The sequence below is a fragment of the Lagopus muta genome, chromosome 4 (assembly GCF_023343835.1).
Source record: "Lagopus muta isolate bLagMut1 chromosome 4, bLagMut1 primary, whole genome shotgun sequence".
Taxonomy (NCBI): Eukaryota; Metazoa; Chordata; class Aves; order Galliformes; family Phasianidae; genus Lagopus; species Lagopus muta.
In genome coordinates, this window is record NC_064436.1 from 47467423 (window position 1) to 47611601 (window position 144179).

General features: G+C 36.3%; 1 protein-coding gene across 3 annotated transcripts; it reads left to right on the top strand.

The window, feature by feature from the left end:
* Positions 1-21510: 21510 nt before the first annotated feature.
* GABRG1 (gamma-aminobutyric acid type A receptor subunit gamma1) lies at positions 21511-76784 on the top strand. 3 transcript variants are annotated; one of them, XM_048942590.1, is made up of 9 exons: positions 21511-21677; positions 38433-38581; positions 45344-45411; positions 58444-58664; positions 60803-60885; positions 62097-62234; positions 62331-62483; positions 64596-64807; positions 67248-76784. In XM_048942590.1, exons 1-9 carry the CDS (start codon positions 21586-21588, stop codon positions 67524-67526), a joined length of 1395 nt encoding a protein of 464 aa, XP_048798547.1. In that variant the 5' UTR covers positions 21511-21585; the 3' UTR covers positions 67527-76784. The 3 variants fall into 3 exon arrangements, with proteins under 3 accessions (XP_048798547.1, XP_048798549.1, XP_048798550.1); XM_048942592.1 differs by lacking the exon at positions 67248-76784 and having other exon boundaries at positions 62368-62483; positions 64596-64736; XM_048942593.1 differs by lacking the exon at positions 67248-76784 and having other exon boundaries at positions 62371-62483; positions 64596-64736.
* The last annotated feature ends 67395 nt before the right edge of the window (positions 76785-144179 follow it).

A 144179-nucleotide genomic window follows, 5' to 3' on the forward strand; every position in this document is an offset into this window, starting at 1 on the left:
GGCATGACTGTGAGCAGCCTGTGCTGGCTGTGCCTGTACGGAGAAGGAGAGTTGAAACAGGTCTATTTCAGAAGTTCCGTTCACCTTCAGTCTGTGCAAAAACTGTCAAAGATAATGCTAGAAAGAAAGCTGAATTTGTAAGCTTTAATTATCTTTTGAAAGAGCCAACCAAATCACTTTGTCTCTTGTGGCACAAAATTAAACAAGCTCTAGGTTCAGTCTTATTTCCTCTTCTCAGTGCATTTTTGACTTTCCCAGCTTTCTGCCTTGGAATTTGCCAACTGCAAATTCTATGTTAAATTTGAGCTATACAAGTCCACAAAATGAGTGATTTCCAGCACTGCAGATCTTTTCTCCTGGCCAGAGGAAATAACTTCAGCCTCGCAGATCATGCATCTCCACTGAAGGCTGTTTTCTGCGGTGAATATTGGGACCAACAATGGTATTCCTCATAACACATGGCTGCAAATGTATATGTTCTTCCCTTCTTCACTTTCAAAATCTGTAGGAATTGCAAGCAGGTTTTCTTCAGATCCCACTACAAACACAGTTATATAATGAAAGAGTGAATAAGCTGGAAGTCACAGTGATAACTCAGGAAGTAGATTGACTTGAATATAATCTATTGCAAAAAGAAAGGAATACCTGCCTTTTTAAAAGCCACACTGAGAGCTTAATTCACTATATTCCTGAGGACATATCGAGCCTTACAACTAAGTCTGAGGCAGCATATGACTCGTCTTGCTTTCTGTCACCCTCTGTGTGACCTAGCCAATCTGAAACAATCAGGATTTTCTTGTTGGAAATTTTATCATAATAAATAAATGAATAAATATATTTATATATTGACACATATAAATGGTAAGCTAAAAATAGCATTGATTAAAATAAACAAAGCAAATGAGCAAACTAAATTAAAACTAAATTTAGAAAATAAAAAGCACCACACAGTTAAAAGTAGGAAGGTGTATTGACTATATACAAATGCATAAATTCCCATCTTTGAATTCTAAAGCACTGAATAACATTGCTGTACACATCAGAGGAAATATATTCGTGTAAGGGAATAAACATAGATTGTTACACTCCAGAGAGTGATTTACTTTCTCCTTTAGGACGTGAGGAACCTGACATGAAGGGAGTGCTGACTGTGAATGAAGGGAAAGGATTCAGCACAGCTTGAGCTAACATGCACCTTTCCATTTTGCTAAACCTGATCAAATTACAAGTCTTTCACATCTCTTTGGTTAGTGCCTGCTTTCAGATCACACATCCCATTGAAAGCAAACGTATATAATGTCAACTGGCAGAAAACCAAGAATTTAATATACTTTGCCACACTGTAATTCAGTATTGATCCATGTGTGTTTTATCAAAGCAATACTCATATTTTATAAATATGATGCAGCTTAAATTTTGTTACTCAAGTTTACACTTTTATGCACGTCATGAGTACAATGTCATGGCAAAATGAATTGCAACAACCAAAAACCTGGTGCACCCCAAAAATGTATAAGTTATACTTGATTTTAATGCACCATGCATTATTAGAGAAATTCTCTGCTTAAGAAACAGGCCAAAGACGTTGCTTAATGTAAAGTATATTTGTATTATAACTTGTGAATGTCTAAAACTGTTGCTTGGATCACATTTACGAAAATCTAGAGTAGAACAACTAATGCTGATTGAACCAAATAATTATATCAGTAAGGAAGTTTCCTAATCTGGCTTGATATAATATTACATAATGTTAAAATATTAGTACAATTACAAATCTAGGCTGACATGTATCCCTCTCAGGCTGTGCTTTCATGTTATATACAAGATGATACCAAACCAAGAGAACGGCAGAAACTTTGCCTTTGCCTCACCTCACTTACAAGCTATGCATTATAATGCCTGGTGATAAAATGGTGGTGAGTTGGGAAGTGATCTGGCCTAAAATCAATTTGTGAAAATAAATGCTGATTTTATTTATTTATACATTTATTTAGGCTGGATTAACTCTTTGATTTGGCCAGTTGAACTACAATAGAGGGCAAGCGTTGGCCAAAATGAAGCAAGGGAAATGAGCAACCAAAGTGGAGGTAAGGGCTTAGTACCCATATCTTCCAGCTTTCCTAGCTCTATTGCAGTTGGAATTCTTGAATCAAATCCTTGCTTGATTCCTATATGTTGTGAAGTTCCCTTTGTCTCCAGCAGTTGACCCCCACCACATTACTAGCGAATTCTTTTGTCTGTAGTTTAGCTTTTTGACAAGTATTTTAAACGCATACAATAGTTTTCACAGGAGGCACCTCTTCTGTCTGTCAGCAGTTTCTTTATTGACCCAAGTTTTCCTCATATTCACCAGTACGCTTCTAGAGTCTGTCAGTAGGTAGCCAGAAAAGCAGTCTGCTCTCTATTACCATAACCCATACAGAGATGAGGAAATTCTCTCTCCCAGATTTGCCCAGATCCTAGGACAGTGTGGGTGGGACGTTACTCATTCAAGAGCTGCATCAAGGACTGCAACTTTTCCAGCATTAGGGGCATGCAGCAGAACAATATCACTGGGGTGGCTAGGATTTTTTTTTTTACTAATTCTGTAGAAAATTTCTCCTCCATTAAAGGAATTTAGGAAATATTATCTGGATGTCTTGCCTTCACATGACAGTCAACGCAGTAGGTGACCCTGTTTCTCATTTTTTCTTACCTAATGTGCTGATGTTCAAATTTTCCTTAGAACAGTAGTTGGAATTCCTAATAGTTCTAAAGAAAATCTCTGAGCTGTAAGTAGAGCTTGAAAGTGACAGCAGCCATTGTATCTGCAGACAGTCTGACTCAATGGATCACTTGTGAGAAGTATCGTTTTAGTGTGCTGTGGACTAATCAGTTAATCATTTAATTGGTGCTCCAATTAGGATAATTTAAGTAATTTGGGTAAGGAAGAATTTTGTTTCCTCTGCTAGGCTATAAATTCATGCTTTTCACTCTCTATGGTGCTTAGGAGATGAGAAGGAGGAAATTATAAAAGAAGAAGAAAAAAAAAGAAATTATGCATTGTAACAATATAATGAACCAAACAACTAAAAAGTGCAGATTGTAAGATAAAGGAAGAACTTATTTAAAAGTTGCTACAAAAGCAATAGATCTTACCAATAATACAAACACTTTAATAAGGACCATTCCCCATGGTGGGACACTGACTAAAACTGCGTCTGCACTGTGCTTTTGTGGTGATATAGAGCATTCTTTTGTCCAATGCAGAAAAGTCAGTGTGTGAGGAAGCTTTTCATGACATGCTTTAGGTTGTCAGCAGTTTCGTTTTCATTATGTGTCTAGGTCTCTTACTCCACTTGTAACTTGGAATAGATCTTTTATATTACAGACTCCATGTCATGATCTTGTTCTCCAAATTCATGATTGTTATTCGTTCTCCAAATTCACAATGAATGTTTGTAAATTATTTTTTGTGTGTTGCAGAGCATTAATGATCAGATCAGATTATTTCCATTTATTGTGATCTCTTCACAATGTCATAAATGTCTACTTGACATGATTCCCTTTCTCAATGCTCACACATTTCAGTGGTTGCTATGGCCTAAGTATTTATGCCTAAAAAGTTGTTGCTTTGTTGCCAAGTTATACCAATGATAACATGTCAACCTTCAAGTCCGGTGAGTATTATGTACATATCATTATTATTTTAATTATTGAAGTACTGTTGAGATGGTAATCATCATTGCTAGATAAAAAATCATAACCTAATGAAAATAAGCTGTAATATTTGTTAATTTCAGCAATATGTTTAGGTTGTGACAGAAAGTTTCAAAACCATTGATTTCACCTGACTCCTGCTGAATACCCTGATCTTTCTGTTGTTCAGAGTTGTCACCTGTTTTTATTAACTGGAGGTTTTTTGTTGGGTTTTTTTTTTTTTTTTTTGAAGATGTGTAAACTTATTCCCTTTCCACATATGAGAATTGTTTCTGACATTTATTTTTTATGGATGTTGGCATTTGAATTCTCATGGTAGTAATTATACTTGAATCCCTTACACCTGCTCAAGTACAAATTGCATATTATTACCTTCCATTCAATTACACTTTCCAGTAACAATAATTTTTTTTCACATCCTATGGTATGTGTTGCAATATAACAATGAATACTGCTGTTCAGAATATTCATAAGCCTCCTGCATCAGAATTAATTTTTGTCAGTGTTGAATAACTAAAAAGGGACCCAAAGATGGACAAGAAGCAACTGGAGCATCTCTCCTGTGAGGAGAGACTGAGAGCTGCACCTGCTAATCCTGGAGGAGGCTCAGAAGAATCTCTTCACTGTGTAAAAATACTTGAAGAGAGGGTGCAAAGAGGATAGAGCCGGACTCTTTGCAGTGGTGCCCAAGGACAGGAAAAAGAGGCAACAGACCCAAACCGGAAGATATCTAAACATTAAGAATCACTTCACTGTGCAGATGATATGCAGCGAGTTTGAAGCCACTCTCCTCCCTCTGCAGTGGTCCATAGTGCAGTTTTGTTGCAGGAAAGACAGTGAATTTTTTCATAAGAATTTTACCAAGATTTATGCTCTATCTACCTAATCAAGGAACGATGCTAACAGTGGAACTTGAAAGCCTTATCTAGTCTTCAGGAGCCATTATTGTTCATATTTAGTAATTTTACATAAAAGGTTTTAAAATAAAATGTAGTGTTGAAGGTAAAAAATAATATTGAATCCCATTTGGTATTTCAGTTAAGTGCCTACAAAGAAAAAAAAAGGTGAAACAGGAAAACTCTGAAATTTGCATTTATTGTACTGTACAGTACTGTAGGGAATTAAAAGGAAAAACATGCAGAGAAGCTAAGAAAATAATTACTTCTATAGGGAAATATATTGAGAAGGAGAATTATCCAAGAAGAATACTTCAGAATATGACTCACACTACTTTCACAGCAAGTTACAAATTGCTTAGAAATGCAATATGTTATTTGGATGTTTATTTAGACTGGATTTTAAACTAAAATTTCTAGAAGATCTTATTTCTCACCCTGTCTCCCAGACTGATGTATCTTCAAATAACTCAGTCTTTTTATGTTCTTTTGCACTTCACAAAATCTGAGTAGGTGAAGTAACGTGATATATTGATACAGTGGTTTTCACAAGAAGGTCAGTAAAAAGCACAACAGATATTTTCTTCCTAAGCCAGAAATATGACTATTTCAGTACATCGCTAAATTAGGGTTAAAAATTGGCTTTTCACAAATCACATCTGATCTGTAAGCATGAAAATAATGTTTGTCATTTGTGGGATGCATCTATAACAAAAGTGAGAAAAGTCTGCTGTAGCAGAGATCACTGATGCTTTAAGGATTATTTCAAAAGTGATAATTGCTGGTATTTACAAAAATAAGAGACTGTAACTTTTGCATCCTCCCAGCACATGCAATTGTATAAAACTCTTTAAAGCATAAAAGTATTTAGCAGGCTCCTGAATTTCAGTAAATTTAATGTGGGATGAAAATTGTTTTTTTCATTTCATGGTATATTTCCCTCATTCTGAATCATAGACACATTCTAGGCAGTTGTCATTAGTTTGATAATTAGGAGTTTCTCATAGACATCTCACACCCAGTGCAGCAGAATATGGATGTCAGTATCTACATCATTTTTTAATAATTTAAAATAGGTATCCAAGTGTTTGGAAAATTGCTGTGATGGACTTGTGTCCTGTTAAAACCTCTGAGTCATTGGATCTTTGATTTCTTCTCTCCCCCAGGAGAGTAATGGTGCTCACTTTCAGTAAAGGGACAGCTGGAGGCTGGGCCTATGTACTACCCTGAACTGATCTACTTTTCCTGCTATCTAGAAGTGCATGGCCTAGACCTTAAGATGCCATGGAGGAAAGGATCAGATTGTGTTCCAAGTGAAGCTTCTAACTTTCCTTACCTTCTCTTATGGCAGCTGACAAAGCATATAGCTTGTGGTGCTTACAATAGGTTCTATAGGTGCTTTGTTAGAGATGGGAGAACAGTGACAGCTGGGATAGAGGCAGCTGATAAGAATGATTAACCTCTTAAAACACACCTCAGCCAAGTCTTGCTCTGGCAAATTTCCTAGCAATACAGGCACATGAGAGAAAGGAGAAATACTCTTTTCTAATTTTTATTTTTTAATTCACACAATAATGAAAAAATTTTCTGATTTTGTGAAATGTTCTTTCTTCTCCTATATATTTTTCTTCCAAAAAAGGTTAGTACTCAGGTGTGTCGTTAATTTGGAAGGCATGACATAGATGTTTCAGAGGAAGGGGCTGGACTGAATGGGACATTGTACTTAACAGAGAGCTCAAATTTCACTCAGCTTCTAATGAACCTTCCTCTGCACAGAGTGCCTTCCTTTTTGCTCTTACAGCCTTCTATCAGGTTATAAGAGGCTATATAACAAAGGGAGGTTATGTAATATTGTACTGCTTCAAGTAAAATGTATTTCATATTCATTCTTCAGTACTATATCTCCCTTTCATACTTATATTTGATAGTCACTATAAATAAATTCAGGGTTAGACCGCACCTCTCAAGGTGACCTGTGCAGGATAAAGGCAGTTGTTATTGTGGTTCAGCTCTTTGTAATATATGTAGAAGGCAAGGAGGGTTTTATCAAGAGAAAAAAAATATTTCTGTTTCCTGCTTCTCTTCCCTTCCCTTCTCTTCTTTCAGCAGAAGATCAGAAAAAAGAATACTATTGAACTTAGACTTTCTTGAAGAAAACTTCTAGAGCAATTGAAGGGGAATAGTTTTCTCCAAAATTTGTTTGTTTAAATTCCATTTGCATGAGGGATGTTTTTTCTATTCTTAGTCTATTTCATCCTTATGTTATTTTCCCTTAGCTTTGTGAAAAAAAATCTTCCTTATCATCAGTCTTTTCCAGAGCTTTTCCAATCTTTTCCAACTTCAAGCTTTTCCAAAATTAACTTGCTTAAATTTTGTTTGTTTGGGGATTCATTTTAGTTTGGATTTTGATTGTTTTCCCAACATATTGCATTCTGGTGAATTCTTTATTAGCTGTTGTGATAGGATTTTTTTCCTTAGAGTCAGTACTTAACATCACATTTCCTTTTCTAAAAGGGCGGGATCTTACAAGGCCATTTCTGAGATTCCTGTTTCACCTAAAACCCAGGGGAAATCAAATGCTATGCACCTCTTCTCAGGCACAGAATTCTAAGGAAGAAATAGTTTATTTTCAGAAATTTCTGCATGCATGGCTGAGAAGTCAATATCAGGCAAACCTCAGCTGCATAACATCCTCTGTAGTTAGTCTGAAAATATGAGGATGCAAAGGATTTTAGTGCATGGAAAGCCTTTCCCAAGTCACCCGAGAAATTCTCCCTGTTGCCCTGCAGTGGAGTGGAGATGAGACAGAGCTAGAGCTGCAGACAGGTGCACAAAACAGGGTGATTCCCAGTTCCTGTATGGCACCCGGGGCAGGGAGTGACTGCTTCTGTATGGTGCCTGATGGTAGTGGCAGGCAGCTCCCAACAGCCATGTAAGCCAAAAAAGGGAGAATATGGATGAAGCAGTCCCAAGCAAATGGGTAACATTTTTTCTCCGTTCCTTGGGGTCTGTGAGTAGTCGAGCTTTTTCCTGTATCCTCTTTCTTCTTTACCCATATAAACTAGCAAACTGAGATCAGGCCATGCAAGATGGGATGCCCATGAGTGTGTCCCATCCTTCTGCAAAAGAAGAAAAATGAGGATCCTGGAGAGCATGGGTTAACCTACCAAGATGGTAAAAAGAATGTACACTTAGGAAACTAGAGGATTCAGATCATTCAGAATCTGTTTTTCTATAGAAGTGAAGTTTGCCCAGAAGGAAAAAATTGTGCCTAGAAATGATTCAAGACAATACTAATTCCCAGCAAGTCCCATGCTAGTTCTCTACAACTAATTGAGAACATTTGTTCTGGTAGCAAGATACTAGGTGTCCCAGAAGTGCTTTTGAGAATAAAATTCCCTCTACTGTGTATCAGATCTTAAAAATCTTTTTACTTGATGTATTTTGGCAAACCAGCTTGGTTTGTGGCTTTTTTTTTTTTTTTTTTTTTCTTTTATGAATAATGGAGATGGTTTAAGTGTTGGGATAATGTGGGAGACAATTAGCAATTGTAACAAGTATTAAACAGCCCTAAAGGAGTTTCTTGGCTCATAAAACACAATATTCTGACAAGGGATATTTAACTTAAGTTTACTTAAGGTATTTTCTATCTCTTCCAACTTGCCTGGTGCCTCAAATTATTTCTGAAAGGGTTGAGTATATTAATTCTTGCATTTGAATGCTTTGGACCAATCTCAAGAGAATTCTCTTAAAGCAGATCACATTGTAGCTTTTGATAAAATGCAGCTTGTGCTTTTACAGTTTCCTTTCCTTCAGCTTTTCCATTCCCAGTTGAGTTAGGCTAAGTTACGTGAAAAATAGTTATATTTTATTCTCCTGTAAGTTACTTCACAAAAATTCTACTCCCTCACTTTGCATGCACAGGACACCCAACTGTACTTTCCTTTTGCTTGGCTAGAAGGAGTGAAATGATCCTGTCATTTTCTTCTCTAGAATTTATGATTCTGGTTCCTGCAACAAATACAGGTATATCAAGATATTAGAGATGCTACATGATATCCAGGTACCATGGTGTCTTCAGGATGCTATATTTAAAGCTCATATTGTGAATTTGCAGTGAATTCTAAGTGGGATTTGTTTGTTTTCCAGTAGCACAGCTCCTATATAGCAACAGGGACAGTGGAGAGATTATAATGCAATAGCCATATTCAACTCTGTCATGTAAATGATGAGAGAGCACACACAGCCTTCTCTTATCCCAAGCACTTCCATTCAGAGTGTATGAAAAATGATGTGAGACATATATTAATATCTGGATAGCTACTGTGCTCTGCAAGAGTTGCCTTTTAGTTGCCTGTTTGTCTACTATTGTATCCAACAGTTTTACTTTTGTTTGTTTGTTTGTTTGTTTGTTTTTCCCCTAAAATGTTTCCACATTTAGGTGTCATTTTAGTCTTGAAGACCTGCTACTTTAGTCTGCTGAATGTTGGATGGCCCCTAAGGGATTTTAGGACGCTGCTTAAAGTCAGCTATTATAGCTCTTTTATGCTTTATGGCTAACAGTTATTTTAAAGGGGAAAGAATACCATAAAGGACAAATATATATATATAAATATACATATTTATATTTAGGTGATTTGTAATAGGAAGAGGAACAAGGAAACACATTAATAATTTGTTGTATTTAATCACAAGCTACAGTGTTACTCGCTTAGAGGGAGATTTCCTGAGGATATCCTACTCAAAAATTATTGAATTATGTTAGGATGAGAGATTATTTAAGAAATTATGTGAACTGAGAGAATCAGACACATCAGGGAGGTAAAAAGACATTGATTGCCTAGAAAGGACATTTGGGGATTTATGTATTTATGGGGCTGAAAGATTTCAGGACACGTTACAAAAATGTGCTGTGGCATACCGAGAAATACTCTTTATTAATTTCATGTGATTTTTATCATGGACTCCAGTTAATCTCATAAGTATTTACCACTATTTTATAAACATTTTTTTCCCCAGATTGCCTCTACTAGTGAAAAACCATCAGAGGTTTTTCTGATGGAACTGTCTCTCTGATTTTCTCACTTAGGTCTCAGAAACTACGTAATGTTAGACAGAAGGATTCTTTGGCTGAATGGAAATAGGGCTTTCTGTGTAAGGGGAAGTTATACCTACACAAGTGCTCTTTGGGACCATCAGGAGAGGAACTGTGTCTGGACAAAGCTTATGCAAACAAGTCTTCCAGCAAGTCTGTATTGGGATGGGACTATGTGGCCATCAGCAACTGTAGCAGTGAGAATATGAAGACAGTTCAGAGGTGAACAGGAGTTCAAATGGTGTCTGTATGGATGAACTGAGGGCACCATTAATTTAGGTGTGTGCAACATAACTCCTAATTTGGGAAATTCAAGAACCACTGCTCAGTAACTGCATTCAGCTGGTGCTGTGAAGGTTTGTGTTTTAAAGTAGGATTCCTTCCTCTTCATTTCTAATTTTGTTTGCAATTATTTTTATATGTTTAGTAGTGAACTTGTGTGATTCTTTTTGCAGTGGTTTACAAATTCAGCATTACCATTGGGTTTTAGTATACACGCCACGTTTTTCATGTGTATGGGAACAGTTGAGTCACGGCCTGAAACACTGATTGATCACTCAGGAAAGGATCGGGTCAGCCCCGGGAGCACAGATAAATTCACCTGTGTGATTGGAAGGGATGGAGCCTGGCTCCACTTCTCTAAGACCCCATTTAAGGGTTGACTGCACTAGACAAGGATCCCTTTCTGAAGATCCCTCTCTGGGGAGTTTTTCTCTGCGAACTTGGAATCTTCTGATACAGGTAAGAAATCTTTTTCCCTTCCCTTATAGCACCTTTCTATTGTGCTGATCTTCCCATCATTATTGTCTGCCCAATTGCTATACCATGTATTAAATATTTTGTTGTCTTTGTTATCCCTTAGTGCAGTTCTATCATAGTCTCAAGATTTCATTTCTTTAGTAACCAGTAGCTGGCTATGAGTTAAGCCCTGTTGTTTCTGATGTCATCGTACACTGATACTTCTAAGGCATGTGCTATTGAAATTCTGTGATAAGCTGTATTTTCTTCAAAAGCCTTGAAAGTATTAATTCCTGATGAAGCACAACCTTGGCAAACATACAGGCTTATTTGAAACTTATTAAAGAGTTCACTCCACAGGAAGTATGCTCCACAGATACATCTATTTCTATATAGATATGCTCTGGTGACTAATTGAAAATAATATATATTAGTTATGGTAATATCACTATAATTAAAATTCCTTTAAGTACAAGGCATAGCAGTCACTAAAACTTTAGTAGCTATTTTTGAAAGCTTATAGCATGTTAGTTTTGGTCACCACCTTAATATATGTATATAACTTGATGCAGTGTTTTGGCATGAGGAACTAGGAGAAGATCTGTGGAACTGAACTCAATTCATTGGTGAACATCATGTATTATTGTAAACTGTGTAAGAATAACACCGAAATAATTCTGTATGAATGCAATGAATATGTAAAATTTGTTGGTAGGTAGCACTGAGATGCAATTCCTAAATCACTGATTCTGACTCATTGTTATTACCAGCCTGAATTAATTCTCCTTGCAAACATAACAGCTGTGCTTAAAATCCATTTATGCTTCCCACAAATAATGATATCACCTTTAGCAGGCAGGCTAAAATGCCTTCTAGCAAGACTTCTCCCATTAAAGAACCAATATTTTAATGATTACATATTCCAAATATGATTTGGAATCCTTTATTGAAAACAGTGGACTTACTTTCTTATGACAAATGGCAGGACTAGAAAATAAAACATCCTAGTTACTAGGAAAAGTTCTGGGCAGAAATATGTTTTGTTGCAGGTAGGAGATCAAGGAATCAAACTCATAGTGACTGAATTAGTGGGAGTTCTTCAAGGAAAAGAAGTTCCAACTGATTTATGAAAAGAATATTTGAGTAATTTCTGCAAGTTGAGAGAAATTTACTGAAGAACTTAAAAACATAAGGAGGCACTAAAATTTCTGACATCTATTTGAAAAATAGTGCCTGAAGACAGCAGAATATACCTCTAGCGTTTATACCTCTCTTAGCAGGTGCTAAGTGCTTTTTGCTTTCAACTTTTTTGTTTGACAGATAAAACTATGTTATACTGAAAGTAACTGTATCTAAACTCTATTTTGCTTGGAAACTTTCACAATTTTTTTTTTTCAGGTTTGGTAAAGATCTTGTGTATGTGAAAGTTTGTCTCCTTTCTCCAGCTATTTCAGCTAAGATATTATCTTACCTTTTGTTTCCCTAAGAAAGACTAACATTATTACAACAGATTTGATTCTTGTATCCTGGGTGGTAGAGCGATACGACCATAAAGACCCCATTATGCTCAGTGGGCCGGTGCAGAATTGAAAGTCAGAGATCTTGATATACTTATATTACACCAAGATTTCTAAGAACAACCACCTATTTAGTTTTCACCAGAGTAAGAGCAAGAATTCATTCCTGCTGTTGTGAAATGTCAGTTCTTCAGTATGAAAAATGACTCTCCAAGTTTATGTATTGTTCAAATTCAGAGAGAGCATAAATTTCTAGGCCAAAGGAACAAGCTACGCTTTCACTCTTACATCCCACAGAGAGGAAGACATTGCGCAGTAAGATTATATGTATTATATCTATTTTGCATGTAAACAGGGGAATTAAATCCAGAAGATTTTCATGTGAGGTGCTATGGTGTCCAAACCAGAACCAAAAATGTTGAAACTGTGTCTACAGCAGCAAACTAATTGCTTCTTGTCTTTTCCTTCCTTAAAACCTCTACTAAAGGTAAACAAAGAAGTAACTACATCAACTGGTTAATCTTCATAAAATATCAGAAAGATTGGCAACCTGATTTATCTCGTACCATGAGAAGAAAATTACGAATAACAGCGGCCACTGAAATTTAAAATACGGGAGTGGTTCTCATCAGCAGAAGAGTTTCTTTGCCCTTTCTGACCTGTTCATCCCAGAGTTATTAAAGCGATACAGTCATCCTGCCGTACTTACGGTTGAGAGGACAGAACCACCGCAGTAGAATACTCCTGAAATATATGTGCTAATAAAATATTGTATTTTAAATAATTTAAGCCAACAAATCAGTTTAGTTTTATCTTAGCACTTTGCTACTGACATATTTTTCCTTACTGTCAGCATCTTTCTACTTGTAGACCCTGATATTAACGAGATTATGTTGTGTCTTTAAGACAAGAATAGCAAAATACAGAGATGACTTTTAAAAGTCTTTTTTCTCTTTTCCTATGGATAGATGAAACAAAAAACACTATTTCAGCACGGTGAAAACTTTTACCTAAATTACTCTTTTGAGAAAATTTGACAGTATTTCAAGGAGTGTGCTTGCAGAATAAAATAATATCCTGCTGTCTTGAAATGCCTCTAAATAAGAAAAAAAAATGCAATCCCGTCTACATACATTATGTAAGATTACATTAGGTTCATCTAGTAAGATGTCCCACCATTTTATGCTATCAAAAAACTCTATATTGCAATTTAGTCTATAGATTTATTTTCAGCACGTTATCAATCATCAGGAACTTGAATAGCATTAATGAAGTCATCTGTCCTCAACAGAAGGAGTGTGTTGGGTCATCTGTTTGTCACAAATCATTATAGATGCTATGCCTGTGGAAAAAGCATCTTAGTCTGAGCTTGAACAAGAAATATGTGCTTCTGGCTAGGACATTCACATAAGGTTCCAGCAGGAATACTTGCTGCAAGTGAGAATCTCCATCATCTCAAGAAGGCAAGTGGCTTTACTTTTTAAAGACAGTTTTTACTGTTTAGTCATCAGGAGAAAAATGTTCTGTGATATCTATTTGGCAGGGGACTACACCACTGCTATTCAAGAGTATTTTGCAATTTCAATTTTTTCCTCCAGTCCCTGGTATTTGTGCAGCTCTGACTCACCTTATCTGGGGCTTATGCAGGGAATAGGAACAGCTGGGCATAATGTGTCAGTGAATCACAGACAAGATAGCATGAAAGTGTGCTTTTCAATTGTGATACATTTTTTTCAAGGGGCAGATTTCATTCTGCCATGGACACAGTCTGCAAAGCTACAGCAAAGTCTTCACTGAAAGTGAAGTCTCTCATTCTTGCCTCAATTCAACAAGAGAGGGTAGATGGACTTCAGGTCCAGCTGACAACCCAGATTGTACATGTCAAAACCTGGAGGCAGGACTTTATCAGAAGATCATAATATTTTATAGTAACAAATCTGTAGAATTAGAAAGACAAGCTGTGTTCATGATGGACAGAAGGCTCTGCAAAAAGACAAGGGCGGTTGAGTCAGTGGCATGGGCTGCCCAGAGAAGCTGTTGATTCCCTATCCTGTAGGCTTTCAAGGTCAGATTGGATGGGGCCCTGGGCAGCCTGATCTGGTGGGTGGCAGCCCTGTCCATGGCAGGGGACTGAAATGAGGTGGACTTTAAGGTCCCTTCCAACCCAAACCATTCTATGATAAGACTGAAGAGTGACTGTCTTTTTATCTTTCTGTCTTCTATCTTTCCAGAAGTATTTTATGCTCAAGGCATATGCTTTCAATTAACTGGAGTGCTGAAAAAGATTATACAAAACCACTGATATTGTGGTAGGTAATTTGAAGAAATTATGTGGAGAGAAAGACAAGTTTGAAAAATGGAAGTGGGACATAGCCCCACTACGAAATAGTAGTTTAGAAATAGTGTTACCCAGGAGGAGTGTCATACTACTTGTAAGTGGACATCTGAGTCCTAGTATTGATCTGGAGGGAAGTGAGGATTATGATAAAGAGCTGTATAGAGTGTGTGATGGATATTCCTCAGCTGTGGCATACGCTGTCAAATTTTGCATGAATGCCAGCTTTTACTCAACAGCTATTGGTAGACCTATGATCTGCAGCTAATAACAGATTGTGGTATTTGCAACACTTCCTAAGGAAAAGGGCTAGCCTTTGGGTGGATGGATAATATCTTGCCAGGAGCTAATGAGTACTTAATGGTGAAAAAGGATTAGCAGTTTAGAGGAAATATTTTAAAGCAAAGAAATGAAACAAAATTAATTAGAAAATCAATTTTAAATTGTATTTTATTTTATGAAATCAGATTAAGTTGAACTTATATTTTTTTCATACTAATAACAAAACTCTTTTACATGGCTAATACAGTTTGGTAATCTCAAAACATGCAATGCTCTTAACTGCTATCAGAGAAATCAAAGCCTATAACATCAAGAGTACCAGCCGAAGCACAAGATAATTTGAATATCACTAGTCTTATCAGTAGAATCATTTCAGGAGAATGGTTGAATTACCCTGGGGAAAGATCCTGCTCGAGAATAATAGAGTCATCAATGATACAAACTGAAACATCTGTTCCCTCACTCTCAAATCAAAAGAATGAACTGGTATTGATAATCACAGCTGATAATGACCTTCCTGAGAGCACATGATAAACTGTAAGATAATTATTTCACATTTTAAAATAGTTGATTTCTACGTCATTCATTAGAACTATCTTGGCACAATAGTATCTTTTTGTCATGCTAAAATGTTGAATTTTCATCTCATGCAGATACTTGAATATGTAAGTCAGTGTAAAGGATGACTTACAACCAAGAGGAACAAAAATCCTGAAATTAAGGGTAGTCTAATTCTACCCCTCCAGTATACTTTGAAAGAGAAAAATACTCTTTGGGACATGTTAAGAAATAAAATCAAAGCACTTTTGCATTGATTACCTAATTAAGTAGTTTTGAAAAGATATCATGAAATATATTTCTTAAAACACAGGCAAATTTGATACAATGGAATGTATGTTATCATATTCTTTACACTTTAAGTGTTACTTTGACTCAACACTGTTTATGCTGGCTTGTTTGATACCATCAGCAAATTGTTATTGGTAATTAATAGTATTATCCCTATACAATCCTGTCATGATTTGCCATCACACACTACTTTGGAACACTATTTTTACTGATTTGGTTTCAGTAATTAAGCTTGGAATCACAGCTGGTTTTACATTATGTATTTTGACTTATTCTCAGCAAAGAAAATACATTTATTTATCTGACAGTTAAGTTTACAGCAAGCTACATTGTGGGACATTTCTGTTTGGCGATGTAGTGAATACTCAATAAGAAAATAATTTAAAGCTCAGACAGAGCTCTCCTTATTACCTTAGAAAATGTGGGAGTACTGATCATTGTGATAGATTCAAAATGGGAATTGAACATTTTCTGATGTTTCTTACCATAACTCCCAATGGGAAGATGGAAACAAAAACAAAAACCTAAGAAGAAAATGGAGATGCAAGAGAAAAAAAGGAAAAATTAGTGCACCCTCAAAGAATGTATGCCCTTAGCACTGTGCAGGGAAATGCAACCTAATACACCAAAATGCAATCTCCTAAATATGTTGGGCTTTTGTTACAATTGAAAGGTCCAGGGTTCAATTAATAACAGTTATAGAAGTTCAGCAAATAACATAACATATTGCAGAGAGAGGGAGCTAATGTTCTGGAGAGCAATTATATTACCCCTCATTTAGATTTACTATGGAATTCTGTTACTGAGATTTTAAATAGGCATTCTGGAGAGAGTTTTTCAATTAAGTGACAGACCAGACTTATGAATTGGATTCACCTTTTTATGTCTTATGCTTTGCTGATTAAAAAAAACTTCTCATACTCTAAGGTGAATTAGTCAGGATAGAGTATACTGAAAAGCCACTTTTAACTTTCAGCAGAGGCTGAACCAAGTATCAAGCAGATCTTTGTGAAACTGGGGAAAGTGCAGACCACAGTCTTTTGCCTGCCCCATTATTTTTCATTTTCACGTGTCTTTGTCCTCCTGATCTGGCTGGAACAGCAAGTGCTCACAGTAGTCAGATAGGACAGCTGCCCTGTCAGCCTTTAACAAAATAAAACCAGACAGATAATCAAATGTTAGTCTCCTGAGAGCATCCTGTAAGCCATGAAAAAAATTCTTGTTCTTATCATTCTCAAAGAATTTCCATCCTGCCTGGAGAAAAAGGGAAATGGCAAAAAGTGCTCTTTGCTGTATGATTTGAAAACATGGGAGCACCTACACTAGCAGGCTGATTTGCCATGATTTATACCAGGGTTCTTGTCTTCTAATCGTGAAATATGACTTTGGCTACATTGGCAAATACAATGGTGTTACAGAAGAAAGTCTTCTGAGATAATATGTGAGTGCTGAGGATCAAACACCAATTTTGAATGTTTTTATGTTAGAGTAATGCTAATCCTGTCCCCCAGGCTGAAGACCCATTAGCATCAGAGCAGAGGAGGTTCTAGCACTCCTGCAATTCACTTTCTTTTAGCTCCCCCTTAAAGATGCTGCAAATATCTCATATGTTCCGAGGCCTCTCTGTCTCACACACTCACAACTATGCAGTCCTCTTCCTGTTGGTCACCATATTCCATAACAAAGCCCACTGCTTGAAAGATGGGAAATCCACAGTCCTGAGAAATGAAGGCTGTGGCCTTCATTTTCTGTGATATTTCCTGAAAGGTGGAGGGGAGGATGAGAAAAAAATTGTACTTTCAAACAGCAGAAGAGGTAGAGAGGTTGATTTATAACCTGAGAAAGAGAACGGGGCAAGGAAGTATTTACCTTCTGTTTTCTGACTCTCATTGAAAAGCTTCAAGGTCTCTTGAAATGTACTAGGAAGGCCAAGGAAATTTATGAAATTTGAAGCGATCTTTCTGCATCTAAGCACTTCAGCCTTGCTACTCTGTATCTGCCCACACTTCAACATGTTTCATTTCACGGTGGCATAAAAGGAGAAGGGAAACAAATGCTAATTGTAAATGATGTAGTTTTATATGATCCAACCTTCCTGCTCTCCCACTTTTTCCTCAGTTTTCTCCCCACATTTGTAGTTTTCTACTTGAGATTTTGAGATCCCATTTGATTTTTAAGTGCTGCTAAAGTCATACTGTTAGTAATCATCTTAATGAATAACATCAGTGAGTGAGCAGTTAAATCAATGTATCAAAGATGAAATTTTAATTAAAATGGTATTTAGCTATGAGAAGTGAGAGTTTTATAATTTATTTTCTATTAAGATGTTGACCGTTTCACTGAATGCAATTATTGTGTGTTTTTAATCATGATATGAAACCTACGCTGAAGTGATGTTTCTATGTCTTTCTGTTCTTCTTGCTTGGAAATTTACTACATTTATCTTTAAAGGTACATTTTAAAAGGTCAATGCTAAAATGTTTGTATTCATTTTCTTTGTTCTTGAGATGCTTTTTATAGCAGATGCAACAGCAGGCTACTGTGCTATTTGTCATACCATTCTTGAGTTTTATTACGAAGTAAACATTCAGGTAGGATTAAATGTGAAAGTTTATTGCATATTTAAAGCCACTTTTTCTGATTTGTCCTATGAAAACATATAACTCTTTTCACTTATGCTGTTGTTTCAAAAGACAGTGCATCTGGTTGCACTTGCATTTGTGAATGCTCATCTACATGCACATAAATTACAGGGGCAAGGTAGCATCCACAGTTAGTGTCTGCATTTGTAACTTCACCAAAAATGTACCAAATAATTCTGCTTTCTTGACGAATGGCTGCAATGGTTCTTCAGCTCTTGCTATTGTATGAACTTTTATTTCTATGGAGGACAGAATGATGTAATCATTTCCTCTTTCCTCTTCATGCATGGGATGTCTTTGTTTTCAGCAGGAAGTTTCTTACATAAGGACAAGAGTCCTTATGGACAAGGCCACCAACTTTCCCTAAGCACAGTGAATGTGGATGGGCCACCCATTAGTGCCAGATTTTCAAAGCTCTCTATTCACTCAAAGTGGTATGCAAGCTCCCAGACCTGCCAAGTTTCATGTATTCTGTCAGGAAAGTGGTTATGTCCCAGAGAAATACAGTAAAAGTGTAATATAGTTATGAGCTATTACATATGAGAGCTTTCAGTTTCCTCAGTGTTTTCGAAACTCTGAGGACTCGAAATGCTTCAGTAGACTTACAAAAGTTTTGAAAGCTCCTGTTCTCCTTTTCAGGGCTCATTAAATATGACTGGAGAAATTAGGGAGACACTATTTTTCCCTTGCAGAAGCCATTCTGGTTTGTTCCTCTTTAATAACAACAGTGATCTGAATCCTACAATTTTGCTTGAATGTTAGCATTGTTCATTTTCTGAAGTGCTCCCTAATAGATCTGAAATTGCATTGGTGACTTCTCTGTTGGTGTGTAGGTTGTTTTTTAATTCTTTTATTGGGTGGCTTGAATACTGCCCTACCATTCTCAACTGGAGAATATGATTGCAAATAAGAATTTATACACCATAGTTAGGTAGCTGCTCCAGAATCAAGTGGGTGATGAGTATCAGCAGGTGTGGATAATTAATTGTCCTTTAGTTTATTATCCTGTATCAGTGTCTACTTCTGACATTCATTGGTGTGACGTTTGTTTTGTTGTTGTTGTTCTACAGAAAATGGAGAATATCTAAGATTTTTTTCATCCTCATGTTTTCTGCTCAAAGTTTAAGATTAATTTTATTACCATCATTATTTAGTTCTTAACCTTCCAAGTGCTTGAATCCATTTTTTCAGCCAGTATTTTATTGATGGAAAATTTTCTTTTAATTTCAGATAGGCTTCTATTGTTTATACTAAAGTAACATGAAAATTCAGATTTGGGACTATCCAAAACCAGCATGTTCTATGTCATGTCTACATCATTGTTTTTCCATCATTTGAGAAACCTCATTGGTGCTGATTTTATTTCAAACTATTTTCTATTCCCGTTAGCATTCTAATCCTGGAGATCTAATGATTTTTTTTCTTCTTTTGCACTATCAAGCTACATGCCATTTTAGTTCTAATCCTCCTATCTATTCCTTTGGTGCAAGGAGGCTACTGGACCTGTGCAGGAGGGAAATGGAATATCTTTAAATCTTTGTTCCAAACCACTCATGTAGAAAGAAGTTGTTTGTTTGTTTGTTTTCTTCCAGACTACTAGCAGTATAAGTAGTAACTTTCATGTCTAACTTTCCAAGTAGTCACATTAATTATACAACATCTTAATGATGAGATTAAATTTTAGAGAGTGGTAAGAGTTGAAATGGCTCCATAAACTTTGGAATTGAAAGCAGAGGTGTTAGTTCAGTGGTTGTTTTGTGAAGCATAGCTGATTTGAAGGATCAATCCACAACAAACCTAAAGACCATAGCTTTGTACAGGGTGGAAGGACTTCACAGGAAGAGGAAGACCAGGACAGGGGCTGAGATTCCCCCAGCAATGAGTACAAAGCAGAGCCGCTACCACCAGCTGCAGCAGGGCTGCTTCTGTGCTCGCTGCAACAAATGCTCCTCTGAGCTCATGCCTCTGCTATCATGCCAGGATGCTGTGTTAATTCACCAATAAAGAGACCTCGGGTCATGCAGAAATGTGCGCTTTTACCTTCTACCAGCACCCCCAGGACTGACTATTAATTTTCAAGTCGTTGAATTTTCACTTAATGTATTGCAGCTCTCTGAAGTGTGGTTAATTTCATTAACCATTAGAGCAGCTGTAAACTGTATGCCTAAAACAGTAAAGGGATGATGGTGCATCGAGGAGAAGAATCCAACTCAAAACACTACCCTCCATCAGAATAATCACTGAATGGGGGATTATTTAGGATGTGATACAGCTGCGTTTTTGACTTGAAAGATGACCATGACAATAAAACAGGTGTTCTGCCCACAGAGCTAATTGCTCCCGGAGTGCCCCATTGAGAGCTGAATGCTGGGACTCCTCTGGGTACAGGGAAGTTTGGGGAGGAGTCGCAGGGGCCGCTCCCCCCCCCCAAAAAAAAGCCATGCAAAGAAATACGCGTTATCTATGCCCTGGTCCCGCCGAGATGTAACCACCCGTTCTTCACCGCTGGAGGCTTCTGCGGGTGAGGAACAGCCGCAGAGTTTCTGCTACTGCACCATCGTGCGGATTTGCAAGGTTCAGAATTATTATTCGACTACTTTTCCCCTCAGGTCTCCCAAAAGAGGGAGGAGAAGGAAGACATAAGGAGAGGGAGAAAAACAAGAAAAGAGAAATAAAAGAAGGGGAAAATAGGGGAAAAAAAAAAATAAAATAAAAGAGGAGGGAAAAAAAGGGGGCGTTTTGTGTTTTCCGCGCATCCTCCGCTTCCCCCCCGGGGGCCGCGCAGAGCTACCAGCAGCCTCCGAGCTTGCGCAGCTCTCCTTCCCCGGCTGCGCGCAGATTCCGCACTCACCCTTACGCGCCGAGCGAGTGGCCAGCATCCAGCGGGGCGGCAGGGGAAGCGGAGGGGAGGGCCCCTGGGGACGAGCTGGGAGTAGGGGCTCCTCCATCCCCGAAATTGCTGCCGCCCTGCCCCCAAATCTGCTGCGCCGCGCAGTTCCCGCTGGGCTCTGAGCACGTCGCCCCCCCGGGGTTCTCTTCCCTGCGGCGAGGCCGAGGGTGCCTCTCGCAATGCTCCCGTCCTCTGAATACGGAAGAAAAAGGCTAAATATATGCATGTGGCTTTAAATGCACATTTAATATTTTATATATTCCGCATTTATATATACTAAAGATCTGTTTTATTTCCCTCTTTGGAGAAAATAGCAAATCAATGCCACCCTTTCCCCCCAAGCGTGTTTCCCTTCTAGTAAAGCAGGCTCCACCTCTACTAGGGATTGATTCGCCCGGCAGTTTTTAGGATAATTTATGGAGCAACCTGATGAGCCTATTGGGCGAGTTGGTCCGTCCTTGTAGAGTGGGTTCCTACCTGTTTGGGTGTTTTATTTATTTATTTATTCCCCTCCCCCTCCTCCCTTTCCCCACTGTGTGCCGCTCGGGGAGGGAGGGGGGGGGGGGGGGTTGGGATCGGCAGGGTCGCTGTTCCCCAGCCTCTCCGGAACAAAGTCGGGGACGGGAGAGCGCCCGCACGCCCATGGACGCTTGGGGGGTGCCCGCATCCCGTTGGAGTCGCTGCCGCGGGGCTCGGCTACTGCTGTTGCTGCTCACCGTGCGCCTGGGGAGCGGGTGAGTGAGGGGTGCCGGGTGTGGGGTGCCTTGAGGGAGGAGGAGAGGGTGTGCTGCGAAAGTGAAAAACGAAGCCAAATAATGGAAAGAATAATAATTAAAAAGGTCCTCCGATAGGCTGCGGGAGATGAGGGAGCCGCCGAAGTAAAACTTCTGCCGCATCCCACTTGTTCGCGGGGAGAGTTTCGCACCGTTCTCCCCGTGCAACAAGCTGCCCCCGCCGCCGTGCCCCCGCGTTTCCCCGGAGGTTCTTGCTCGGCGCTGCGGGGCTGCGAGCGGCAGCTGCGGGCGAGAGAGTGGGCAGCGCGTGGTCGGGGGCTGCCAGCCCCGGTCATGCACGGCCCCAGCAGAAGGATCGGGCCCATTCGTGCCCGGCTCCGTGGAGTTGGCGTCGATCTCTTGGGGCGGGGGGGGGGGGGGGGGAGAAGTTGCTAAATTGAAGTGCTGAAGGCACAACAGTTGGGTGCTGTTGTGTAAATGTGTTATTAGTATCCACGAGAGAGATCTGATTTTTCAACTTCAGTAATAATTCAGTGATAATGTGCATCATTCCACAGGTTATAACAATCACGCGGCAGTGTTGCCACGGCTGTCGCTCAGTCTTTTTGAAGGAAGATCAAATCATCATTCCAGGAGGCTAAAGCAGATGTGGCAAAAAATAAATTATAAACAATTTTATTTTATTTTTTCCCTACAAGCCTACTAGAATGTAAATCCCTTTCTCAAACTGACTGATCTTGTATCAATATCTGTGAAGTATGTTGATCTCAGAGCACCTTTAGAAGGCTGCTGTGTTATCCCAGTTATTATACTTTTCTTATTCTGTCTTTTAAAACCTTGTCATATTATGGAAATATTTTTCAAAAGCATTGATGGAAATTATACCAGTGCAGCTGTGCATTTCAGAATGCTTCTTAATGAACATATTGTACCTCAGGTATGAAATAATTACCAAGCGGTTTGAAAGAAAAGAATCTGCATGCTAATTGATCAGTTCAAAGTCTTGGCTACAGGGAGGAGGGCTAGTTGAAAAAAAAGTTACTTGTTCTTTTGTCAAGGTAGTTGTGATTACAGGACTAAGTGTAGATTGTTATGTATGCATCTCATTAATAGTAGCAGTTATGAAGAAATTGATGAGAAGTTGTCAGTGAGAAATAGAGGTGACTTGTACACATTATTTTATTCTGTGCTTCAAACATCTCAAATAAAATGTAACCTTTAGTATAAATATGCATGCATCTGAATGAACACTTTTCAGCCTTGCCTGTCTTTCAGAGGCTACACAGGAAAATGGTGACTATTGAGAGATTTCTGTTGTTATTATTTTAAGTGGCTGCAAATGGACATGCTTTTCAGATCCTGGTTCTCTGATGTGTGCTGCATTACAACTCTGGGCATTTGCAGAGAGCTCAGGTGCTTCTATGCCCTTTAGCAGCCTGCACAAAGTAGGATGGAAACACCATTCTGCTTTGGATTCCTTTCTGTAGTTTCAGCTAGAGCTTTTACTTCAAGTTCAAGCAAACACATATAGAAGCAACTCTCTCAAGAATAGGCTGGGCTGTGCCAATTCTAGTTGGTTTTCCAAAAACCATCCTGAGGGAGCTAGCTCATCTTTCAAGGTATACTTTTAAAAAGTTGCAAATTGTGGAAGTTTTCCTGTGCATTTCACAGAATCATAGAATGGTTTGGGTTGGAAGGGACCTTAAAGGCCACCTGATTCCAAAACTCCACTGATATACCAAATATTTTGTGATGAGGCTGGGTAGAAATTAGTTATAACATGTGAAGCTAAAGCCTTAGTGAAAAAATCAGAAGTTGACATCAACCAAGAGTTTATCCCTTTTAGTGTATTGCTCCCCAAAACATAGTGTGTCATTAGATCAAACTTCCTTCGCTGAAGGAATTTGCAGCAGTTGAACTCTGTTCCATAAAGCAGTTGTTTTCCCATGGTTCTGTACACATGGTACAAACAGATCAGGACTTAAGAGCCAGTACATTGTAGAGGGATGTTTTCAATAGCTACACCTCGTTTGTAGGATAATTAGGGCTGTGAGCTTTTCCAGTGGATACACTTTAGAAATGAGTATTTCCCCTTCCACTGCAGTCTTACACATTCAGCACACCCATTATTCTTACTGAACTCAAATAAATGGATAATTCATAGGGAGACCATGAGGGCTGACAATATAATTAATATTGCTTAGGTCTTAGTATACAGGTACAGATGCACTGCAATATTTCTTTTAATTTTTACAGAATAGAATGGAATAGCTTAGTTGGAAGGGACTTTTAAATATCAAATCCAGCTGCCTGGCCACTTCAGGGCTAACTGAAAGTTAGAGCATATTAGTGAGAGTATCCTCCAAATGCCTTTACTGTTCAAATAATATGTGTTGGTCAGCTTTTGTAAGAGTGTATTTTCAGATTTACTTCATTTTCCCACATCTTCTAAATCTAAAGAGAACTTTAGATTTTTTTACCTGGATGTTCTAAAAAACAGTTATAAACGCTCCATCACTATCTGACTGGCAGTAGGAGCAAATGCCAACTAACATTTTCTTTTCCACTTCCTGGTATCTGTTAGGAAAATACTTACGTGAGAGTTGCTCTGAAACTAATGACTCTTATTTTATTATGCTGGCCCAAGATGCCAGAGGCAAATGTTGGTGTTACAGTGGTTAGAGGTTGAACCTTCCTGCCAATTTCCATTGCATTTTGTTACTGTGCAACAATGACAGCAGAGGGGCAGTCTGACAAAATGGCATCTCACTTGGAAAAGCATATGAAGCAAAACTGTGTCACTGAATTCTTCTATGCAGAGAAAACGAAACACACTGACATTCAACAACACTTGCTGAACACATATGGAAACCAAACGGTGAGCACAGCGAGGTGGTGAGTGGTTGCATTTCAGCAGTGGTAACAGTGATGTGGAAGACAAGCCACGTTCTGGATGTCTATGCAGATATTTACAAGTGTGGCATATAGGCTCTTGTTCCTTGCTGGTGAAAATGTATAGGTAATGGTGGTGACTGTTAAAAAGTTTGCTATAACAAACAGTGTTATTTTACTCTTTGAATCTGTGCTAGTTTCAATGGAAATAAATAGGAGGCATTACTTTCAGAGTGACTTATGCATAATACAGCTTATGTTTTCTTCTTGGATAAATTTCTGGATCAAAGTAAAACCTACCATAACAACATTGGTTTCTTAATGCTTGATAATAGCAATGTAGTATTTCATTTGAACATGTGATATTTATTCGTTACTCTTCATTCATGAAGAAATTGTTACTTAGAACAGTCAGTTGTTTAAAATACAATTTATTAACAGTTTATTCATTTCCAAAGTAGAAATAATTAAATATCAAGAATTACTAATTTTGTGCATAGTTCTCTTTTCTTGTAATGGATTTAAAGAAAATCTTTGAGCCATGGCAATTAGAAAAAAAGTTCTCAAATTAAAAAATATTTTGAATTGGTTTTATTGTCCTGTTTGTTAAACATTGTGTTTTTTAAATAAGAACATCCTTGCTTATAAGGTAAGCCTTACTAAGTTGGGTAGAAAATATTATAGGTGGGCATACATTGACTTTGGTCAGCTTTTTCACAAATACATGAGTCTGATCACAAGAGGTAGAAGGATCTGTGTTTTTTCTTTGAAGTTGTAGAGGAACTGTAATGGTCTCGGTTGAAATTCAGCATCTAGATTGTATGGCCAGTATGCAGGACTACTTAAATGGAGATAACTGAGTTTCTTTGCATATACCCTGTTATGAAATGAGTTGCTCTGGTATGTGCTGTCTTATATACTGAAGAGGTTGTGTATTTTGAAAATATGGGGAAAAAAAGGTGAACATCTCCCAAAATAAGAAAAGAACCATTTTTTATAGTAATATTTATGAGAGAATTTTGCCTTGTTTTTTTTTTAATTACCTGCATAGTCCTGTCTTGCACAGCATACTAAATTGAGCAAGCACTTGGATAAAATAATAATATCATAACACATTTAGTAAAAAATGATGGAGATAAATTATAGTTATACATGGCAGCACACTGACAGGAGCATTTCAAACGGTGGTGGATGACAGTGACACTGTTTTATTTCTTAACAACTTAACAGTAATAATTTGTAAGGAGGAGTAACTCGGATGCAATTGAATTAAGCTGAAGGTGACATGGAAGTCCTGATTTTTTCAATTTTTACTTGTGTGAAGGCTTTCTTTAAGAAGGCTGGAAATAATGTGATGTGTTCAGTGGCTTACTGGCCTATGTAAAAGCCCAGTTCTGCATATTTAAACTTAAAATGTTAAATCATGCAGTGACACTGGAGATGTTGTAATAGAGCTGACTGTAGACTAGAACAGTCATCAAGAATTGGTCAGAAAGGAATTTACTTTGAAGAAGAGGGGAATCTCAGTGATATGGCAAAGATGAAAAGATATACTTTCTTGAAATAATACGCTTTCACTAATGGATGTTTATACCTGCAGGATCTGCTGTGATAATCTGGTCCAACATCAGAATAAACTAAGCTGCAAATCTTCATCTGACTTCTGCATCAACTTTGTTGCTTCAGTATAATCGTTCTATGTCCCTGCATATGGATTTGATGAGAAGCCTAAAATATTTTACAGCATTTCTAATCTGATATTTTTCTAGTCTTTTTTTACCCTGTGCCATGTGCTACAATTGGCCCAACCACTGGATGCCATGTGTTTTGGTCCATTTCTAATGAATTCTATGACCCTGTTCATACCTCTGGTTCTGTATGGCAAAATATTAGTGCAGATCTATGGCTGCAGTTGCTATTTAAGAATGGGGGAGTGGTCTGCACAAGCTGCTTTTCACTAGAAAAAAGCAGTTATAAAACCTCATTCTTGACCAATGTGCCTTGGTCAAATTTTGCCTTGAAGGGATCCATCAGAGAACCTCTAATTCATCCTGAAAATTCTAAGGCAATCTCTTTTTGGGTTAGAAAATATTCCATGTTCTGTTTTCAGCATGGTTTTTCATGGCATCTTGCAGGTTACTTCCCTGTTTGGAGAAATTTCCTCACCTCCCAGGTGAGAAACTTCTGTGTAGTTACATGCCTTGCAGTTCTTGTGGAATAAATGATCTAGTCCAAAACAAAAGTTTTATATAAATATGTTGCAGTCAGGGATATTCAGAGCAGAGTAAAATTTTCCGTTGAATTGGATTTACCCAAGCTACAGTCTCCTGTTGGAAGTATTTCCTTGGCATATATAGTTTAAGAGGCAACTTGACAGCAGCTTACATTTTTCTCTCAGGTAAGTAAACTGAGCTACTTAAAATTCTGCAGCAAATATTGAATTATTAGTTTAGCCATTTTATAAACCCTTTGCAATTTTTCTTTGAAGAGCAGACCTCAAAAATGAGCAGATTATACAAATATTAGCCTCACTGATGGTATATACACGCAGAATATTACTTCCCTACTCCTTAATATTCCTGAGATAATATATGGGATTAGCTCCAGTACTGCCCTGGTGTACCTTGTGTTCCTTTTACTTTCTGCCTTGATCCTCAAATCCTTTTCCTCATTCATGGTAGGGTGTGAATGTCTTTCTGGGTTCCCAAATTACATGTACTCATTTTTCTTGTTTTCAAGAAGATAGACAGAAATTGCAGATAGAAAGGATCTGAGGTAACATGAGATACATTCCCTCTGGATTAAATTATTCAAGGTTTTATAGAGTTGCTGATGGTTAATCCATTTAATATGGTTTTCTTCCTATTTAAGGCAGTGTACCACGAGGCATTAAGTCTTATTATTAATAATTTAATATTATAGTCTAATTTGTCTTTCAGAACAAAGTTCAGTTAGATGAAATTTATATTACGAAAAGTTGTATATTAAGTATTAATTTACGTTGCTAACTCTGTCACTAATAATTTTTTATCATCATTGTGCAATGTCACATTTACATGCCAGAATAAATTATGTAGATGTTTTTAAGAATAAACTAGCCTCAAAGTTTTCCTTGAGGGAGAAAGGTATTTGACCTCACTAGCTCACAGCCTTTTGATATGTACAGATTTTGTCATGTCTGCTACAGGTGAGCTGTGGAGGTAGATCCTAGCATTTTGCTTTTTCAGTGAAGACCATAAATCCAATGGCCTGCAGATGGATCCTGTAGAGAACTACTCCAACAACCATACATTTCATTTACCATCTGACGAGAAGTGGGACTCTGTTCTTGTAAAATATATACACGTTATAGTACAATGGAGAAAATTTTGCTTGCAGAGTGGCAGCAAGCTTTTTATTGCATAGTTTAGGAACTTGCATTAGCCCTTACTGAGTATATTTACATGTTTTTGTTATTATTCATTAATTCCACTGATGTTCACACTGGTCCACAATTGCCTAACAGCAATTACACTAAAATGTTAGTAGACCCTATTAACTGTATTTCTCTTAGAGATACGTTGTAATTGTCTGGTTATTATACTTGTCTGGTTTTTCTATATTAAGTCAGTTTCATCTATATATTGCAATTATGGTATGCTGTTCAATGCATGACTCTATTACTACTTCAGTCTATATATATTTCTTAGTCTGGTATCTGCTCAGGTGTGTGCCAGAACTTGGAAGCATTCTGAATAAGCTTGTTTCATTTGTGTTTTGATATTTCTGTAGTAGATTCCCAGTTACCTGAAGATTTTTCGGGAAATATGCAGTGAATTCTGTTATAAAAAATGTTCACATGAGTATGTAGAAATACCAGCAGTTAAAATAATTGAAAATACCCAAAAGAGCTTATTTTATCCATTTCATGTGAAATAGGTGAAATTTTAAAGTTAAAAATCTAACAAAGTAGACTCTGAGATTTGAAGAATTCTGTAGTGCCATAGGATGTAATTTTTCTTTTTTCTTTTTTTTTTTTTTTTGAGGTTCTATTTCTCAGTGTTCATTTATATTAGTTTTGGTTTAGGCTAGGTCTATTCCTGAAAATGTTTCTTGAATCAAAACACTTAACCTGCCAACAATACATCAGTTCATTTTGAGCTTGATGATGATTAAACTTTTGTCAGTCAGCTGCAGATAAAAATCTGCCATCTCTTGAACTGAGTTGTGATATGCAGCACATGGATTTACACGTGTTAATGTGATTATCCTAGTCTGACACTCCTAGGAGATCTGTTACTGCTGTGCTTAGTAATTTTTTCATTTATTCAGAGGCATGCCTATTCAACATCATGTCCTTCCTTAGTAGTTTGGGCATGTTTTGTACTTTATTTAGTAATTGAATACCATTTTTCTCTATTCATTTATATGTACTTAAGCTTTATAATTTGCTATGGTTGTCCTTTTTTCTTTTGTTCTCTGAATCTAAACTTCTTCCCCAATATTTGATCTGACTGAGCAGTGGAATATGGCTGCTTACACTGTTTACATTTTAAGTACTTGTTTGTATGGTCTGGCTAAAACTCACAAAGAAGATAAGACCAATTGAGAAGGTATGACTTACCTTCTCATAAAGTCTACATTGTGAGGTTTCATTGAGATCCATCTGAAAAGAATCTCCCAAAGACTTTCAGTTCATTTACTCTTCAGTTTCAGCCAAGAATATACAGATTTTCTTAAGACCTACTTTATCTTCCTGGTATATTTTATTTTCTGCTATATACTGTGGTGGGAAAGCTCTCTTTAGAAGAACATCTTGTAGAGGAAGATTAATCTATATTTATTCGTATAAAAATTTTAAAAATTTTAAAAATTTTAAAAGGCAAAATATCTTGATCACTAAGATTAAAGTAGAGATAGCATAAAGGTTCTGCTAACTTTTCAGCTAGAATTAGAAATATTTGTACTAAAAAAGTACCAACTTACAGAAGATAATGGCCACTTTCAAGTACTTCTTTAGAAACAGAACAGCCTTAGGATATTGTAGTAATGATTTTCTGAGAATAGAAGGAGTACTTTCACTGTGATTGTGGGTGTTACAATCAATAAGTTACTAAGCTTTGTTAGCCAAAACAAAACACATTCTGCAAGTTTGTAATCAGAGCATTGAGTAATTGGTGTGAAGAAAAAGGACAAGTGAGAAGCGTGTTCTTTTTTCCTCACTTAGCTAGGGCAGAAAAAGGACTGCTCTGGAGTAATACTGTTAGCATAGTTTTTACTGAAGATAATTTATAATGTTTAACCTATTGAGAGACTGCGTATACCAAGTTCATATATCTGATGCTGGGGCTGCCATTCAGAGAGACCTGGAGAGGCTGTGAGGAACATTATGAATTTCATAAAGTCTGAATGTAAAGTTGTGCAGGTAGACTCCTCGCAGCTGGAAGGGATGGGGTGATGCCCTGTCAGATAGAGGCTGTGTTGGGCAGCAGGATGCTTTGCCACCAGATCAGGGCTTTGTGAACAAGTACACACTCAGGAGGCTGAGGATAGTGATTGGTCCCCTCTGCTCAGCTCCTGTTAAACCATGTTTAGATACTGCACTCAGTTTTGAGTCTTAATTGGAGGATTTAGCAGAAGGCCACCAAGATCAGGCCCTTGACTTTTGAGGAGGAGCTATGAGACTGGACCTTGTTCAGTCTGGAGACAGCCTTGAGGGGACCCAACTGCAGCCCCAGTACTTACTGAGAGGGAACTGAGAAAACATAATCTTTTCACAGTGCTGCGTGGCAAGAGAATGACGAGCAGTGATGATGAATTGCAATAGGGGAAGTCCCAGTAAGGTATAAAGGAAAAAATAATCACTGTGAGGATAGCTAAGCAGTGGTTCAAGTTGTCCAGTGAGGCTGTGGGATTTCTGTTGCTCTAATTTTCAAAGACCCAACTGGACTATGCTCTGCAGATAGGCAGATGTAAAGAAAATTTTTAGTTAGTTCTTGGACTGTGACCTGATAGGAATAGTTGTGCCAGTTATACCAGGTTGAGCACATCAATATTCGCATGAATTTTCAAGTGAAAATTAACTCAGTATTGTATGAGAGGACTGGTGGATAAAGAATCACTGTGATGCTTTAATTCCAGATGATAATTTCTGGGAGATTTTTGAGGCTATTTGAACTAATAAGAACAAATTTGACAAGTGTCGTTTCAAGTATTACAGAGCATTTAATGGAAGTTGACATTTAATGGAAGGAGGACAGAAATTTGTGTTGGTCTTGAAAAAAAGGTTTTCTGTAAAGTATCTTTCATAATACTTGTTGTTATGAATGTCAAAAATTCACATTTCTGTAAACATTATTTGTGGTCAGATTGTGCCTTTATTAAGTGGTCATAATTACGTCTGGTTGAATTGTTCTTGTTTTTTTTTGCATTAATATCACAGAAGATCATATAACCTGAAGTTCATTTTATAAGAAATCTGATAATGCTTTTAAATTATGATCTTGCTACGACTAAAATTAATTGCACTAAACTTATTGAGTGTGGGAGAAAAGTTTCATGTCTTTCAGAGATGTAATTCAAAGCTGTAATGACTTGGAAGAGCTCGATCACCCGATACTTATGATATTCATTAAGATGCACAAGTCTGATAGTATTCATGTTCAGATTTGGGGAGTCACATTTCTCCTTACAGGGGATGAATGGATGAGATACCATCTTTTATTATGTTAGGACTGTGATTTTAATTTTTTTTTTTTAACAACACTTTACCTATTTGATATTATCTATCCTAAAAATGGTTTGTTTCTTTCTCTATGCTGGGAATCCTATAATTTTTTTTTAAGTTTTTTTTTTTTTTTAATATTTTATTTTATTTTATTTTGCTGTCATAAGGTCCAGATTCAGGACAGGAAACAGGACAGAAAATGGTGAGTAGTCTGAGAAGTATGCGATTAGGGAAGGAAAAGAGCATAAGAGAGTTGGTGTATATAGAAGAAGAATCAACCCAATAGTATGTGGTAGATACGCTGGAAAAAAATATATATATATATGTAGGGAATAAATACTACGGTTACTTCAGGGGGATAAAGAAAGTTATTTTTATACACAAAAAAAAAGACACCAGACTCTGGCAAAGCAAAGCAAAAAGGGTGAGAGGAGACAATAAATTAACAAAGGCACCTGAGATGAAATCGATGGGGAGAAAAGAGAGATTTTCATCAGTGTCAAACCAGTTTAGGAAGAATAAAGAAGCAATATGTCAACTCTATCCCATAACACTGGAAAAATCTAGTAATACTCTGGAAACATGTTTTAAATAGCTGCATCTCTTTGTTTGCAGCTATCGTATTTTTCTGGAATTTTCAGTGATGAATAAAGCATACCAGTAAAGAAGATGAAGAAATAATAGAGTTTATTTCCACTGAAAATTCCAAAAACAGATAAGTGTGAAGTTGGTCATCGAGTTTTGAAAATAAATCTTGAGAGTTCCCATGTCTTGTTTCAGATCTTTTTCATGTGTGGGAGTTGGCTGGGTCCTCTGATTCCGAGTTCTCATTGGTGGTACAGTGAAACACACATCCTCAGTGCAGCCTTATCATGCTTGGTGTCACGGAGCAAGATTATGTCTAGTTAGATGTCTGACCTGCTGAAAGCCTTCCCTGCAAAATTTATCAGTCTGGACTGACATTATAAAATATTATATGGTTAAATGCTGTATTTTGACCAACTTCTGATGGTGTTTTTAGTAACAATATATTTTCCCATTTTTGCAGTTTGAGGATATTACTAGCCAAGAAATGTTGGAATTGAATAAAAGATTTTAAATGAATACTCAAAAAGCAAAAATTAAACTGTGAAGTTGTGATGGTTGCAAAACTAATAACTAAACTAACTTGTGGGAAGCTCAAGTGAATAACACTGTTTTTAGCATGATTTATGATTAACCTGTTGATTCTTGTATGTAACATGACAAAAGCATATGGACTGCTAGGATCTTAGCTATAGAAAGAAGCAGAGCATATTGATTGTGGAGTGTCTTTATTTTTTTTAAAACTTTCTCTTGTGGATTTTATTCTTGTGAATGTGGCCAAGATGTGATCTTCCCATTTCTGCTGTGCTCTGTCATTATACAAGCGTTTAAATGCTGGGTAGGAGGCACGTGCTAGGAGCAGACCTATCTGTGGTGCTTTCTCTCTGAAGTCCTACTCAGTATATTTAGTGAGAGCCTTTTGTTACTTGACTGTGGCAAGTGAAGTGCAGATTCCCTTCTCTTAGCCTTTCCTTTCCTTTGTAAATGCTCTACTTGCGTCTTTAGCTGCTGAACCAGTTCACTCATTGGGCAGAAGAGCAGAACTGAGATGGTCTTCTAGAAATTCAAATATTCCAACATCTAGTCACTAAAAAGATCTTTCACTTTTGTCTCCTGTTTTGATATCTGTTCTTTTAGCCTATCTTGAGAGGTCAGATGTGTGAGATGCCCTATGCAAGGCAGTGGGTTTCTTAACTTCCTCAGTTCCTCAGCAAAATGGGCTAACACAAATATTCTTGTGGGTTTCATTGATGTGTGTAAGGCACAATGAAAAATGACATTGTTCCTTTCAGCTCTTTCAGTATAGAATTTATCTGAAACACTGTGTATGCGCATATATATATGAAATAAAGTATGCACTTATATTTAAGTGCTCAAACGGAGAGAATATTCTATGTAAAAAAGGAACACTTTATCTCCAAACAGACAATGCTACTGTGCATTACTGTTTAAACTCCTAAAAGCCTCGGAGAGCTTGATATTGCTTGTGAAAAAGCATGAAAAGTCAATGAAGATAACTAAAGTTTTCTGGCCAGTCTCTAGTGCTTCTCCTGAAGCCCATGGATTCCACATATATAACTCTGCCAGGAGAACTGGGGACCCCTGTGTATGTTGTATGGGAACAGGAGCCTAGGAAAAGAAAACAAAATTGAATACACCATTTCTGCTGTATTACCATGTGTAATGCTTTGTTAGGCATGATGCAAATGCCAGTAGCAGTACTAACTATATCCACATGTTTTTCTTTTCTTTTTTTTTTTTCAGTTCATTACATAACCTGACAGATATTAATCTCAACTTAAAGCTCATGTGATTGGTTTTTCTCATATTTAAAATAGAACAAAGACCTATGATATTAATGTCTGAAGATCACGCTGTCTGATGTTGAAAAGGCTTATTCAGTCATTAGTTGCTTGTACAGAGGGATTTATTAGTCATGGTAATTCTCCAATTAGTTGAAGGACAGAGAGCATAATTAGGGCACTTTGTGCCTAATTACTGTTCACTGTATACTTGTAGTTTAGTTACTCCTGAGTTTGTGAGGCTAGCTGAAGTGTTAACAACAAGCATGTTAGAAACAAAGTCTTTCATACTTATAGAATTATTAAAATTAGGATTAACATGGTTAGTAACAGCTGTAAAATATCACTGTGCCATGAAAAAGAAGTGTTTCATTGTACTGATGTCATATTTTTGCCCTGACTTTTCCTTCTTGCAAAAGACCTACTGAGTGAACTCTGTTGAAAAAAGTTGCAGTTTACAGTGAATAGGGAGAGAATCAAATGTGAAAGTCTGTGTATAGTGAAACAAACTTTAAAGAGGTTGGAAAGGAAAAGAATTCCTCTTTAATTAAGTTTGTCTTTCCTATCAGAGTTCTGAGAGAGTGGAAGGTGTTACTCTTAAGTTTAGGATGGAGTTGATCAGCATTAATCTTATTTCAACTTATTTCAACTACAAAGGAATAAAAAGATGCCAGAGTTCACTGTTGCTGCTAAATGTAACATTTTGTTTTCCAGTTCAGACTGAATTTTTTTTTTTTTATTTTCTATCTTTTATCCCATTCTCCCATTACCCCAAACTCTGGGGAAGAAAGCTGGACTTTGAAAAGTGGATTGAGAAGTACAGAGAATTAGTTGAAAGGTAAACAGTTTTGGACCAACTCGCTCTCTAAAGTGAATACTTATTTAAAGAATATGGTCTAGCAACCTCAGTTTGATTCTGGTAACAGCATCTCAGCAAATCCTGATGGCTTCTTATTCTGAAGGATTTTCTACTTTTGAAATGCATTGGTCAGTGAATGTAGCATGACAAAAGTAATTCTGATTCCAAGTAATGAATGTGTACCCGCTGTCTGGCATATTGCATTCATCTTTCTGTGTGCTTTGTTTGGGAGCTAGCTGTTTTATACAACTTCGCCAAAAAACTCTGAATGGAGAACTCAGGTTGACAGGTGGTGTATGCTCTGGTGTATACAGAAGACATCCTATATATTCTGGTCACTTCCTTTTCTCAGCCAGACTCATTTCTGTCTTATCTCTGTTATGTGACTGCACATCAGCGGCTATAGCTTTTGAATCAGAAGTGCAGAGCTGGCTGCCAGCAGCATTACAAATGCCTTTATTACTTGGTTGATTTTGGTCACATTTTAAAGTAGAGTTCAAGAAAAAAAGATGGTATTCTGGTAGCAAGGTATCAGTGTCATCTCTGAAAACGCCAGTACGATAGGAGTCGAGCAAGTGAGACTAGCTTATTTATTGTGTGAGCCTATTTCCCTTATATTTGATTATATAATATATATATATTTAATATTTATATATTTATATATATTATATATATGTTTCAGATTTACAATATTTTCTTTACTGGTTTAGCTAATGGATTAGTGCTTTGCAAAGTAGCGTACTGGTATGGAATTGGGATGGAATTCTTCCCTCCACCCCTGATGTTGCATTATTAATAGTTTTTAGTAAGCTATTAGTGTTCTCATCTATATACCAATTTTTAGTTCAGAGTTTTAAAATTGGAGGATCAGAGGTTTCTCATTAGATAAAATAGAAAGTGAAAACTTGAAATGTACTTATATTTTTATTTTTTCTTAATTGGAATCATAGAACATCCTGAATTGGAAGGGACATATAAGAATCATAAAGTCCATCTCCTGACCACCCAAAAGTCAAGCCTTATGTCTGAGACCAGTGTCCAAACACCCTTGAACTCCAGAACCTCAGTGCTTTGGTCACTGCCCTGGGGAGCCTGTTCCATCCCCATCACCCTCTAATGAAGAACCCTTCCTTAACACCCAGCCTGATTCTCCCATGACACAGCCCTGTGCTGTTCCCTTGGACCCTGTTGCTGATACAGGGAGCAGAGCTCAGTGCTGCCCCTCCACTTTCTGTGAGGAGCTGTAGACTGCCATGGGGCCTCCCCTCAGCTCCTCTGCTCCAGGCTGAGCAAACCCAAGGACCTCAGCCACTCCTCATGCATCTTGCCCTCTAGACTGGTAGTTTTTATTGCCTTCCATTGGATGTTCTCTAATAACTTAAAGTCCTGCTTATATTCTAGTGCCCAAAACCGCACACAGTTCTCCAAATGAGGTCATGCAGAGCAGGACAATCTGATCCCTCCCCTGGCTGGCAGTGCTGGGTCTGAGGCACCTCAGGGTACAGTTAGCCCCTCCGGCTGCCAGAGAACACTGCTGATCAGATACAACTTTCCATCAGCCAGAACACCCAGATTCTATTATGCGAGGCCACTCTCCAATGGTGAGCATGGGCCTTTGGAAGTCTTGTATATTTCATTTGGACTGAATCTAGGCTGTTATCAATAATGATGCAAAAGGAAGACAAAAGAGGGACAAATGTGTGCTTGCCATTCTGCATCACTTTGTACAGATCTCTCAGATCTTAGGTTGTTTCTCTGTACTTTCTGCTGTTTAAAGGCATAGGAACAAAAAGAGTGAGGGGAAAAAAATCAGTTTTGTAGTGAATGTTTCCTTTCTTAGAGAGCTGCTAATAAGTTAAGTTTTATTCCTGATCATTTTAATGCCACAGGGGAGCAGGGATTGCCTCTGCACTCTTAGCAACCTTAAGCAAATTTACATAGCAATTAGAGATGGCATACGATACAACGGGGCCAAAAAGAAAAAGAAAAAAAAAAGCAGTGTGTCAATGAAACATGAAAGAGATGGCAATAGGTAGCTTTGCTTGATGCGGAGTACATACTTAAAAACATTGCTTTCTACTTCTTTAGTGCTCACATTTGCAGAATCCTGCTAATAGGAGATGTTAAATATTTAATATCTGACATTTCTATAATGTGTATGTTGTGCAGCAAACAATTCAGTATTACACAACACATTTCAATTTCAAAGAATAAAAACACTTTTTAGACCTTTACTGGGGAAACTGACAGTGAACCTCGTATTTAGACTGCACATCACTTTTAGATATAGTAGACTCTTGTGACTTGTTTGCAGCAAGCTAGGTATAAAAGCCCTGATATATAAGCAATGCCTTTCATTCACCCTCTGGAAACTCAATGAGTTGTGGCAAGCTCCCAGCTGCACTTCCCAAATCATCCAGGCATGTGGAAAACACAGAGCAGTTTTCACACTGGTGATAATCTTGAGTTTCAGTGAAACTCAATAGCGTTATCTGAGAGGTGGTGCAAAGAATTGTAAACACAGACTGTTTTGGTGCATTCCCACTAAGGGCTACACTAACAATCAGGCATGACTGTTCCAGGCATGACTTTCCTGACTTTTTCTGTCCTTAACTCTTGTAAATTTAGTGTTGTATCCCCATGGAACACCTTGTGGTCTTCACTTCTGTAGAAGATTCACTGAGAAGTTACCCTTAGTCTTGAAGACAGTGTATGACTGTAATTTAAAAACTCTTGAAAATCCCTCTTTAATAATTTATTGGTAATATTTTTAGATTCAGTGTACAATACAAACTGGTACAAGAACAGTACTTTAATTTCTTTTCTTTACTGGAATAGCTAAGCTTATGCTAACATTGGAACTGATTTATATGAATTGCATACTCTCAGTAATAATTGCTAGTGTCCATTTGTGAAGATACGTTGTGTGACTGTCAGAGTTACTGCTATCAGTCTGATGCACTTTGTTTGACTTGAAGCCCATAGCAGTTCCCTGAAATATGCTGGATGAGTAATGTAGATTGCAAACTTTAACACTGGAGGAATATTTAAGTTCACACTCATTTGATTCAAATGGAAAGAAAACTACTTCCAGGCATTCTTTGACCTTTTGGTGATATCTGAGCGAATCTGCAGACAGAATTAAGGTATTGCCATTTTTCTAACGACTTAGCGATAAAATATATATTGCTGCTTATCTAATTAAAAGATAGGCAATAAATGAACATGAGTGTTTTTCTTGTGCAATTGTGCTATCGTGATAAAAGAGATAGCTAACAAATAAGACTAAGTTAAAGGAGTGATACAAGATTTTAACTATACTACATCTACATGTGTGTACTTTACTGACACATGACTTCAGCTGTTTAGTTCATAGCACATGGATGCAGTGTTTGTTTGCTTTCTTAATGTTCGGAAGGAGTTGAGTGAGGTTATGTGAGGTTTAATTCTTTATATAATAGCTAGAGCAAGAGGCTATGAAGAAGGAAATGCTATTAATGTTATTAACACCAAGGTGCATCTATTATGATGAATAAGCATCTCTTAGAAATATTAGTGCCATGACTTGAAAATGGGGCATGTATTGGGGAAAGCTTGGAAATTCCTTTTTTGCATTTTAAGGCAGGAAAGTGCTGAGAGTAAGGGTACAATTTTATGTATTTGACTTATGGTTTGAGTTTCTCTGTATGCGTGATATGTCAGCCCTTCTCTAGATGAGTTTATTAGCTAATACTTTCTGCAGTCATATAACTAAATGTTGATGTTTTAAATAAGGGCTTGCCTCTTTCTGTTGGCACCAGGATACATTATAAGTGCTTGGTATTCTCCAGTTTCTTCTTCATCTCTTCATTATTTTGATTCACTGTTTTTTTCTAAGCTTGTTTTTTTTTCTTTAATTCAATCACTATTAGAGCTGATAAAGCAGATGATGAAGATGACGAAGACTTAACTGTGAATAAAACATGGGTCCTAGCACCAAAGATTCATGGCGGGGATGTGACTCATATACTGGACTCATTACTTCAAGGATATGACAATAAGCTTCGGCCAGATATTGGGGGTAAGCACTTGAAATAATTCACTAAATAGAAGATGTGAAGCAAAGTTCACTTATGTTTTGCCAGTGATGACAAATGATTTTTTTTTTAATTAAAATAGTAGTCTAAGTATAACATCAATAAAATACAGTGTTGTTCTAAAACTTGTAAAAATTATGATCTGTCCATAAGCAGAATTTTTATGCTATATTTATAATCATTTCCTTATGGATTTTTTTTTGAGGGGAAAATGAGCAATGTATATAATACATCATTAAAAGATAAATATATATTGTCTTTTTACTCTAAGACCTTCTGACAAATATTACTGTATATATTAATTATCTCAATTTTGGAAAAAAAAATAATAATTGAGTCCGCAGGAATTTAAAGTATTATTCCTAGACACTTTTTCTCTCTCTTTAGAAAATGCACTATGTATATATTTTATAGATTTTTCTCACTCATTTTTCTTCAGTTCAAATTTTGAAAAACTTCGCAAGAATTTACGAAATCAGTTTAGAGCAATAGCTTTTCTGCAGAATGATAGGATGGAAGACTGCATTACTGTCATTTAAACTTTGCAGCTAGTAGTAAGTCAATTTTGTCTTTCATGAATCAAAACGTCAGTTTAAATGCAACTGTTAAGTATTAATATTTGAAAGTATTCGTGTTGAAGTCCTGGAATACATGAAAAAGTTACCAGCTGTCATCTACCATGTGCTTGCTGGATCAAACTAAGAAAAATGTTTTCCTTAAGTTTGTTTTCTGAACCACAAAGAGAGGTGGAAGACAAAATTTTTTTGCTTAATGCCTGGTGTTCCCTATGAAAGGAATGCAGTGTAAGTCTATAAGCTACTTATACAATAAACAGTAGTGCAATCTAACCATTTTTATTTAGGTAGGAGAACAAAGAGATGCAATCTCAGATTAAGTATTTTCTTTTTAAAGCTTCTGAAAAATTCTTTCCCTCCCTAAGTTTCTTAGTTCTATTTTATTGTTGACTGTTATCCTGAAGATATTGAATGGAAATTTTTCTTTTCCTGTCACAGTATGGAATCTCATGAAGTTTATCATAGAATTATAGAATGCAGGGGACCTTTAAGTTCACCTAGTTCCAAACCCCCTACTATAGACAGAGACACTTCCCTCAGACCAGGTTGCTCAGTTCCATTCAGCCTGGCCATGAATGCCTACAGGGAAGGGTCATCCACAGTCTCTTGGGGCAACATTTTATAGTGTCTCATCCTCACAGTACATAACTACTTCCTAATATCTAGGAATAATACCCTCTTCCTATATAATACCTAATTATATACCTCTTATACCCTCTTCCAGCTTAAAGCCATTTCCCCTTGCCCTGTTGCTACCAGCCCTTTACAAAAAGGCCCTCCCTTGTCTTTTCCTTCATCTCCACTTAATGAATTACTGTGAACAGACAACAAAAAAACATCTTCCAGCATATTTTTTCTTAATTTCTCAACTTATGAAAGATGTATAGTATTTCTTTCTTTTTTTTTTTTTTTTTTTTTTTTTTTTTTTCAGGTTGTTTGATGCAGTGGACAACAAAAGAATAATGAGGGAATAAATATTCTCCACTAGGATTCCTTCTAATAATTAGCTGGTATGCAGGGATGAAAGTAATGTGAATACTTTTCTCTCCCCTTAAAACTCTGAAATGCAAAAAGGGACAATAAAGGAAGAGGAGTTCATTCTTAGATGTCCAATGGGCTTAGAGGGACACCAGAAATTTTTGATGTTATCCTTACCTTTGCTTTGTTGATTATGCACTGAGTCTTGGTTGAACAAAAACTTTGAGTCTTTTTTTTTTGCATACTTGAATGTACAACTTTCTGGATTTCAATTATTGATAGAGTTATTAGTTCTGAAAGAAAGTACTTTCTGGCTTCTAGCTGCTCTCACATAAATGCTCCCTTACTTTTTCTTCTTCACTTTCCAGACGCTCAGTTTTTGACCTTTTCTATTCGGAACCTGCCTCTGCCCAAATACTGAAAGGCTAGAGTAATGAGAACAGGAGGCACTTTGTTGCCAGGAGAGCAAATGTGAAGTCTGGCTCTCTTTTTCTACAGAGAGAAAGTTGCAGAGTTTTGGCAAAAGTAAGACAAAATGACAGCTTTAAATACAGGTATCACATTCTGTCCAGCTGTTTGAGATATCTAACAGCAGATATTTAACACAGAAAAATAAAATCAGGCTGTGGCACATTCATCTTATTCTGAGTCAATTATGTGGATAAAATCTAGTGTCAGATTACACATCTTCAGAGTATGCCACTACTTCTACAATGAGGTTATTGACTGAAATTATAATTATCTTTCAAGGTAATAATTTTCCATGCAATGTTATTACTGAATTACAAAGCTCAGTTAAAATAGCAAGACTTTTGTATATTTTTGAGCCTGGGCTTTTGGGGTTTGAATAACAGCGTCAAATTTAATTTTCCTCTTTATGTTGACACAGCATGTCAGAGTAGGAAAAGGGGCTTCATTGTTGAATAGCGGAGTGACGTGATAAAGGAGAGCCAAATGAAAATTAAAAAATCCATTGCAATACTGAAATTTCAGAAAACCACACTGTGTCATTTTGTGTGTCTCATACTAATATCCATGAGTTGTATTGATTTGTTAATTGCTACTCTTTCCTATGTTTATTACACTTATTAGATTTTAACTCATTATATGCAACATATTTTATATGTATGGAGCACAAAGATACTACTATTAAAGTACATTCTGCTCAGTATGAAGTAGTAGCAGTTACCACCTGGAGTTTCTGATCTGTAGTATAAATCCTTTTAATTACTGATACAACCTTGGTGTGTTGATATATTAACAAAACAATATTATACTTACTATAAGGTAAGAATATATATATATATGTATATAACTTATAGCCACACTGTTTTAGCTTCAGTCCTCAATCAAGTCAGCAGTTTTAAATTCTCTTTTTAAGAGAAAGAACTCTCTCTGCTCACTATTCCATCCCTCACAACTTAGGACTGTAAGAAAGGGATAGAGTCTTAAGCAGAATCTGTGGTGATAGGACAAGGGGAAGTGATTTCAAACTAAAAAAGGGAAGATTCAGATTGGATATATGTAAGAAGCTTTTTACAGTAAAGCTAATGAAGCACTGGAACACGTTGTCCAGAGAGGTGGTGGATGCTCTGTTCCTGGAGACTTTTTATGTATGTCAGCCTGGACTGAGCTATTAGCAATCTGACCTAGCTGTAGGTGTCCATGTTCCTTTCAGGGGAATTGGACTAGATGACTTTTAAAGGTCCCTTCCAACTCAAATGATTCTATGATTCTAGTGAAGAAAATGTGACAAAGTGGAAAATCAGAAGTATGAGTGTATTTCTTCATATCAGGCATAGTGTAGGAGTTCCTTGCATGTGTCAGTTACTTTGGGAGTTGATGAACTCTCTCTTGGGGGCAGCTGAGCGGTGCTCTTCATTCAACCTATTTAATATGCAGGGAGTACTACTGTTCTCTCACCTTGCCTCTTGCCTCTTTCTGTGCAAATATTTAAAGTGGGCTATCATTTTCTCCTCTTCTTTAGAAATTTATAAGGTCTACTGTACCACTTTGCACTCAGGGTTTGTAAAGTAGCCTTCTTCCTACTCGTAGTTTTTTTTTCAAGATTGTTACTACATTTCCTAAATAAAATAAGGGGAAATATCTTTCCAAACCATCTATCGCTGTTTCTCTTTGTGGAAAGCTAAAGAGCCATAGTAATTATTTGGAGGTCAAATTAGTATCAAGATTGTATTTTCTTCCAGCTTTTATCATTTTCACAGGCTCATATTACTTCTAGTTCACAAACACAAGTAGAATGAATTCTTCTAATTCACAGAAGCACTGGGATCGGTTCTGCACAGAACTAAGGAAACAAAACAGCCCCTTCCAATCTTATTGCACTGAATCTGCCACTCTGTATTATTTGGGTCAATTGTAATAATCTCCACAGAGGTGGATTTTCTGACCCTTCACTGGCTCCTGAGAGCTCTAATAATCTTACTCAGAGCAGTATAGAAAAGGCAAATTGAACTCAGTGGCACGTTACAGGAGAGCCTTTGGGGCAGATCAAGTACTTCTTCCTGCATGCTGGAATTTCATAAAATTGACACAGTCCATATTAAAAACTGGCCCACTGACAGATCTCAAAATTTAATTGTTAATAAGGAAATATCAACGGTAGGGTTGTCTATTGTTGGATCTCACAAGCATGACTCGATCAAGAATAATGATATCTTGCCTGATTTCACCAATGAATTTTTGTAGTAAATTTGGCAGATAGCACAAAGACTGTTGGCAAGAGAGAAATTGCATCTGCAGAGTAATCCCCTCCTTCAGTAAAATTAGAGATACAGATAAAGGGGATTGTAGGGGATTGTAGGGGAAAAAAAAGTGAGACAAAATGTGGAAAGAAAGCCCATGGCTTATATTTCAATGTGAGAGGTTCTTCACAGAAAAGTGGTAATTCAGGAGAAAATTTAATCATTTTGTGTAGTGAGTTCTTAGGTAGATATCTCCCAGAGGACTGTTCTGAGGTAAGTCCCTTCTGAAAAGAGACATTTTAATAGAAAACTAGGAGTGTTCACGAGGCGCGGATAGTACTGTTTAGAAAGAATGCCGGTTCTGGTGTCCAAATTTCAAGATGAGTGTGGAAAAATAGTGAAAGTTTAGATGTTAAAGCTGAACGGATAAACCACAAGTTGCATTTTCAATGTGTGATATGAGCTGCTTATCATATCCAAGTTTGAGAGGTGACCTCAATCATTCTATACAGATACTTGTGTCTGAGGAACAGGTTTAGTATAGTGGCTAGGTAATGCTGAAAGTTAGTTAAAGAACTGAACCTCTAAACAAAACACAGTTTCCTAGCATTAAGGAGAACTAGATATTCCCTACAAATGCAGGGGAGAAGTACTGGATTCTGCATTGCTTGAGCAATGAGGAAGGATATGTTTCGATCCAGCCCCTTGTGTTCTAGACTGGCAGTGATTAAATTAGAGAGTTTTTCTGTTATGTAGATAAATAAACTCGCAAAATCAAATGCAGTGGATATGTACTTGTGAGATGTGGCATGTGTAAAGTATGTTACATTATACATATGCACACAAATACATACACATACTTTTATTTTTAATATTTCATTCTGAGCATTTGAATTATTGTGCTCTCCCACTTCCTTTCTGAGACCTGCATATTGAAGCCATTTGCAGCGCAGGGAGTGTTTATTTTTTTTTTCCTCCGGAAACAAATTGATTTCCAGAGTCCATTTAAACTTTCTGTGGAGAACACTGGAGACAGGAGAGTGATCAAGTGACTCGGCATTCTGTGGTTGTACAGAAAACCCTTTGTGCAGCCTGACTGGTGTGTCTTAGTCACAAGCTCAAGGAATCGTAATCAGATTTAGGATCAGGGATAATTTCCTGTCAAGTGAGATTGGCAGGGAAAAGGTATCTGTGGATAATTAGGAAATGTATCTTGCCTGTTATCATAGCTGGCAGAGTTGTTAATGATACCCTATTTCTTTCTGTGTTTTTGAGTTCTAGGTCTTTGAGGTTTGAAAAATCCTGTGTTACTTAAGATTTTACATCTCTTATAAAAGGCTTGATATGGCATGCCAGTGAAGAAATCAAATCTGGTGATGGAGAATCCCTCTTCTGTAAAATCGAAGTATATTTTTCTTGTACCTTCCCCCTTTCTGTCTACAAATGAACAGAGGGACTTCATTTTAACGTGCTAGATCATGGGAGAAAGACCAGCAGAGCTTCAGAATTAACCCTCTTGTATTCATTCACTGCCATTCTGTCTATCATACAATCTGGAAAAAAAGTGCTTAGTAAATTGGTGTTGTTTAAATGCAGACCTCTCCAATACCACATCCTGACCTCTTCCATTTGTGTCTTTTTTCCTCTATAAACAGCTTGGATATAACAACAAAATTATCAATGACTCACACATCAGATGTGACTTTCATTTGCTCAGAAATTTGCTTAGACTTTGTGTCTTTCTGTAAATGCATTAAAAAAAATGTATTTCTAAAACAATTAACTTTGTCAGCTCAGAAACAATAATTTTACTGGAATTTCTTGAAGATCACAGAATCACAGAATTGTAGGGGTTGGAAGGGAGCTCTAGAAATCATCGAGACCAACCCCCCTGCCAAAGCAGGTTGCCTAAACCGGATCTTTCAGTTAGTTGTGTGGAGCAATATATTGATGAAGCTGATGAAAGTATATTGGCAATCCATAGGTGTAATGTAATTGTGCGAAGAAATATGTGGTTAAAAGTTATTTTATTCTTGTTAGATATTTTCAGTAGGAAATGCTGCATATTGATTTTTTGCAGCTGGTAAACGTCTGCTCCCAGACCGTCTGGTTTTACTGTACAAATGTTCATTTTCTGAACATTTTTTCTGTTTGTGTTAGTTCTTTTTTTATGCTGGAATAATCTGTTTTTCTCCCCACTTCCTTTGCTTTTGATACTTTTTGTATCTATCTTATGCCTAATTCACAAAGTTTAGATGGAATGTGCCTTAAGATACGAAAAATTCATCTTGACAATTTAGCTAATTCATATGGAATAAAGAAGCCATGTCATATATGATTCTTCACAGAATGCACAAACTAGAGATGTAATCTTTCTGAATCTAATAAAAGAATATCAGATTTATTATTACTTTAATAAAATATGTTATCAATGTGGAAAATAAATTGAATATGTAATTATTAAGGTTGCTGATTTTTTTTCTTTTAGTGAGAACAACTGTAATTGAAACAGATGTCTATGTTAACAGCATTGGCCCAGTTGACCCAATCAATATGGTAAGTTCAGATTATTGACAGAAAACATTATCAGAGAGATGCTGCGTGCTAGTATTATGAAGTAATTCTAATCGTATTCAGATAAGCTTTTTTTATTTCTTAATACGTATTCTTGTGATGTTGGATATAATTGATATAATTATGATTATTTCAAAATCAAATTTAGACTAGCTATTTGAAATTAGAATAGAATCACCAAGGTTGGAAAAGATCTAAAAGATCATCCAGTCCAATTATTTCAATAAACTTGTTTTTAAAAATGAGACCATACAGAAGTCTTTGCTTTGGGAGCTTATTTTGGCACATGTTAAACATTTTGACTGTATTTATCTATACTTGGTTTACCTCTGGTTCAGCATGCAATATTTCCCAGAGCTGCTCCTTAGGGATTTGGAAAAATAATGTTTGACCCAACATTTATGAATGAAACTATTTTCACTGCATTTATTTATTTATTCAGTTCACTGGGGAAAAAAAGAAAAAAAGCAATTGAAATAAACTCAATTGTATTCCTTCTTTCATGACTTATTTGGTATTATGGGTCATCCTCAGTGTGTATGCGTAACTGATTCCTTCAAAAGTTAAACGGTGCAATTCATCTAATTTCCAGGGGGGATCTGCTGAGGCTAGATCTCATTGTTTGATACAAACTGTGACCTTGTGACACAAACAGCACTTGTGAGGAAGTTGAGCCTGTGGCCTTTCCGAAATCGCCTAGAATTTTTTCATTTCTGTCTGAGTTTGATGTGTTAGAGGCCTGGATGCATGACTTCTCTTGGACAGTGCAGAGGCAGTGTCTCCTCTAAGTAGCTCAGAAGCAGAAGGAATGAGGCTGGGACTGGCACGTGGATGAGTTTGTGCTCAGCCCCCTCCTGTCTTTTTCATTTTCACCTCCCTACAGAATTGCTCAGTTTTGCATTTGTGTGCAGAAGGGCCTTTTCTTCCAGGTATGTTAAACTATGCCAGTAGAGGGAACTTCTGAGCATTTGGCAAAATGATGCTATTTCCAGAAGTATATTGAAAGTGTGTGAGTTGCACATGTGTCATCATGCTCAGGTGGGGAATATAATCTTTCAGAGATGAGATATCAGACAAGAAAGACTGATGGTACTTAGTAGGGATGAAGGTGTTAAAAATGCAAGATGCTGATACGGGCATTCATTCCAGCATAACAATTTACCAAGTTTAGGATTATCATCAGCTGAGTCTGTGTCTCAAGCAGGGGTTGTGTGTAGAGAACTGCATGAAAAAGCAGGAGGGAGAAGGGGTGGGGAGATATATTGATGTTCAGTGTAAATGTTTCCTCTGGCTTCATCTGTTTTCCTACTCCATCTTTTCTTCTCTACTTCTCCCCATTGTATCCCCTCTGATGGAACTTAGAGTAGGAGCAAGACGTGTGGACAGGTTTCTAAATCTAATAGAGACATAGCAAACAGTAAAAGTTTCCTTTATAAACTAGCAATTGCTTTCTCTGAGCTTGGAATCTAGGAACCTGGATTGTATAACCGTCTAATATCACTAAAAAATCAAACATTAAAAATAAATAAATAAATAAATGTGAATTTATTAAAGCTTCCCACAAAAATATCTTTAATCTAGGAAAAACATTCTCAGCAAAAAATAATTGCAGATGCGACCTTGTAAGCTCTCTTTATGTGAGATGTTTCATTAAGAAGGTGCTTTCCCTGGCATTAATATTGTTTGTGATTGTTACCCAATATTCCAACATTTGCTTCAGTTTCCATTGCTGTCCTTAGCCCTCATTTTATTACTTTATGTGAGAACACATTTCTGTGTTTCCCCTTTGGATTAATTATGTCCCAGATATGTTAATTCACTCTGTCAAATGATAACCTTTAACTTTTTAGTTTAGAAACAAAATGGCACAATGTAGAGAGGGTGGTTTTTTTTTTTTCTTTTTTTTTTCTTCGGAACAATAAGTTTGTAGCATAATATCAGGGGAATATGTTCCTATGAAAGCTTCAAAAGGTACTCATTATGAGAGGAAACTGACTTGTTTTTTCTAATATGTTTTATTTTCCTCTTGCTATGTAATAGGCTCTTTCACTTTCATAAAACAGAGATTTTAAGTATATGTATGACATTCATTAGAATTTATTTTTAAAGACTCTTGGAGTCTGGCTTTCGTTATTTAATTTAACAAAGATCTACATAAAAGTCTAGATGCTATAGGCACCCCATACATAAAAGATGTCTTCCTGCAGCATGTGGTCTCTCTAGGCATCTACAGCCTGAGTAAATATTCTTAACAAGTGTTTAAGATCAGTGAAGTATTTAGGCTTCTAATACTCATTAAGCCTAAAGATTTTTGAATTTATTTTTTAAAGCTATCCTGCACCATGCATCCTGCAGCAGTCATATAAACTACCATTTAAGTGCATTTTTATGGCCAAAGTCTTGATCCCCAAAAGCTTTGCAGTAGTCCGGGATTTTCTTAATGGAATTTAGACATGTGATAAATATTTTGAGCCTGTCTTTCTCTATGTGGAAGCTCATTCTGTTGAGCACTTAATGAAAATGTACTCTTAGTACTTTTTTCTTTCATGCTAGGACTAACATTAAGAAAAAAAAAATCACCAACAAACAACAAAAGAAACAAACAACAACAAAAACTAACAAAAAACCACTCTCGAGGTGCAGGTAGTACAGCCTGATATATGGCTCTTGTGTGTAAATGATGTCCCATGTTGCACCCATGTTGCCTATGAACCTCATGATCTTTCTCTGCCCTGTGTTCATCACCCAGTCTTTCTGTGTTCATCAGTGTTTTGTGCTTTGATACACCACTTCATTTACAGATGTCTTCTGCTGCTGTCTGTGGCAGAACCATACGAGCACCTCAGCTTTCATGATCTGGCATTTCTGGTTGGAATTCCTTTCATGTTTGAAGAGAAATATTTCTTTGTGATTATATCTTTGTGTATAATCTTTGTGATTAATGAGTCAGAGGAATAACATGACTGCTTTTTCCTACTTTTGAGAATTTATGAAATTGCATAACTTTGTGTGGGCCCAGCATGCAAGCCCTGCAGATTTTTGGAGAGTCCAGAATGTGCATTTTATGAAAATGGGTTCCATTTTCTTTCATGTGGTAGGAACAGTGCTTTGGAAACTAGAACAGAAGTATCAGCAAGCCTTTGATTATCACCTGTAACTTATTGTATGGCATCTTCTTTGGAGTGAACACTAATGACACATTTTTTTTTTTCCCCAACTCACTCCTTTTTTCTTTTCTTTTCTTTTCTTTTTTTTTAATTAGGAAAGATAGATTTTAATAATTCTGGCGCCTGTCAACACTAAAAGTAGTCAGATTTAATTAGCCATTAACTATATGAGTGTTTGGAGACTGTTTTTTTTTATAGCAGCTGAGTAAATATTCCTTCAGTAATTCTGAATATTGCTTTTTCTTCGTTCTGAAATATACTTAAGTATTAAAAAACGTCTATTAGTATGATTTATTTTGCCAGCTATAGGAACTTGAGTAATAATTCATAAATAAAATTTTATAAGTGCTCTCTGCTTTTCATGGTAAAAAAGGAAAGAGCTTAGGTTGATTAGTCTGGCTGCTGCTGGCAGTGAGCTTGCCTATTGCTGTTGCAAGGTAGCTCTAAGCTTATCCCATCTGGTTTCAGGAGAATCAGCCAAGTACAAGAAATATCCTGCTCGTACTGGCTCAACGCAGCAGTTCCAATGTCACTTGCAATTTCTCTGATCATTTGAAAGGAATGACAAGGGATGAGAGAAAAGCCAGCCTTTGTATGACAGAGAAATATTGCAGTATCTTTTCTGAAAGCAAACCAAAGCAGAGCAATCTTTTCAAATGTTGCTTTAGACAGCGTTCAGTACTTGTAGGTATTTCAACTGCAGTTTACCTGTTGACTCTCCATAGATACAAAGTCAGAATAGGTAGTAAAGATCCCACACAAAGCATCAGAAAATCTGCACTCATTTCTGTAAAATATGCCTTAATTTGTGTGTGCTGTTCAGGAGCAATTCAATCTGAGCTGCAGACTTCTTGTTCTGTTGCTCATTCTCAAATTTTGTGTTTTTCAGGAGATACCTTTTTGTGTAGATCCACTGTATCACTTAAGCCACAGCTGACATGGTTTAAATATAAACTATGAGAAAAGCTACATTAACTCCCTTGACTTCATTAGAGTATACCAACATACACTGGTTGAAATCCATTTTATATAATCTCAGATCTCACAGATAAACAGCCAGAGCAATAACTGTGAAGTATTTGAGATTTCAGATGCCAATGTTCTGTATTTGCATAAGGCTAATTTGTTAAAGGAAATAGCAGAAGTGCTAAGATGGCTGTGTATGGCTGGGGCTAGAAAATGTTGCCTGAAATACTTTCCTTTCTCTCTGTGATCAGAGTGTTGGGAGCAAGCACTTTGATTTCTTATGTTTCTAGTACTTTCATATCTAAAATTTATCTAAATATAAATATAAATAAATATAAATAAATAAAATATATCTAAAATATCTATTTCACTGTAGATGTGAATGTAATTTTTAAAACTCTTTCTTCAATATTTCTGAGCAGAGTATCTTCCATGCTAGTTTTCTGCTGTCAGCTACTTCTTGATACCTACATATACAAATTTAGCTGCCTTTCTGTTGTCTGTAACTCTGCGTGCCTCATTCCGTGCCATATGAAATACTGCCTTGTGTACCTCACATCTGTTAACAGATCTTTAGATACCTCAATGTGGCTAAATCACGACTTTAAATCGTCTCATTTTTTTTTACCCTTCCTCACTCTCCATTGCTGTGGATATTCTGTGTGGCATTGAAATCTAATATTTTTCTATGTTGTGATGGATCCTAGAGCCTGGAGCAAGGTCTCAGATAGTCTTGCAAATTCTGACTGTAATGCAGCTTTCAGGGGTTTTATTTTTATCTGTTCTTAATCCATTTATCATAGTGAATCTCTTGTCCACATTTGCATTATTCTGATGATAAATTTTTGGATTGAAATTGCCATCTTGCTCCAGTTATACTACTTATAGATGTCCTACTGAGAAAATTTTCCTCTATTTCTACTGAATCATCTCTTGCTCATGTTCCTCCTCAGGCTTCTCTTGCACTGGATCTCACACACAGTTTCCTTCAAGACACTTGAAAGTCTATTCGCAGCCTTATTTTTTTTTTTCCCTCCCCTAAGAGGCCAATTCCTACCTGAGATTTCAACAGTTTCTGTTCACATCCTTTCAACTTGGTATACCATATGCTTTCTCCCAGTCTGCCCCTTCAAATACATTTTCTATAAATGTCTGTAAAGCTTTTTTACTGTTTCTCATCATGTTCCTGCTTAAACTTTCTTTTCTCTCTCTCTATGGAGGCTACAAAATGTGAACATTTAAACTTTTGTTGTGCTACTAACAGCTCTTTGGTATTAGGTTCTCTATTTCCTGCTGTTTTTACCGTCATTGTCTTTCCAGATCTTCACTAAAAAGATGGAAGGCATCAACTGTCACTAAAGCTAAACCAGTCAGTACTTTTCTCCTGCTTTTCCCTCTCAACTGCACAGACTGTCTGGCTACTCTATTGTACAGTTTATTGTTATTTCTGATATCTTAATATCTGCTCCATACATTTCCTGTCAGCTTCTGTTGTGGTTGTCTCTTGTATCTGTAGCTGAGAGAAGGTATATTTAGTTATTTGTCTTGTACCTCTTATACTTAGAAGAGCATTGCTTGATTGTTCTTTGTTATTAATGCCTAATTCTTCTGTCCAAATGGAAATGTGGGAGGCTGTATTCAAATTTTTTGAGTGATTCTGTTGGCCTAGATTTGCAGTTTTGGAAAGAAAGGTAAAGGTTGTGCTTTGACTGTTAGAACTGATTGATATAATCTAGAAACAGTCCTTGGCAATGGCTCCTACAACATAGAATATTATTGTTTCCTTCTGTACTGCACTCTAGAGGAAAGCTACTGCCCTGGCCAGTGCCAGGATCTGTGCTGACTATGCAAACTAACCCTCTGTAAAAAGCTGAGCAATCTCATGAGCAGGATTTTTCTGTTCATAATATGCGTTCTGGGAAGACAACTTTCTCAAGTGGTGGAACTGTTTGGATGCCCTTTCCTACAGCAGGACCCCTAGGATTTTTACCAAAGAAGTAAACCCATTTTTGGAAGAAGTTATTGTCCTGCTCCTTTGCTGATAAATGTGTGAGTGAGTAGATAAAATATGAGCTAGGAAATTCAATGCTCCTTTGCTGCTAAGCGGGTGTAACTTTGCTGCCTGCTGATCTTGGTTTTAATTATATATTTTTTTATTCTATTGTAATTATAAATTTGGTCAGGTTATTGCTGGAAAATCTGCATTTAAAACACTTCCTGTTGGACTATTTTAGAATGTGTTATTCCGTGGCATACAGTAAGTGCTGTGTGAGATTTTGTTTTCTTGAACAAGAGTATTGTCTCTTGCAGTGATTTATTCCCACAAAGTGTTATGCACTTTTCCCTGAGGCCAATAGTTCAAGAGGCACTTTGAGGAAGTTCTTAGTAGTTGCCATGTTCTTCTATCTTCATTGTAGCACATAGGTATTTGAACATTCCTGACTGCTTCAGCAACCAGAAAGCTGTTTAGAAGTGCTATTTCACATAGGAACTCACTGCAGGAGATGCAAGGTGGGAACCAAACCCAGGTAATTGTCTCTCCTGGTTTTATCACCGATTTGGGGATATTGGGATTTTGTGATATGGCAGGAAAACCAGGGAAGCAAAAGACCAAAAAACTTTAACTGAATAACTGCAATTGATCTGGCTTTAAAGCAGTTCTACAATACTGAATGGTGAAACCTTATTTTTGAGACTTTGCAGCTTGTTTGTAAGATGAAATTGTAGAAAACCATGTATGTTTGAGTGCTGCTCAGCTTTGTTGCAGAAATTTTGTGTGGGATTAATTTTGACTGCTTGAGTCTCTCTTGTTACAAGAAGGTAGATGTAGGCCCAGAATTTAGAAAGTACAGTTAATTGAGTTGATAAATCACTCTTGACAGCCTCAAAGCCAAAACCCTACTCCTTATCAGTATTCACTCCTGTGTTTTAACGTATAAGTAGTATTTTTGTCTCATTTTTCATTTCTGAGTTTTAATTCTCTCTGTACTTAAATGTTTGTTTATGAATGGCAGTGACAGAAATGTTCAAATTTCAATTGAAAAAGCAAAAAACAAAAACAAAAAAGCACTCCTACTTGTATCGTTTCCAATGTGCAAATGAGTGTATAATGTTTACTTCCTCTTTTTATGCTCTCTTTAAATAGCCATAATCATAGCTTATCAGCAGAGATTTTGCTGAAGTGCTTTAGTTACTTATCTAGCTAATCTTTTTACTAGTTAGCAAGATTTTTATTATTGTTTCAAATCTACAAAGCATTTAAATAAATCTTGCCTTTTATTCATATTGTGGTTTGCATCTGTCACTTCGCATTCAGATTAAGGACCAGATAAGCACAGATGCTAAATTATGGTGTGAAGAACAACGGATTTCTTCTGTATTATGATTATGTAGGTCTCTGTACTCCCTCACCTTCTGTGGATATGATTTGTTGTATTTCTACTTATCCTGTGCATATGCTTTTATGGCATATTTCAGTGTGATTTTCTGCTCAACAATAACAATCTGACTGCTTAAAAGATTCCGGGAGCAAATGCTGTATTCACCATATTTCTGGCAACCCCCACTTCTTTCACTACTGTAGGATTATTAATTTAATACAGATGTTCTTATCAGAATTGAGATTTGTTAGATATTTTTTATCTCACTGTAAGTTCCATGAGTGAGCAAACTAAAATTGTTTACTAAACCAAGAAATTTTATTTTTACTTTGGTCTCAACCATGGGGATCAAGTTCTGAAATCCTGGCTGAGTCTAATGAAGCTAAAAAAAAAAAAAATAATAATAATTTAAGAACTTTTAAAGTAACCCATCAAGTAGAACAAACATTTTTGAATTTTTGTTAAAAGAAGCCACATATCAAAGATAGCTAAATATTTTAGTTTAGCTAAGTATTTTAGTAAAGTACTTAAAGACACTACATTGGTGTCCAGAGATAGTCAGATATGGGAGAAGGTAAAGGTTATGAGAGCGTGTTGGCAGCTTTCTGGCAAGATGAAGATAAATTGGCTTGGTAGTTTCCTTTAATCTGTTCTTTTGGGAGGGCATATGGATACCAGTGATTGTTTATGAATGTCTTTGCTGTCTAAACCTTTTAACCATCATAGTTATCTGAGTCTTTGATATTAAATTGCATATCTTAATATAAAAACATGGTTTGTAAAATATTTTCTCTAGCTTCCTTTTTTTTTTTTTTTTTTGTCTTTTCCCTTGCAGAATTCCCTGTTTCACTCTCATTAAATTTCTCTTTTAGAAATTAGAAGACTGAATAGAATGAGGAAGGATGTGGAAAATATTATAGATGACTGAACAAGATGAAGTCACTGCACTTAAGGCATTTGTAATTGGAATGAATTCAGGGCCTCCCTGTGAAACAAATTTCTGAAATAGTCTGTTGCATTCCAGGAAACTTAAGGTGTGGATTGGCTCTTATGGAGAAGCAACTGTAGGTTTCTGGCCAAAGGAGAAGGAAGAAAAGGATGTTTTTCTTTTCTTTTCTTTCTTTTTTTATACCTCTTCAATTCATTGGTAATGATCTATATCATAGAACTGTAGCTGGGTGGTAGTATTTCAACTCTGATTTTGGTGTTGGAGAAACTCATTGCATTTGTGTTTAGCCTGAGAAAACTGGGCCACTTTTTCCTGTTGTACAAATGTATCGCAGTTAACAAGAACCAGGCAACAACTAGCCTACTCACTTCTCCACGGTTCTGCTGTGAAATATCAAATCAGCTGTGGGAATGCTAGACAAAATATCCAAGATAAATGGTTTTCTGTTTTGTGCAATTTTTCCGTCCTTTTGATTTTATGTTGGAGCTGGTGTGTTGTAGGTGTGCTGAGATGTAACCTTATAGAATGATGGCTGCCTCCCTTTCTTTCACAGCTTTCCAATAAAACAAAAATCTAGTGGCCTATCTAATATTTGACTGTTACTGTTACTGTACCCATCCTTTCAAGAAATTAAGTTGAAATTTGGTGTATTCCATACAGTAACTGTTCCTGCTCTATTTGATATAATTGCTTTTCCTTTCTAACTCTTTCTCTCAGACTATACACCTGCTTGTCAATATTCACTGACTGTTCACTGCCTGTTCCCTTAATGGCATTCTCTGATTAGTCACTGTATTCCCAGCCTTGGAGTTTGTTATTAACTTTTAGAGAGGACAGAGATGAAGGAGGATTGCAGTTATCTGGAAATAATTAGGCAGGTGGGCTCTTTATGCCAGCTGTGCAAAAGACTTCAGTGATCAAATCAGATGCCAAATATGAGCTAACATGTGCAATGTTTATTGAACCTCGTGAGGCTGAATATGAATAAGCATACATTTTGCTCTGGCTGTGACTAATGCGCCCATAGATTGATTTCATTTTATTCTGCTTGGATGTTTTATCATTAGTTTCATTTAAAAGAGAGATTAGTAAACCAATTTTTATGGTTACAGACTTTCATTGAATGGTGAGCTTTATAAGACTAATAAAAGTAGTGATAAGTGTTAAATTTTAATTTTTCTGAGAAAATGAGAAAAGCAAAACAGTTGCTCGGAAAGAAAGAAGAAGAAAATTGTATTTTCTGATGTGCTGTTGTTCTTGTTAATATGGCATATAAACAAAGATAATGCTTTTGTTCATCTAGTTTTGGAGACAAAATACTTCCTTAGCGTAGTCATTTTTCTACCACATTTTCAACAAATTTTCAGGGCCCAGGTATTCCCTTCTCATTAGAAAATATGAATTGTTTTTTAGGAGCTGCAGATTTAAGGAAATTTATTGTATAAATCCATGAAACCTTGAAGCTTTGGGTCCATTTCAAAATTTGATGTTCAGAAAGTATACAGCTTTATTCCCTTTTCAGATTTTTGCTCTCAGGTATCTACACTGCCACGGCTGCATGCTGACAGACTTACTTAAGCCTCATTTTCCAAATCATCCTGTAATGTGTACTTGTGCTTGAAGGCTGTACAAGGTCTGTTTGGACCCATAACACCTGTCCTCTTTGTGAAGGAGCTTTTGTTGAGAAAAGAGTATGAGTCCCATCTTCATGTCTTGAATGTCTGCATGGGATAACAACATGCATATGCTTGATGTTTATGCTCAAGTTCACTTGAGTGAATGATAGTATAGATAAAATGAGCTAAGAGTGTGAGATAGTTAGGCAAAGGACATATACTGCCTAAAGGATGTACAAGGGATCCTCAAAGACAGCAAGGTCTCAGCAAGGCATAGGAAAAGCAGGTATGCTGAAAAAGTAGAGTTATGTCCAGCAATATAGATATTATAAGTAGAATAATTGCTCTTGAGTGAAATCAGAGAGCCACAAGTTGTGAGTCTTCCAGGTGAGATGAATGAGTAGGTTTATGCCTTTGAGTGGGTGAACTCTGAGGGAAGAGGGTCTACGTGCTTTTTCAACTTAGAAATGGAAGACCACTCTCTGCTGATAAGAGGCTAGAAATTGGACCTATTCTTATGCATTCAGCATTGGAAATGACTAGTTATTAATATTATGATTTTGAATTATTATATATCAGATTTTTTTTTTTTTGAGCATAGAAAAATGGTTAATGAAGGATTTTAACATTTCCTGCTTTCTTTGTGCTTTTTTTTTTTCCTATAAAATGTTGTTTAAACAACTCTTTTTAATACATGGTTCTGATAAAAACTTGCACGTTTAATAGTGAAAGGAAAGAGAATCCAAGCACCTGGGGCTGTTCCTTTGCTTTGCTCATTCAAAATTATCAAGCTCTTCTTCCATTTTTATCTTAATTTAATAGGGTTGTTGGTATTCTGTGGCAGCCTGAGTTTTCTTGCCCTGGGTGTATTTGACTATAATGACACTTCGATATATTTCTTTTTCTCAGACGATGTGGTGCCACTGTGAATTGGCTGCTTAGAGTGGTACCTTCAAAAAGCCTGCTGTTATCATACATTTGGTTGTTTCTGTTGATTTCACTAACTGACTTTTTCTTTCCTATTTTTTATTGTTAAGGCATCAAGTAAGTCTTTGTTCATGTTGCTTCATTTAAGTCTATGAAAGCACTTCTTTAGCACACTGTATTATGTATTCATTTACAAAAACTAAGGCAAATTTCCTTTCCAGTTGTAACCTGCAGATGAACACAGAAAGCAGGATGTTGAGGATGAACAGGCTGTGGATTTTCACAGGTGTCTTGAAGATATTTTTATACAAATAAAATAATCAAGGACTTGTTTTGACCCGCAGAAACTTCTCTTGATGACAAAGTCTGTCAAGGAATAAGCAAAGTTTTAGAGTGAAGTCATCTCCAGGATGCATTTTTGATTAGTCCTTTTGTTCCCTTGTCCTATTGCTGTTTGCCTTATACACCCATTATTTTTTCTTTGCAAGTCACTGAGTTACGATAGTTTGTGTGGAAGAGAGAGCAGAGGCAAGCCTTACCCTTGCTTATCTATTATATTCCATATCTTTTCTTTCCACACCCAGAGAAGTGAGAAAATGGAGGGAGATTTAAGCAGTCCTGGTCTATCTGCCTTTGCACTTCTGAAGGATGGAAATTTCACAAATTTCACCTGGGAGACAGCTGCTAATATTTGCAGAAATGAGAAAGGAATCTATAACTCATATAGCAGGATACTATGGCTATTTAAAAATAAAATGAGCAATAAACACTAATTCAATCAGCAAACCGTTTTACTTTCATTGCATTCTAATTTCATTGCATCTACATTAATTGCACTAAAAGTCAGAATTGGCTATCTGCAGTGTGCATTTTTATTGTCCACATCAACTAGTAATGCATCCTTTGGCTCACACCAGCACTTCCTCCTTCTCTCTTCTCCCCTCACAGGTGACAGGGAGCAGTCAATAGGAGGTGTGTAAGTCTGGCCTTCAGTGATTTTTTTTTTCCCCTGTGGATTGAGCTCTCAGAGGAGATACTGAGTTGCTCATAGGAGGCTTCATGCAACAGCCAAGTAGGAGAGGTCTGTCACCATGCAGAGCAGCTGTTGCTCTTAACATCAGTCATGATCTGGAGCTGAGACAAATGCTACGGAGTTAAGTCTGCTGCTTTGCTCCTTTATTTTGCTCCTATACTGAGCAACAAATGTTAGATTCTTTGCAGATGCAATGAAATATTGTTTTTCAGTGTTTAACTCCCTTGTCTTTAACTGTCTCGTTAAAATCTTTGATTTGCCACTATTTTGACCATAAAATATACTGAGAAATTTAACTTTGTATCAGAAAATAATTTTCTTCAGCCTCTAATAAGTGAAGTGAAATTGAATTAGGGAGACTTTCTTTCTGACTGTGTATACTTTTGTGTGCATGCAGGTGAATATATGAGGTTGATGGTCAAGTTATTTCTGCAAGCAGTGATATTTACTTCTTGCATATGCATGAATTTTTCAAAGTCTGAAATTTAGTCAGTGGGTGTGTTTCATTTTTGTCAAAATACAGATGGGAAATGTTGAAAATGATTATATCTTTCTTGAAGGATCTACAGATGCATGTTGTGAAATTCAAGGGGGAAAATATAAGAAATGAATTTTATTTGCTTTTGAAGAGATGTAAATCTATGTCTCTAGAAACTTGGCCTAGCTCAGAAGAAGAAAGGTTGTCCTTAAATCTGTGTCTATTTCCCTCAGTCTGATTGTATTGTGTGAGGGCTGCCAAGTTACAAGATCCTATCAGGTCTCCTCTTCTTTGACTAAACGGAGTGTCTCAGGAGAGTGGAGATAGAGGCAGAAGGCTATATGTGCCTTTCCTTAGTCTGCTACAGGCTGCTGAATGCAATATAAATAATAATAAAGAGAATAGAAGAGATAGCCTTTGATTTATACCTCAGTTGAAAATTCTTGGCTTTGCAGGCTTTGATAAATATGTACATAGATATCGTTTCTCTGTTTTTAGGAATACACCATAGATATCATATTTGCCCAGACTTGGTATGACAGTCGTCTGAAATTTAACAGCTCAATGAAAGTCCTTATGCTTAATAGCAATATGGTTGGAAAAATTTGGATTCCAGACACTTTCTTCCGGAACTCAAGGAAATCTGATGCCCACTGGATTACAACTCCAAATCGCTTACTTAGAATCTGGAGTGATGGAAGAGTATTATACACTCTAAGGTGGGTCCTTATTAACTAAGTAGAAAAGATAGAACTAACATGTATAAGAACACAAAAATAAATATGAATCAAGTACCTGAAATTTCCTTTGTTGTTGACCACAGGAGTTTGCAGAGAGTTTGCTAAGATGGAAAAAAATTATTTGATAACCAAAAATATTAAATAAATATTATTGAAATATATTGCCCAGAATACTGGTTAAACACAGTTGAAAAGGGTAGCAAATTTTAGTTGCTTTTTAGGTATAAACAAGGTTTAAGGAAAAAAATACCAACAGAGTTGTATTCTGTAACTAAGATATCATAAACCAGAGTCATAAATTGTTTCACAGACTTTCTATTTTAAGCAGTTAATTATCTAATTTTCACAAAATTATATTTTTTAAGTAAAAATGAATGCTTCAAGCAATACAAATATTAAAAGAGCTTGATTAAAGCTAAGGTCCAAGTTCTGCATATACTACTTCCCATGTTTACTCTTACAAATTATTAAAATCTACAAATCTGTTCCTCCAAATTAGGCATGAGCAAACATGTTGGTAGTAATTCTGCTTGGCAAATGATGGACGCTTGGTTTAATTTTAAATATACCATCTAGGCTATCTGCACTGATCTCTGGTCACTTAAACAGTTCTTAAATAGCTGTGGTCTACAGAAAGCATTTTAGGATAATCTTTCAATTTTTCTCATTAAGCACATCTAAAAAATCTTGAAATAAATTAGAAGCTGATAGACAAGTAGCATTTGCAAAAGATGACATATATTTGACCTTTTCAAAAATCAAACAGTAGCAACTTTTTAATTACTTACACTTAGTTACTTACCCTGCTTTTACCTACAGACTAGTAGCATTGTATGAGCAGTGTGATGCTCTCTCAATGGAATAACTTAGAATTATTGTGCTGAAGTTTGAGCTTTGAATTGCAGTGAGCTGGAAATGAAACAGCAAAACTGGATATTCACCTGACACTGCAACATGCAAACATCTGTATAGATGAAGATATGTTCTGAATTCAGCCTAAGGTGGAATAACATTGAGAGTTCATGTTGGAATAACGTTGAGTTCATATGTTGGTGACGGAAGAAACAATAACTGGATTTGACAGCACTCCAAGTTCTTTGGTTCCTCTGTACTACCACTCTTTCCCCATTGTTACTTGAGGGAGAAGACATCATGATTCTTTAATGTTCAGCTGCTCAGTAGGTTCAGTAAGCTCAGTAGGCCTACTGAGTCTATTGTGAGGTTAGACCTTGATTTTTCTATTGCACTCATTGGAGGTATTCCAAATCTGGTTGTACCGCTTACAATAAAAGCTAGGCTTTGTTTTCTTTTTCTTTAAGGGTTTGACCATCCAAAGATTGAAAATGGAAAACTAAGACAATATATGTATATATCACAGTTGGAAAATTTGAAGGGCACCCCCAAAGGGATGCAAGCGTCTTACTTGGAAATGGGGCTTTTTTTCTTTTCCAGTGTATGGCAAGAACTACAGTTTTCCTTAAAATCCACCTTGTTTAGAAACTAGAAGTCTGTGACAGTATTTTCAAAAGCTGCCACTGATTTTTTTTTTCTGTTGTTTAAATGCTAGAGTAGTTCTAGACTGTGTCTAAAATATATGTTACCTACTTGAAAAATCTGTGTGACATTAGACATTGAATAAGCAGAAATGTGAAGATTATTCTTCAGTGTTCTTCTTACACAAATATAGAAGAGGCCTTATGTTCCCACTTATGTATATATGTGGATGCATATATATTTATATGTGTATATATAACCATCAGATATAAAGATGTCAAATGCCATAAGACTTTCCAAAACATTCTTTAAAAAACTATATTTTACTGCTGTGTTCGTCTCCCCTCCTTTTACTCTTTCTGGTAGAAAATTAAGAGATTACCAAATCAATTGGCATTTTTTAAATGACTAGATATGGCAATTGAAATGACACAAGTCATCAGATTGCATTTGATAATTTTGTTCTTGGGAGATGATGGTGGATGCCTTTTGCAGATACACAATTGGATATGCTTAACATCCATTAATTGGCAAAACTGATTTCTATGCATATGTTTATTATCTAGTCTGAAGTGTCTAGCTGCATGAATCTAATCTTTCTTTTGTTCTTATTTTCTAATTAGACTGACAATTAATGCTGAGTGTTATCTTCAGCTTCACAACTTTCCTATGGATGAACACTCCTGTCCACTGGAATTTTCAAGCTGTAAGTGGTACAACACTTTGTTTTCTTTTCTCTTTACAACCAGGCTTTAAATTTCCTTAAAATCCAGCAGCAAGAAAGCAAGTAATTACTTTTTGAAGCCTTGAAAAAATCTATTTGTTTTTTGCTTTGATTTATTGCATTATTTATTGCATAATTAAATGCAATAATGAATGAGTTGAATTACATGCATTTCATTTAGTTGCAACTTTAAAAACAATTGTATTGCTAAGGGGCGTGATGCAACCCTCATTCCAGTTAATAGGAATCTATTGCCTTGGAAGAACTTTATTTTTTATGCCTGTCAGACTTGCCAACTTTGAATTGGTTCCGTGTGTCATGCTAAGAGGAAAATTAAGATCTGCCTTCTTCAACTTGTTCTTGTAAATGTAAATGCTTAATCAGTATAAACATGCCTTATCCTTTCAGTGGGATGTATTTTTGCAAGCAAGAAACATAACTTTCAGGCTTATTTTTTTAAATATATTAAAAATAAAATACTATTCTAAGAGTATTATGTTTTTGCTAGCAAAAGAATCCCGAACCAACTGAACATAGCTAAACAATTTATTCTTAAATGTGAAACCTAAAAGGCAATGAAATCAAACTTTAGTGAATCTTCTTAAATGAATGTTTTATTTAGTGCTTCCTTCCTGAATGCTAAATGAACTTTCATACGTCTTTCAATTAAATACAAGTGAGCCTTACTTGATTTCATTCCTGCTTTTGTGCTAGGTAATGTGGGTCAATATATGAGACACACGAAAATCAAGAAGGCTGTAATTCCAGGGGGATTACTGAACAGGTCACAAAAATCCATACCAAGGAATAGGAATTTCACCATATTGTGTACTCGGAAGTACATGTACTTTTAAGCTCTGTGTTCTTTTAAAGCTAAAGTATATTGCATTCATGCATTAATGCATAGTGGTGACTCTGAGTCATTTTTTCATTCTTAATTCCAGAATATTGTGTAGATATTTCCTAAGCAATTGTGTTTGCAAAACTTTAGGCTGATCTTAACAGTTAGGCTTAAAATTGAGGCTAGTTATTTTGTTATTAAATTTTAGATGGATACAGTGGATTATAGATTTTCTTGCTCTGCGATTCCCTTTATATACAGCCTTTGTTTCATTTCCAAACAACTTCAGAGATCGCAATACATGCTTTGAAATTTGCTGTGGCTGGAGTCTTGATTTGTTGTTTTATTCTAGATGGATATCCCAGAAATGAAATTGAATACAAATGGAAGAAAACCTCTGTTGAAGTGGCAGATCCGAAATACTGGAGATTGTACCAATTTGCATTTGTAGGGCTGCGAAATACAACTGAGATTTCTCATACCCTGTCTGGTAAGGAAAAGTGTTAAACTTTTTGGCATGTATTATCTATGTGAAACAAAAACAACAGATATAATCCAAGATTATTATTATTTTCTTAATTCATAGGTGATTATATTATTATGACAATCTTCTTTGATCTCAGCAGACGTATGGGATATTTTACTATCCAGACGTACATTCCTTGTATACTCACAGTTGTTCTTTCATGGGTGTCATTTTGGATCAACAAGGATGCAGTTCCTGCAAGGACATCTCTGGGTAAGGATGCTTGTTGTCACCCTTGAGGGTTCCGGAACAGCAATACAAATCTGCAGTGAGCACTGGATTAATTGAATTAAACGATTGTGACCATTGGTCGTCCTTTCTATTGAGTTACAAGGTTAAGAGTAGGAGAATCATGCTGTGGTGTCACAACAGAATTTAAGGGAGGGAGCGTTTATAACAGAAACCTGGAAATCTTAGGCTTCTGGGGTGATATAAGACGGGGAAAATTTTCATGCTTAAAGAGGGTAGGTTTAGGTAAGATTTACAGTGGGAGTGGTGAGGCACTGGAATAGGTTGCCCAGAGATATGGTGGATGCCTCATCCCTGGAGAATTTCAAGGCCAGGCTGGACAGGGATCTGGGCAACCGGATCTAGCTGTGGATGTCCCTGTTCCTTGCAGGGGTGTTGGACTAGATGACTTTTAAAGATCCCTTCCAACTTTAAGGATTCTGTGATCCAAACCTTGTGGATTCACTATTACGTAAATATATATTTTTTTTCTTCTATGTGATATTTCTGTCATCTCCAGGGATGGTAATATGGCAATGTTTAGTCTGTCAAGTATGACTTAACTTCACTTAGCGTTATGGAACATAGGATGTTACTACTACACAGGGGAAAACTGTGAAGATGTGTATTGTTTTTGTTCTGTTACCATTGTTTTAAAATTTGAGTGTGATTTTTGTTTGTACCTTTTTTTTTTTTTTTTAATAATGAAGTAAATTAATTTGCTCTTTTGGGGTCAAGAAAGAATATTTGCAACTAAAGTTGAACTTCAAGGAGTTAGGCACGTAACTTGTAAAAGTCTAAGTTGCAAGTTCTTCTGTGATTATAATTCAGTGTTAGTGTCAAACTTGGCTGACCTGATTAGTGTGGCTCTGGCCTCCTATGTTTGATCACTTGGGAATCATGTGTTGCCTTGGAGAAGTGTCAGATAGAGATGTGTGAAGGGCATAGGATGCACACTAACAACTCTCAGATTAGTAGTGATAGTTTTCTGATTTCTTTATGTATAAATGCTCAAAAGTCGATGTTTGACAGATTATAGGGTAACTATTCTCACACACAGATTTTCTAGTGCAGAAAAAAAGAATTTACCAGTCAAAAAGATGTGATTTTACAGGCTCGGGGAAAGACTGAGAGGTTAAGAGAAGAAAGCCAACACTAAGTTAAGGTAGAAGTTGTGGTAATTGGAAGGTTTTCTCTTTTCTGTGAATTCAGGAAAATGTTTTCTATTACTTAAGGCACAATATTGAAAATATATTTAGTAATTTAGAGAATGATACAAGAAAGGCCATTAAATTCATCTGCTTTGACCTGCTATGTGTCATAAGCAAAGAGCTGAGAACTTTATTCCATTTTCTAATACTTTTAAAATTAGTTTTTAAAATTATCGAGACATAATAAACCATTTTCTATTTGTGTGCTTTCATATATTTTAAACTTTCAGAGCCAGAGGTCTTTTATCTGTTTATAAAATGTATATGTTTATTTGTGCCAGTTGGTCTATTGTATTTGTTGTATGTATGCTTTCTTTAAAATTTTTATAAAATTTTTATTGTTATTATTATAGAAGTTTTATAAAATTACAAAAACTTGATCAGCGTCTTGATTTCTTCAGTGTGTGCTGGAAATTAAAGGAATTTAAACTAGAGTGTTAAAATAAATGTGTCGCAGTCACAGAATTATAAGGCAGGAAGGAACCTCTGAAGGCCATCTAGTCCAACCCCACAGCATAGCAGGCTCCCTACAGTAGGTAGCTACCTAACCCTAGTTGGAGTTTACAAAGATATCATGATGGAGAGCTTCACTTCTTGAGCTTCCTGAAGCTTGCTAGCAGCCCAGGGACATACCCCATGCTGGGTTACACAACCAGCCACCTTCTGTATGATCCAACAGTGGCTTCTGGATCCATAGGGATGGCTTCTTGCAATAGCACAGGTGTCTGGATGTGATCTAAGGTGAATTCTGTTGTGCCTCAGTTCTTGTATGCCTTATGAATGAGCTATTGACGAACTTGAGGATTTTTTTGTGTGTGTGACAATATGTTTGAATTACTAATATACTCTCCTTTTTCCCTTCTGTCTCTCTTACTTTATTAAATAGGTATTACAACGGTGCTGACCATGACAACATTGAGCACAATTGCCAGGAAGTCACTTCCAAAAGTCTCCTATGTGACAGCAATGGATCTTTTTGTCTCTGTTTGTTTCATTTTTGTGTTTGCTGCCTTGATGGAATATGGCACCTTGCATTACTTTACTAGCAACAGAAAAGTGGACAAAGGAAAAGATAAGAAGGCAAAACCTAAGCCATCAGTAAGTTTAGTCAAATGATTAAGAACCAAAAACATGCAATTTGTTCTTTATTGGTTGGGAGTTTATATTCACTTTCTGTAAGACTGTTAACTAACAAAATTTTTGGATCATAAGTGAATTAAAATAAATGAGCCTAATTTAGAGAGACTTTAAAAATAATTTTTCATGCTGTTCCCAAGCCCTTGGTGCTTCTTGAGCTGTCTGTGGAGCATGTGCCAGTAGAGGCCGTTCTATCTGGGCTTAATGTTTTTGAAAAATCTTTTTTGTTCATTTACTCTAATGTTTCTTTCTAGTAAAATGATCCTCCTTCTTTTACAATTTGAAATTTGTATGGTATGAATCCTCACAAATCCTAGAAATAAGTATTCCACTTAAGAGATTTTCTCTTCATGTAGTAAGAATATTGGAATTTCTGAAGAATCTGTCAGCATGAATATTTAAAATTCATATTTACATTATTAAAGCATTTAGGAAAAGGCATTAAATAGGTTTTTCATTAGAAAACTAGAGGCTTGATCATAATCTTCTTTGGGAAAGAATAAGAGGAAGGACCAATGCTGTAAAGCCCTTTTTCCAGATCATTTCATCAACTAAGATGTTGTATAGCTAAATCATATTAGTTGACTTTCCTGGGTGAGGGATGAATGTTGCCTGTATACAATCAAGCAGAAGATGAAATGAAATAACAAATAGGCATCTTTACTTATATATCTACTTAAAAGCAATGAGTTTGTAAGTTCAAAACAAATTTCATCTGAAATTTTGTGTTCTGTAAAAACAAGACCTGCTTGTAATGTCTCAAATATAGAGGCTATTAGTATTGTCAGTATTTTATCATGACTGAAAAGAATAATGAGGCCCTTTAGGACGATAATTAGCTCCCTAGGTCATCATGTCTAAAAAGTGTTGAAACAGCAATGTGTGAATTTTCCTCTGGTAAAAATACTTATTAAAGGAATTTAGACTATTAAAAAGTATGGTGGATACTGCACACCTGTAACACCATCTCCTCAAGACTTGGTGGTAAAATTTCCCCACAGGAATAAAGTTATTCTTTTACTAGAGATCGCCGTACTGGTCAAAGTAATTCCCTGGAAGTGAGACAGCTGGTCCCTAAAATATCACAAGGATTGAAATGGTGTAGCTTCTTGCTTTTTATATATTTTTCTTACTTTGTCTATCATGTATAATTATATGAGAAATTCTTTTCTACACTTCAGTAGGCAGAGTTGTTAATTGTTTCACTGTACACTCACTTCCTTACATCCTCTGACTGCATCATTCCTAAATGTTTTTATTCATTATATGGCAAAATATGGAGATTCAAGAAAAGAGAGGAGAAAATGTAGGAGTAATATTAATGTAACTACTATACTTTAGTCTGAAAATTTTAGAAAAGATGCCAAAGGTAGAAAGGGACTGAAAGAATGAGAGTACAAGAGGATAATAGAGTAGTCTAAAAAGGCTCTGGGCTTTATAAATTAAAACAAGGATAAATAAGGAAACAGAGAATGTGTTTTTGAATACTTGAGAAAACAAGGATGATGTATGAAGATCCACATGGAAAAAAATAATAAAAGGAGGAAAGATGGGCAGTGATAGTGCGGGAAAAGGGAGGACAAAAAGTCATGAGAAAGGTGAAAGGAAGTAGTTTAAGTACTAGGCAATAACACACCCAAAATATTTCTGTGAAAATTATTTATGAATGCTAGCACCTATTTCAATCAATTTGAACTGAATTTCAGGAAGGTTGAGTTACACACGTGGAAAGTAGAAGCAAGAATTAAGAGCTAAAATAATCAGTTTTACTGACTTTCATGGCATTCTCCTACGGTCTTTTATGTATTTATGTATGGGCTAGGCATATTGTTTAGGGATTTACCATCAGAGAGTTAGACCTGTGTAGAGGCTGTGGATCAGACTCTAAAACTTCACCAGAGATTTTGTTCTAATACCACAAGCTTGCCTTAGAGAAATTTTATTTTCTAGAAAAACATCCAATCTGATACTAAAGATTCCAGATGATGGGAAAGCTATCATTCCCTTGGTAGTGATGATTATATCCTTCCTAAGTGCTTGCTTATGACCCAGTTGTCAAGCTTTGACTTACTTCAAAATGTTCTTTTGTGTCATGTAGATGGGATCATCTAACCCTGTCTGTATAACTAATTATCCAGTATTCCCAATGCCCAGCACAACCCAGTTTTCACCATGGCAGGTGAAAAGCATTCATGATCTTTTGCCCTCATGAGCTAATTGCATAGACTAGTTCATAATTTGCAAAACTCCCCACGTTGTTTTCCTCTAACATTTGAATTTCTGTATATTGTACTGAAGAATCTGCTTACATCGGTCCTTGCTGTAGAATTGTCTGGAATTATTTAATTTGAGGGTAAAACAAAAACACGTTTTTCTTTTTTTTTTTTTTTTTTTTCTTAAGAAACCATCTGCAATTGCTGTTCGACCTGGATCAACACTAATTTCAATTAATAACATTAATCATCTCCCTGAACGTGATGATGATTATGGATATGAGTGCCTAGAAGGGAAAGACTGCGCTAGCTTCTTTTGTTGTTTTGAAGACTGCCGCACAGGATCTTGGAGAGAAGGAAGAATACACATTCGTATTGCAAAAATTGACTCCTATTCTCGAATCTTCTTTCCAACTGCCTTTGCACTGTTTAATCTCGTTTATTGGATTGGGTATCTTTATCTATAAATTTTACTGGCTAGACAAACTCAGAAAAAAACTGAATAGACATTAATGTTTTTCAGAGAATGGTCAAAGTTTAGATCTGATCCAAAATTACTAAAATTAGATATTTTTAAAATTCGAAACAAGATGTTGATATAGTCTCCCTCGTGTGATCAACAATAGAAATGATATCAGTATTTTGACAAGAAAATTGAAAAATTAACTCTTAAAATTTAACTTATCTGTACACACAACTGTTTTTGTCTGGGTCTAACAAAATACACAGATGAGAAACTAAGTCGTTGAACTGGACAGTTCTACATAATCTTTAAATTTTAATTCTAAACGACAATAGTGATTAATTTTGTAGCATCTCTTACAGATTAGCAAAGAAAGCCTTAATAAAATGGGATTAGTTATTCTCATCCATTTCATCTATAAGATGATAATTTTTATTAATTCTTGATTTTTAAATAGCTGATAAAAGTTAAAGCACTTCTATTTCTCAACTAGCCATTTACTCTCTGCAGTATGTTAAAAAGAATGATATCATAGTTAATCTCATTCATATTTACACAAAGTGCAGAGATGAGAGCAACAAATGGTTTTATCACCAAAAAGCCTACAGAGATAATTCTGAGCTTGTCTTATCCTGACTACTGATGTAGGCTTTTGGTTTTCAGCCTTTGATTACATTTATGTCTATGCTCCATCTGCTGTTATATCACTGTGGTGTGTTCCTCAAAGTTCTCCAAGAGGGCTACAACTTTAAAAATTCCTACCTATTTGCCATTGCTCTAATTTCATGGAAGCCAAATGTTGCATAATTGATTATGGCCATTCTGATAATCTTTTCACATCCTCTCCATTTCCCTCTCCATGTCTAATTCATACTCAGGGGCAGAGAAGGAATTATGCTCAACAGACTTTGTGTCATCAGAATTAGGAAGAATTCTTGACAGTGCTATAGTGTTTGTGTTAAAAATCAGTGTGCTAAATCTCCATCCCTAAGAGTAAAATATGTGACCTGGTATGCTTTGCATACAATACAGTTTTGTATGTTCTGCTTGTTACTGCTTATGTTACTCACTGAACCAAGTCAAGTCAGATTTACTGATACTGTGTTCTGGATTGCTGTATAATTACCTCCTTGATATATACAATTCCATCAGGGAAAAAAAAAAGTATATTTCTAAAGGAAAAGCCCTTTTACAGGGACAATGTAATAATTCTTATGCATTGCAGATCTTCCTCCATGATGGGATATATCCCCTCAAAAACATAGAATTGTTTCTCCAGTCTGTGATGAGAGTTTCTGTTTGCTTCGATAGGAATATTTTGGTAGCAGTAGTCTTTCTGGATTGACTTCTCTGTGTTGACTATTGCTGGCTTGCAGCACTTAGAATCTCATTTCTATTTTTGTGGAAAAATGTGATCTTTCCTCCTTTCTCAGAAAGAAATCAGTCTCAAGTGAGCTTGCAAATATCCCTGTAAAATTAAGATATGCATTAACTAAAAGTCAGAATTACACAGAAGACCTTACAGATCTTTAAAGAGGATTAATGGGATTAAAATTTGGCTGTAGATGAAGATGTTTGGTATTGGAGATAAATATATGATTAATGGTTAATTATAGAAAATGAAACGTAGAAGTACACCCTCCCCACATACACTCATGCACACAAATTATTTCTGTTAAATGTGCTCCCTCCTGATTTTTTTTGAAGAAGAACTAGAGTATTATCATATACTAGTTGACACAAACATAAAGAGATATGACAAATGTGAAATGTTGCTGCAGTGTTCAGTTCCAAAGTTTAATATAGAATGCAAGATTATCTGCAGTGATTCTGGAAGCAAGTGTTACTGAGAAGATCCCATTTTAATGCAAGCTTTATTTCATTATTTAGCCAACAAAATATGAAAGTGGTTGAGAGAGTCTGAATGTCTGCTGTTGAATTTGGCAGATGTCATTTGTTGTATGACCTTTCTGAGCAGCAACTTCTGACTGTTAGGCTGAGGGTAGAAGTGCAGAAACACTAACAATGCTGATGCAATAACTTATTGTTTCCTTATTGTCTCATTCGCAGAAAATGTTCAGTACAGTGGAAATATGCCAGTGCATATAATAGTGCAATGTGATGCTTTTTGTCAGCACACTAAACACGTTCCTCTGTAGTAAAGATGAAGGTGGCTTCAGTAGCAGTATGTTGAATGTGTACTTGAAAGGCAATCTACTTGCTACACAATACAGGATCCAATTTTTTTGAGCTCCTGACTTTCATTAATTCACCTTTAAACAAAGGGAATTTGAAAGAGCTTGGCACTTTACAAGGGAAATACAAATTTCACAGCACATCCAGTTAGTTCTTTCTATTCATCTGGTTGTCAGTTGCCAATCAGCCTCCAATGATTTAACTGGAAAGCAGAAAACATCCCGAATTGGCAAGGGATGGATAAGAAGTCTTTCATCACTAATTTCTATGAAACAATGTAATAGAGTATTAAAGCTATTGAATGTTATGGCTGTTTAGTTTAGAGATACACTTGCTTCTGTCTGTTGATAAACTTTTCTTTGTATTTCATTTGTTTCTGATGATATCATTTCAGTTTCCCATAGTATTGTGAGTGCAAATTGAAATGGGAATGCAGTGAACTGTAACTTGGCATGTAATAAATGTGCTGATTTAGTCCTATGTGTTTTCTTTGTAGTCTGCATGCAAACACTTAATTCCAAGAAATCAAAGTGATTTAAAAAAAAAAAAAAAAGCAAGAAACAGAGACTGTGGTTACTTGGGCTTGGATGCTGTGACCATTTTTCAAACCTACTTGAATAAAATTTCATTTACTGATAACTGGGGTTACAATATTTGGGTCATGTTATTCTGACCACTACTGTTTTAAGGACGTTCTTAAACCTATTCCTAATCAATATTGTAATACAGCTAGAATTCAGAAACGCATGTGCTTATGTACTGTCATAGAGAATGATGTTATCCTGAATTGTTGCCACTAATGCATGCTTAATTTACATTAATTTCAGTAATGGGTGTTCAGTAGCTCAAATGATTGAGTATCAAGGATGGGAACCAGAGCCTCGTCACTAGAATATTTTCTCATTGAAAGAAAAGGACATAGAGGAGAAATTGCCAGAAAGATATACAGGGGAGAAACAAGTCTGGAGAAATTATTTTATACTGCAAAAACTTCCAGCATCCCCTGAAATGTAGTCTTAAAAAAAAAAAAAAAAAAAAGTTGCTTCCTAGATATTTCTATGTTTATGTTCCCCACTTGTCTGTTTTAGTAGTGAGTACAGCTAAGTGTATTATTTTTTGTAAGTTTTTTTCTATGATTGTTCTCACTGATCTTCAGTGCATGTCTTATGTGTCTGAGTGCATCTGCTTAATGTACTAACAGTGGCAGTGCAACCAAAGCATGAGCTCTGGGTAGCATATTTTATATTCACACACTGATGTGCTTCAAAGGCTTTAACCTTATCCAGTTTTCTGGCATTCAGATACACAGGTGTGTGTAAGACTTTGAAGGAGAATCGCCTCCAACAGAGTTCTTATAACTTCGTGATTTATTTAATATGCTACTAAAAGATTTGTTTAAAATTGGTGTCTGAACTCTGCAATCTGAAAGCGCTCTTGGCCTTTCAATTGAAAGCCCAACAGGAGTCTGGATTTCAATATTTATCTGCATCATGTAAGATACATTTTATTTAATTGTATCAGTCATCATTTCTGTTTACTGTTTCAGCATAACAGAGGATTAATGCAAATACATCCAATTTACATTTAAAAAAATCATTTTTATAATTTTGTTTTAAATTCATTGCAGTTCTTCTCAGTTATATTAAAAGCGTTCATCATTTCATTTTTTCTTAAGTATAATTGTATTTTGTAGTGACTACAGTAGAGAAAATAGTAACCAAAATAGAATTCCTCAGCAAGACTACAGCTTATTAGAATCTGGAACCAGGAATTAGAAAAAACAACTGTGCTTTTATTTCTGAAGAAACTCAGTGAAAGTCCACGTGGCCCTCTGAACATGCCACAGGGAAGACTGTCTCACTGAGAGAGACCAAATTTTAGGGAGGGTGTAGAAAAGACCTATCCGTTTGGTCAGAGCAGAGGCTAGTTTCCCAAGTGGCTTAAATCAAGAAATGATCAACCTGTTCTTCTTCAGTGGTCTCTTCTGTTTCACTTGTGCCAGCAAGAGCAGTTGTTGAGCCATGCTGTTAGATGATCCAAATTTGAAAAAATATGTTTTATTGTACTTTTCCCTAAGTTAATATTTCAGTCAGATGGATGAGTCATCTGATTGCTGATACACTTGATCATTTGCTCTCCTCCAAGACATGTAGTGGGAGCTTGTAGCTGGAGGCAGAAAGGATGACTTCTTGTGATAGATGTATTTCATTCAGTTGAGAACTACTGTGGAGATGGTGGGGAAAAAAAAATTGGGAGGGAGGTAATACCAGAATCCAGTTCTATGGATCTGACTAGGAAAGTTATCCTGCCCCTGTACTTGCCACTGCTGAGACCTCATCTCAAGTACTGTATTCAGTTTTGGGCACCTCTACAGAAAGGACATTGAGGTGCCTGAGCAGGTCCAAACAAGGGCAACAAGGCTTGTGAAGGGCTTGGAGAATATGCCCTAAAAGGAGCAACTGAAGGAACTGGGGCTGTTTAGTCTGGGGAAAAAGAGACTGAGGGGAGACCTTATTGCTCTCTTCTAATATCTGAAAGGTGTTTACAGCAAGAGCAGGGTCTTTTCTCACTGGTGACAGGTGACAGGACATGAGGAAATGGCCTTAAGTTGTGCCAGAGTAAGTTTAGGTTGGCTATCAGGAAGCAGTTCTTTACAGAAAGGGTTGTTAAGCACCGGAACAGGCTCCCCAGGGAGGTGGTTCAGTCACCATCCCTGGCTGTGTTTAAAAACCGTTTGGATGTGGTGCTCAGGGACATGATTTAGCAGAGGGTTCTTAGAGTATTATGGTTAGATTGTGGTTGGACTCTATGATCTTTAAGGTCTTTTCCAACCTGAGAAATTCTATGATTCTACGATTCTATGAATGACTTATATTTGGTTAATCTATTTCTCAGTGGTATTTGTGACTGCTCAAGATTTTCCTGCTACATAATTATTGTACTATAAAAAGCCAGATGAGGTTTAACAAAAGCAGGTATAGAGTCTTGCATCTAGGGAGAAATAATTGCAAACACTGGTGCAGGTTGGGGGATGACCTGCTGGAGAGGAGCTCTGCTGGAGAGGGATCGGAGTCTCCTGGTTGATGACAGGTTGGCCATGAGCCAGCAGTGTGCCCTTGTGGACAAAAAGGCCAATGGCATTCTGGTGTGCATTAAAAAGAGCGTGGCCAGCAGGTCGAGGTAGGTGATCTTCCCCCTCTACTCTGCCCTGGTAAGGCCTCATCTGGAGTACTGTGTCCAGTTTTGGGCTCCCTAGTACAAAAAAGACAGGGATCTCTTGGAAAGAGTCCAGCGGAGGGCCACGAAGATGGCATTCTGGTTTGGATCTGGTATGATAGTGAAAATTTAGAGCTATTGGAGTTAGGCAGCTAGCTAAAACTGTAACAGACTGGAAGATCTATGCCTTTTGTCTATGGACAGTTGTTGCCCACTAGAAAATGTACTACTTTTTTTTTTTTTTTTTTCCCCTACAAGATTATAGATTATTCCCTTAAGATTATATTTTAAGGAAGAAACAAAATTTATGTAAAATTGCCATACAATCTCATTTTTCTTTCCTAAATCTTGCTTTACCTGCTGATTTTGCTTATGGTAGGTCAACGTAATTTGGTCTGTGTGAGAAAGACAAAAAGGATGTAAGACCAAGAAACTATTATGCATAGTTCTTTCCCTCCATCCCATTTCTTAGTCAAGGAGAGAATATCAGAAGAGTAGAAAGCATAGAGCACGTATAAATGAGGACAAGCTTGCCACTGACAACAGGTCTTGAGTTCCTCTCACTGATATGATCATGAGAGACAGGCGTCTGCTCACAGTAGTAAGGCCTCTCTTTTATAATTCTTTGTTGTAGCTGCTTTTCTGTACATCTATGTATGTCTACCTGAAACTTAAAGATTATCCAGGCTGGAAGTAATTCTTTTGTATTTCTGGTTTCACAGAATGATCTTTATCATCTTGGTTTAAGTCTTGCTGAATTCAAAGGAAAGATTTCCTCTTCAAGTTTCCCTGACCAGGAACTAAAACTGTGAGAGGTATAGACAGCAAATATTGGAAAAGTTTTCTATGGACACAGCTAAGGATGCAGACTGTCTCTCTACAGTGGCATTAAGAGTAATTTGTCATTAGTCACTTTAAAATGTTAGTACTGCTAGAAGAAATGACCAATGCTGTCCCATGGAGAATTACTTTTGTCAACTCAATATTTAGACACCAAAACCCAAACTGATTACCATGGGTGGAAGGTGAGTCAGTTTCACTTCAGAAACCTATTTCCCCTTGAATTGTTTTTTCTCCTGACAAAGACAGGAAATAGGAACATTTTGGACCTGTGATGTCTGCAGAAAGCAAGTCTGAGTTATTTTAAATAGAAACAGTCATGTTTTTCCATTTCCCCAGTGAACAAGAGCAACAAAGGGACCTGCATGATGGCTCCATTTTTCCAACACAGGTAAATGTGGACATCTATATATTCATAGACCCAGCATAAATATACAACTATTTATATTTTTATTATCTATGAAATCTTCATGATTTGATGAAAGCATTTTTTGTTTTTCCAGCTGTTTCCCACCATGAACTTTCATGGACATCAATGATTGCATTCTGATACCTTTATTTACAATTTATTTACAATTACAATTTACAATTTATTTACAATAGAATGTAAATTTTCCTTTAAATGAAACTGAGGGCCCAGAATCCAATAATTCTATGGTGATGCCTGTCTTGAAAAAATACACTGCCTTTTTATAATCTTAAGTTCTAATTAATTAAATAATAATACTATAATAATATTCCTATATAGTGAAATTTTACAGGCAGGTGTTTTTTGTTGTTGTTGTTTTTTTTTTTTTACAGTTTATGTTACAGTGTTTGGTCTAAAGACTAAGTTTACAGAAATACCATTCCAAAATAACACATTAAGTTACTGTATTGTGAGTCTATTATACTGAAGTTTCTTTATTCTTTCTGACTTAAATGCACATACACTCTTACTGCAGTTTCCTATCCCAACATCTATAGTCCACATTATGTTTCACTGATTCACTGTTTGTCCCTTACTAATGCTTCCTTAAATTGTTTTTAAAAAATCTAGAATTTTTAATAGCTTAATTGAACATTCAAACCATGTGTTTAATTTGACAGCATCTTAGAACTAGTGGACAATGTTGCAATATTGTGAATCAACGTTCCTTGTAAAATTACATAGGAAAACCCTTGTAACTTACTGAACAAAAATAAATGTTGAGATAAATCGTGTAACTTTCAGCAGTTCTTCTGTGGAGTATACATGAAACACATTGTATTGATTAAGATTTATTCTCAATTTTCCTTTCAGAAGCCTCCTCAGTTGGGCTAATATTTTAAGCGTGCTGATATTTACAGTTCTACTCAGTTATTTGGTACCTCTCCAAAAACCTTGGTATGCAATCATTCATTATTATATTAAATTACCCAGAATCATCAAGGTATCCTCACAGGCTTTTAATGTAATTAAGCCATGACATCTTCAGTCCCTCCTAAAGTACCATCGTGTTTTGTGTGCAATGCCAAAACTAAAGCAATTCCAGGTATTAAACTGTACGTTATTTGTTTCTCCACTTTGATAAAGTCTGTCTGCCAGGTTAGTACAAAATACTGGTATCATCATTTTAATATTTGACAGCATTATTAATGAGCATAAGTCAACCAGAAATCTTCAGAGATAACAAACTGATGATGCTCTTGTATAGATCAGATGTGACTTTGGGAGCATAGTAGAAATGATTTTGGCAGTGGCAAAGACATTTCCATATGCAGACTAAAGAACAAGATCTAAAAAAAGCCTCAACTGTAATTTTATGAAGCTTTTTTACTCATGCAATAAAAAGGGTCCTTTTTTTTTTTAAGTAATTATGGCTTTATTTGATTTATTTGATAGATTTTGTGGATTTGTTTCATTTTTACTAAAAACAGTGGAGAACATAATTAGTCTGATTATAGATAAGCATTACTGAAGGTAAACGTGAAAATTCCCTCTGTGGTGTAAATTTGAGGAAAGAATTTCCTCAATACTGAGGAAGCTGCTGTGATTGCATTCACAGGGTAGATGGATTCTTCTCTGTCAGAATTCTATTGCTACCAAAACAAAAGATTGAATAAAGTTTTTTAACTTTCTAGTATGCTCTTTGTTTTTGGATGCCTTATTTTCCAATATGCAGTTTAAGATCTGACTTTTGGAGAGTATTTATCCCTTTCTATTTTATTTTGTTTAAAGTACTCCAAAAGCAAGGGACTCATATGAAGCAGGTATCACTGAGTGTTTTAAATAAATACTATATTTAGATTTCCGTAGTATGTTACAAAATGTTCAAGTATAGCTCTTGTATTTTGTTCTATCTTGAGCGTTGTATTATTTTATTTTATTTTGTTTTATTATTTTATTTTATTTTATTTTATTTTATTTCATTTTCTTTTATGAGGTCTGTGGAGAGATGAAAGCAAATGGAGGCATTTCATCATGTTTTTTTGACAATGGTATACCTCATACAAAATAATACATCTGTTGCTGAAAGCTGATTTGACTCCTTTGACACTGATGGCGGGAGTAATACTAACAAGCTCAGAAAGGACGTACTTGTGGTCTTCATTATCAGAAGGTTCTCAGATGCTCTAGGCTTTGAAAACAGAAGTTCTGTAGTAAGGTTATGGGGAAAAAAATGGTTTAGAAGATGTTCTAGGAAAAAAAATCTCAGAAGCCTCTTGCCAAGAAAAGACTAATGTTAATTTGAACAATAGGTTTTGTAGCTCATGACTGCACAGTGATTGTTAATGTCTACTAAATCTTCATGTAAATGTTGCACTTGTCCTTGTGTGTTGAAAGGAAATGTGCTTGCACTCTGGTATATGGTTCATACAGGTGTCTCTGAGTCATGGCTTGCAATCTTTTTAATGTAGAACTCTGAAAGCTACAGTCTTAAAAATAAGAGAAACAAACAAACAAACCAACAAACCTCCACTGAAAACCATGTGTTTTGCGCAAAATAAACACATTTAGTTAGATGTTTGTGCTCTGATGTCTCCTAAACTGACAAGAATCAAGAGTTTCAACTCTGAACTTTGTAAAAAAAAAAAAAAAAAAAAAAAAAAAAAAGTTGTAATGCATTGCTTTACTGTTTCATCTGTTGTGAAGTTGGTTAAACTGTGAAAGCAATTAAATAGTGCCTGGCTACTCACTTTCTGATATTTATTTTCTATGTGGCATACATTCTTTTCTCTTTAGAACTGAACACAAACTATTATTTTCCTGGTGAAAATAAACTCACGCGCTGCTCTGATCAAGAGCAATACCTTTCCTTGCTCATATTTTTCTTCATTTTCCTCCTCTCATCTCTTCCCCTCTTTCTTGCTTAAATAATGATGTACAGAAGACTTTGGCCTGGGTCAAAAGCGTGGAGCCCAAATCCTATTTTATTTGGGACCAGTTTTACATCACAGAGCTAGTGAAAGATCTCTTGCTTGCTTCTGACAAAAGGCACTTGGCTCTGGCACTTGGCTAATCCCACTCTCCTTCCCCTTACATAATCCTTTTTGTCTATGATGTGTGGCTTCATCTTCTTTGTCTTTCTTGTTATTTTAGAAAAGGTTGTATTTTTCAATTACATGTGTCAGGAGGCAAGGAGCAGAGTCCATGATGAATACAGATGCCTGGGGAAATTATTTCCCTCACCTGCTTTTTTCTCTGGCCTGGATGATCATCGGGGGATCTGCCTGTGAGTATTAGATTTCTCTTGTGATCAGTCCCAGGAAATATTTTTAAATATTTTTTAAGTGTGGAAAGGTGATGAGGATACATTCAAAATAAAAATTCTGGGAAAGAAGTCAAAGATGCTCTAAGCCACTTTAGGCACTCAGAGTTCTGGATAGTGAAATAGATCTCTGCAGCCTCTTGTACATTTAGATTAAAAACATTAATATCAGTGTTACCTAGGTTCTTTGCTGTGCTGTACATTCTTCTTTCCCTGGTAACTATCTTCATTATTACGACTTCCAAAGTGTTACTTAAGTTTTAAAGTTGCTTAAGCTATAATAGCATTTATTTTTATTTTTATTTAAGGTTGTTGATATTCTCTCTGTTATATGAGCAATTCAGTGAAGTGTGGTAATGAATAATAACAAATCTCTGAGAACATAATGGTTTGAATAGCTTTCTACTTAAAAAAAAATCAAATCTCTACTGAAGCAGCTGATGAATGAGGGAATTAAGCAAAGCCCTTATGTACAGACTTCAAAGTAAATTCTGTCATCTATGTTTTTAAGGTAAACATTTTTCATTATCACTGTCAACAGAGTGAACTTCCACAATACATGCCTGTGAGAGCTAATAATTTACTTCTCATTGACAGACTGAAATATATTATTTTCTACTAATATTAGACCGCAAAGATTTGAGTGGGGCCAAGGCCCGCTGATTAAATTTACTAAATGTCAATGCAGAGTTAGAACAAGGCAATGCATTTTTAAGGGAGTTCCCAACTTCTTTCTCCTAATGATTTCTAATCATAGTGATTATTTTGTACTAATTAGTAGAAGAATAACTAAAACTAGTAAGTAAATACTGCTTCAGGTTTCACCCACCTCTTTCCTTCTTTATGACTTCCTCCTACCAACTTGATCCTTGCTGTACTAACTTTTCTCAGCAAATATGATACCTGGTTCATTTCCTTGCCTTAGGTATGATTGTGTCTTCCTAAATTTTCATTTCACTGTCCATCCTTTCACCTGCTTCCGCACCTTCATGTTCTCATTTCTGTTCAGTCCTGGGTTAATTCACACATTCACAGGAAAGAATTATGGAAGGGGAGAGATGATAGCTGTGAAAGTGCTGCTGAGTTCAGAAACGAAACCTTGCCTTTCTATATGCCATCAACAGTCTGATGGTGTAGTACATCAGCCTCCTGTAGTCTGAAGTAGCCCCCCACCCAAAAAAAAAAGACAGGGATCTCTTGGAAAGAGTCCAGCAGAGGGCCACAAAGATGGTGAAGGGCCTGAAGCATCTCTCTTATGAAGAAAGGCTGAGTGAACTGGGTCTGTTCAGCCTTGAGAAAAGAAGACTGAGAGGGGACCTGATCCAGGTCTATAAGGTCTAAGGTGTGGGGGGCAGAATGGCGAGGACAGACTCTTTTCAGTGGTGAATGGAGACAGGACAAGAGATAACAGCTGGAAACTGCAGCATAGGAAGTTCCGCACAAATGTGTGCAAGAACTTCTTTACGGTGAGGTGACGAAGCACTGGAACAGGCTGCCCAGGGAGGTGGTGGAGTATCCTTCTCTGGAGATGTTCAAGACCTGCCTGGATGCCTACCTGTGCGACCTGCTGTAGGGAACCTGCTTTGGCAGGGGGGTTGCACTTGATGATCTCTGGAGGTCCCTTCCAACCCCTACAATTCTGTGATTCTGTGATTCAGTGAAGTGTTAATGGTCTTTCCATATCTAGAGAGGGTCTATAAGAAAGAATGGGACATACACTTCAGCAGGATCGGTTGGGACAAGGGGAATAAATTTCCAGCTTAAAGAGGGGAGATTTAGATTGAATATAAGGAAGAAGCTTTTGACTGTGAAAGTGAAGCACTGGATCTGTTTGCCCAGAGAGGTGGTGGATACCCCGTCCCTGGAGACATTCAAGGTCAAACTGAACAGGGCTCTGAGCAACCTGACTGAGCTGCAGGTGTTGCTGTTCCTTGCAGGGGAGTTTGGCTAGATCACCTTTAATGGTCCTTTCCAACTCAAAATGATTCTATGATCCTCAGAATAATTTAGAGATTAGGGCTTACCTCAAGAAGTGGCAAGAAGCAGAATTATCAGCAGAGTAACCTTGGAACACAAAAACTCTCTGAAATTGATGTGAAATCAGGTAAAATGATATATTTCAGTTTTTATTAATTACAATTCATAAAAGCAATTTTTATCCTGCTTATCTGTTTCCTGTTTCAAAACTGTTGCTGATACCAACACACTGTATCAGTATTAGCTTTATTTGTAGTTTGTTCTACAGACAGCATTGGAAGACCGTAAGACATTTATAGTTGCATTAACTTAAGCTGTAGTCATGCATGCAACTCATTGCTACTTTAGTACAGAATGAGCAGATGATTAAAAATAGTCTGAAAAAATATAAAATTAATAGCAAAGTTTAATTTTTGCATTGAGAATTCTAACTGCTGCTCTAAGTTTATTTAAAAGCTGACAGGACCAGAACATCAGTGTGTGGTCCTCTGAAATCAATAGAATTGCATTCATTTACAGCTGCAACTTTGCATAATCCAAATTATTTTATAACTAAAAGCTGTATGTTCTGACTTGGGTGAGAAATAGCACAAGTGTTTTGCAAAGAAGTAATGGTTTTGGAATTACAGCACTCTCAGCACATAGCAATCCAGTGAAATCACTGTCATTGTTCAGACTGTCAGTGTTCAGCACTGGTCTCATCCATAGCTGCTGCTACTTAATGTGTGCAGTTGATTGCATCGTGTACTTACGTTTCTCAACATTAGGGTCATGTCTGGGATTGATTCTCTGTATTTGGAGTTCTACAGCAGTGTGCAGTAGAAGGCTGTTAGCTATTATTTAGCAAATTATTTTCTTATTTCACTGAATGTTTCTTAGGTTAGAGATTTGTTGCTAACTTCTGACAGCACTGAGTGCTTTAAAATCCTAATATGGTCATTTATCTAAATGGGAAAAGCTTGTTATAGACACCCTTCAAAATTTTGCAGCAATAACAATGAAGATGAATGTGCATGTGTTATTGTCTCTGTATTCTATAAAGCACATTAAGCAAAGTTATGAATCAAAACTGACTTGTTCTCTAGATTACTTGTGATTAGTGTGTAATATCTGGGCAGCAAATCCAGCCAGTGTCCTGTGATATAGCCAGTAATCATGCTGACATTGTGAAGATAAGTAGAAGTAGATGATATTAGGCTGTGTTGACTACATAGAACATGATTCATTCAGTGAGAATTATTAATTCCCTGATGTACAGTTCCTCTAAAACCCATCAGCCTTCTTTGCACTCTGCTGCCTTTGTGTTCATCTCTGGGAGCAGACCTCTTACTATCTATTAGCACAGAGTGAGTACCACACTATGCTTACAATGCCAGCCTTAGGAAAGATGACTGCAGTCACTTTGCCAGACATTATTCTCAGAATTTGATTAAAAGCAGCATTGTAATTTCTGTTAAGAGACTGGAATTGTAGCTGATCTAACAGCAATGGAAAGAACGAAAGGGGAACTGATGTGAATTCCTGTGACCTTTTAGCCTCATTGAGAATTCTATGTCCTTTTCTGCTCAGATGTGCTTTTCTGAGCTCAGCTATGCCTGGAACAGCTATACTAATATGTTTTCCTGAGTCAGTCCTGGGATCAGACAGGAGAGGGAGAACATGATGGGATCCAAACAAACCCTATTGCTTGTGAGTTGATTTCTGTGGGTAGAGGGCCCTGGCAGAACATGGGCATCTGGCCCAAAGATGGCAGTGTGCTGCAGACATGTCTGTCCCATGTCACACACGTTATCCTGGTGAATTCATGTTCTTATTTAGCGTGAGAATTTCCAGCATTTCTGTTTGATTCAGCAGGGAGCCAGGAAGAACATAGTTTAGTGAGAAATATTGGTGATCAATGGGTGGTTGGAATGGATGATCCTAGAGGTCTTTTCCAACCTTTGTGATTCTATGATTCTATGATCCAACAGAAGGACTTTCTAGCATCATTGCATTTTCCTGCTTTCTGGGACAAAGGCAGTGGTGCCTTCTGCTCAGACTAGCGGCTTAGGGGGAGAAAGGAACTGGCTTTCCTTCTTTCTCCACCCAATCCATCAGTCCCTATTGATGTTTTTTCAGGTCTAGTTGGCACAGCATTGCCATGTCTCTGTCTTTCTGTCTTATCTTTCCTGTCACCATTTAACATTCTGATTCCTACCCTAAAAATACAAATGGATCAGGTTCACAGATTCAGATTTTAAATGGATTTTAGAAGAGTGATAAATGAAAGTCTCTTTATTCGAGGCCTTTCCAACTCCTTGAGGCGCTGAAAAGATTAGAGAAGTGGGAAGGCTTGCACCAAAACCAAGATTAACCTTTCTTTGCTTTACATTTCTGAGCTCTTTGTGTTCTTGATTGAAAATATTCCCTTTGAAGGCTTTCTCTCATGAAAGGGATTATTGCTTGTCTGAGAAATAATAATTAGCTGATAATTTAGACAGAAAATAAGCCACTAATTCATTATTCATAGTCCAACAGAGAAATGATAGTTTTCTGTGCACAAACCAATGCTTCATTCTAACAGTTATTACTGCCTTGATGAAGACCATGTGGAGGCAACATTTTTGTACTGAGATATCCTCACTGAGAGATAATGCCTACTCACTCCATTTTGCTCTCTAGATAGAGTTTTCCGGGAATAGTCCTTCCATAGCATCCCAGCCTAGGGATGTTTCCCTAGAAGGTAAAAGCAGAAAGATCAAAGGAGAGAAGGAGCTAAACAAAACTTCAAATGTCATTAGAAGACACTATACTTTTCATTACATCACCAGACGCTTTGCTTTTCAAGGGATAAAAGTTTGAGAAGGATACAATTAGCTGCTGGGTATTCTATCCACAGGCACAAATGTCAAATGTTGTTAGGATCAAGGAAACAAAAGGCCGTTCAGAAAGTCTGAGATAATGTCGATCTTAAATATTATAACATTGTGGTCATTAAATAACATTTGAGTCTATGGCTTTTATTTTCCTGATTTAGTAAGAAATTCAAATAATATGAAATATCTTTAATCTGGAATATTTATTGCCAGAAATGTAAATCTAAATATTTTAATTGGATTTTTTTTTTTTTTTGGTGTTAACCACTTTGTGAACTGTATGGCCAGCAGCCTCTTAGTGCAAGGGATTACTTACAGGAGAATGTTTGATATAGTAGTTCTTAGGAAGCATAACAACTCTATGAGATGTGAACAATTCTGTTACAGAGAGAAGAGAGAATGAGACAGTTTACTGCTTTTGTTGTTAAGAATACCCACAGAGTGACTGAAAAATCTAGGTGCATATCAAAGCCTTCTCCTTTCAAGAACTGAATTCCTCAGGAGAATGAGTAGAAGCAGAAATGTGTTTTGCATTTGTCTGTGTGGACTTGGGAAAAGGTCAAAACTACATAACCGGGAAAGTCATATAAAGAAGCCTATGAAGCCTGTGAAGAAGCCTATAAATAGAACAGGAATGTTTTCTGAAACTGAGGAGAAACAGAGCATAGAAAGCTGTGTTAAAAGAAAAATGAAGATAAGGTTATACAAGGAAAGGAGTATTTCAGGTGAGACTTATGGAGACTTGTGGAAGGTGTTTCCTACAGCCTAAGAAAGTGAATAGTTGCTTTAAATTGTTAGTTGAACAATTTAAATCTTAGAGAGGAACTGCTCAGATCTTCTCTGGGACAGGGAAAGAATTTCACGGAAAATAATTTTCTTGGGAAATATTTCAAATATTTGCTTTCCAGCTGGCAGCAAACAAAAAGGTAAAAGGTAAAAAGAAGGTAAAAGAAGGAAGGGACATGATGGGAAGGGAACAGAGGGAAAGGGAAGGGAACAGAAAAAAAATAAGAGAAAGAAAAGGAAAGCAGACAGAAGGCAAGGAAGGGAGGAAGTGGAAAAAAAAGCGAAATTATCTTCAGAACTCAATATAAATTAAAATAGTCTTAAAAAATTTATTGCTGATGAATTCTAGACATTTTGAAAATAGTTATGTCTGTCTGTTTTGTTTAGAATTTTTTTTGAAGTCAGAAAACTCTCAAATATGAATTTTAATTATTGATAAATATTGATCTCAGTATTTAGTTAGACTCTCACTAGTTTCAGTTACAGATGGTGTTAGTAGGTCTACACAGCATGCAGACCCCTGAACTACTGTAGACACCACACCAAAACTGGAGGTAAGGTGACAGCCCTGTATCATAACTGATTAGGCTGTGTCTAGTACTGTGCTGTCCATGGGGCAGCCATTACATTATTTGCTTTGCTCAGAGAAGGGGTACTTGCTCAAGCAAAGTCAGCTGAACTCTCACAGTCCTATGCACTTTATGAAAAATACACAAATGTTCAAGTATGTCACAATGTCGAGTATGTACACAGTTCAATTTATCAACAAGCTTCTGTGTCGGCTCCTTCTGTAAGTGATGATTTTCCTTCTGAAAATAACTGTCAAACTGTAAACTGAGGATTCAGAAGCAATAGCTAGGGTCCTCCACTTCAAAGCTGTAAAGAAGCTTGAAGAAATGACATTTTGGCCTAACCTGAAGAGGAGAGATTTTGAGGTATAGAAATGAGAGTCATCCATTTATTCTTTCTGATTCAGTTCAAAAATAAAGACATGACTTGTTTGTAAGATGGACTCTCTAACTACCTTTGTAACAACAGTGAGCTATATTTTTTCTCCCCAGTTTACATGTTTTGTTTGTTTCTCTTACAAAAAAACATTTTTTTTTCTTTTTCACGGTGTCACTGGTTTAAATACATAGTCATCATGCCTGGGCAACCAGGAAGTTACTTAATAAAGATGCACTAAGGAGATAAAATCCATGATCAGTGACCAACACAGATAAACAACTGGTTGAACACTCTTTCATTTGAGAGAGAAATAGCAAACGTTTTTGAAAGGTTTATGTTCTTTATACATTTATTTGCAGAAAAATTATTATTCTTTGTTTCAGTCTGGTTCCTGACAAGGTTCCAGAAGTTTATCTGGTGTGACCTATGATTTATTTCAAATTGGAGCATTTCATACAATTTGCAGAGAATATGGAAGCTGAAAACTGCAATCTGGCTGCATCAAGATTTCATAAAGGTGATTGGTTGTAAGTTGAAAAGTAAGAATAAGGGGATGCTACTCTTTAACTTGGAAATGTAGGGAAAAGATCAGCTGTCCTCTTTGCTTTTTCCTTCCCCTTCCCATCACCTCCCCTTTTCCATTTCCCCTCTGTTTTTATTTTCCCTCTTCACATCCAGGAAGCTTAAAATGACTTAAAACAATTAAAATGGAAGGAAATATAATGATAAAATGTGAGAGCTACACATAATGCAGAGTTTGACTGTATTTTTATTTCTATTTTAATTGCAATTTTTAATTTTTTTTTTTACTTTCTTATTTTACCATACCTGTGATTGTGGTAGTCCTCATGGAAGAAAGATAATAGTTCATTTCTGTTAGGTTCTCTGCAGAATATCTAAACCTTGGTAACCCATCAACCATTATATATGTGATTTTCGAATTTTGCTTTTGAATGCTATTGAAGGGAAAAAGTAAAACAGTAGAAAGAAACAGCTTTTTTTCTTTCATACTGCTCTATGGGAACAATTTTCCTGTTATGAGCTATAATTGCAATGATATCTTACTTCTAACTTTTCAGTAGTCAATACATCCTTGATTTGAATAGAAAATTGGCAACTTTAAATGAACAGTATATACTTCAATTCTGCATGACTTTTAGTAACCTATATAGTAACTTTATTCCATGGAAGAATATAGCATATTCTGCCCCTCTTAACATATGACTTACCTTTGATATGGCATTCCATGTTACTTCTGTTTTTTTCAAGAGGCTTCTATGATGAGTAGCTTCACAGCACTCCCATTGATTTATCTTTGCTTATAATCTGTTTTTGAGACAGAGCTAATGGCAGGAGATAAATACTGATGTTACTCTCTGAAATATATCTCCTCCTATAATGCTGGGTGTGGTTATCTTCTAGGGGTGGGATAGATCTGAAATGGACAAATTACAAATGTATCAGATTTCTCCTTTGTTGGAAGTTATAGCATCCTGAAAACTTTGTCTACTATGTAGGTAGCTGTTGGCAGGAAATTGCGCTTAGAGAGATTTTCACAAAAGGTCTGGGAACGTGAGAGTTTCAGGTTCTGTCTACAGGGATCCTGCTGTAGAAGTTACAATGGGGAAAACTGGAGAGGATGTACTTGAATCAGCTTTGAAATGGCAACTTGTTCTTCCTCAGATTTCACCTCCAAAAAGCATGGTCTTGGAGGATATACACTGTTAAATATTCAGAAAAGCTGTGGAGAGATAAGCTCATCCAGAATTACCAGCTTTTGTTTGGATCTGTTCTGCTAGGCAATAGTTTAACTTAAATCTGATACAGGAACATTTGTAGAACTAATTAGAAAGCTGGAGTCCATTGTGTAGAACTTTAATTAAAAGATCAGCTAGAGTAGGTCTTTGACTTAATCCAAGAGAATAAAAAATAATCCGGGAGAACTGTTTTGGATCTTACATCGCTTGCTGTGAACTTAAAATGAATCACAGCCTTTTTGGATGTGCTAGATTATTTATTTTATTTTAATTTTAATGATGCAGATTGCAGAGCAAACAGAAAAATGAAACTGTGACTATATAATAGAAATATTCGCAAGTAATGGTTGCTTCGCGGTTGAATCCATACGATTTGGGTAATTTTCTATATAGTTTTACTGAATATTACCAAGTGATTTGAATTGTATTTAGACCAAATCATATGCATATATATTATATTTTCCTGATCTGATTGCTTAAATTTTTGGGAGAGTAAATAAATTTGTTAAAAGCACAGCTCAGGGTAAGAATCTCAGCTGTCATTGAGGCTCCTTTACACAAAATCTGTTACAGTGAATATTATTTGCAGCTCTGTGGTTAGAATCATAAAACCACATAATTGCTCAGGTTGGAAAAGACCTTAAAGATCATAGAGTCCAACCACAACCTAACCATAATACTCTAACAACCCTCTGCTAAATCATGTCCCTGAGCACCACATCCAAATGGTTTTTAAACACAGCCAAGGATGGTGACTGAACCACCTCCCTGGGGAGCCTGTTCCGGTGCTTAACAACCCTTTCTGTAAAGAACTGCTTCCTGATAGCCAACCTAAACTTACCCTGGCACAACTTAAGGCCATTTCCTCATGTCCTGTTGCCTGTCACCAGTGAGAAAAGACCCTGCTCTTGCTGTACACACCTTTCAGATATTAGAAGAGAGCAATAAGGTCTCCCCTCATTCTCCTTTTCCCCAGACTAAACAGCCCCAGTTCCTTCAGTTGCTCCTTGTAGGGCATATTCTCCAAGCCCTTCACAAGCCTTGTTGCCCTTCTTTGGACCTGCTCAGGCACCTCAATGTCCTTTCTGTAGAGGTGCCCAAAACTGAATACAGTACTTGAGGTGAGGCCTCACCAGTGCCGAGTACAGGGGCAGAATTATTTCCCTAGTCGCTCACCACACCATTCTTGATACAAGCCCCGATGCCATTGGCTTTCTTGGCCACCTGAGCACACTGCTGGAAGTGTGGAAGTTATTGAAAGACAGTTTATGGAATTCAACTGAAGCACCTTAATAAACTAATTTTTTTTTTTCCTTTTTTGTTTTTCAATTCTAATAGTAGATCTTCCATTCACATGAGACAAAGGAGTTTACAGCTGTTTGGGACTGCTCTTTCTCAGGAGTCAGGATGGCTGAGTCACACCCTTTTTACTGAGTTACCCTGTGGTGAGCAGAAAGATGCTTCTAAGCAAGAGCATCTTCTAGAGGAGAACTGCGTCCAGTTTTTTGAGCTGTTCTAGAATTGCTATCTTGCTCTTTCTGAGGTATAATAAAGAATATTCTGTAGATCTGGAAACTGAAAGTTTAGAGAATTTCTGCAATCTTGTTATAAAACCATCTGACATGAGAAGCTTATTCCCATATCTCTGTCAGGAATTTTTGTAAGACTGAAGGAAAAAACAAACAAACCTCAAACCACAGAAATTTAGACCCGGTGACATTTATGACATTTGTGACATTTATGCAAGCTAATCAAGCTGTGAGGGCATTGCTTTAGAACACACCAGCTCTTATCATTGCTGTATCTTCAAAAGGGACTTCCTGACATGATATTTCTGATACATGAATTGTGGAAATGCTTCTAAAGAAGTCCCACTAAAGAGCTGTGATGAAGAAGATGGTTATTTCTTTGAGGGAAGGTAAAATGTGCCTGTCTGTTTTTAGAGCCTTTGAAAAATTGTGTGCCTGCCTTTGCCAGCTCTCAATCAGACGTTTGATCACTCTAGTCCTCCTTGGCTGGGAGAGAGAAAATAGTAAAGGAATGATAAAGCTTTGGGGCCAAAAGAAAGACAGGGAGATAATTTGCTATCTACCAGCTAGTGTGAGTAAAACAGACTGGAGGAAAATTAATTTATTGTTAATTAACACAAATATATAATGAATGATTATGATAGGAGGTAACAAAAACAAAAACATTTAAAGAAAAAATTTCCTTCCTCTTTCCCTAGTTTTAGATTTACTCCTTCCCTACAGATTCCTATACACTCCTCTACCAAGAAACACAGGAGGGTGGGGAGTGGGGAGGTATCAGCAGGATACTGTTGTTGTCTTCTGCTGCTCCTTTCTCTTTGCACTGTTCTTATGCTCTGATGTGGCTTTCTATGGACTGCAGCCCTTCAGGAACATTTGCACAGAGCACTTCTTTCTCTTGTTGTGAACATGGTGTCACCACTGTTGTTTCTCATTCTTCTGTTCCCTTTTCCACTGCCTGTGAGGTGTTTTCTTTTTAAAAAATAAGTTTTCACAGAGATGCCATCAGCTGTTCTGTGGTGGGTCCATTGCACCCTGGCTTCTTGTTGGAGAGGCTTATCTTGCAGCCTTCGTCCTGTTGCCAACATCTCACTCACCAGGTACTCTCAACAGTGCATCAAACATTTCAAACATCTGTTGTAGCAAGCTTGTTTCTTTCTCTAAGGAATGAACAGCAATTATTCCGTGATACGCTTTGTATAAAACTTTTCTTTTTCTTAGCTTATCATAATTGTCTTACCATCTGCAACAATGCTATATCTCAAGAGTAAGAGTTGTTTCTTGTACCTGGGACAGGGCAATCCTAAATCCATGTGTATGGTGGGAGACCAGAGACTGAAGAGTAGTCCCACAGAAGGGGATTTTGGGTCTCTGGATGACAGAGAGTTGGATGTGAGTCAGCATTGTCCCCTGGCAGCCAAAGGGGTAAATGATACTGTGGTGTGCATCAGACACAACATTGGCAGCTGGGTGAAGGAAGGAATTGTTCTTTGGTGTCCCTTCCAGCTTAGGATATTCTATGATTCTGCGATTCACCCTTTGAATGAGTTGTTTGAATTAATCAAATGAATTATGAATTTTCAGGAAAAATTTACAGTATTGTACAAATGTCTATCTATGCCTAAAATTTATTTTCAGAAATATGTGAAAGTGTTTTATCTTATAGAATGAAATTTTACAAGTTTTGAGAGAAATATAATACAGCAAGACCATACTGGGAAAACTATCCTCCTTCTTGAAGTCCTACAGGACACAGGGGTGGTTGTACAAGAAATGCATTGTTTATGACAGGAGGTTAAAATTCAGTCATTTGTCTTCATGAACAAGACAAAGTATTGTTCAAGTCTAAAAATGTACCTATTGATCATAATATAGTTCATCTTCACTGAGTCCCAGTGCAGACCCGTTGATTTAAATTGATGATAAATTGCAGATTCTCCAAGCAAACTTAATACCTTATAGGCAGTTTTTGACAGTAAGCTACATACCTCTGGTCAATTCATTTACATTTTTAGTAGTATTATATAAAGCTAACTAGTTGAGTGATATTAAGAATGGTGATATGAGGTAAAACTGCTGCTATCAAAACATTGCAATGTTGTCCAATAACTAATCATATTTTCCTTTGGCGAAAACAACAGTGTTTATACAACCTAAATAATTTTTCAGACAACGTCGTGTTGTTTTTCTATATGCTGAGTATTTTTCCTCTTTTTATCGAACAAGAACCTCTTTCATGGGACTGAATTTTCACCACTTCAAAATCCTGTTCCCCTTAATTCTATTTGCCAGTTTTATTAAAACACAAAAGCAAAGTTGCTGCTGCTCATAGTCCACCAAAAGGAAAAGGCCAGTCTGTTGATCGGTCTGATGCAGAGAATATTTATTTCCCTTTTCTAATTCTTAACCTGCCCCAGAAAGTGTCATTTGTTTTCAACAGTGATTCAAGCTGATGTTTGCATCATAACACATTACATTAAGCAGTCATATGATCTGGCGGAATAGTAAGCTATGTAGGTAGACTAGACAATTTAAAATAGGAGCTCCAAGTGAGATATGTGGTTTAGGCCTTGAGGTTCAGCACTGCTACTGCAGGAGGGGAAAAGGGAATTTGGTCTATAAAGACTGAAATACACCATTTCAAAGCAAGAAGTGTTCTCTTTAATTTAGCCAAGGCCCCAGAGCTACTTCCTGAGGTGTTCAAGTTGATTAAATCTGACTGAGGGCTTTTTGCATGCTGTTATTTCCTAACTGTTATTTCCTAAAAAACCTCTACAATTGCAGTTATTAAAAAGGTCTCAAATGAACCAGCACCTTCTTTTGTAGCTTGCAGTGCTTTTTTCCTCAGCTGTAAGACTAATCTAAACCAAAAATACTACCCATGGAGTTTCAGCTGACCTCTGTCCATATTTTCATGTTTTGATTTCCATTGGTCTTAACAATCTAGTGGAAGATGATAATCTATTTTTATCTTGTTCTTCTGTGTCTAGGGAAGCTTGCCTCCTTCCAGCTAGCCTTCAAACTGAACAGGTCCCCTTTTTTAAAATTGCCCCTCCACTTATTCTTTGAAAGATATTTAAGAGGCTCTAGCATGAGCTGCATAAAATCCCATGTAATGCTCTGTAATAGCTCCTGTACTCAGTGGTAGATGCTCAAAAATATGAAGTTTGGTGAATTGTCCCAGGCAAAATTTTCAGCTTAGCTCACCAGAAAGAAGTTGACATTCAGCAACAGTTTAAAGACAACTAAATTTGCCCATTAGGGATTATGTCAGATTATGAAGAACAGGCACTACAAAACAACAGAAATCTTTTGATAAACTGAATTGCAAAAAACATAATAGGCTTTCTACTTCATCATCTGATGGTAGTGTTACAGGCATTCAATACTTTTGTCTTTCTAGCTGCAACTGTCCCCATCTCACTAGACTTTCATCAGCCTCATTCAGATATGTCTTGACCAAAATAAGTAAAGAAAGAAATTTCCACAACTGATCATTATAAAATTAAATTTTAATGTTTAATATTGCTACTTTCTATTCTTTTTTCTTCTTGTTACTTCTTTTCCTTCCCCAACCACATCCAACTACATTTATTTTTTATGTCTCTGTTTGCATTATGATGACTGTTTGGATGGCAGACTAACGTAGGCTTTCTTTAACAAAAATTCTGTACTTTTCTGACTAGAAAGTTGGCAGAAAGAACCATCTCAATTATTCCTACACTGACACAAGTTTGCCAGGGCTTGGCAAGGCTAAGAAGATTATGAAGCAGATGTAGTAAACCATTCAGATTCCTGAAGCGCTTCTCATGCCGTCATTTACTGCTAAAATATGAAACTGTCACCTCAGATTGTGTCTGAAATCACCAAGACTTAATTTTATGTCATTACAAAATCGATTCCTAGATTGGTGATGTATGTATGTTGTTCCACAAGTCTTGTTCCCAGATATGTTTTCAAAAGTTGGAATGTCATAGGTCTGCAGTATTTCAGCACAGTAGAAAGGTGCCTTTATTCTTTTTCAGCTCTGGCTATGTAGGCATGACGTATTTATGAAATACCATCAGGTAATATTGGCCACTGCTATTGAGGAAAGTTGGAAAAATAATAACAGACAATAATACAGACTCATACAATTTCCCATTTCTTTCAGAAGTTTTAATTTATGCTTGTGAGGGAATCTTAGGTGTTAAAGAAATCAAGAATAGAGCAAAGGCTCTGAAAAAATAGCTGTGAAAACATTCACTCCAGACCATTTTAAATACTGTTACCCAGGTCAGCATCCTGGGCCTGAAATGTGGTCTGTTCTCCTCCATAGTTTCTGATTCATATGTTGCAAAAAAAATCTTCAGATTGCAACTGGAATAACTGAGATATATTCTGTCCTATAGTCACCTGAAACTTACTGATTTGGCAGCGTTCAATTTTAGGTCAGTGAGTTGATTTAGAAGAGATTTCTCTAAGAAGATCTGTATTTAACTTCCCTCAGTTGTGAATTTTCTTTGCGTGCTGTAAGGCTGGGAGAGAAAAGGTATTTTCCCTCTGATTATACTGGAGCATCTTTGCTGCATCTCTACATCAAAGATATATTGCTTCCAAACAGACTCATTTGTAAGTGTCTATGTGACAGTGTACAGATAAAGACAGCTGGTAGAAAGATAAGAAAAGCAGACTGCATTTAAATGCCAATTTCTGCACACTTGCTTGTTTTCGGTGACTGAATATAATGATTAAAAGATGAAAACTGCTAGAATGACAATGGTGTTGTTAAGTAATACTCCCAGTGATCTCACGGCAGTAGAAGTCTTCTTGTGCTATTTAGGTACCACGAAAAAATGGAACAGATGAGAATTCAGCAGTATGATAACTTGTAAGCTCAAGCTAAAACTGGATTCAAACAAGAAAAAAGAAATTTATTTGTAAATGGTAGTAGAAGATAATTGATTGCTATTAAACAAGGGACTGTTGTCAAAATTTGGACCTTGATTTCAAAGTATATGGCAAATAATTTCTAGAAATTTAATGTAGGAAAAGATGATAATGAAGTGATGATTAAAACATTAAAATTACCAAAGAATCCAAAAACTTGGATAAGATGTAGAGAAGAGTTGCATATCCTGTACTAAAGGAAGAAAGGAAGTTTAATTTTTTAAAGTATAATTGCTTTTCTTGTGAAGATATCACACTTTTCATCAATGAGGCTAGCACTTAAGTCTCTCATTGAAATGACCAACACTTTTCCCCAGGTAAATGACACAACCGTCTTTTCATGAAGCTGAAATCAGTACTGCCTGTTTTCTGTGTCTGCTGATCATCAGACTATATCAAAAAGTGACTGAGGATTTAGCCTACCATGTCACCTCTGTCCTGTAGTAAATTTGTCTGCATGTGAGTGTTAGCACTTTTTGGAATGTCTTCATCTGAGAGGCATAGAACTTTCAACATTGTAACATCAACTACTATACATCTGAGTGCTTCTGTGCTGCTTTACCTGTTTGGAACTTTTCCTCTGTACTTTACATATATGTAACCTTAGTAGAAAAGTACCTGGGGAAAAAAACAAACTCTGTAAAATTCTATATGCTTCACTGGGAGCTGTAGAATGGAGAAATAAAACTTTTAGAGGATGGATTTGTAGTTTTTACAATCTACTAATTGGTAAACAAATGTGTCTTCTGCATTTAATTTAAACAAGAATAAAGCTTTTGGCTTTTAGTAGGTCGGATTTAGTCTGCAAATATTAGTGAGTTCAGTACCTGCAATTTTATTCCCCATGGTATTTATGGAGAGAAAGCAGAAAACTAAGTAATAAGCTCTAATAAATCATAATAGGTGAAATTACATTATTTAGTATTTTGGCAATGAAATCTAGTAAAGCTATCACTTTGAAATCAAGGTCCAAATTTTGACAACAGTCCCTTGTTTAATAGCAATCAATTATCTTCTACTACCATTTACAAATAAAAATTACAAAATTTCCCAAATTACATTATACAGCAGAGATGCTATTAACAAGACTGTACACTATATTTTTACTTTTTTTTTTTTTTTTTTTTTTTTTTTTTACCTCCACTGTTGTTCTTCGGTGTTTTTGTTTTTTCATCCTTAGGAACACAGAATAAAATTTCACCAAAAGCTCAAAATGTGATCTCCTCATGCCAACAACTCACCTTTTCTTGAACAAGAACGATTATTACCTTCTTCACAGATGTCTGCAGAAAACATCCCAGAAAAAAAACAAAAGCTAAAGGAGTCCTGAAGAAAAGGTTTACAGACAAAGGTAAAGTTTATACACAATTTGCCTCTTTTTCTTTCTGTTATACATCTGTTATTTGTGTTATGTCCCTGTTAAAGATCTCAAACTTCATAGGTCATATTGGCAACTTGCTGGCAGCCAACCACAAAATATGTACATAATTAATTGATATGTCCAAACACATTTATTTTTGGATCTTATACACACTTGTTAATTATTTGGGTGCCTTTTGCATTAAAATTTTCATACTGTCTACAATCTGTAGCATTTTCTTATCTAGAATTCCACATTTCCACTCTAATTCCCCTCTAGCCTTTGTTAGAGCAAACTGTTTTGTCACAGTGAGAAGATTTGGGTAATAAATCTGCTGAGTTTTAAAAATTGTAACTGTTGCTTTTATTTTATAAAGTTCATATCCAAGTGCTCACCAGCTCTTAGGAATTAAAAACTGCTGTTTTGAAGTGTGTAGACATGTCTGTGCAGTGCATACACATGTGTAGCTACGTAAATATTATAAATAATTATGTATAGCTTTTAAACACCTGTGCAAATTTATACGTACATGTAACTATTAAACAAAGAGAAATCTTCAGCAGCCCTATATAGAAGGTTGCCTTCATAACAAATTATTTATTTATCCCAAGCTCTATTTAATGTAGTTCTTCATATTGCAGAAGCATACTCCTATGGAATAAGAAACAGGATTTCACTTCCAGTTTCTGTCTGTCAGATAACCTTATGTATATATATAGTCAGTTTGGTAATAATGAAAGAATTCTTCCCTTGGGAGAATGTGGCAAATCAGATCTGTGTGTATAATTGTGGTTATTCTGCAAAAATATTTACAGTCAAACTCCAATTGCACTTATCTGTGTGTATGTTTCTTTTTGCCCAAACACAATGAATTGTTGTAATCAGGTTATTTCGTGTCCTCTTAAATTAGTCTATGCTCATTATCTAAAATGTTGGGGCTATAGCCTTATGACACAAACTGCCCTCTATTTTGCCTTGGCAGCTCCAGTTCATTAAAACAATGTCATCATCATGAGCTATTCAAGTCAATAAGCATTGGTACCAGGGAAATACAGCATCCATCTATTACCCTCAGCATTACTACATGGCTTATTTATGACTAATCAGGCTGCTCAGTGTAAGGTGTATTTATTTCAATTACATGTTATCCGTTGCATGAAATGACTAATTAAAGATTTCTCTATAAATATTAACCTGTTTGAAGCTAGCTTACTAGCAGCTAGATAGAGTTATGCCAAGACCTGTGTAATTCTGTGGCATGCATTTGTCTCTGATTCAGTTTTCATAAAGTCATTTTGTACGCCATGAATTCTGAGAGACAAAGTAGATCTAAAATTCCTCAAATGTAGTAAATATAAAGTTGTTGCAGGCAGTGCTGCATACTTTCTGGCTTTCTTGGAATTCACTGCTAACTCTCATGGGTTTTCCTATAGTTTGTGAATTCAATGTTTCATTATTATGAATAGAACTTGAATTATAGAAAAACTATTTGCAATTTGCATTCAATTACGCTAACAATTATAATCATTATAAATGTAAATGTGGTTGGTCTTTATGCCAGTGAAAATTTCAGGAGTTACCCTGTGAAATTAAGCTTCTGCTGTAGTGGAGTCTAAAACCTGACTACTACTTATGAAGGTGGGTAAATTCACTTGATCAGTTTAAAAAGTGGTTATCATTCTTGCAGTACTCTAGGAAACAGATCCTATCAAGAGAAAGGACTACAATGTAAGTTGTCATGTTCACTGCAATCTTAAATTATAAGAGAACGTAGACTTTTTAAACTTCACTTTGTATTTCAGAGTGTATAAGATAAGAATAATGTGTTGGTTGAGAATACAAAAAATATGAACAGTCCAGTGGATTTGATAGTAGCCTGAAAATTTGAGGTTTCCATTCAAATTGTTGCCTTCATATGTAGATTTCTAGATAACTCCTATACTTTTTCTATCTTTATTTTTTCATTCCAAAAATACTGGTGTGAATACTCAGAGTCCTTAACAGAACTGAAGCTTAAGAATGAAGTCCTCTTAAGATTCAGAGGCTTTTGGATGCTTGGATATATTTAATAATGAAAATCTGAACAAATATGGTACTTGATTTATTGATACAAGGTGTGATCCTTTATATATTCATAAGGTGATACTATTCTCAATAAATATACATGAAAAGCCACTATCAGTGTACACACACAGGCCAAAATATATTTTTACTTCTATTTAAACAACTCATGGAGGTTAGATAAATCAAAACATATTTTTATGTTTGTATACTTTATCAAGGATGAAGAGTCAGTTAAACAAAAACTATTAGTCTTCAACACTATCCTTTAGAATACTGGTCAAAGTACCATCTAGAGGTGTAGTTCAGGCTGATAAGGAAAGAATTTCGGGTGAAACAATATGCCTTTTTTAGGTGAGCACATTCCACACCGACAATTATGCAATACAAGCAGGGACAATTAAATGAGGTAGATTTAAACTATTTCATTATATGATATTATATTTTGTGGTTTGTGGAAAGAACATGACATATTTAGTGTAGTGATAATAATTTTCCAACACACAAGTCATTTAAATGGAGATAGATCTAATAATAGTCACCAAAAATGGCTTTCCTAAAACTCATACTCCATTTCAGTTTCATTGCCTGGAGATTATGAGGGATGACATTTCAACATCCTGTTTCATATCCTTTGGCAGGAATAAGGTGTCACCTCATTAAGATAAGTAGAATGTACAGCAGTGAGCAGATTGTGGTAATTTCTGGGAATTTACAAGTATGGAGATGTTCTCAGCTTTTCTATGCAAGGGAACTTGATTATTTTACCCTTCATCTCCACTTTGAAGAGAGAGCACATCTATGTGCAAACTTCATGGACAATTTTTTTAATGTTTTGAATAATATTTTACAATAAGAGGAGAAAACAAGGCTAAAACATAAAGACAGTGGATGTAATTAAGCATCTGCAGGAAACACTGAGAGCCATAGTTGATTGTCTTTCTATTATGTACTTTGGAATAAAGTTCTCCCAGGATATTCACATGACATTGTTTAGGTAACTAAGAAAAAGAACAGAAAGAATGTCATACCTGATGAATATGAATAAAAATCTGAAGTTGGGGTAAAAAGAACTTCAGAGGAAAAAAAACCAGAACTTCAAAGAAATGGATACGAGATATTTCAGAGTGTCAAATTAAAGTTACAAGTGTGTTTAGAACTTGTGATAAATGTGGTAACTACTTGTAAAAAATAAACAGAAAGAGGTACCTATGGAAGTAACTAGTGGAATTTGTAATGTGCGGATGAAAAGAGAACCTTAAACTTATTTTTTGCTTTGCAACTCTCAAAGAAAGAAAATAATCTATAAATAAATAAAATCAGTTAATTTGAGCTTCTTATTTTCTGGAAGTAATTACTTTGTAGTTTGATGATGGTGGAGGTGCTTTTTTTTGTCATTGTTGCTGTGTTGTCTTTTTTTTTGTTTGTTTGTTTGTTTGTTTTTTTCCCCAACATGGATGTTTCCTTGGATTAGTGAGGGGAATGGGATCTCAGAGGGTTTAGGATTAATTTTAAAAATCTTATTTTCATCCTCAAAAAGCTTCAGGGGATGGAGAAATGGCTTATTCTCTTCAAAGCTTGTAAATGATGGAGGACTTGCAGGTGACAGAACACTGGCAAAGGCTGCCTGGAGGCTGCGGACTCTTTTCATTGGTGATCTTCATTATCTGCCTGTATGTGGGACTGGGCACCCTGCTCTGGTGTTTCTGCCAGAGCTGGGGTGGACCCAGAAGTCTCTGCCAACCTCAGCCATCCTGAGATTCTGTAGGAAGAAACAAAGTATTTCTGAATTCTTATTTTTGTACCTGCAGTGATACTGGACTGTATTGTTCAGGTTATTGTAGCATGAGCATGGATTGCCATTATATACAAAATACTCAGCATTTTTTCATTCTTATCCTTTCCCTTCAGAAATATCTGTATTTAAACACAATGCATTCATAAGATAACTTTAAGAGATGTTGTCTTGAAAAGAATAAAAATAACAGATAAAGCAAAACCTATTTATAAAAGCAAATGCAAATTTTTCTTCGTAATACTTCAGAATGTTCTTCCTTTGTTGAAAGATATGAGGCCTGTGAATACAAAATGACCTTTTCTTTATGAACATCTACAATGGGGATTTGAAACTTAAGATAAAAATGATTCATTCTGATTGTTCATGTGAGAACTATTCTTCACAGAGCTGGGGTTTACTTTTCAGGTCTGAGGTAGAAGCTGACCGCTCTTCCTTGAAGAAAAGTTATAGCAGAATGTAACAGAAGCAGTTACTTAGCACTGACAAGAGCTTTAACAGCAGCTGTAGGTCTTCATATGAGGTGGTACAGATGACAGTTCAATTCACAGAAGGGATGAGAGTATAAGAGATCTCTCCATGGAATAAAGTAATGTATTTAGGGAAAAAGATGGGTTCTTTGAGGTTATGTCTCTATTAGCAAGTAGTGCAGCTAAATAGAAGCAGTCTGTAGTGAGAAACATTTGGCATTGAGAACCAGACAGCCATAAAATTGTCACCTTAGGGGTTTAACTGCAAAATAGCTCCTGGGCTTTGTCTCCCAGTTTAGTATCATACAAAATAAGTGTGGCGAGGGCATTTTTGGACCACTCCACTATGCCAATGAAAGCAGAGTAGGTGGTAGTAAGCACAAGGTTTGCTTCCAAGTTAAGGTCCTCAGTCTCATGTCAGTATGGATGCACCCTGTGATTATTTTTGTAGAGTGTGATGGCTGGATCTAACCATTTCTGCTCTGTTCCCTTGGGAGACATGGGTGTTCATTTACCAGAAGATGTTACTAATCTTTTTATGATTTTATGGGAAGTCCTCTTGTTAAACCTTCAATCACAGAAAACCCAATGATGTTCAGTTTTTCCTCTAGAAAAAAAAAAACTTTATTGAGTAACTGAAAAGAACATAAAATAAACTGAAATAAATACAACTGTACCAGAAATAGAATCTCAAACTTTGATTACCTGTAGTTTATATATATAATGTGGGTATGTAATCATTTAGAGCTTTGCTTATCCCTCGAATCTAACTAGGATATGTGAATCTGGTTAAGAGTATGTGTTATACTGTTCTTGATAATAATAACTTGCAAAGTAGTTGCTGTGACTGTTCCATACACAATTTGAGAATTTTTCTTCTCTTGGTAGATTATATAGATGCCTTTTCAACTGGATGTCAAGAAGTTTCCAAGATGAAATTTTTACACCCTTGCTAGAGCAAAATAAGGAAAACAATAGCTTTTGCAGGTATTACTATATCGTGGTTCATTTCTATTGTTTCTATTTATTCACCAACATGCCTAAAATGGACATTGACAGTATCTATAATATGTATATTCTATAATCTATAATTCTACAACGTAATAGATGTATTCTATATATCACCTATATGTGTAGCAATCAGCAAAAAGCAAAGATATTTCTTCCTGCTAGGACAGACAGACAGGCAGAATGGACACCAAACCCCAGAGCATTTTTATTATATACAAATGTGACCTATAAATTAAAAAAATAAAATTAAACAGACAGCAAAACTCTACCATTGGCTATGAATTTATAAAAATATAATCACAGGTACACTTAGACCTTTGAATATTAGGATAGTAGGAGGCTGCCAAAAGACTTTCTTAAGGTAGGAGTATTTGCTCTTTTCTCCCCTTACTCAAAACCAAACTGAAACAAGACAAACCTTCCTTCTTGAGAATTCTACTTCACTCTAGGCAGAGTAGAATGCTTTCTTAAAGTCTCAGGCAAATGCTAGAAGTTGCTTTTTACACATAAGATTGTAAACAAATAGTTCTCATGTTGAAAGTCTTCCGACTTTTTTTGGAAAGAATTATGTTTTTCTGGCTCAGCATACTTGAATCTGTGCCAGTCCCGTCTATACCCAGAAAGTTCAGCTGGCAATTAAAAGCAAATAAACAAACAAAGCAACCCAAATTAGGAATATGTATTTTATGTTTAGTGTATGAAACCAGGTATATATAGACTCAAATTTTTAGTTTAAAACTTTCTTAAATTTTATTTTTTTGCATAGGCTATCTTCGCAAGTAGACTCAGTGAAAGGTATATTATTGTGCTATATTCACAGTTTTCATGCACAAGTTTCCATTCTTTTTGCTATTATCTAAGTTAGTAACATATTATCAAGAAATAAATATTTACATGGAGTCTTACTACAGTACTACAATATAATTAGCAATATTGATGTACATTTTTACTGTTGTTTTCCGTTACTGACTATTAAATATATTAAAAGCTAGACTTACTGTTGTTTTGATGAACCAGGCAAGATTGATTTAATTCCAGTTTACACTAAATTCCATCACACTAGCAGCTAATTTACCTAAGCTACTATGAATGATATAATTATTAAGCATTACGCTATGTACATAAATATATGTAAGTAGACACATAAGTACATGGCAAATAGTTATAGCTTCTTTGTTTTATCTCTCTCAGTGATGTACTTTGGCTGCTAAAACTCAAAAGCAGGGAAAAACTCATCTGTGGAGAGTCCCAGAAAATTTTGTATGAGTTTGTATCATTTCTTCATTCATTTCCATAAGATAAATCAGATAGTTTTGACCAATTGTGCCTATCAGTTATGTAAAACCTTAGTAAGGTTGAATATTTGGAAGAAAATGACTGATGGTGTTTTTAATTTAACAATGCAAACACATTCAACTGGAAACAAACATAGTGAGTACATCAATCCACAAAACACTTGTTATAAAGCTAGATAATTTTACCTCAAAAGGCAATAAAATGGATTCTTGCTTACCAAAGATGTAATAGATTATCCATTCCATTGGAAACTTGTAAAACTGGCTTCTATTTATTATATCTGTATATTTTCATTTGTACTTCATTTTCTCTGTCATCTATATACTGATTAGAGATTTTAACATGAACATTGCTTAATGCACAGAGTCAGTATTTTACGCTGGATTCCAGAGATGGTAGCTACACTCCATGAACATAATGAAGGTACCTTATCTCAAAGGTCTTGCACTATGCAAACTTGGAATAGCTGTAATTTATAGATATTGATGTTTTCTATAAAAATACATTATAAAAGATACTGCTGAAGTCAAATCTTTTCGCTTTTGGAACCATTAGTAGTAATGTAAGTCCTTTTACACAAATAACATGTTTCTTGTCCATTTAAAACTGCTTAGTACATTACAAAAATGAATGGAAGAAAAACATGCAACAGTAGGTGGTCAATTTGCAAAATAATCCAAAATAATCTGGTTTTCCATGTTGCTTCTATTGAATGGGGCTGTGCAAATGAAGGTAAGAAGGGAAAATAATGGAGAGAAAATAGGAAATGAAGTAGTTTTTGTTTTGTTTTGTTTTGGTTTTGGTTTTACTATTACACACTGTCTAAATCTTAAATTGAGAACCACAGAGCATACAAGAGTTCTTTTTGGTCTTTTTGTTGTTTTTTCTTAGGTGCAAAAATAGATTTTATGGAAGTTTAGCTGTAAATTGGATTTTGAGGTGCTACTACAGTAATAATTACGGTAAACAGGAGAACTACAAGCTGGTAATCAGTCTGACAATTTCTCAGTGAAATTAATTGCACTGGGAGATATAAATACTATTATCAGCAGCTATCAGCCTGTTGTCCACAGTTATGGAAATGGATGCTAATATTACCTTTTGATTAGAACTGGAAACAGTTCTTTGGTTGTTTGAATGACTATTGAAATTCACTAGTATAGATAAATGTTCTTCTCTTGGGTCATTACTACTAGCACAGTGAGGCAAGCCTGAAATGAAAATGAAAATGAAAAATGAAAATTCTCATGGTCTATTTTTCAGTGTACCCACACATGAAATTGTCATTCAGATTCCCTGTTAAGTGAGTGCTAATTTGAAATTCTTTATTTCCAGGTAAATTAATAAATGTAGATTTTTAAATTTAACTGCAAAAATGGGGCTCTTGTTAATTTTTCATTCTGATAGTGGGCAGAATGAAACTGGAATAAAGACGCCTACTAAACTTAGTGTTCTAGTGAAGTAGAGACAAGTAACAGAAATTCTATGTCTGTGTTAAATGCTTTGCTTTCACCTAGAGTTGTCTGGAGATTTCAGATATGTACAGTTAAAATTTTTCCAGGTAAGCTTGAATAAGTCACACTTCAATTATTCATTCAAAGTAAGACTTTTCCTGCAAAAAAATCAATTTTCTTTATTTGAATCCTGTGAAAGATTAAAGGTTCCACGATGAGGTTTATAGAACTGTGTGTTTGATGTAGCAGTTATACCATCTAACCATTTTAGAATACCTTGGGATTTTCAGGAGTAGTCTACAGTCTGTGAAATGTCACTTTGCTATTTGCGTAATTTGAGGTGTGCTTCTCATTAACTCAAACACTCATTGTGCAGAGGAAGCCTTTTAGTACAGGGAGTCTGATGTTAGCTGAGACTTGATAAATGTTTGTCATCTTCTTCACTCAGATGTTAGTTGCTAAGTGCCTTTTCAGCAATTGAGGGCTACACATTTACAGTCTGGAGCTGAGAAAGAATTAGATGACTCTAGATGATAAAGGAGATACTCCTGCTGCACAGAAATATGGCCAAGAACTGCTACAGTCTGGTGTGTATTTGATGCAGAGGAACATATTTTCATGAGAATGTATATCGTTCTTTAAAATAGACATAAAATACATATCCATAAAGTGTCTGTTTCGAAATTTACTCCCTTGCTGATTCTATAATTCTGTATACTGAAAAGTTTAGGGGGACGAGGTGGGTGGTGATGTGGAGAGCTGAGAGGTTGTTGTCAGGGCTGCCAAGATAGTTCATCCACTTAATCATAAGCTCATGAAAGATCAAGATTTCTGTTCCACTGAAAGATAAGTAAGAGGTGATATGGTCCAATTGACATATAAACTTGATTTGCTCCTGACTTCTAACTGCAGAAGAAGACAATTAATCTACTGGAAGCTGAATAACTTGCTCAGTCATCAGTATGTGGTATGCAAGGATACCCATTCTTCAGTCATGACTCTGAAAAATAGTCATAATATCTTAGAAAAAAATAATATCATACTATTACTTTAGTGATACTATGGTTAACAAGTACCTAAAGAAACCCCAAACAAATTGTATTTGTTGATAAGCAACACTTGAAAATGGCCCCAGAAAAATTGAAGTTTTTGTTTTCTTCAGAAAACAAAGATTACTCTCTATAGTAGGGCAGGCTACTTTTTTTTGGTATAAAAATTGTCTGTTTTCTGTAGTGACTTCTGGCTCTGTTTTGCTTTTGTTTGTTCATTCAGAGTATGTGTAAATAAACCCATAATTTATATAATATATAATTTATATAATATATAATTTATGTAATAAAAAATCTTTCATTTAAATCAGAAAAGGATTCCATATGGACAGTCCAAATAATTTTTTGAAAGTTATTTCTGTTTTCTGACTGCCTCAGTGATCAGATTCTTTGTTAAGGTAGCTTAAAAAAATGAAGGTGTAAATTGGGAAAAACAACGCTTATTGAAAGGATAGTTGAAATTAAGATGGGATCTGATATTTCTTTAAATAACAAACAACTAATTCATAGTTTCTAAGACCACACTTCAGTAAAAGAATGATCAAGCATTGTATAATAACTAACATGAGTTAAGACAGCAAAACTGTGGCTAATGCTTCATCATTTCCTTGGAAATGGAGGGAAGATTTAGGTTGGATGTTAGGGGGAAGTTCTTTACTAGGAGAGTGGTTAGGCCCTGGAACGGGCTGCCCAGGGAGGTTGTGGATGCCCCGTCCTTGGACGTGTTTAAGGCCAGGTTGGACGGGGTCCTGGGCAACCTGATCTGAATGTGTATGTTTGGTGGCCCTGCTAGGCAGGGGGGTTGGAACTACATGATCCTTGGGGTCCCTTCCAACCCGGGTGATTCTGTGATTCTGTGATTCTGTGAAATGTCACAGTCAAATTTAAGCTCATTTATGTTATCTGATTCCCAGAAAAAGATTCCTAATCCTATCTGCTATCTACTTAGAATTAAGCAATTTTTAGATAGGATTCTGGCCTTGCCAGTTTGCAGTATATAGGGCTTAGGTTTTTGCTGATATCATGGAATAAAAACTCTAAGCTCCATCAGATACAATGCAAAAACTCCCTTTCCCCAGTGTATCCCACTCCCCTCAGGCTTAGCAGCAGATAGTTCACCAGGATGATGACAATCAGTGCAGCTCTAAAGCGTAAGATTATTTCCAGTTTAAATGGAAATCTTCATCATAAAAAGCCACTATTACAGTTGTTGGAAGTTCTCATCCTCACATACCTCAAGAGGTGTATGTATCTCACACCACACCACAAAGGGCTTTCTGCTTATCTTTCTGAAATGAATAATTTATCTAATTTTCAAAGAAGTCTAATAATAGAGCAAGATTGTTTTTCTCCTTCTCCTTCTCCTTCTCCTTCTCCTTCTCCTTCTCCTTCTCCTTCTCCTTCTCCTTCTCCTTCTCCTTCTCCTTCTCCTTCTCCTTCTCCTTCCCCTTCCCCTTCCCCTTCCCCTTCCCCTTCCCCTTCCCCTTCCCCTTCCCCTTCCCCTTCCCCTTCCCCTTCCCCTTCCCCTTCCCCTTCCCTTTCCCCTTCCCTTTCCCCTTCCCCTTCCCCTTCCCCTTCCCCTTCCCCTTCCCCTTCCCCTTCCCCTTCCTCCTTCTCCTTTTCTTTTTCCTTTTCTTTTTCTCTTTCCTTTTCTTTTATAAAATTTGTTATTACTGATTTACATTTTGATAGTTTTCTTAGTGAAAGTGTCTCCTAACAGATATACTTTGACATTCAGCATTCTGTCTCGGGGCCTAGAGATGTCAAAGAAAATGCATGTTAGCCAGACTAACCCCAGTACAGTGCACTGTCTTTGCTATTAGACAGCTGAAGGATGACTCAGAATTAATTTAGCTTCCAGCAAATTGCATAGTATTCATTTGGGCAGCTTAGGCATTTTTAAAGGGTCATTTCACAGACTTCTTCATCTATAGTTTTGCACAGTTCATGAAAAATCATATAATTTTACTTTTATGTGCACAAACCATTAGAGCTGAGTGTACATATGTTAATGTGTTTCCACTGAATGTGTTGAAAATGACTTGCTCTCTTATTGTATAATCTCCGATAAAGGTAACTCTCTAAAGGGTACTGAAGGTGCTAACAAACATTTATAATGCAGTAACACTACTGATTTCACTTTTTGTTCTACTCATAATCATTATTTCATTTCTTTATTTTTTTTCTCTGAATTTGAAAAGGGAAGATAGTAGGAAGTGTAAATAACCAGCACTTCTCTGAAATATCTAAATCTCCCATCATGCTTCTCATGGACTAAGTCAGAATGAGTTATGGGTCTATGGGTTGCTTTCTATGGGTTTATATTATTCAAGGGTTATTTGATAGATCTACTACCCTTCTACTCTTCTACTTCAAGCACCTTTCTGTTTCTCACTTTCCTTTCCTGGTGAATCCCTGACAAATTTAAACTTAATGCATGGAAATTATTTGAAAGAATTGAAACAATTTTTAAGTTGACATTTAAGAAAAAGCAGATGCTGTATTCAGATGTTCAAATAGCCTTGAGGTTAGTCTAAAACTTGAGCAGTTTTGTTCCTCACAAACTCTTTTCTCTGATGTTAACTTTAAAAGTATATCATATTTGACTACGTCTCCAATTCCAAAATTTTAAAGCGATAACAATCTTTGAGTCTTCAGATCCAGTGAGAGAGTAAAAGAATACTCCAAAAGTCACTTTCTTTTACCTGTTTTTGGATGGGAATATAGTTACCACAATGTTGCTTTCTCTAACTTGATTATGTAGGATTTTGTTGGTGACTGAGATTCACTGTGACTCCACATTAAGTCAGAAATAGGTGACTAAGGAAACTGGCTGTGAAAAGAGATTTGTATTCTTCAGGAAAAACTGAAGAGATGAGAACGTTCTACAAGAGTAATGATTATCTTGTCCTTAGAACTTATGCTCTCGTGAGGATCTGATGTGAAACTGAACTCAGATGTATTTTTATGCTTGCTAAATCAAAACCACAGAAGAAACTTGGAATGGAGACTGGCACAAAAATTGTTACCATGAATTAAGAGCTGGGACATCTGTGTAAAACTAGACAGTGCTTTCTCACATAGAAAGGAGAATCCCTCATGATCTGCGAATTTCCAACCCACTACTGCCAGAACATGGCTTGAGAGCAGCCCTGAGGAAAGGGGTGTCAGCTGATGAAAGACTCAACATGAGCTGGCAATGTGCACTTGCAGCCCAGAAGGCCAACCTAGGTTGCATCAAGAGAAGTGTGACTGACCAGCAGGTGAAGGGAGGTGACTCTTCCTCTCTACCCTACAGACCCCAGATGGAGTACTGTGTTCAGTTCTTGGGCCCCCAAGATAAGAAGGGCATTGAGCTGTTGGAGCAGGTCCAGAAGAGGGCCACAAAGATGATCAGAGGGAAGGAGCATCTCCACTGAGAGGATCAGCTGAGAGCTCTTGGGGGGCTCTTCAGCTTGGAGAAGACGTCAGAGGGACCTTATAGCAGCCTTCCAGTACCTGAAGGGGGCCTACAGGAAGGCTGGAGAAGGAGTCTTTACAAGGGCATGTACCAACAGGATGAGGAGAAATGGTTTTAAATTGAAAGAGGGTAGATTTAGATTAGATATTAGGAAGAAATTCTTTACTGTGAGAGTAGTGAGACACTGCAATGTGTTGCCCAGAGAGGAGATTGTGGATGCCCTCATCTTGGAGATGTTCAAGGCCAGGCTGGCTGGGGCTTTGAGCAACCTGATCTAGTGAAAAGTGCCTCTGCCTCTAGTAGAGGGGATGGAACTAGATGATCTTAAAGGTCCCTTCCAACCCAAACCATTCTATGACTCTGTGAGGAACATATGGAAGAATAGTACTGTTTAGAAACAGCTGTTCTGATTGTCATAACTGAGAGTATCAGTTTAACTGTTTTTCAGGATTATCCTGAAATGCTTTTTTACCTTTCACAAAAAGAAAATGAATGTGTATTTTCTTATATTCAAAAAACATTTGTTTCCAAAAATAAATGTGCATTTCCCCCTACTCCAAAATCTTTCTTTTTTTTTCCAATTTTTCCTTGAAGTAGATGCTATGAGTGAATTTAGGTGATTTGTAACCATCCCCTAGCTCCAGGGACCAGGCTAATATTACTGCTTACATAAGTTGGCAGAAGGATTAAAAAGTAAGTACTGTATTTAACAAGAGAAAGAGAAAAAGAAACAATTCAAAGTAGCTTGCTAACTCAGTTAGCTACTAAGTCCCAGAGTGGCAGCTGTGTTCAGCTGTTGTTCTGGGGTGTAAGAAGTGTGGAATTTTGAATGGAGTCTTATTGCTGGTGTTGCTGTCAGAATTCCATATACACTCAGTATACTTTTTATAGGATTTAAAGCATAATCATTCCAATTATTTTGTTCATTCTCCCAGGGAGCATCCAGAACCACAAACTACTGTTCCATTTCAAAATGTGAGTAACAAGGTCTTAAATTTAATTTTTTTTCTTGAGCTGCCACCTAAAGTTGATAAATGACACAGAAATTTAGCTCCGTTTTTTTTCCTGTTAATTATACACTGGGTAAGTGGATAAAATCAGATTATTTTTACACAAAAATGATAATTACAACTTCTTAGTTTTTGTACTGTAAAAAAATCATAAAACATAGACTGCATTACAAATCATGTACATATTATTTGACTGCTGGTACTTAAATTTATTGAATGGAATCATCATTTGCTTGGAAGAAAAAAAAAAAAAAGATATTTTAGGTGAAATATACACAACAGCTCTTCCCATGGATGTACTTTTGGCCATTGCCTTCTCTTTTTCAATTCTACAGCAGAATCTGCCTCAGAGTTTGAGTAATGATGACTTACAAATGTTTGTAAGATGAAAAGAAGATTATTTAAATTACTTAGCCTAATGGAAAAGTTATCATCTTAAGGTACAGTACTTGTTCTTAAAGCATTCTTTTTTCAGTAGTTTTTTAACTGCGCCTGCAACACAAGTCTTTGTCTGAAAAATACAAATTATGCAGTAAGGTGCCACTGTTTAGCTTTATGGTTGTCTACAATGGTATATTAAAATGATAATTCAAACTAAGAGAAAAGGTATTTTTATTCAAATGTTTTCCCTCATAGTGTCACACTGTTATATTAATATTCCAATGTATTGAATTACATTTAGTATTAATACATGGAAAAAATAATCATGAAGGCTGAGCTCCTTGAAAGTGTGAAGGCAGTTATAAGGGTTGCAACTTGCCTTGTTGAGTGCTATTGTGTGTGCATTTTCAAGTACATGGCTATACAGTGACCTATGCATCTTTGCATGTGTTTACTGGGCTTCCAGTCAGGGGAAATTATATTGCAATTGAGAAAATTGAGCTGGAAGGCACTGTGAGATGATAAATGCAGAACAGCAAAATGTCATTTTGTAAGCCATTCTGAACTGTTGAATTTATGGTGAACCGCACCACTAAAATATGATAAATAGACTATGTAGAGCACCAGTCACCATGGGAAACACCTCAAACTAGGCAGTTCAACAGGATATGAGAAGAGTGATGTCCCACTCCTGTGCTTGAAACTACATGTAGTTTTGCTTTACAGTCTCTTCCAGTTTGATTTTAAACATATTTTGGACAGAAAGGAAAATTTATTTTGTTAAGCTTGGCAGCTTTTGTTGAGCTTATTTTTGGCTATTGTCTGATCCAAGGAAGAGAATAATTTGTAGACGAGGAATATCATTAGGAATGACAATGAGTCAGTGTGTGAGCTCTGACTTCTAACTGCTTAATATTTGAGGCAGAAAGTAACACCTACTCATAGCCATAATATATTATGATTAAAATTTATTGCACTCAAATAAATATAAACAAACAGTTCATTGTTTGAGGCACACCCCTTCAGAACATAATATGTTTAAACCAATAGGACTGTGTGACATAAGCAAGTTAAATTAAGCAGAAAATGCTGTAGATAATCAGGGGATATGTACACTTTACAAAAGGAAATAAATCTGAAATAATCTGAAAGCCTTTAGATGCTGAGTAGAAGCTCTATTATCCCCACAAGAAGCTAGTATTTCCTTTAAATGTGGTTTATATTTTCAAGTCGTTGTTGGATTCAGTGAAGTTACATCACTGATAACATTGACGTGTGAACAGTTGGAACAATTATTCTTCTTGACTGAGTAGTAGGTAGCATAAAGCTCAGGGAGATATTACTAAAAACATCAAACGTTTTCTATTGCAGACTGTCCACACAAGGCACCAGAATCATGTAAGAAGACTTAATGGCCATAGTGCACTCTGAGAGTAAGAAAATACAATTTAGATTTCATTTCTAGCAAGGGAATGAGCTATGAATTTAAAATGTATAGTGCTGCAAGTTGGCTACAAACACTCTGAAGTGAAATCTCAAGCCTTTAAGGAAAATCTTTTATCCTCCTGTGTAAATCTGATATCCTTCTATATCTTGGATAATGTGCATGGCCTCTCCCTCGCCCCTCCTTTTGCAAAAATGCTGTGGTGAAGCTAAAAAAAGTTCAGAGTTGCAACAAGGATGATCCAAGAAATGAAATCATTTTCAACAAATAATAAATGGGTAGACTAGTATTTCATCCTTAATAAAGAAAGTGGAAAAGCATTGTAAATGTATATATAAAGTACAATCATCCTGAACAAGAGATACATGACAGAGATTAGATGAAACTGTCAACAGACTTAAACAAGATAAACAAAAGGAAGAACATCTATTCATGATCGATAGTTGAGCTATGATCTGCTTGCCATAACATGTTGTGATTGTAACATTTACATAGGTTCAAAAAACAATTGGGTAAATCAGTGCAATTCCATAAGGATTATTAAGTAAAATTGTATTGATTTTGGAAGAAAAATCCGTGAGCGTTAAAATATTGAAGGCTAGAAGTATATTCTGAGAGAACTTTATTGCCTGATTGTCCCACTCAAACACACTTCTCTCAGCATCTGCTCTTCATCATCTTTGAGGATAAGAAACGTGGGGTCCTTTGTTCTGACCCAAGACAGTCATTCCTTTGTAAAGAGATTAATTCTGTTGCAAAAGGAAAATTAAAAAAACAAAACAAACAAACAAAAAAAACAACTAGGATAGCAGAAGCCTCAGGAACACTGATTCAGTATCCCTATCAGAGTGCCAAGTTACTGCATGCTTAATTAGATACCTACCGAGACACTTGCACTTCTGAAAGGAAATTGAAAATGGGCTATCAGACTGGATATGGTAATCCAGCAGCTCTCTTAAGTTCCTAATAGCACTGAGGAGTAATTGTTAACAATTTACTACTTCAGGTAATTTATAGGACTGAACTGAGTCAGTGTCACAAAATATTTATGCCTTATAGGGAATGAGGAATGGAATGCTTAAACCAAATGTATAGGACTAAAAATACAGCATTGCTTTCTGCAATATATCAGTTTAGAACATCTCTGAAAATAGAATTGGGAGGGAAGTCATCTTTTCACTATCGTTAGAGAACTAAAACCTCCAAACATACGTTTTTACACCTCTTCCCTAATGTGCAGTTACCGAAAGTTTAAAAGACAACATTTGTTTTCAGAAGTTCAGTGCTCACTGAGCACTTCATAACTCTGAGGTGGCCTGCTAAATCACCTAAGCAGCCTGGATAATATTCTGTTAGGCAGCCTTTTTGTTTATTCTTTTTTTTTTTTTTTTTTTTTTCCTTTGAAAGCTTCATGGTACTCTAGGACAAAGAGCACGATTCACTCTTAACTTTTAAAATTTCAGTTATATAGTCTCTTGCTGTCTAATGGTGAATTTTACCTTTTCTGGTACAGTTCATCTCTGCTGATACCTCTCATTCACAGAAACACCATTATTCTGAATTAACAACTTCTATCAACTTGACATCTGATTATCTCCAAGCAACAAATACTAAATTCACTTTTGAGTGCTTTTCCAAATTCTGAAAATTTGGACACACTTAGAACTAGTGACATTTCAAATGAGAGCATGTAGCTCAAAACCTTACTACAGCAAAAAGATCACTAGTTGAAAATGTGGAGTTATTTCACAGATGAAGATTTTGGCATATTTCAAGCTGACCACAATAAATTTGTCCAACATGGACATTTTTACAGTTAAAATAGATGTTTTTTTTTTTCCCAAGGATTCTTGGCTGATTACACATAGTAGCTCACTTTAAATCCCTTTGCAGCCCCAAATGCCTTCTAGGATAAAGAAGATACAGACAAGAAGAAGAGAAATGCATACAATGTGCCAATCATTTTGGCTGACACAGCAGCTTTATGGGAATTTATTTCTCTCACTGAAGTTTCCATGGTAAGTACCCCAAACAGTTATCTGCAACAGAAAGTTATCCAAGCACTGTGCAGATGAGAGCACTGTGAGGAACTATGATTGTAATTCACTGTGAGATCTGCTTGTTTTCTAGTACCAAGTTGTTGTCTAATTATCCTTTAGCATATTATTCTAATGTAAATTAATTTTTCACCTATTTAAAATGTTGATGAAGAATTCATCTGAAGAGATGAAGAATTCTGAAGAGCATATGAATTTCCCCTTCTGCCCCCAAGCAATCTCCTGAGTAATGAATTTCTCCTCTTGCTCTTTTCATGATTAAAGAATATAGAGTTATATTTAAATATATAATTTACCAGGGAAAGAAAGTATCAATACTAGGGAGCATCTGAAAAGTTATTAAAAAAAAAATCCAGAATAAGGAGAAAATATAACTGTCATGCGTTACTGCATATAATGTATACAGAAATAAACAGCATATGCAGAAATATTTCATTATTGTTTGTAGACCAGATGCAACACAAATATTTATATCTCTTATTTTAGGATATTAGATCTCTAAAACACATAATCAACTACTAAAATTTCTATGCTATGTCAGCAATGATGGAACATTACATGATATGATAATCTTTCATTGTGAAAAAGACATTATCCACAACAGAGAAGACAGAATCCAGTATTTTTCCTGTTTTAGATGAACTACTAAAGAGGAGGAAATACTGATGTTGTTTTATTTGTTCATATTTTTGTTTTTAAAATAGAACTATCACAGCAGTCTTATCTAACATTAATAGTGTTGCTATGGTAATGGTTGAAGAATTGCATTTGCTTTTAACTTATCCATGCTAATTCAGAAGTCCACAGAGATAGCAGGAAGATATTAAGTTTTCTAAACTTCAGACCTGGAGCTGTAAGTTTGGTAGAATAATAACATAATAACACATAATAACTGTGATGAGTGGGTCATCTTATTTTCATCTGCCTTCACTCTCCTCCATCCCTTTATAAATTATCAGATTTTATGTAAAGCTTCTACGGGACTGGTAAACTCAGAATTTTCACATAACTAATCGGTAAGCATCAGATGTATGGTTCAGTTAAAGTATCCTTACCCTTCCCAATGAAAAGTCTGTACTCGGATCAAAAGCCTTCATTGTGTATATACACTACACTATATATAATGAATTAAAATTACATTCACTGTTGTCTTAGTCTGGAGAGCAACACTAAAGTAGTCAGAAATGAAATGAAATTGAGTAATACTAAAGACTTCTTTCGAGTAGCTGCTTCTTTCTAGACTCTGATAGAAGTAAAATTTTTTATTATTATGTTTGACTATGATGAGGAAGTAGATGTTTTGTGAAGCTAAAAATGGGAGTATAGATTTCAAAGGTACGCAGGTGACATGTAGTTTATCTTCATAGACCAGTTAATTCACAGTAAATGAAGAAAATAGCACTATTTTCTTCATGGGCAGTTACTAAATTACCTCACATAAGCACTTCTATATCAAATTCACAGAGGTTAACTTTAGCCTAGAAAGGCTAAACTCCTTCTTTTATACTTGGAGAAAGGATGTAGCTTTTCCAAGAGAGTGATTCAGATCAGAATTCAACGTAAAACAGTACTGTCCAGGCAGGGAGATAGTGTAAATAAATCACTGTAGTGTAAGAACACTGTGCTAAATACTCCATGCAGCGAAACACTTACAAGTCTATTTTCTATTTTCATTTAAAAATGCAAACGTATATTTAAAAATAACTGGTGAAATTCAAATTGACTTTTTTTCCCCCCACTGATTATGCCATCAATTTCATATGCTATTTTCCTAGAAATCCTGATAGTTAATATACAACTTTGTCCGTTGCTCCTCATCACTGCATGATTTTAAAGAGCAAGTTGCTCCAATTTCCACTCTTCAGTACTCCACTGTATTCTAGGAATGTAGTTTTCCTGCTTTACAAAGTTCAGTTATCACACAATCATTATCTGAAATAAAATGACTAAACAGATGAAAAGAAACATTGCTATCCACGTATAAGGATGAGACACAGTTAGCTACTACATCTGTAAAAATACTGAAATCTTACTACTTAGATACATACAGGTGAATCAATGACTATGGATACATTGTCAGCAGCTGAATTTATCATGAATTTTGTCAGCTGAAATGTCTCTCGTATCTCAGATAAAGTAATCAATTAAATCAGTAATTAGAAAGGCAGCAAATATTAAAATGTTAATTTTTAGTGTTTTAGGTTAACTACAGTGCAAAAAATCAACTTTTCAAGCCCTTGAAGTCCATTATAAGGGCAGGTGCTCTCTATCATTTACTTTATAAAGTTTTCATTCCTTAGTAAACTCCCAGTCATATAGTTCTCTGACACACAATCAGTAGAATGGTTAGTAAACAAAGTATTTTTAAACTTCTTATGTGTTTTGCTTTCTGACAGTCTAACTTGCTGCAGATACTTTTACAAATAGTATGAAGAAAATTCACTACTCCTTCCCATTTCTCTGCCTCTCAAAAGAAGCTTATCCTGAAACACAGGCCCAGAACAGCTTGTATTCCAAGTAAGCTCAAATTAGATGACAGATATAACTTTGAATAATGGAGGTTTGTCTTTGTTCTTATATATATACATCATTTACTATCTGAATGAAAAAGCTACAGGTATATGACTAGTGGTTTTCATAACAAGTATCCATTGACAATTGACATTGTAAATACTTTTTAACAATATTTGGCAGCATTAGAGGCAATACATATCCATCTTTTCTAAGATAGATAATACAAAGGTAAACATAATTACAGCACCTCTTGTCCTTAATTATTCTCTGGCTACCTGTGCCCCAGATTTCTGAGGCTCTAGAACCCAGAGACGGGTCATTCTGCTTAGGCATATTTCTCAAAAAACAAAACAAAACAAACAAACAAACAAACAAACAAAAACCCTATACTTTTTACAATTCATGTGTCCATACCCACATAAAACTTGTTACAAATTATAGGATCTTGTGTTAACTCTAGAAGAAAGAAAACTAGTAACAATAATTGCCTCTGTTATAGCCATATGAAGTTCAGGGTTACAAGACATGGGCTTTTTCCATTGTGAAATGATTTGCTGAACTCCACATCTAAAGTACTGTAACTTCCCCCATGCTGTTATTATTTTCAAAGTGAATCTTTTTTTCTTGTCAAGAACAAGAGCACTACAGCTGTCTGCTGCTTTGAAATACAGGGCAGCAGGACTGCACTAAGAAAAGCTCCTTGTCAGAAACTGGGAGAAATTTACTCTCTTTCCTTCTTCCAAAGTCCAGCAAAGCATGTACTAGTGAATGCCCTCTTCTAAACTCCCATATTTAAGGTGTGTCTAGGGATTCAGAATGTCTTAAATCTGAAAAAGATCAGAAAATGGTTATGCATCCTGTTTTCCTTTCCTGAGCCCGTTAGTTGGATTTGGCTGAAGCTGAATTTGTAGAAATCCATTCAGTCTTAATGGAAAGAAGTGAAAAAAGAAAGAAAATCTATCAGTTTTTCCACTCATTAATCACTATTAAAACTATGTGCATTTTCATATTGGATTTGTCTGGTTTTAGCTTCAAGACATCGGTTTTTGCCTTTCATTTCTCTTATAGCTCACCAAGTGCTTTAATAACAGAAATTTTCTCTATACAACAGTGTGAAGCCACTGTCATTAACTTTCTTTTGCATAAACTGTTGTGATTGAATTCTTTAAATCTCCCACAGGAAGGCATTTTCTCTAGCCTTTGAATACTTTTCTGCACCCTTTGTGATTTTGCAGTAATGTTTTTGTGTTGCATGAACTCCCATTGCTACTCATTATGTTTCTGTTGGTCTTATCATGCTAAAAGGAGAAATGAAAATCACTTTCCTGTTCTTACTCAGTTATATTTCTCCTCACCCTGGAGACTTTCAAGGTGAGGCTGAATAAAGCCTTGGGCAACAAGATCTAGCTGTGGATGTCTCTGCTCAGCGAATGGGAGTTGGATTAGATGGTCTTCAGAAGGCCCTTCCAACTCTATGGATTCTATGATTCCATGATTCTACTTCTGCTTTCAAAAGCATTTAAAAATGTTCTAGAAGTATGTACTTTTGGCTTTTTTTTTTTTTTTTTTTTTTTTTAGCATATACTCAACATCTCATTTTGAATATGTGTAGTTTTGTTTGTGTTTGAAAAAAATTTTCAGTGAATAAGCCCTAATTATCATTTACAGGAATATTGCACTGCTTCTTGTTTGTTTGTTTTTGCACTGTCTCTACTGCTATTATGATCCTACAACATTTATTTTATCCTCATAGTTTATCTGGAATGATTGTTCAATTAATTCACTGAGGTGTTGATTGTACTTCAAACACAGTATTCATCCCTGCAGAATACCTTCAGATTATATCCTTCTCCCTCACTTTTAGTGAACACTTTTCAACAGTTTTCAGGTACACATTTACTAATCATCTGACAGATTGCACTATTAGTACACTGAGCGACAAGATTCATTTTTAAGGAGGGTGAAACATTTGCAGGCAAAAGAATTTGTGGTTTCAGGACTACTCAGAGCTTCCTCTCCCCACACTGACTCACCTTTCAGAACCAGCCTTTTATTCTACCTTTGGAGTGGTTCTGGTAGCAAAAGTTCCCCCGGGTACTAAGCTTAAGATTGCACCAGCTTAGTAATAGCCATCTCATTCTTACCTAACACAAGTACTCCACTCTACCAGTCTGATTTTTTTTTATCTAATTACCTGAGGAAATTATGCCTCTTGAGTTTATCATACAGAAAAACAAAATAACAAAACCAAAGAAGAAAAAAACCAACAACTCATGCGCAGCGACTCATGCCCTAATCCCATTAATCTTCGCTAGAATTTTGTTTTTGTGAAACTAAGGAGATAAAGAGCCCTGTGGGTTGGGAGAAATCAGTGATCAACCCAATTAGTAAAGAAACCAGTTTTACTCAGCTTCAAGTAACTTCTTAGGTGCTGTTGCTCACTGATGTGAGATCAATTTGTTTATTGTGGTGTTATAGGAGAGTGTCAGTAACGGAAAGAATTTTCGCTAACCAGCTTTTTTTGCAGGCTGTTGAAGATGCTGTCTTCTAGCATGACTCCTTTCTTTTATTCTGTGTTACTGTTTTATTCAGCTAAATCCTTTCTTCTTTTAGCTTAGGAAAGCTATAATGGGAAGGAATAGAGGAAGCAGAGTGCTTGATTAACTCTGGGCAAGCAAATGCAAGACTATGTGAAAGTGTTTTCTGTGCTGCATGTCTTTCTCCCTGTTCTCCTCTGATTTCTTTTCTTTCCATTGAAACAGTAAGGGATTTCTTAACTTGAGTCAATATTTGATTCTTATTTCACTCAAGCTCTGGTAAACAAGAATTGTAATTAAATTAGAGGAAGATTTGTTGAACTAACTAGTCTTATACTGTCCAAAACTCAGGTTTTATGTTAAACTAGTTTGAGGATCTTTGAATTTCAGTAATCATGTCCTGCTTTCAGCTAAAAGAATGTTAATAACACACCAAAGTTTTGGTTGTTGTTGAGGTTTGGATTTGTGCCAAGGGCTGGGCCACTTGGTATGGAAGAGCAACCACCACGATGGGGTGGGACAGGACCAGGACAGGTGCCCTGAATTAGGCCAGGGGTTCTCCCATACCACCTGACATTGTTCAGAAAGCCATAAAGCTGAGGTTGGCAGGTAGTGAGACAGTATGTTACTAGCAGGATGACAGTGAGTAATTGTATTGTGGAGATAAGTATCTAGTTGTCTTTATATGGTTTTATATACACAAATATTTATTATTGTGTTGTTGTTCTCTCTCCTTTTCTGTCTCTGTAAACAGTTTTTATCTCAGACCACAAGTTCTATTTTTTTTTCTAGTTCTCTCCTTCCACCTACTTGGGGGTGGAGTGAGCTTCCTGCTGGATTAAACCACAAAAAAACCTTAAAGACTGTACAGTTGCTTTAAAATCTTCTTTTCTTCTTTTCTTTTTTTTTTTTTTTTTTTTTTTTTTTTTTTAATGATTTTCATTAGTGTGCTTGATGTGATGCAAATGTTAAAGCAACTTTCAATTTCATGTGAGTTCTGTGTGACCTTCCTTACCTCAGGATAGCAAAGACCTAGTTAACTTTATTTGAGCTAATGAATATATTCAAAGTACTGTTGTGGAAATATAGGTACTCCTTTCCTTTAAAATAAATAAACAAATCACTAAGGTAAGGAAGTCCTTTCGTAGGTTGAATATGGATCCCTATTGCTAGGCAGGAGAAATGTCAATAGTTCTGCTTGTTTGATATATAAGAATCATCTGAACTAAACCCTACTTGTTTTCATCCTGTGTATGTGACTGTTAATTTATATTGGAAAGAAGATAAACAGGAATAAGAGAATTCACAGTGTATTCTTCCTGAATCATACTTTTGAATAAGTGCCTAATGCATCATTTAGTTTTCTATCAAGTATAAGCTTTGCCTTCAAATGCTGAATTTGATTATCAAAAACAGCAGTTTATTATTTGAAGAGGCATCTGTGATTAGCTTTAATACCTATCAGGTTTTAAAAGGCAAACGTACAGTGTAAAAGAAAATGATCTTCATCTAAAGCTTTGCTTTAGCAGAGTCAATATTTAGAAAGCTGTCTACTGCTATTTAAACAAAGAAAATACTCTTTCTAAAATTGCATTTGAGACAAAGACAGCAGTGGACATAATATTTTAAAATAAATATTTAAAAACATTTATGAAAACCAGATTTAAAGACAGTATTATACCACAATTCTTCAAGAAGAGCCAACAATTTAATAACTCTTCCTCAAAACCAACCTGTATTCAATCTTTGTTCTAAATTCAAGACTTAAATGTTTGTTGAAAGGCTTTGTTTAAATTGTTTTTGATCAGAGACTGTGGTTGAACCTGATGAAAGTATTCCATTTTCCTTAAATCAAGATAGCAAGTCTAAAACTTTGTGTTTATTTATTAAAGACTTCTTGATTTTTTTTTTTTTTTTCTTCATTACAATTGGTTTTGTGGAATGGAGAATGTTTATGAACAAAGAATGCCTCTCTATTTTTGAGCCATTTTTTGCCATTTTATGAATGCATTTTTTCCCTAAATTTCGTGTTGAATTAGATTAGATTTTTGTAACTGTGAGATTACTGTATAATAAATACCTATTTTCAGAAGTGTTATTTCTTGTACCCATAATTCCTTAAACAAAACTAAACAAAATTGCAAAATTCTACGTGGACTCAGTTGAGGGTCCAAATATCTTCTATAATTTCTAATTACTGGAAAATACCTAATTGTCAATAAATTAGAGTCATCTAGACAGATTACCCATTCTATGTTAGCATAAATGATAGTTTCTAGAATTTTTTAAAAAAATTTTGGCTGATAAAAAGCGATTGTGTAACAAGAGACTTGGTTTTCCAAGAGAAAATTATAACTTTAGGTGAATGTACTTTGCTGTGTAAAAGAGATTGTTAGGTGGACAACTAGTTAGAAGCAAAGTAATCCTCCTCTGGATTGGAACGTGTCCACTTTTTTTGGAACCAATGATACTTTGCGAAGTTCAAACCATTTATTTTTAACACTCATTTTCCTTTTCTTAATGTCATTACTATATTCTGTTTCTTTTTTTAAAAATAACAACATGATATTACATTTTCAAAATTTTTAATAACAAATCTTGGAAAAAAAAAAAAAAATTGAAACACTATGGCTTAGTGTGGTAGCAGACAAAGGAATTGAGTTTCCTAGCTTTTTTTTAATTTCCACAACTGACAGGATAGGGGCAGTTTCCAAGTACATAACTAAAAATGCATATTTCCTAGGGGGCAGGAAAAAATTCTGTCTTAAACTGAACAGCAACTGATCTATTATTAACACACAGGCTTTGGCTTTTCTGGGCTCTGTGACAGTCCACTAAATTGTATGTGAAATTGTATGCCCAGTTTTTTAATGAGATTATCACAGAAATGATCACTTTTTCCAGTCAAAGATGGCAGATTCAACATATAATTTTGCTGACAAAAAATTCAGTTGAAATATTTCTGTACACCATTGCAACTTGATTTGAAAGCTTTGAAGAACTAGTCAACAGCTTCCCAACATGTTATTAATCATACTAATAGGCAGGTCAAGTCCGGTGCTGATTAATTCTCTCTTTTCATGTTTCTTCCTAGAACTGATTAGGAATGATATGCATAGTTGTTTTTCCAAAATGTGGATAAAGAACACTGTTGAGCATTTGCTAATATTTTAGGGATGTACAGACCACGATATATCTATGACTATGATTGTGCCTGAAGACTGGAAGATAGCCAACATCACCCCGGTCTTCAAAAAAGGCAAGAAGGAAGACCCAGGCAATTATAGGCCAGTCAGCCTCACCTCTGTCCCTGGAAAGGTGATGGAACAGCTTGTACTGGATGTCATCTCCAGACAACTGGAAGAAGAGGAGGTTATCAGGAGTAGTCAGCACGGGCTCACAAGGGGGAGGTTGTGCTTGACCAACCTGGTAGCCTTCTATGATATTGTCTCTGGCTGGGTGGATAGGGGGAGAGCAGTGGATGTAGTCTACCTTGATTTCAGCAAGGCTTTTGATACTGTCCCCCACAACATCCTTATAACAAAGCTGAGGAAGTGTGGGATAGATGAGTGGACGGTGAGGTGGGTTGAGAACTGGCTGACTGGCAGAGCACAGAGGGTCGTTGTTGGTGGTGCAGAGTCTGGTTGGAGGCCTGTAACTAGCGGTGTTCCTCAGGGGTCGGTGCTGGGTCCGGTGTTGTTCAACATCTTCATCAATGACCTTGATGAGGGGATAATGGCCACCCTCAGCAAGTTTGCTGATGATACAAAATTGGGAGGATTGGCTGACATGCCTGAAGGCTGTGTTGCCATTCAGGAAGACCTGGATAGGCTGGAGAGCTGGGCAGAAAAAAACGGATGAGGTTTAACAAAAGCAAGTGTAGAGTCTTGCATCTGGGGAAGAATAATTGCATGCACCAGTACAGGTTGGGGGATGAGCTGCTGGAGGGGAGCTCTGCGGAGAGGGACCTGAGTGTCCTGCTGGATGACAGGTCGGCCATGAGCCAGCAGTGTGCCCTTGTGGCCAAGAGGGCCAACGGCATCCTGGGATGCATTAAAAAGAGTGTAGCCAGCAGGTCGAGGGAGGTGATCCTCCCCCTCTACTCTGCCCTGGTAAGGCCTCATCTGGAGTACTGCGTTCAGTTCTGGGCTCCCCAGTACAAAAAAGACAGGGATCTCTTGGAAAGAGTCCAGCGGAGGGCCACAAAGATGGTGAAGGGCCTGGAGCATCTCTCCTATGAAGAAAGGCTGAGTGAACTGGGTCTGTTCAGCCTTGAGAAAAGGAGACTGAGAGGGGACCTGATCCAGGTCTATAAATATCTAAGGTGTGGGGGGCAGAATGGCGAGGCCGGACTCTTTTCAGTGGTGAGTGGAGACAGGGCAAGGGGAAATGGCCAGAAACTGGAGCATAGGAAGTTCCGCACAAACATGCGCAAGAACTTCTTTACAGTGAGGGTGATGGAGCACTGGAACAGGCTGCCCAGGAAGGTGGTGGAGTCTCCTTCTCTGGAGATGTTCAAGACCTGCCTGGATGCCTACCTGTGCTACCTGGTGTAGGGAACCTGCTTTGGCAGGGGGTTGGACTTGATGATCTCTGGAGGTCCCTTCCAACCCCTACAATTCTGTGATTCTGTGACTGCTAGTTTTTATCTCATGTAGTCTTTCAATATTTTTAATCTTTTTTTTTTCTGTTTTTGTATTTTTACTAGTACTTCTCAATATCTAGCTTATTAAGAGACATTTGAAAGGTTTTGTAGTAAAGGTTAGCCTTTCTACGCTGCTGTTGTCTGCTGAAGACTGGCATGTTTCTAACTTCTGTTAATGAGGAGGAGGGGATGAGACATCTTCGATCAAGAATAGTCTTTGGTTTGGTTGGTTAAAAGCTGTGTTGTAACTCATATTCACCAGTTAATGCTTTTTGATTATTCTCTGCATGTTGAAAATTGCTTGATCATCTTACTGAATCAACAGATTTGAAAGGTGGACCTGGGTGAACCTAGTGAGGTTTAACACAGCAAAGTGCAAGGTTTTGTGCTTGGGCCAGAGGAATCCCAGGCATTTATACAGACTGGAAGTAGCAGTCCTTGAGAGCAGCCCTGAAGAGAAGGACCTGGGGGTCCTGATGGATGAAAAACTGAACGTGAGCCAGCAGTGTGCTCATGCAGCAAATGATATCCTGGGCTCCATCAGAAGGGGGGTGGTCAGCAGGGGCAGAGGTGTTTGTCACTCTTGTGAGACCCCATCTGGAGTACTGTGTCCAGGTCTGCAGCCCCCAATACAAGACAGCTGTTGGAGGGGGTCCAGAGGAGAGCCACAAAGATGATTGGGGGCTGGAGCACCTCCCCTACGAAGACTGGGCTTGTTTAGCCTGGAGAAAAGAAAGCTGCAGGGTGACCTAATTGCAGCCTTTCAGTACCTAAAGGGAGCCTACAAACAGGAGGGGAATCAACTCCGAAAGGGCAGATAACAGCAGGAGAAGGGGAAATAGTTTTAAGTTGAGAGAGGGGAAGATTTAGGTTGAATGTCAGGGGGGATTTCTTTGCAGAGGGAGTGGTGAGGTGCTGGAACAGGCTGCCCAGAGAGGTTGTGGATGCCCCGTCCATCCCTGGAGGTGTTCAAGGCCACATTGGATGGGGCTCTGGGCAGCCTGGTCTAGTATTAAATGGGGAGATTGGTGGCCCTACCTGTGGCAGGGGGGCTTGGAGATTCATGATTCTTGAGGTCCTTTCCAACCCTGGCCATTCTGTGATTCTGTAATATTGTTTCAGTGAGTTTTATGCTCTTCCACAGAGCAAAACCCTCCAGTGATATAGCTTAGTTAGCTGATTTCAGTGGCAGTGGTGCAAGAGATGATTTTCTTAAATAATTTCTACTCAAGATTCTAGCAATCAAGTACTTTTTTTTATAATGGATTCAACAACATTATCATACAAATTGTGGACAGTGTTGACGTGTCTCCTGTGGAAGCTAGACTGTGATTCATTGCAGAACCTAAAAATGTTTCAAAACAATTTTCTGGATTTCATTTACTTTTCCCAGGAGTAAAGTTCCCCAGTTCCCCAGCAGTTCCCCAGTACTGGTACTAATAGCTTGCGGCATGATGTCATGATGTGGAATACCAGTGAAAACAGGATGTATGCTTATCAATGTCCATCTGCAAGCCCAGTATACCCAGGTGTAACACAGTGTGACTGAGGATTTAAAATGTTCAAGAAAAAAGTTATACTAAATCATATGCCAAATTGTTCATCTTCAATACTATACATAGTTTTCAACAAACAAACAAACAAACAAAAAACCAACAACTTGGAGCTGAAGAAATAAGAATGCAAGTGTATCTTTATAGGATCGTCATTTCTTAGTGAAACTTTTACGCATAAATCTGAGGAAAATAAATTTTAAATCTATTGTGTCAGGTTGGATGAGGCCCTGGGCAATCTGATCTAGTACTGGATCTGATGGCTAGCAAAACTGCCCGTGGCAGAGAGATTGAAACTTGATGATTCTTGAGTTCCCTTCAAATCCAAGCCATTCTATGATTTGCTCAGCTGACTCAATTAGGACTTCAGAACTGAAGACCTTTCCTCCTGAAGGTGGATTGATCAGGAATATATTTAGGTCTTTTAGAGGAAAATATTACCACTAAGTGAAGTCTTCATTCTTCTCTCCAAAATTGGCTTTCTTTTTTTTTTTTTTTTTTTGGTAATTTCCTTAACTTTTATCTTTGTTTTCTACAAAGCAGTTTTGTAAAGCTAGAATTAGGTTAAACCTCTAGAAAAATGCTAGCAAGTTGGAATCAGTTCAGTTTTGGAATGCTCTGTATTTTTACAATCATCAAGAGCTGTCACGCAAGGAAATATTCTCTATGGAACTAAGTTTCTCTTGGCAGCTTGCCTAGCTATTCCAGCACCTCTAAGCACAAAAGCAGTCTCAGCTTGATACTCTCCTTGGATTCTTCCTGTGCAAACTGCAAAATTGTCTGGTAGTACACTGTAGTTAAATTTCAGTAGGAATAGTGAGGTAGTTGAACTGTAGTCATATAATGCTTTATTTAGGTCAAGAAACTGCAGTATTGACTAATATTGTGCTTGACATCAAATATACCAAGGCTGTCCATTTATTTCAGAACAACAAGAAGGTAGTATTGTTCACAGATGTGAATAAAGTAGGTTGGAAATAGTCCAGACGTGACTGGAACTTGGTGGAGTTAAAGGCAACGACTTACTGACCCTGGAGTATTCTGAGGGATATCTGTTGTGTAACTAGTCTGTTATCTTTCTTTTCACATATATCTGGAAGAATACTGGCATAAAATTATTCTTAACTGGTATATTCGTAACTGCCTCTTGGTAGTGTAGATATGGAAAAATATTGAAGTTGTTAATACTTCAGATGTTTTGGTCTCAAGATCTGTAGCATTATGTCATTGTTTGGAAGATAAAAGGAAGAGCACAAACTGCAAATTCTACATACTGTGTGAGTACATGAAATAGCTGCTGCTGGAAAATAGAGGAGTCTCTTGCAAGTCATCTTCATGTGAATGAAAAGTTGTGTTTTGTTTTTTCCATTGTGCTGTGTTATAAAAATGTAATTATGAAATTCAGATTTTGCAGAAGAAATTGCTTTCATCTGGACTGCAATAGAAAGAAACACGTTCTAGGACCAGAGCAAGGGAATTCAGATTTCTTTTCTATGCACCTTACAAAATCATATGACTTCAGAGATGTAGGCCAAAGTGTGAGCATCCATCAAAACAGCTCATGAAGTGAAAAACAAGTCATATTTATGAATGATCAGAGTACATTAAATCTAAGTTTACAAGTTACTGAAAACAAATATACCCTTTTACATGCCTTCAAATAATTCAGAAGCATATTTCATAGTAGAACTTGCCTAGTAGGCTTTTTTTTTTTTTTTTTTTTTTTTTTTAATACGCCGGGGCTGAGATACTTTTCTGCAGATCACACAAGCTTTGGGAAGCTTGGTGCACCCATTATAAGCAATACCAACAAGAAAATTGTAGTTGTCAGTTTAGTCTTGTCATCTTCCATGATTCTGCTGTCCTGTAATTTGAGTTTGTTGTCAGTGCCATGGTATGAGGCATTAAAGAGGAAAAATAAAGGCTTTCTGGAATAAAGAAATCTTTTTCCAATAGAAGTGCAAAATATTTATTTCTGGAGTGTAGAGAGGTCAGCTGCCCATCCAGTACTCACGGTGTGTATTGTTCATCTTTCAAGACTTTGTGAACTATGCTTGGTATTCTAAAAATTGTTTTATTTTTTGAAGATGTATTTAATACTTTGGCAAACTGATGTGTCATATCATCTCCAGGAGAGAAATGTCTTTCTGTTATTCAGTTACCTTGAAATCACTCTTCATTCAAACTGACTCAAGGTAAAATGCATCTAAGAAGTACTTACAATAGCTGAATAGGCAATCTTGCTATGAGGGTTTACAAAAAAACAGGTGATAAAATGAAAATTCTCAATCCTTCTTTATGCATGTGGTTTCCTAAAGATTATTTTTTTTCTGACATTTCTTTCATCAGAATTCTTTCTGCAAGCCTGAGATCTTAGATTGTATGCAATAAAGAACTTACCTGAAGCATTCCAGCTCTTAAATAATTCCAATTCTTACAATCCATTCGGGTAAATTTAATTGTTCTCCATTAAAATATCTCTCTTAGTCAAAAGACAGTCTTACCATTCCTTTTAATTAGTGTTAGTTCATATTCTCAAAGATGTTAATGTTTTCTTAAGAGACTAGATGTCATTTCCCATCTATGACAGCCTTTTGTCTCTGCAGGGACAAGTCCCCATCTTTAATAACTCAAGATATATCTTTCAGTGTGGATCTTATACTAATCTATCTTTAATAAAAATTCCTGACACAAAATTCTGAGCGGGTGAATGCATGTATGTCATTAATGATTTTAATTAAAAACAAGCATGAAGGTAGGCAACCTTTTCAGAGTGGCAACAGGTCTGAGTTGATTAATCCAGAGAATTATTTTTTTTTTCTAGATATATTGTGTTCCTTTGCCCAGCCTACATCAGTATATGTGTTACCTTGATATGTGTGTCTGATTAATTTTTGTCTTGTACTCTGTTACTCTTTTCAATGCTGTTTCTTTAATTCTAGTGTTTCCTTTTCTACTTTAATTTATGGTAAGACATTAACCTGATAGATTTAAGGTTTACTGTGATGTGTTCTGAGGTAGGAGCCCAGTGAAGAGGAAATTGTATTTAAAAGCATGCTCTTTCTCTTATTAATGGAGGCTATCAGCTATGATCTTCTCGAGAGCACATAAACTGATTATTCTACCTACTCAAACATTAAACCGTGACCCTAGAAAATGAAAGAAGTCTCTCATACTTGTTCTCTTCACAGGCTAGAGAAATTCTGTCTTGGACACACGGACATAGTAGGGCTGCATCATGCTTTCATGCTGTTCTGCTTTCAGCTCGGGCAAAGTTTATTTGTCCTTCATAGTGTTTGGTTTGATAATATGTTTTTGCTTTAGGAGAGAAAATAATGTTAGTAACAGACCAATGTTTTCACTGTTGTTGAGCAGTGCTGTACAGAGGTAAGGAAACTTTAGTTTCTTGGCTTCTTGTACTGTTCTACTGCTGATGGGTGCTGAGAAAGCACAAGTTGTTGAGAGAAGGCAGAACCAGTACAGCTGACCTAGACTGGCCAAAAGGATACTCCATATCATGACAGCATGTGAAAAATCTTGAAACATGGTGGGAATTGGCCAAGTGGACTGCTGCTGACTGGGGACTGTCTGGACATCAATTGGAGGGTAGTGAGCAATTGCTTGTGCATCTCTTTTTAAAATATGTATGAAGTTACAATTACTATTATCATTTTTTCCTCTTCCTCTTCTAAGTGAATAGTTTTTATCTGAAATCATGAGTTCTGCTTTGTTATTTTTTCCAAGTTCTCTCCCTCTCCCAGTGAGATGAGCGTTGAGAGTGAATGGCTGTGTGGTGCTTAGTGATTTGCTGGGGTAGACCACAACATATCCTCAGATCCTACAGCCCTCCACCAGTGATGAATGCCATTAGCAATGCGTGGTCTTCATCACGTCTGGAAGAAAGCTGTTTTTCTCTCTCCTGAAGACCAAAGCCTGTGTTCTCTGCTCTCAGTTTTCATCCTAGGAGAAGGGTTTCTGATGCAACATCATAGTAGACTTTGTCTGATTTATTTACTGACAGAGTGATTTTGTTCTTCAGAACTATTTATATTTGTTGAAGCCTTTTGATTATTTTGCATAATACTGAGGATTTTTTTCCAAGTTCATATGATTAACTTGTGATCAATCATTCAGTAAACAAACTAATGAAAAATTATAATTTGGTTAAGATGTGAACATCCACTTTGCATTTTGCAACTCTTCTCCGTCTTGATTTGTTGGTAAGGGACAAATTCTCAAGACAGTCATTAAATGCATATAGCCAGGATTACTTGTTCCACTTGAAACTACAAAGTTTTGATACAGATTCTGGAGCTAAGAGACTGCTTAATTTTCTTCATCACTGCTCTTTATGTCACACATCATAACCATAATATGTTTATTTAAGGGCTAATTAAGTTTTCATTAGCAATTCTAGGGTATTACTTTATCGGCAGTGGTGATACATTTAACATGTAGAATGCATTCTATATAAATCACTTTAGCATTATTGTGTATTGCCCAGTTATGCTGTTATATTGTTAACCTAACCATTACATGCTTAGATTGAAATTCCAAAGAAGGCAAATAGTGATTTGTTTAGATGCTTTTATACAGAAGCTGAAATTGGAAACTCTTCTAGGAGTTATTTGCATCTGTGTGATTGTGTTTATATAGGAAAATGTGCACACATACACACAAGCCACAGTTTAATATCACAGTTATTGCCACCGTTAACTCAATCTTAAAGCACAGGATTTGCAAATAAAGGATTTTCCAGAATTAGTACATGAGACCTTGCAAACACTGAAAATGACTTGTTTGACACTTTTTTTTCAGTTACCTTGAACTAACCAGGTAACTTGGTTCTGACCTTTAGGACAAAAACCTAAAAATTTCCCCCTTTAGAATGCATTCTTAGAGCCATATAGGTGTGTAAGAGATGATTGGGACAGACAAGAGAAATGGTTATTGCATTGTATCAAGGAAATATAGAGCTGGAACAAAAGAAGCAAGAAGGATGAATAAAAAGGACTTTGAATTCTGAATTTTCAGTAAGAATTTGGATGTAGAGGCAGAAAACTGCTGCTTGAGAGGCAGTGATGCGGTCAAACTTCCTGAAGCATTCTGGGATTTGGCAGAAAAAGAATCATTGAAGATGTAAGTAGCTTCAAGTGAGAGGAAATCTTCTAACATATAGACCTCAGCAGAGATGATATCAGATGTGCAGAACAAGCAGGCAACTACACAAAATGCTTGGTGACATTTCTTTATGAAGAGGGAAAATAAAGAAATTAAAAAGTTTAAAAAAAAAAAAAAAGTAAGAGTATTGGAGGGTAAAATCTAGAAGAAGAAAAAATATTCTGTGTTTGTGACAGTATCTTTCTTCTGCCTCTGAGCTGCATGTCTGCAAAAAGATACTGAATTCCCAGTGCTATGCCTTCAAAAATGCTGTACACGGGTTCAAATGACTAATTGTGCTGAAAAACAGTGTAATAGACTGAAAGGAAAAAACAAAATATCCAATAGCAAAGATATATTTATACAACATCTATAAGGTTATCAAGGCATTTTATTTTCATAGAATCCCTACAAGGGAACTAATATTTTCCAGATGGAAAGAAATCAAGCTGGACAATAGCCTTCTTGGCAAACACTTGTGTTACCAGAAATTGAGATGGGGGTGCAGCGCAAGCTTTGAAACACCCTGTTGGCAGTATTGTTCAATGATGTGTGTTGTATGCTACTCAGAAAATAATATGTAAGCATTACTGTGGAGTTGTTTTACAACATTTTTCAATAACAAAATGAAATATATTGCAACTGCACAAGCAGTCAACATAAAATAAATATGCATGAACAGGTAGGTGGCCGTGTGCAAATCAACTACATGACACTAAATATTAAAGTCTCAGAGGTCTAATAGTCACATTTTATGGATTTGACTTCTAGTAAATCATTCTGCTTGCTACTGTGGCTTTGTATGCTTTCAAATGGTAAGTTTCTCCATGGTTTTGAAAGGACAAAACTGTCTATACAAGACATTTTATTTAGAAATACTTCTATTTAAGTATGGGAAAATATCACTACATAAAGAGAAGGTAAAAGAGTATAAGGAAGAAAAATATTAAAGTTAAATGCATTCATTAACCAATAAAGTACTCAAAGGGATTATAAGCTGGTTTAAAAAAAAAAAATTGCAGAAAACACATAATTAAACCTTTGCCTTGACTTTTACTCGGCTACGACTCCCATTAAAAAAATAATAATAATAATAACATGAGTCAAGGTTGTTACATTCTGTCTATGGATGGTTTCTGAACAGTTGTTTCTATTTAATGCTCTATTACATTTCATTATTATTTAATGTTGTAATCTCTTTTAGACTAAATTACTTTTCTGCCACTGGTCAGTAAAAAATATATCTGCATTATTGATTTCTTTTTAAACTAATGTGTGATCAGGTGTTATTTGCACACAAAAATCCTAAGGTTTTTGTCTTTTAAATCCTTGTTTTGCAAAGTTGTGGCTCTGTGTACTGTAATCACGTTTGTTGAATGTTTGCAAAATCTTGTGCTTGTACAGAATCTCTTATGTCATTTTCTTATTAATCTCCCACTAGAAAAAGTACTGCTCAACAAAAACTGTGTTTACCTGTAAAGAGAAAAATAATATTGTGGTCTCCTGCTGATCTTTAGATGATTTCAAAGGAAACATTATTGATAGACTATACTGGAAATTTAACTTTCTACTTGTTATAAGTGTTGTTTTGATTATCCATCACCATTTCTGCAGTCATGCCATGTAAGCTACTCAATTTCTGCAGAATACATAAAATTAAAAGTTCTGAAGATGGCATTTTTATAACAGACAACCAGATGACCAAGGTCTTTGCCTGCGATGGTAAATTTTGGTGTTCTTTACCCAGATGCTGCTAGTAAGCTACTCCATGCCACTGTGTAGGGTCCATGCTGATTCTGTTCAGCTCATGGGGAAGGTCTCTATCCCAACCTACTCGCTTAGAGAGGGGAATTATGTTTCCTTTCATGTTAAACATGAAAGCATTGTACAAACTCTATTACAGTTTTGATTCCTGACTTAAATGTGAAACCATGAGTGAATAATATTAATTTGTCAGTTAACTGACAAAAAGCCCATAGAAAGAATTGTGTGAAGCCCATGTACTATGAGGCCAGGTTCAGGGCACAGAAGCTTCTGAGAAATATGTCCTTTTACTATAGTTAGACAACTTGATAACACTGGTACCACACATAGATAACCGTGATTGCCCCTCACGGAGGTTTCTGGAATGGGTTAAATAAATCTCTGGGAGTCTTTGTCTTTTAATTTCCAAATAATCATGTTTTTTGGCTGTTCTTGTGGTTGTTTTTTTGTTTGTTTGTTTGGTTTTTCCCTTCAGAATGCATGAAACAGAAAATGTTAACAAATGCAAACTTTTGGTAATTTTTTTTTTTTTTTTTCTCAAGGTCATCTACCTTGAGGAAAGTTGAGCAGAAACATGAATGCTCTTTATTGCAAATTTTCCATTGTTATACTGGGGTCAGGACTTGTATGTTATGTTTAATGTATTTCACAGGTGTATTTCACGAGTGGATAGCTCCTCACGTCTTATCCACAGCATCTCAAATTATGTCTTGGTGACTCCTTTTGGCACACAAGCATCCATGATTGCAACTCTTCTTTGTGCTTTTTTTTTGGTTTTGTTTTATTTTGTTATTCTTTTTCTGCTGGATGATCCTATGCTGTCCCTGCTTCATACATAACACATTGTTAAATAACATTTGACCTTTTGGTGCTTATTTTTGTTCACAGCTGTAGTAATTAATGACAGTGTGTACTGTTATATGTTAAGATCTGAGGATAGTGAAGACTAGATTGTATGGTAGATGCTTTGGCCAGTAGATAAACGTGTTGCAGAATTAACTTACTCCAACAAAAACAAATATAAATAAATAATCTGACAAAATGAATCAATATTTGACAATGGGAACTGTAGGCAATTTAAGTAGCTTTTGTACTATAACCTCAAGTCCAATCTGGGCCCTATCCATTACTCATTTATAAATCTTTCAACTGAAATAAAGTAAAACAGGTAATATCATGCAAAGTTGCTCTAATTTAGAAATGGATCCACACCAGAGGCAATCAGTAACGTGATTGAAAAGAGTTTCATTCAAGCTGAGCTTATTATTCGAATAGTTTGTGTATCATGCATGTAATTATATAAATAGATTACATGTAATCAGATATTTATATTCATATTAATTCATGTTCATATTCAATAATTCATACTAATATTTGCATTGATTCAGCATTAAAAAAAAAGACAAAAAACTACACTATTTATGAAGTCTTGATCCAAGACAACATTGTCCTCCAGAGACTGAAAGATAATGAAAAACTTCATCACAAATGTAAGGGTTGTGTTCAGAAGCATCCATGCTCATATATCAGAGATCTTTGGCAGTGTTTCAGAAAGGCCAAAAAAAAAAAAATTCTTTGCCTTTTCCTAAATAATGAGGCAAATTTTTCAATCATGTTTGTTTCCACCACAGTGTTGCACAAAAAGGATCTTCTGTTTTCACCTGAGATTTAAAGTTTTAAGTAAATCTAAAAATCTTCATCATAACTTTTGACTTATGTAAAAAAAAAAAACCACAAACAAAAAAACAAAAACAAAAACAAATATGGTATGGAAACTAGTGAGAAATAAAAGTGAACTAATACCTCTCTGGAAATAATGTTTTCTGTCCCCATTGTGGATATTATTGCATAATAATAATGTGTTAGCCCCTATAGTAAGACATTTCCTACTAGGGAAGTGTCTCAAGTCTACTACAAGGACCTTATTGCACATTTTAGTGTTAAATATAGTGTTCTGTCATTGATCTGGTAAAATTCCAAATTGATTATGGGGAAGACGCTTGGAATTGGTCCTCTAACATATTCTTTAGAAGAAGTACACTAAATAATTTATTTGAATTAAATTCACCTCTGCAAAATTTGTCTCAGGATGTTACTATGTACACTTACAGCTGGATTTGTGAGGTAATAAATGCTGATATTATGTGGCCATTAAAAAGGCTCATTCAGATAATCACAGGTTATGAGAGAGATACGCCAGCATTTAAAAAAAAGATAAAATTTTGAGGAGCATATAGAATCGTACCATAGAATCATAGAATGGCCTGGGTTGCCATGATGGGCCACAATGATCATCTAGTTTCAACCCCCTGTTGTATTCAGGGTCACCAACCACCAGACCAGGCTGCCCAGAACAACATCCAGGCTTGCCTTGCATGCCTCCAGAGATGGGACATCCACAACCACTCTGTGCAACATGTTTCAGTGTGATACCACCTTCTATGTGAAAAAACATCCTCCTAATATCTAACCTATACCTCCCCCGTCTTAGTTTAAAAACATTGCCCCTTGTCCTATCACTATCCACCCTTACAGACAATTGTTCCCTCTTCTGTTTATATGCTCCCTTCACATATTGGAAGGCCACAATGAGGTCTCCCCAGAGACTTCTCTCTTCCAAGCTAAGTAATCCCAGTTTCCTCTAACTTTCTTCATAGGAGAGGTGCTCCAGCCCTCTGATTATCTTCATGGCCTTCCTCTGGACCAGTTAAGAGCTCCACCTCCTTCCTGTACTGGTGGCCCCAGGCTTAAATGCAGTACTCCAGATGGGCCTCACAAGAAGTAGCAGAGGGGGCAATCACCTCACTCTCCCTGCTGGCCACCCCTTTTTTAATGCAGTCCAGAACACAGTTGGCCTTCCGGGCTGCAGGTGCACACTGCTGGCTCATGTCCAGCTTCTGGTTACCTAAGACTCCCAAGTCCTTCTCCTCATGGATAGTAAGTTTTTATTCAGCACTCTTAAATTGCACTTTGTTCCTACATAATCTACTATTTCCTTGACTATAAAGCATGTCCCCAGAAAGCTCTTTCCATCTCCATTAATCTTTTCTGTCTGGATCCTGTTCCATTTCCTTTGTCATCTCTCTCTCATTGCTCCCTCCAAACATATTCTACTTCCTCATGCTTTTTCTCTTTCCATCTGTGATGGTGTCCTTCCCTTCCCTATTCCTCCTTTACCCTCACTGTAATGCCCAAGGCCTTGCTCATCCAATGAGCTGCAAAAGACCTTGCCCTTGGGAGGTACCACCAAGACAGGTAATGACACAATTCTGTCTCGGACTGGATGGTCAAAGAACTGATTATAGACAGCTGGATCAATAGATGCCAATACTAAATACTATGACTTCAAGTCAATCATCTTACCCCATAACTAGCAAGCAGCCCAAGAGCCCCTTTGAGATCTCCTGGCAGATAACTGGCTGCACATCAAGATCACCCCTTAACTAGGGCTTCCTCTTATGGTTACTTATGCCTGTGCAAAGATTCACCTTGATAAGGTGACACCTTGCTGACACAGGTCCTCAGAAAGGGATTTATAATTTTAAGCTGTACTAGCTTCACTAAGATTTGATCTTTGCTTGTGCTACCCTGCTACCTATGTAGAAAATAGGCAAGGGTATCTAGCCATTTTGAATCTTGTTAAAGTTTCTGTCTTTCATGGTTTAAATTACTGTTGTATTTTACATGAAATGTCTTCCTGCCTCTTTCTCATGCACGAAATGTATAGTACTGTATTTTCCATCTGCAGTGCTATCAACAAAAAAGTGATAATTGTTTATTTTCCCATCGATAATGAGCCCTTTAGATCAGAGATTATTCATCCTATCTGGAGTGTTACATTTGTCTCCTTTGTGGAGATGCTCTGATAGACATTTAGATCCTTTGTCAGAACAAGTGCATTCATTTATATGTATACAGGTGTGATAATTTCAGCTGTGATAACATTACAGTGTTTATGGCAATTCATAGGTTTTGTCTCTATTCTTCAAATCTTCCCAAGCTCATCAGACTTCAATATGGATGTTTATTGCTTCAAAGCTAAGCTCATGCTGAGATGTGTTTCCAGTTCAAGGTCTAAGTTAAGATATACCAAAAGAGTGTAATAAATAAATGGAGAAGAGGTAAGAAGTTTTAATCATTTATTGATTGTATGAAACTGAACCTATTTTTCATCATAATGCTGTGTGCACAAAGCTTGTGTGTAGCAGAGAGAGGTGATCCTGAGAGAGAAATTATTTCAAACTCTTTAAAATTTACTTATTGGAGAATCATTTTACTGTTTGATTGTGTTTTTTTTTTTTTTTTTTTTTTTTTTTTTGTTTGTTTGTTTTTGTGCCTTGAATTTTTTTTTTTTGTAGTTAAACTATATTTTTAATTAAACTTGATTTCATAGGCATGAAAATATATCCTAATTTGGTTTCCAATAAATAGTCATCCAAATATAATTAGAAATTATTGATATTCAAAAGTGGCTATTTGTATGATTTACTTGAAGAGTGAACATCTTTTAAACTCAGTAGCATATTATGTACAATTATCTGCATTAAGTTTTGGTATTTAACATGAAAATAAAACCTCAGTTGATCTCTGTAGGCACCTCTGAAATGAACAGCTTTCCTCACGTTGCCAAGGAAACAGATCTTTTCAAAGATGTAAGGCCACTTTGATGTCATTGTAAACCACTAAAGTGGAAATCTTTAACGTTTGTCAACCCCTTGAGACTAAGCGGTTTGCTCTAATCAAAATGAATATAAAATTATTCTGAGCATGTAGAAATGCAGTGTTCTTGAAGCAAGCATGCTCACTAGTGACTGCACTTCTTTTCTTCACAACGATTCAGAACCAAAAATAAATCTGATGCTACCTTATTGAAAGATGCGTGGATATTTAGCCCTAGATATACATTCATGACCAATTTTCATTAATGAAAACGTAAAATAGCACATGTATTACAAGTTAAAAGCAGCATGTTATTCACTTCAGCTGCTTATTGTGGATTGCTCAAGGGGATTAAATATGTTTATTTTTGAAATTTACCACAAGTGAAATGGTTTGAGTATAGAATAAAAGAAAACACAAATTATTGCTGCTATTCAGGGCTATGCAGAGAACAAGCTAAGTTATTTCATACAAAATAGCCTTATGTATTTGTGTTTAGAGAATGAATTGAGGGGGAAAAAGAAAACCAAAAAAACTCATTTGAAATATATAGCTGTTACTGTGAATATAGAAGGTCAATTTCTGCTTATTTTTGCTACACAAGTTCAATAAAATAATAATCAAACATTTTGCTAAAACAGAAGTTTAGTGCTTCAAAAAATAACCCTCAGTAGTTTAAGGGATAAAAATATATTTATATATAGGCAGCATTTTGTTAGTGGAAATGTAGATCACAGAAATTAAGGAATATGTCTGAAAAGTTACCATCATACCTTGACATCTCAAGATTCCAAATATTTTCATTTGAATGTGTGGCTTTCAATGGAAATAGCTGGATTCTTAGTGAGGGGAAGAGAGTAACAAAGATATAAAAAGTCTTTCAGAGAATGGAAAATTCCAAGGGGCAGAAGTAATATAAGAGAAAGAAAATGGAAACGAGTTGCAAGAGGGAGCAGTGAAGGCAAAACAAACAAACAAAACCAGTTTGCAGAAGAAAATAAAAAAACCTGGGAGACAGGGATGTGGTCCCAGTTGAGAACAAAGTATAAAAAATGAAGTGTATGTAAGATCTCAAGAACAGATGAAGTGAAATTCCCGTATGTACCAAAATAGCATATGTTTGTATGTGATTGGTCTTGTCTGTTGTCACCTGCTTTCAACCTCACTATTCATTTTGTTGAATGTAAAGTAAAAGTAGGCCAGTTAAATGCAGCTCTCTGTGAAGTACATTCGGCTAAATCACCGCTTGAATACCCAATGATGTTGGTACAGCTCATAATATCATTAGAGGTCTTCAGTTAAGGGCTATATTTACATCAATTTGATATGATGTATTGCATATAAACACTGTGAGGTTATTATATATGTATTTTCAAATTAATAGGCACTGAGTGGAATTTGCCATAGTTTTAGTTGTTTAAACATTAGATGTCTACTGTTAGTCTTGGCTTCCTCTGTGCTCAGTGCAGGCAGCCCTGACAGCTTATTCATCCCACCTGACTTCTATTTCAGGGTGAGGTGAGTACTTTTTTTTTTATTATTAACTACAGCTTTAGAAGGTTGGCTTAAATTAAACATGTAATTTTAATTACTGTCATAAATCAGTAATTTCCCTCTGGAAACTATAAAAAGAACTCTTGAAAATCCCACTGAATGCTTAGCAGCAGTGGTTTGTTTTTTATAAATGTTGCTCAGCTAGGTATTGAGTTAATATCCACAGTGAGAAAGAGCAGATGACTGACAAGACAGCTCTGCAATCAATTAAAGAATTCAGCTGTGTGGAATAGTAAAGGGACTGATGTACAACTCCATGCCACCTTGTGCAGGCAGCTGGTAACATCCATATTGGTAACATCCATAGATTAGCTAAAAACTTTCTGCTAATAAACAGGTAGTCCAGCATAAATCCCTAAATAGGCTCAAACTACACAGCATGCAGCTGACCACCTTCTTTAATGAGCAGAGTTTCTTGTAACATGAATCATATCACATGCATTGTACTAATAAGGAGTGCCTGGAATAATTTTCTCCTGAAGAGGTTTCACCTCTAACAGTCTGAAGATTTTACTGAATGCACTATATTTAATAAATCACTGAGTGAGTTTTACTGATTTGTAAGAGAGTTTGCATCTTTGATATTGTGAAATCCTTCAAAAAAAACACAGAAATGACAGGCAGTTGATAGCACAAGGAAGAAATAGCGCAGTGAGGAAACACTGGCGTAATTGAGATCTACAGCTGTTCCTCCAGTTAATCAATATCAGGTTTCATGTTAGAATTTGTGGTAGGAAGGGGCGGGAAGTAAATTTCTAAAGTATAAAATGATGGTTGGAAGTCAGGATGAAATAGTTACTCTGAAAAATGGAGGAATATACTATTTAGATCTCTTTAGTCTATTTCTCAAGCCATTTCACTCCTGATTCTCATGTAGTATGTAGCATGTAGTAGAGAGATCATCTTCCATAGTTTTTTATATACTTGCAGATCAAGCAGATGCTAATAAGAGCTAGCAATAACATCTATGACTAGCCACAATTGCCCTTTGTCATTTTGTTGATCTGGGAAGTACCTTTGTTGATATGTTTCATAAGTGCTTTGGCTATTTTAGGCAGACACATTTTACTCATGTTAAGTCTCTGCAGACATGAAAAGCACCTGATTAATAGTTAGTGGGGCCTTCAGAAAGCTTTCCCCCAATGTGGATGTTTGCTTTGTGTGTTTGTTTGTTTTGTGTGTGTTTGTTTGTGTACCGTATTAAGGATGTCTGGTTATACAGTTTAAATGACTGCAGTGAACAAAAGCAAAAATGACTGAAATGCAGATTCATCAGCATAGTCAGGGTAGAAGACAAATTAAACCATGAACTTGGAGATAGTACATTTTCTCAGCATTTGTCCTGGCAGGCAGTGTGGTGGTAGTTTGTTTCCTTTAATCCTACTGCTCATCAATTCTACTGTTTCCAGCAAGAAGACAAGTGAGTTATGGCTGACATATATATTTAGAGAGGCCTAAAGGTAGAACTTTTAATTCACTTTCAGATTCAGAGTCTGTCTCACTTATTTGAAATGGTTGCCCTTGCCAGCTAACAGACTCTAAATAAATTTGCTTACTTCCTGTTTAGGTCTGCTGCTTTGTCTTAATCACATTGTTTCTGTGTCCACATCAAACAGTTATTAGGCTAATAGAAGAAAATGGAAAATGATAGTTGCGACTTTTTGAAGTTGTCACATTCATGTCATCATCAATTTTGATTTATTTACTTTTATTCTGGAAGCATCTCTGTAAGGAACAGAAAGGGAAAGTCAGAAAAAATGTCAAATCCTATTAAAAAAAAGGAGAAGATCATTAGATGGGAGAAAGGAGATGAAAGCAGCAATTTAAATGCCAACAACAATGACAAGCTTGTTAACCTGTACACTCCTTGACAAATAACAACAGGGATGGGGTAAACAGTGGAGGCAGAAGAACAAGTTCTGGAACAGAAGTACAGATGTGTCTTCATGTGTACAAATTGTACAGGAGCTCTTTACACCCTGTCAGCAGATGGGACTACAATTTAAATGTTCACCTGCAGCTATTGTTGGATGAAGTATTTCAGACAAAGTGTAGTAATAGCCTAATGCAGCTTCTTGGAGGGCATCTTGTGTATTTTATTTTTCGTTATTAGTTCTTTTTGTTGTCATTGTTCTGCATTAAAACTGCTGTACTCCTTACAGTATTCAAACTGGCTAGCTTAAAAGTGGCTTCAGGTATGACTGATCCATTGGCCTAGAACCACCAACTTTGGCATAAGCTTTCCCTGGGGTTGAGATTTTCTCTACTAGAAAGTTTTCTATTAATGCCATTCTCAAGGAATTTTCCTTTTAAACCCCGGAGTGTCAAATATCAAATGTTAACTACAATAAAAGTAGGGCTCCAGTGGGAGGAAAAAGTGGAATATCTTTCTACCTTTCACTATCAGAGGAGAGCTAAAGCGTACAGCTTTTACTGGATAGCTTTTCCAAGAATTGTAATTTAACTGAGGGAACACTTTCAAAGTCACTGTGAACCAAAAGGCTAAGATGATAAGGACTATTTAACATTTAATATAAAGGTCAAGCATTTACAAAGGTAAAATACACCCATATGATTGCTCAGTAGGAATGTGTTAGGGAAGACTGTTGAATTTGTCTATTACAAAGAAGATGAAATTCCCAGTGATAGTGTCCCCGACAAAATTGCTTCAATAACAGCCTTGCATTCATTTCAATGGGATCAGGCCTATCCTTCTGCTGTTTTGGTTAAGGAGTGATACTGGTCAATCTTTAAAACATGATTTTATTCAAAATGCAGACTCTGGAATATCACTGATGGAGCATTTCTTTGTTATTAAAATTGTGTATATTTTCAAATAGAAATTACAGAATTAACAGTCAGAAGCAGCATCAGGCTCATGCTTGTATTATTGCTACTGCCTTCTACAGATGTCAGCTTTTAATTGGCTAGAATATGCTGCTGAAATGGGCAGCCAAAATCCTGGTTGCGAGTTAGGATAACATCTGTCCTTTCAAATCTCTTTGGCAAAGAAAGCATGCACAATTTTTTGTTATTCTAGAAGCCCTTGAAGCATGAAGAACATGAAATTCCAACGAACTGGAACTTCCTCATTCCACTGATGCTGTGAACAGTTGATTTCTTTTCTTATCTTTTTTTTTTTTTCCCTTCTGCTCCCATCCTCTGTTATTTCTTTTGTCTGTCTTTAGCAGCCATTGTAAACTTTTTTAAAGACAACTTTTAAATGCTTTTAGTTGTTATATTAACTGAATTATTTCTCCTTATTTAAGTTCTTAAAATGAAGGTTCAATAACATTGAAACTATTTTTTCCTCTCCAGGTTATGCTGATGCATATGTATGATATACTGAAGTTAATGTTCAAACAAACTATGCTTCTTTTGTGTGAGATCTTAGAAACATGAAGTATTATCTGGCTATTAGTATTAAAACTAAACATAAATTTCCTGCCTAAAATGAAGAAGGATATTTAATTTAAATAAATATATATATATTTAAGATATATATATATATATATAATATTTAAAGTCATATTAAATAAATTATATAGTATGTTTAAAATTATATTAAATAAACTCAGATTAGTAAATCTTATAAGAGAAATTGAAAGGGTGGATAATGTGCTAGAGGAGGTAAATGATTATGTGTTTAACGAATCCAAAAAGCAGTATTGAGGAAGCATTGAAAAGAGCAACTGAACACTAGGGCAGATATAATGCCACCCAAACAGCTGGAAATACTGAATGGTTCCCAAAGATATGTTTGAATCTTCCTTAACTTCCTTCCAAATGCAGAGCTGAGCTGCGTTTTTCAAGGAGCTGTTGCTGTACAACCTTCAGGGCAACAACAAATCCTTGAGTGGACATATATGGCCAGCAGGTTGGTTTTGTTTTGTTTTGTTTTTCCTCCCCTCTGCTTTTCTTCTAGTTTCATTTGCATCTGTTAGCCAGGTATTGAGATAACATTGTCAATGCTCATCACTGAAGGACCAAAGTTGGGAAAACCTTGCGGGCATAGCTGGAGCTAGGCTAAAGTAATTCGTGTACTGCAATACCTGTAAATCTAGACCTCCAAAAGTAACTAAGATCAGTGTTGTTTATTGTATACTGTTATTGCATGTGACACTTTTGTTGCAGAGCTCTTTTACGTGCTTTTAGCCTATGGCAATACGTTATGGATAGAAGAATTTACTGACATATCCAGGAAAACAAAGCTGATGCATAAAAAATTGAAATGACAAGGTTGACAAGGTTATTTCATAGCTTTTGTTACATTATGATAATAACTAACAAACTGTTATACTGTCTACAAAACTTCCTGGAACGAGCAGTGACTCTTTCTCTCATGTTTGCTTTAGCACTTTCTACTACTGGCTTCTGAATCTTACTCCTCCAGGTAGAATAAAGCAAAGATTCATCTAGTTTGATCACTAAATATTCCCCTTTTTTGTTGCTGTATTTTGGGTCCCCTGTCAGTGTGATTTTTTTTTTTTTCTTCCCACTAATTTGTTTACGCTACCATCCTGCCAGGATCATCTTTAAGGGTTTTTTCCTTTAGCAAGAGAGGTTTTGTGTGTACCTACATGTACATTTTGTGTGTACCTATACAGTTTTATTTATCTTTTCCCAAGACTGCTGCAGTAACCAGTATGCTGTCTCTGTCTTCCCACTGGCTGATGTCTGTCAGCCTTTCTTAACTGCAAATCGAAGCATACATGATCAGATCCTTTGCTAACAAGATTTAATAAATGAAGAAGGTCCAAGACTCCAGGAGAAGCAGGCTATTGTGTTAATTAGGTCTTTGTTCTTTTATTCTCAATAGGGCTCTTTTTTGGTTGTTGTTTTTATGTCGCACTTTAAAACATATCAGTATAGATATATCCCAATGGATATTATTCACTGAATTCTATGGGCCTCTTAAAATAAGATTGGCTAAAATATTGATAAAAATTTTATGTACAAAATTTCTGGGAAATGTATTACATGTACAGAGGCATTGACTTTAGAGTTCAAGTAAATGTTTTCTGGTTTAACAGTATGAAAACCTATTCCATCTAATAGCAGAGAACTAGTGAACTCATGACAGGCTTCTGAAGCATTAGGACATGTGTACCATTTTGCAAATAACTGCCTCAAGTTGCTGTTGCTTCTCTGATCTTGTAAAAATCCACCATGGAGATAAAAATATGTTCAACAAATGCTGAAAATATTTGTCTTATAATGATGATAGTCTTACTGAATCATTAGAATTCTTTTATTCTCTACTAATGACACAACATTTCAACTAGAGATTTTTCAAAAGGAGAAATGGATTCACTTATGCCAGATTTTGCAGTTGAGAAATACGATCAATAATTTCACAAAGCATGAGGAAGCAACTCTACAATACAACTAACAAGAAAGAAGAAAAAAAAGAAAACAAACTGAAGGAATTATTTTAAATAAAACAGAAGTATGTCTTGCCTGTTGTCAGAAAAATCCATATCAGCCTTCTGAACAGTCTCTTTTCCATTGGTCTTCTGTGAAAAATACACAAACAAAACAGTGTATCTGTATTAAAAATCTGATAGCTCTGTATATGGCATTCATGTTACTCAAGTTCTAGTTCATCCAGTAAGGTACTCCCACTGAATTCTTTTATTTTTGTTTTTTAACGTAACTTGGTTTTCTAATCTATGTAGTTTTGATGTCTTTTTATTAGCAATGGCTGTTTTACAGGGTAACAGTGGTTATTTGGAATTTTTCTTTTCTTCTGTAGGAACTGTTGTGCAAGTGAAAGCAGAAAAAAGCCTGTCCAGCTTGACTCTGGAAATTTTTCAGGCTTTGGGATCCCCCTTGGAGACTTCACACTGAGCGTGTAACCTCTGGTGTAGAATAGCTTTTTGTGAGCTGGATAAAGAACAAATTTGGTGCTGTTAAAATGCATGTAGGAACTGATAAGCAAGATCAGAGCCATAAGAGCATGGTTATGGGAAGCAATTTGATTGGTCTCCCTCTTTGACTTGTGGAAGCACTGGTGACACTAGAGCTCATACCCTACAGTGTTTCTATCCTCTCTGAGCAGTAATTCTGTCAAAGCAACGTGTTTGTGTAATACAGACTTTAAGGGTGGAAACTATCAAAAGCCAAACACAATCCCAGGAATCTAAAGAACATTTAGATCATTCTCAGTCTGCTATCCACATTGAAGCTTTTCTATTGCTAATTCTCAGGACTGTGATCTAAGTTTATTAATGTCATTTTCACAAACACTTTTTAGTCAGAACATGTTACATTTAAATACTCTGCCAGTTTCTGACTGCCAATAGTGTATTTTCTGTACTGTCTGCAATAGTATATTTTCTGTACTGTCAAGCAGAAAAGCTTGATCCATGTTCCTTCTAGTGTGCATCTGAATTGCTCCTTTAGAATATTTGACTTACAACTTAGGAGAAATACTTCCATGTGATTAAGATCATACTTCTGATGCTTTAGCTAAGTTTTTATTCTGGTTAGTCAATCTTGAACAATGTTTAAAATAGGAAAAGAAATGAAAAACATTATTGTAATTTTTTTTTTTTTTCATGCAGTACAAGAGTGGAGGTACTGATAGTTTTATTTAAAAACAAACAAATACAAAAGTTCCATATGGCTCTTCAATGCAGTGAAGAATACTTCGAAGTAAACAATAGAGGCATAAATGCTCAAGGGTAGCTGTCATGCCTGAGACAGAAGGTTGAGAGAAATTAAAAAATAATAAAGGGAATGTTTTAGAAATTATGGTTTGAAGTCTGCAAACCTATTTTTATTTATTACTTTGTCTCAGAAATTTCCAGAAAAGTAATGAGCATGTTTGTATTTCACCAACATATTTTAATTTTTTTATTTTTTTCACTTAAGAAAGAAGTCAACTTTTGCCAAATAGAATGTGCTAAAATCTGTCTGATACTTTTATCTTAGTTCTAAATACTCCTCATCCAAGGAATGAATCACAGAATCACAGAATCACAGAATTGTAGGGGTTGGAAGGGACCTCCAGAGATCATCAAGTCCAACCCCCCTGCCAAAGCAGGTTCCCTACACCAGGTAGCACAGGTAGGCATCCAGGCAGGTCTTGAATATCTCCAGAGAAGGAGACTCCACCACCTCCCTGGGCAGCCTGTTCCAGTGCTCCGTCACCCTCACTGTAAAGAAGTTCTTGCGCATGTTTGTGCGGAACTTCCTATGCTCCAGTTTCTGGCCATTTCCCCTTGTCCTGTCTCCACTCACCACTGAAAAAAGTCCGGCCTCGCCATTCTGCCCCCCACACCTTAGATATTTATAGACCTGGATCAGGTCCCCTCTCAGTCTCCTTTTCTCAAGGCTGAACAGACCCAGTTCACTCAGCCTTTCTTCATAGGAGAGATGCTCCAGGCCCTTCACCATCTTTGTGGCCCTCCGCTGGACTCTCTCCAAGAGATCCCTGTCTTTTTTGTACTGGGGAGCCCAGAACTGGATGCAGTACTCCAGATGAGGTCTTACCAGGGCAGAGTAGAGGGGGAGGATCACCTCCTTTGACCTGCTGGACACGCTCTTTTTAATGCACCCCAGTAAGCCATTGGCCTTTTTGGCCACAAGGGCACACTGCTGGCTCATGGCCAACCTGTCATCCACCAGGACACTCAGGTCCCTTTCTGCAGAGCTCCCCTCCAGCAGCTCATCCCCCAACCTGTACTGGTGCATGGAATTATCCCTCCCCAGCCTAAAAGGAATGAAAAACACAGTAATTATGAATTGAATGACAGCTTCCTAATCCATCCAGATATTGTTTTATATTATTTCCATGTGATAAGTCTTTGTTGGTGTGGGATTTGAATAGAAAATAAATGTCAAATTGACTGCAGCAGCAGAAGAGTACAGGATTCAAGAAGTAATATTGAAGTACAGTATCTGAACTTCTAAAAGCACTTCTCTTTTATTCTATCAGTCTTTTATATCTACCAGTTCTTTACAAATAGCAGGATAACTCTACGATGAGAGTTAAGTCTTAACTGGTTTCTTCATTGGGAATGCACTGAATGTTTACAGTTCTATTTTAAATGGACATTAATACATATCCTCTAAAAAGCTACCAACTCATTAGTTTAGCACTTTGTTGGAGTTGTCATCTGTTCAACAAGGTCTTAATCTGGAGACAGTTTTTGGAGGCTTTTTTTTTTTTTAACTCTCAGAGAGAAAGGTTGTAGTCACAGGTTTGTAGTTTGAAGTAAAAGCAGTCACTTTGTTTTGTTGCAGTTTCCAACTTATAACAGACATCATTTTCAAACATACTGATCTTGATATTTAATAATAATAAAATCCACTGAATTCCCTCCCAAAAACTTCAAACACCTTTATTAAACTCAGAGTTGATCTGATAATAACTGCTACACGGCGACATACATCATGTGTTTCTTTTAGATAACTTTTATATCTTTAAAATTGTGATAGGCTGAATGACAGATTCTGTGAGAAGAACTCTAGTGCAAGATGTTATTAAGTCAGCACATCCTTTCTCTGGCTTACATGTTCAGTTCTTTTCTTTTATGGTAACTCTGAAAAACAGTTTAATTCATACAATCCCTTTGTGACATACTTCATTCCATTTTGTTACATAACAGCTGTCAAAAAATACTATGCTGGTTTACTTTTATTGTTGCCTTCT

Coding starts and splice junctions, on each gene's coding strand:
- GABRG1 (XM_048942590.1), top strand. CDS start 21,586: ATGGACGCTTGGGGGGTGCCCGCATCCCGTTGGAGTCGCTGCCGCGGG. Junction 45,412..58,443: donor CAGTTGACCCAATCAATATG/GTAAGTTCAGAT, acceptor CTCTGTTTTTAG/GAATACACCATAGATATCAT. Junction 64,808..67,247: donor AGGCAAAACCTAAGCCATCA/GTAAGTTTAGTC, acceptor TTTTTTCTTAAG/AAACCATCTGCAATTGCTGT.